Source organism: Ctenopharyngodon idella, chromosome 7 (assembly GCF_019924925.1).
Source record: "Ctenopharyngodon idella isolate HZGC_01 chromosome 7, HZGC01, whole genome shotgun sequence".
In the NCBI taxonomy this organism is placed as follows: domain Eukaryota; kingdom Metazoa; phylum Chordata; class Actinopteri; order Cypriniformes; family Xenocyprididae; genus Ctenopharyngodon; species Ctenopharyngodon idella.
In genome coordinates, this window is record NC_067226.1 from 10,713,914 (window position 1) to 10,858,092 (window position 144,179).

General features: G+C 37.0%; 2 protein-coding genes and 2 long non-coding RNA genes across 14 annotated transcripts; 3 read left to right on the forward strand and 1 right to left on the reverse strand.

Annotated features, from left to right (window-relative positions):
- The first annotated feature begins 2,079 nt into the window (after nucleotides 1–2,079).
- Nucleotides 2,080–16,656, forward strand: aktip (akt interacting protein). Of its 5 annotated transcripts, none has more exons than XM_051900185.1 (10): nucleotides 2,080–2,229; nucleotides 3,657–3,760; nucleotides 5,688–5,896; nucleotides 7,016–7,080; nucleotides 7,509–7,609; nucleotides 10,337–10,425; nucleotides 10,739–10,837; nucleotides 11,214–11,321; nucleotides 15,332–15,432; nucleotides 15,651–16,656. In XM_051900185.1, the coding sequence occupies exons 2-9, from the start codon at nucleotides 3,719–3,721 to the stop codon at nucleotides 15,402–15,404; spliced, it is 786 nt and encodes a 261-aa protein (XP_051756145.1). In that variant the 5' UTR covers nucleotides 2,080–2,229; nucleotides 3,657–3,718; the 3' UTR covers nucleotides 15,405–15,432; nucleotides 15,651–16,656. The 5 variants fall into 5 exon arrangements, with proteins under 5 accessions (XP_051756145.1, XP_051756141.1, XP_051756143.1 ...); XM_051900181.1 differs by having other exon boundaries at nucleotides 15,332–15,392; XM_051900183.1 differs by lacking the exon at nucleotides 2,080–2,229 and adding an exon at nucleotides 2,442–2,466 and having other exon boundaries at nucleotides 15,332–15,392.
- A 603-nt stretch (nucleotides 16,657–17,259) lies between these two features.
- chd9 (chromodomain helicase DNA binding protein 9) lies at nucleotides 17,260–92,880 on the forward strand. Of its 7 annotated transcripts, none has more exons than XM_051900171.1 (39): nucleotides 17,262–17,497; nucleotides 29,209–30,889; nucleotides 55,102–55,511; nucleotides 66,651–66,759; nucleotides 68,108–68,254; nucleotides 68,523–68,591; nucleotides 69,293–69,348; nucleotides 69,548–69,665; nucleotides 69,854–69,940; nucleotides 70,032–70,169; nucleotides 70,636–70,757; nucleotides 71,524–71,767; nucleotides 72,263–72,439; nucleotides 72,558–72,701; nucleotides 72,803–73,058; nucleotides 73,191–73,401; nucleotides 74,877–75,072; nucleotides 75,166–75,339; nucleotides 75,504–75,689; nucleotides 76,121–76,231; nucleotides 76,748–76,944; nucleotides 78,057–78,256; nucleotides 78,388–78,547; nucleotides 80,710–80,799; nucleotides 81,567–81,670; nucleotides 81,747–81,864; nucleotides 82,030–82,087; nucleotides 82,827–82,875; nucleotides 83,627–83,879; nucleotides 84,817–85,022; nucleotides 85,137–86,012; nucleotides 86,837–86,997; nucleotides 87,251–87,427; nucleotides 89,315–89,489; nucleotides 89,574–89,713; nucleotides 89,827–90,048; nucleotides 90,300–90,437; nucleotides 90,530–90,634; nucleotides 91,601–92,880. In XM_051900171.1, the coding sequence occupies exons 2-39, from the start codon at nucleotides 29,342–29,344 to the stop codon at nucleotides 92,492–92,494; spliced, it is 8,826 nt and encodes a 2,941-aa protein (XP_051756131.1). In that variant the 5' UTR covers nucleotides 17,262–17,497; nucleotides 29,209–29,341; the 3' UTR covers nucleotides 92,495–92,880. The 7 variants fall into 7 exon arrangements, with proteins under 7 accessions (XP_051756127.1, XP_051756131.1, XP_051756130.1 ...); XM_051900170.1 differs by having other exon boundaries at nucleotides 75,507–75,689; nucleotides 87,251–87,481; XM_051900169.1 differs by having other exon boundaries at nucleotides 17,263–17,497; nucleotides 87,251–87,481.
- An 11,709-nt stretch (nucleotides 92,881–104,589) lies between these two features.
- On the forward strand, nucleotides 104,590–106,550 carry LOC127515973 (uncharacterized). The gene is made up of 2 exons (XR_007930902.1): nucleotides 104,590–105,080; nucleotides 105,506–106,550. It is a non-coding gene; the product is annotated as an uncharacterized LOC127515973 (long non-coding RNA).
- A 26,723-nt stretch (nucleotides 106,551–133,273) lies between these two features.
- Nucleotides 133,274–135,779, reverse strand: LOC127515972 (uncharacterized). Its single transcript, XR_007930901.1, has 3 exons — nucleotides 135,379–135,779; nucleotides 134,435–134,506; nucleotides 133,274–134,231 (listed from the first exon to the last, which is right to left on the reverse strand). It is a non-coding gene; the product is annotated as an uncharacterized LOC127515972 (long non-coding RNA).
- Nucleotides 135,780–144,179: the final 8,400 nt, after the last annotated feature.

Sequence of the window (144,179 nt, forward strand, 5' to 3'; positions counted from 1 at the left end):
ACTCACATCTGAGCCTGCCCAACACTTGTCACTGTCAATCACAAGGTGATAATACACTGAAGATTTCCTCATTTGGTTTAATAAAATCTCCAGGCTTATTTGAACTGCAGTCATTATAGCAAATAATTGCTGCATTGAGGTGCTAGCCGGGCCATAGCCTAAGGGATAAGACAAGACTATTGCTGTGTGTGGGACTCGGTTGATGCTTTTTTCCCCTCCTCTTTCCTCTCCCCAGTTGTGCATATTCCAACAATGAATATTGCATCTGAATCCAGCTCTGGCTTTTCTTATTCAAACTAACATTGTTATTACTTATTATCTAGACGTGAAGTCATTCGTTCTGCCTGCTTTATGGCTTTTGCTGTCGTGGCATATTTCACTGGGGGGCTGCCAATTGCAATTTTTAACTGTCATTTAAACCAAATTGCAGATCAGAATAAGCAGGCCTTTGGTGTCTCAAAGGAGACACAGAGTGATGGAGAGGATGAGCACAGGATATTTTTCATCTGCAGCTTGAACACAATGGCCTACTGAGTATATGCTTTTTAGGAAGTTTGGTACATTAATCAATACTAACAAACAAGGGACAAAACAATAACTCAGCCGCTCATTAGTTTTGCCTTTTTGCTTCAAGCAACAGGAAGCAAAAAATTTGTGCAAGGCTCCGGCAAAGCCTGTTGGAAATCCATTATTTCAAAGTCTTCTCGAGTTAATGTCCAAAAAGCATTTTAAACAGGTCTTCCTGCTCATGTTAAGGTCTAAATAGAAGCACGAAAAGACTAAATAACATCTATGCTGTGAATTTTTGCTCTGTTGACCTCTCTCTGTCAGACCTCATTATAGTTGAGCTCAGACATTAAAACCCATGAGAGATAGTAGGAATGTACTACAAATATTAAACTATTTCCTAGCAGAACATATTAAAAAATTCAGTGTTTACTTGTATTTACTCAATGTTAAGATCTGGTTGAAACCAGATTGTGCCAAATTATTTTACCTGTTAGACAAAGCAAACTGTCATTTTTGTTAACATTATTAACACACCCAGGTCAGGTAGGCCAGAGGGTATTAGCATGTAAGTTTGAGAGAAATCACCTTTTTCATGTCCAACATTTACATTTTGGAAATGCCACTGCAATCCAGTCAAATTCATTCTGTCAGTGACCTTGTTTTGTTTACTGGCTGCATCAAGAAACCACAGGCCAATTACTCGTATTAACAGGCTGTGTTGAAAAACAAAATGGAATCAGATAATTGAACAATAATTAAGTCAATAATTAGCTTCCACTTTCAGTCCTGGACAATGTCATTTTCCTCAATTAGGTAAATCGGTGAAGCAGTAAATTACTTTTTTCTTTTTTTCCCCCTATGTGTTCCTCATAAATTATTATTAGGCATATCCCTCAAGAAATCAATCAATCAATCAAGCAGGTACCAAATTTTACAATGCAATTACTCTAGAAGCAAGCAGGAAAAGTCGTATGTTACTGTTGTAGGCCACCATGAAACTGACCATGTAATGACATCATCAATAACAGTCTTGATAATGACAGTACTGCTTTTCAAAGTAAAAGCCTATGTGCCTATTCAGAGAGGATTAAATTAGGCAGTCATTTGGGGAGATAGTTGATTTACTCTAATTCTGAGTATTTGACTCCCTCTGTTGTCCTAAAGGGGGCATTGCAAAACCAGTCAAATCTCTTGCCAATGCCATTGTATGCTGAAAATGTATTTCCTTCTTTTCTTTTTTCTAGAACCCTGGATGTGGAAAAGTTTTTATTTTTAGTAAGATAACTGATTAAATGTTAAAACATTTCACCTGCAAACGACGTGTAAAAGCGCAGTAATATTTGAAGTATTGTTTTATAAAACTAATATAAAGAAATGAAAAATATTAGATATCCCTATTATTATAACATGTCATTTTTATTAAATTAAAGTAATGGTTAACTTTAAAAGGTGCATTGAGGCTCGTAATAATGTGACCTCTTATTATGTATTATAAAACTAGCCATGTTTTATAAATCCACATAAAAGCATGATTAAAAGGACCAATCCAAACTTACTACCTTAGTCTGACATGATAAACAGGGAAAAGCACCAATAGAATCTACCGCGAGTCTCTATAAGCCAATGACAGAACACGAATCCATTCCGTACCGTCGGTCAACGGGGAGGGTGGATACGACGTGTTTTAAAAACGTGTGAAATGTCCTGAGTTTAAGCACGGTAAGTTTCTCAAAGTCCGTTCTAATGTAGAAATGTTTATGAACGTTTAACGGAGATACGCCCATGTATATCATACTGTAAGATCAGTTTTACAACTCGCGTCCAATAAAACGCTCAGCTCACAACTTGAGGTGACAACACAGGAAGCAAGTATTTTGTTAGCTTATTGAAAACCACTTTAGCAATACACTTTGCGGCTGATGTCATTGCCAGACGATTTTCCATCTAAAATGATCGGTATGTGCCAAATATTTTCTGGCTAAACGTTAACCTGGAGACATTTAACCTTGTGGATTGCTGTATTGAATGTTTGATAGGGTGAATGGCTTGTCACTCACAATGAAAGCCAATCACCGTTCTTCAGTTGTGTTTATGTCCCGCCTTTTCCTGTCAAGTTAGTTAGAGGTGTGTTCGGTATTTGTCTGAGATTATTCGGATAACAGTGTCGTCGGTGATTTGGTTAACTGTTGAATTAAAAAGCAGTCTCAATCAAACTATTTGACATCTGGACAAGTTACGGTGTAACATGTCTTCAACCAGGTGACATTATTTGTCGCAGGTAAGTGGGAACCCGTTAGTTACGGAGGTTTTGCTAAATAAAGGCTAGTCTAGTCCAGTTACAAAATACCGTGTCAATAACTTAAACTCTGCTTTAAAAATCTGTGTTCTCACCTAGAGAACACTTTATCAAACGCTAAAGTGTACTTGTCACGAAACGCAGCTGTCTGCAGTTGGTGTCAGGTAAAAAGGAAGGCATTATATTTGTCTTATGTTATGAGGAGTCAGAGCTCGTTTCTAGTTGAGGCGGTTCTTCCACTGTCCCAGGCGTTGTCATGTTACTACTAAAATGTCATTCACCTTCTTTATAATCTTATGTGAATTATATAAAGAATGCTTATGTGTTAGGTTAATGTTTGTCTTTTAAACCCCTGCTAGATCTGGCTATAGGTGGTAAGTGAAATAAGCAAAAAAATTGATTAAATAAATCAATGAATAAAACATTGAGTAAAGTAAATAAATACAAAAAATGAAATGAATAAAATGTCTTCAAGTACTATAGGGAGGAAAAAAAATGTAGTAATGTAACATTTTTTTTTAAAAACGTTTTACATGTATTTCTAATAATTGTTCACAGTATAAATTGGGTCTTTATATGTACAAATATATCACTGACAAAAATTTTAGGATGTGGGTCCCTTGTGTGAGGATGATCATATTTGGGGGTCCATGGCATCTAAAAGATTGAAAACCCCTGCATTACACTGTAGCGCAATGAGGTTCTCACTAACATGGACAACAACATGGTTATTGGGGATTGGATTGCCACCAGCTGCCATACAGCATCAGGTTGCCCATTGTGTTTTCCAAATGTCCAGGCTCTCATCAGCACTTTTTCTTTCTCTCTCTTTTTTTCCTTTCTCTCACAGCAAATTCTTCGGATGCCACCAAAAAGTGGAAAAGCATACACCTATCAAGAGCTCAATGAGTAATGAACCCATTCTGGAGCATGTCGACAAACGCTGGTCGTAAGGTAAAGTATGTCAATCCTAAAGGTCTGTACGGGCTTTAAATTGAAGCCCGAATCTGGCTCATAGCCAAGAAAGTTTGACCTGATCCTACCCGACCAGTGCTGTTGAATTTGAAGCCTGAACCTGATCCGAACCTGAAAAATGCTTTCTTACAAAAAGTTACTTTTTGTAATATGCTGTATTTCAGGATTGCATGCAACAGTCTCTATAGTAAAATGTAAACAAATACAGTTCCATCAAGGCACTACAGCCTCTGCTGTAGAGTAGCCTACCTGTCTTGCTATCATAAACCAAAACGTCTTTGCAAGTCCTGCAGGTAACCGCTGACCTCTTTATTGGTTGTACCAACAAGATAATAATTCTTCCGCAGTGCAGCTTTTACCGCATCAATTGCCACCGTAATAAGTTCTCCCTCATTGTGCGTCATGCCGTCTGCCGTGTTGTGACCGAGAGAGTACACGAGCAAGAGCACATGCGCGAAACAAGTTGCGTTAAAATGATGGTTGGGTAGCAGACCTCTAGGCAGTCCACCTATGTCTACTTGTAAACACCTTTGACCTCTTTGTCCTATCAGTTATTTCTGGCCTATTAATCAAGCTTGTGAATCGGCTTGTGAGTCTGCGGAGGTTGACAAAAAAAAAAAATTCTTCTGTCAGACATAGTGATGCAAATGTATAAAATTAGTGGGCCCAATATCCCAATGTCTTTTACCTGAAGTCTAAGTGCACAGACTAAGAGGAATGGACTGGTTTACAACAGGTGACTTCAATAAGGAACTCACGTGGGAGGCTCAGGGTTTAAAGGTGATTTCGCACAGATCAGCCTCTCTAAAGTCACAAGCTTTTGTGGTGGAGGAGGACAATTTTCCTAAAGAATGATAGGCTAGTGACTCATTCTTCTAGAAAAACACTGATTTGTTTTGAAGTTGTTTTAAACTTTTGCTGAAGTCTGATAATTGCAGTGAGTAAGCTAATGCTTTTGACTTAAAAAATAAGGAACAGTTTATTCGTTGCAGACTACAAAGGTGTTGTTTCGTCCTGACTTTGGTGTGGCATGCCATCGCAGCTGTCATAAAGACGTTAAATTCAGCTGTTTCTTAATAGATGCTGACTCATGACCCAACTGCTCTCTCTCATTGATTTATGGTAGACATTTAGACTAGCTGTTTGAATTTTTTTTTTTTTTTTTTTGACTGTATTCTGTGATTTATTCAGCTGTCTTTCGTTGTCGTTGGCTTTATTAGAGGCTATGTGCTGAATAGCTGAATCAGTTTGCTGTGTTAGTTATTCTTTTCATTAAGCCCCAGGCCTCTACTGCTTGTGAATTTCTGGTGTCTGAAATTTGCCTTCGTCTCTTAAATTATAGTGAGGCCCAGATGGAGTCTGCAGGGTTTTTTCTCTCTGTGCTAAGAGAAATTCTGCATAATGGATTTAAAAAAGGTAAAATGTATTAGGCGGGTCTAATAGTGCTAGACATTTATTGGTAGATAAATAAATGCATAATTATTAAGAAAAACATGTAGGCCTATAAAGTTCAGTGATGTGGATTTATAATGTGTTTAGCATGACTTGTCAAGATCACATTTTGCTCAAATTCAAAAGAAAAAAAAAGAAAAAAGAAATGTGATATTCAGATGTTTTTGTGTGTAAATTTCATTCTATGATTGTGTTTTACAAAAAAAAAAAAAAAAACTTTTTATCCTATGAGTATGACTGCTTGTTTCATTAACTAACTAGAACATTTACTGCAATGAAAATGTATTTTTTGAAGAAATGGTCCTGAACAGTATTAGGCAGGTTGAGTACTAGTCATTGATTTGGCCCTGGGAATTCCAAATGTTTAAAACATTATTAACTATTGCAAACAAAAGGAAAGATTAACAAAACTATTAAATAAGCGTCATTTGTTCATGCATGTGTGTGTGTGTAGAGATCTGAAGGTGAAGAGCAGAGTGGTCCAGGGGAGCAGAGAGCCAGTCCAGCTCGTCCTTCATTTAGTAAGAAGCAGCTTCCCTCCATCCCGAAGAATGCCATCCCCATCACTAAAGCTGCTTCTCCGGCCTCCTCTACACAGTCTGCCAATGGCACCCATGCCTCGTACGGCCCTTTCTACCTGGAGTACTCGCTTCTCGCTGAGTTGTGAGTGATGCTGTGTTCTTATTTGTTGGCTTTCGTGGGTAATTGTACAGTAGGAAGTTGGCACACCACAGCTTCATAAATAGAAAAATAATTTATTGCATGTTCTCCCCAAAAGTGACCTTCATTGCACAGACTTGCAATACCTGTCAAAAGTTTGGAAACATTACCATTTTTTTTTTTCTTTTTTTTTTTTTTTCTATTTTTATGATGACAAAGCTGAATTTTCAGCATCATTACTCCAGTCTCCAGAAATCATTCTAATTTGCTGCTCAAGAAACGTTTATTATTATTATCCATGTTAAAAGCCATTTTTTCTGCTTAACATTTTTTGTGGAAAGTTACCATTCAAACATTTAGTAGTAAAATAAAAAAAAAAAAAACTAATAATTAATTAATCAAAAGTGAATGTTACATAAGGTTTTTTTATTGTTTCTATTGTTACAAAATGTTTCTATTTAATAAATGCAAATAAATGCTGTTAATTGAACTTTCTATTCATCAAAAAAAATTACCATTCTACAAAAATGTTAAGAAGCACAACTGTTTTCATCATTGATTAAAAAAATAAGAAGAAATGTTTCTTGAGCACCAAATCAGCATATTAAAATGATTTCTGAAGGATCATGTGACACAGAAAACTGTAGTAATGATGTTGAAAATTCACCTTTGCCATCACAGGAATACATTTCATTTTAAAATATATTCAAATAGAAAACAGCTTTTTTTTTTTTTTTAATTCGTAATAATATTTTGCTATGTTACTGTTTTAACTGTATTTTTGATGAAACCCTTATTGAGGTTTTTGCCTGCTGGATGTATGCACTTTTTGTCTAATTCCAATTCCACAGGCTTCCTCTAGGTTTTGGGCGGTAATAGTTGTGATTTCTTAGTAGTGTTGATTAAATGAAGCTGTGACTATAAAATATACCAAAACATACCTGAGATAGAATAGGATTTTATGTTTATATAACCAATTTATTTAAGAATATGCATCACATCTGTTATTCACATGTTATTTGAATTTTTCCTGGAGTTGTGTAGCACCATCTTTAGGTTATGCAGTATTTTTTTTGAGGTGTATGTTCGAAATGGACAATTATGACCATGTCTCTGTTGCAGCACATTGGTGATCAAGCAGAAGCTCCCTGGTATCTATGTACAGCCTTCATACAGATCAGCACTGAGTAAGAATGTCTTCCTCCACTCTCACACAGAATGTTCTTATGCTGCATTCCATTCCAACTCCAAAAGAATTTCCAACTTCCTGCTTGGAAATGTGCAACAGAATGTGCGGTTGATTAACTTCTACTTGGAAACTTGTGTGGAATTTTACACTATGTCAGGATGAGAATTGATTGTCATTTGAATATGCTGGCATGATTAATGATAAATGCACAAATTCAAGGAAATAAAATGCAATATGTTCTCACACATGCAAAACAAACTTGTTTTTGAATGGAATGCAACGTTAGTCATTGTGTGTTTTTATTGCAGTTTTTGCATCAAATGGATAATTTGTGAAATTATCAATGTTCAGTAACTGAGCTGAAGAGTTAAATTGATTGCGGTTTGGCTCTGTCATGTATACATCAATGTCTTTTATTTGTTGCAGTGTGGTTTGGAGTGATTTTTATTCGACATGGCTTGTACCAAGACGGCGTGTTTAAGTTCACTGTCTACATTCCTGATAACTACCCAGATGGAGACTGTCCTGTAAGTATACTGTAGTATACACTTTACACTCATCTTTCCATTGAATTTTGTGCTGTAACATGACCAGGGTACTGCTACTTGTGTTCATTCTATCCATGACTTGCTGTGATGTAGAGATGAAATGGTATGAACATTTCATATCCCGGCTATAGTGAATTTATCACTGATGTCAATATTATCACGGTATTGTTAAATGAGCTGGAAATGTTTAAAATGTACTGATACACAGTGAAATAATTTCGCCAAGTTCTATATAAAACAAATAAAATTTTTTATTTGTTTAGATAAACATTAAAATAATAACTTTAACAATGACTGTCAGATTTTAAATTTAACATAACGTTATCAACCAACATGTACACTTTATTTAAAAGTTTTGACAAAAAAGATTTATAAAATGATAAACCTTACATTTCATCCTTTAAACCATATTTTAAGAAAAGAGAAGATAAATTAGTCAAAATAATGAATTATTATAGGCATTTCATCTGCTCTGTGAATAATTTTAGATATCTGTGCAGTAATTAGCCAACGTTTTGTAGAGAAATGAAAACCGGTCGCACCTCAACAATTATTTGCACTCGCACACATGCTTCTAAAAATATATATATATATGTGTATGTATATGTTGCACAGATTAAATTTCGGGTGCACATGTGATCAGAATGGTTGCAATTTCGAGCATTGCTGTATGATGTGATGACATCAGGGTGTGTCTAGGAACAGAACATTACTGGCAACCAGACCTTTGAACCGGTTCAAGGAATGAAACAAACTCAATTTTTACAGGAACATAAACAAAAACAAAATCAAGTTTAATCGTTCTGAACAGAAATGCCTATTTGAAATTACAATTAACCGCTACTTTTTTTTTTTTTTTTTTTTTTTTTTTTAAATATCATTATGTTTTATATTTTAATATGGCAGTCAACCAATCATGAATTCAAATAGTCTGGACTATTCAAATGTAATGTTGAGTGAAATGCCCGCGATCAGTTGTCAAGTATTCATAGGTAAGTCGCGGTGGCAGTGCGCTGCCGTTAACTTTTGGATCTCAGGAGTTTTTTCGAGGATATGTCACCAGCCATTAAAGCATTACATTTTAAGTGAAAATGAATGACAGGTAATATGCAGCGTGGGGTATGTGTGTTTTGAAGCCAGCAAAAATTGCAAGTTAGTGTAGAAAAAGTATTTTATACAAAAATCAGCCACCCTATTGTGGTAAAAATCCATCCACTCTGTTATTTTCCCCATAAATCTGTTTCTCAAAATGAGCCGTTCAGGAATATACTCCAGTGTGACTTCACATTGGAACAGGCCCCACCCATGACTGGCAACAAAATCTGCCCTATTAGCCTAGCTCCTCCCCTGATGTATTTGTACACAAGTCTGTCATGTTTATCTCCTTGCCAGAGCATTTAACAGCAGCATTCAAGTAAAAAAATTATTCTTATTGAATCTACTAGTTATTTAGTCAAGAGCAGTGAGTGATTTTCTGTTTTTCTTTGGTTGTTTGGTTCATATTAACAGCATATACAGCAGTAGGTACTGTATTACACTGCTGTCACTTTAATACACAGATCTAATGTACACGGGATTTCTTTCCCCACTGTTTACGTCCACCGACATTGACATAACTAATTGTGTTTATGTGAACTTTGTGTGTTTTTGACAGTATAAGTGCAATACCACATGAAAGAGAACTTGGTTTAATACTCATGCGACGCGCTGTCTGACAGCCAGCTTTCTGTGCGCTTATAAACATATATCAGAAATTTAAACTGCAATGGCTTTAAAATGCATGCAAATAAGTAACTCTCATGATGACGAAGAACTGCAATGTCACATGAGCGTGACAGCGATAGAGATTATAATCAAAACCAAACAGATGTTTTGTTCATTTTTGGCAGAGTATCCAAGGCACGAGCTGTAAAGGCACAGCACGATTCCGGATAGGGTGGCCAGGGGAAGCAGCTCATTTGCATTTAAAAATGCATGCATGAAAACAGCATGTTTTTGCTTCTACTCAAAAATGGGTGTTTACAACATGGTATAATGACATATTTTGAGCTGAAAATTCACAGACACATTCTGGGGACACCTGAGGCTTATTACATCTTGTAAAAAGGGGCATAATAGATACCCTTTAGTACATTTGGTCAAAATCTTGTGTTATAAAAGATGAAGTGCTATGCACAGGCTGTATCGCATATGACTAGGTGGCAAATACCAGACTAAGACTCTTTTCCGCTCCTCAAATACATAAAACATTAGCCTTTACAAACTTGTTTTTTGAGAAAAGAAAACGCTTTACTTGTTGAAAGAACAAAATGTGTGCAGCACTTTATTCACGATTGAGCCAGGTGGAGCTACAGTCTCTCTCCCCCCCCCCCCCCCCCCCCCCCCATAATCAAGTCAGCAGAGGTGTTCATTTTATTTACATTTTAATTACTTGCTCACTGAGTTTCTTACTTACTTATTTTTATTTTTCCAGGTCTGAAAATCTCACAGAAATGAATAAATACTTAAGTCATGGAAAGTCTGTTGAATATCACCAAATATAGTTAATCAGTAATCGTGAATGTCTAGAATAAAAGATCAAAATTAATTGTTCGAAAGGTTTTGTAACCCTTTGGAAGTTTTCACTGTGGCCATATCTATTTGTCCTCTCAGTTTGCAGTCATCAGAAGAACTGATAAGTTTTTCTTTTCTGTTGCATTCTTTCAGAGGGTGGTTTTTGACACCCCAGTTTTCCACCCCCTAGTGGACCCGGTCTCTGGCGAACTAGATGTGAGGAGAGCTTTCACCAAATGGAGGTCTGTTTAAAAAGAAATAAAGCCTTGCTGTCATTCAATTCAATTTTAAAAAGTACTTTATTGGCATGATCTAAGCATTATAGACAAAAGAAGTAATGACAAGAAAAAGAAAAATATATAGTATAGCAATAAAAACTGTATAAAAGTAAGGCAAGTAATGAATAAAAACAATTTGAAAAATAATATTTAGAGACATTTTATCCTTTTGCCTCCCTGGAGTTGTCATAATCTAAAGGGGCTCAAGGTTATTTTGGCAATATTTTGTGACTCTGGGAAGAGGTTTTTATTTATTTATATTTCTCTGATTTTGCAGACGAAACCACAACCATATCTGGCAGGTCCTTATGTACGCCCGCACAATCTTCTATAAGATCAACACCATGGATCCGCTCAACCCAGAGGCTGCTGTGCTGTGAGTAGTGGATTCCATATCATTTCATAGTCACCACAGTTTGAAGTCTTCCCAGCACTAACACTAGATAAGAGTGTCAGCCACTGAATTTGCTTCTGCTTTACAGTGAAGTAACCATAATCTCTCTCTATCTCATGTTTGGGCATTGCCTGTGTTAGTCTGAGTTTATTTTGACTTCCTGTGCATCTGAGGACATATGGTGCTTACAAGCTTAGTCCAACCCCAGGCTTGGCTTCACACATCAAGATGAAAGCTTGTTTAGCTCCCCCCCCACATTAATTTCCTCTTAGCCGTGGCTCCCAGTAGTTAAGAGCTTGTTTTGAAGTCCTGTATACTTGACTGCTTTTGCTTACTAATGTCAGTGCTGTCTGTGCAGGTATGACAAAGACATCCAGCTCTTCAAAAGCAAGGTGGTAGACAGTGTCAAGCTATGCAATAGTCACCTGTTCGATCAGCCCAAGATCGATGACCCTTATGCAATAAGGCAAGTACAACACAATAACAATGTTGTATTGTGGAGTTTTCCTCCACAATTATGGTCTCTTAGGCTATGTTTACACTGGCACAAAAAGGTGTTGTTTTTTTTTTTTTTTTTTTTTAAATATCTGACACAGATTGGATATTGTTGCGCACGTGTAAACAAAAATCTGCATGTGATATTTTGCATCCATTCAGAGCCACTATCAAATGTGGTTATAGATACATATCCAATATCTGGACATCTCAGGCCTGTTGCATGAAGCTAGTTGAACAAACTCTTGAGTTTCAGAGTATCCATATAAATCCATCCTGGTTTAGATCAGGATCGACGTGCTCAACGCTCAGTGTAAACGTTCTTTGTCAACTCAAGTTTAATCCAGAGTTTGTGATTAACTCTGAAGCGTGTGCACCTGAAAGTGTGACATGTGCGGCAAACAGTCAATAACACGGAACATGGAGAGCGTCAGTTTTATGCCCTTCTCATAGGAGAGCTGGCACAATTCACTTCTCTGCTTAAGATTAAGAGATGATTATGAAAAAATATCATGAAATTAAATGCATTTGCTAGGCAGGAATAGTTTAAGGAAAAGTTTGAGAAGGCAGCTGAAAGAAAATATCTATACCAATGCAAGTAAATCAAACAAATAGGCCTTATTTATATAGTTTTTAAAAACTTGCGCATATATATATATATATATTTTATAGGTCATCTGACATTTCATACAGTTGACTGATGATGAATATGATGCAGGGCAACAACTCGCTGCGCAGTTAGAATATCCCTAAAATTCAAGATATGGGGCAAAAACGCCCCTGTATGAGTTTCTGTCTCATGTTTACATCATATGATATAGTTAAGCAATATCATACAAGTAACAAGTGCAATATCACATGAGTGCTGCTTTTCTGTCCAGGATAGCACGAGTGCAAATGTGATAGGCTGCTGACTTTATACAACAGTTCAATAAAGCAGAAGTTAATATTGTTATTTTAGACACAATATTGTCTGTTTTGCTCAATTTTGCCAAAAAAATATAAAGACAAAGCAGAACTGTTTGTCTCCAAGCAACACACAGCGGCGTTTCATTTCTGAATCCATGTTTTGAATGAATCGGGTGAACGAATTGAATAAATGAATGATTCAATGACTTAATCATTAAGACATTTATTGCCATCTACTGGCAGCTTTAGTTTATTATTTAGAGTAGGGCTATAATTTCATATTTCCATATTATTAAAAAACAAACAAACAAAAAAAAAAACATTAAAGGTAGACTATAGTTCATCCAAAAGTGAAAATTCAGTCATTTACTCGTCCAAAAATGGTCCAAAAATGTTTGTGTAATAAATTCTATGTGGAATCAAATCAAATATTCCTGTCTAAAGCTACATTTTGTAATGTCTATTTGATGATTTGCACAATAATGACTTTAAATTATCTTTTGGGGGTAATTTCTCAGCTAAAATTTGATGTGCGATTAATTTGCGATTTATTTAGATTAATCACCACATCATGTAATTAATTGGATTACAAATTTTAATTGCTTGACAGCCCTAATAATTATATGAATGTATATGAATTATACATAATTACAATTCATATAATATAATAATTAGCAGAAAAAGATGGGCAATTTTGCCTCCCAAATTTTCACTCTAAATTGCTTTAATTTGGAGTGAGATATAAAGGAGTAGTGGCTTTATTGCATCAAATACATGTCACTTTACTCACAGCTGATTGGCCCAGTTTTGGTCTGCGATCTCTAACCCAGAATGAAACCTGCTTTGAAGCAACAAGGCACTAACCTGTATCTAAATTGGAACTCCAAACTGCCACAAGGCAAGGGACAAAGCAGGGCTTTTCTTTATCGTATTATGAAGCCAGCGGGTCTGTATGCGCTCGTAAAAACTCAGAGCTTCTTTTGCGGTGAAAATGTTAAATGTAGGCAAGATATTGCGTGCACGCACAGAAACTTGTTGTGAGCCACTGGCCCATGAATTTTTATTAATAAAAAAGCTTTGCTACTGAAAGCTAAATTCTATTTTTCAGCAACAAGATGATTAAACTCACAGCTTCACTATATAGACACACTGCAAAGGCAGGTAATTCACAATCACAGTCTCTTTCTTGAATTCATTGAAATATTAATGTAATCATACTGTGCTATACTTTATTTAACTTCTGAATTCTATGTCTAACGACCTGTAGAAAAACAACTAATAAAAATTGATAAAAATATCTGTAGTTTTACACTTCAAACACCACTGACAACTTTAACTTGTCCATGCTGGCAAGTGATCATGGTATAATCACATCTGGGATAATCACATCTGGTGTACATTTAACTCAAAGAACCAACGGATGTGAATTATACAGTTTTTATATACGGACATTCAAAACCTGAGGGAAAATAAAAGCGATCACCACCAAAGGAATTGTTCTAATTTGGGCAGGGATTCATGTAAAAGCAGATATCAAATAAGGGTCATGTCTGAGTGAGTGTAAAAAGGTGAGACGAAAAAATCAGATATGGTCAAAAGATCTGTGGATTAAGCCTCGCAGTGTAAACGCGGCCTTAAAGGGATATTTCACCCAAAAATGAAAATTACCCCATGATTTATTCACCCTAAAGCCATCCTAGTTGTATATGACTTTCTTCTTTCAGACGAATACGATCGGAGTTGTACTAAATAATGTCCTGGCTCTCCTAAGCTGTATAATGGCAGCAAATAAAGGATGAGATTTTGAAGCCCAAAAAAAGTGTAACCATCCATGTTTTGTTTTGCTCTATCCTCTGAGCTTCCACGTTCGTCGGTGTGTCATGTATCAGGTCAGAGTTCACTCTTTCGCCGTAAATTGATGCGTACGGCTGTCTTTTGGAAGCTTTTAAGTTTTAAATATGGATATTTTTCTTACACAAACGCATCACTTCACTTTAGAAGGCTTTAATTAACCTCCCGGAGCCGTCCTTTTATGATGGATGGTTGCACTTTTTTTGGGCTTCAAAATCTCATCCTCTATTCACTGCCATTATAAAGCTTAGGAGAGGCAGGACATTATTTTATACAACTCCGATTGGATTTGTCTGAAAGAAGAAAGTCGTATACACCTAGGATGGCTTGAGGGTGAGTAAATCATAAGGTAATTTTCATTTTTGGGTGAACTAACCCTAAGGTTTTTGCACACTGAGTCCGCATGTTAAAAAATAAAAATGACCTCACGTTGTGTCAATAATCACTTTTACACACTGCCTCCTAAACTTTTGTCTGTCATAAAAAAAAAAAATCAGATTGGGTTAAATTTTCTGCGTTTTTCGCATCCGTAGCAAGCATTTTGAGGTGTTTTGACAATTCAGAGCCACCGTACAAGCGAATGCCAAAATCCAGAATGGCGTCTGACAAGTTGGATCCACTTCATCTCGCAGCACAAATCACTGTATGACAAACAAAGTGAAGAATACAAAGAGACAATATATAAAGACAGATTGTGGATCAATTGGTTTGCTGAAATTGGTGGTCTTTTTAATTTGTGGCTTCAGTATCGCTAGCAAAGCATCAAACTGAGCCACTGACATCTTGAAGAAAACTTTGAATCCTGCAGCTCCTTGATAAGGAGGTGGAACTCTTCTTCCTCTCTACACAATCTCAGGATTGGATACATTTCCTCTTTCTTTTTATCTTTTTAAGAAGAGAGAGGATAACAAAATCATCCTCTCTGCTTGTTTTGTGAATTATTTTTATTTATTTATTTATTTTTTTTCCCCACAATGTATTTATTAATACACATCAGACTCAGTGTAAAAGGTTTCTGTGTGTGACTCATACGAAAAAATGCATACGAAAATTTCGGACACGGTGTGCAAAGACCTTTACTGTTCAAAACTTGAAGTCATTTGTGAAAATGAAACCAGGAGTTTGTGTTGTTCAGTGGGGTTAAAAGTTCAGCGTTGAGCCATCAGACTGGACTTTGGCTCATTTGTTTTTCTTTATCTAATGGTTGTTTTCTCTCTGCAGCTTCTCTCCATGGAATCCAGCGGTGCATGAAGAGGCAAAAGAGAGGATGTTTGCACATAAAGTGAGTGTGTGACGCTCCCCTGACTGCTCCCCACAACCAAGTAAAAGCTGGCTTCTTCCTGGTATCTGATGCATGCCTCATTTTAAAGTGTGTGTATCTGTGTGTCTGTGTGTGTGTGTGTGTGACACTGTTTCCGTTCCTATATCCTGTTGTCTTTTTCTGCTCTACGTACTTGTGGGTTGGTTAAAATGTGAATTATTGTGAATATGAATTACACCCTTGGTGTTTGTGACCAATGGCCTTCTCTTGTTGTTGTAGCGGCGGCCAGAGGATTATAACAAAGGACTGCCGGTGTCTGGGCTGTCTTGGGTGAAGCCTGGTTCCACTCAGCCTTTCAGCAAAGAGGACAACCCACTTCAGACGTGAACCTTCAGTGCTTCTGTCTGTCCACCAGGAGGGGCGCTATGCTACCGTGGCAGCGCCGAACCACATGTATAGAATTCTGATGCAGTTCTATGAACTTCATCTTCATTCGCAAAACCCTTGCTCAGCTTTAAAAGAAAATCATTTTAAACTGCTATAATAGCTTCAGAACTATAGACATGTTCCCGGTATAGATCTAAAGACCCCACTCGTTCATTTCATTGCTGAGACTTGAACGCACAGACGGCACCGAGATAGTTCTAGTCAATAATGTTACTTGCACATGTTTTCAGGCACAACAAACCACCTCACGTATTTGTGTAGGTCATGCTCTTCTAAATGACAAACTTGATTTTCTAACAAATAATTTGATAGATTTGATACATTTTCCTTTGGTTTTCCTTTCCCTACAAACTTGGTTAATAGTTTTAATGTCAAACATAATTTAGCAGACTGGGACATGCATTTTTGCGCCTTGATGTATTTTGGTTGAGGTTTTTTTTTTTGTGTGTATGTAATATCCTGTGTATGAAATGGTTTTAATGTAAAATACAGAGCAGGACAAATACTATACATTAAGACAGTTAATCCGTATTGTTCAGTGATGTAATTCACTTTTATTCTGTCCTAATGGTTTGATCTACATGGGTTTGATGTGTAAATAGTGGAGAAGTTCAATTAAATGAATGGCCTCTATAACAGAGTCCATAGCTCTCATTTATTTATCTAGAAAATTACAATGGTTGAAATTTTAGATTTTGTTTTTGTTTTACAATGCTTTTTTTATTGTCTATTTTGGGCAGTTTCAGTAAGAATACTGATGTTAGCTCAGCTGTGCGAGTATTTTTTTTTTTTTTTTTTTTTAATCCGTTAAAAGCAAATAAATACATAAAGAATGAAACTGGTCGGATACTTTATTTAGTGGCAATAAATTTCAGTGTTGATATTTGCAATAAAATGTTTTCTACATTTATGGAGATTACATTATAAATCAATAGAATAATATAATTTCGTTCTTCATGCGCAAACCGATCACAGATTTGCTGCTTGTGCGGCATTTTGTGTAGATATCAACACTTTTAAGAACGTCTGTGTGTATAGATGTGAAATGTGGTACCTGAAACTCTTCGCATTTTTAATATCGTGCTGTGATATTAAATTGGCGCTGGGTAAAACGCGTCATTTTGATTATACACCTTTTGCTTTTGACATGCTCCACTTTCTGCTTTATTTGTCATGTCAGTGTTTACAAGAAGCAGTTCCCAAAAGGTCCGCCAGAGGCGATCAAATATCAGAGGCTCCGACAGCAACTTTATTTCACTTCTCTCCTCCCACTGCTTCCACTACCATAGGCTGATTCACAATCAATGTAAAACCATCGCTGATTGGCTGACGTCCCGGCACGGCCATCTTGTTTGTTCAACTCTCCAACTTCATGTTTTGCGTACAGCACATTATGTTACAGATTACGAGTATCATTTTAAGGACGTTATATTAGTCTTTGCTAAAACTCAACCTGAGGACTCAAACGGGCGTCCCAGTTATTCCAAAGAAATGAGTTCAACCTTAACCAATCACAGAGGACTTAACACGTATGCAAATGAACGTTTTATCATCATCCTACGTCAGCAGCGCTGGAACCGCTGAGGTCGCCCAGCCGCGATATTAACTACGCCAAAACTTCGCTATTTTATTCCTCCGTAAATGATCGCGCTGTCACCGCAGGATTTGGCTTCTTTTGGGTAAGTTCGTTTATGTGTTTCCTCTCCTAGGCTAAAGATAATGTAGATGGTTATAGAGTGCGACAGTGCTGAAACTCAGGTGGCTGTCAGTCCTGATGAGAGAGAGAGAGAGAGAGAGAGAGAGAGAGACCGTGACGTTCAGCTGCCTGAAGGGAATCCCAGCCTGGATGAAACACTCGTAGCACCTGAACTTAGGTAGACTGTCACGATATGAGCTCCACGTGAAAAGCACGACACGGACAGGCAGCACCGTGTTTTCAGCAAACGGTGGTTCTGAACTAACAGCGACCGAGCACACTCCAGAAAGTAGACCAGATCGCTGTCTCCGGACGAACGTAACAGGAAAATACAGTTTGTATTTCAAGGATTATCATGTTCCTTCGCTGTCTTGACAAGCGTGAAGAGGACACACGTTCAAAGTTGGACATGCTCTGGTGGCAAGGCTGAAACGCGCGTTCCAGGTGATGTACTGGATCGTACACTGATTTCGTCTATGTGTAGTTTCATGCAGGTAACGTTAATCTTCGAAGACAGGGGTAGGATAACAGGCCGTTGGAAGATAATATTAAGTAATATTAAGAGTTTCTGACCTACACACAAAGTACTGTATTGTGGGATTCACTTTGGACAGCTTTAAAAAGTGAAACCTATTCAAAATATATTTTGATTCATTTGTACTGGAGTAAAGATTTAATCGTTGGCTGTGATCAACCTTCAAGTGAATTTTGCCATATGTGATAATGGTGTGCATTTTATATATTTATTTTTATGATGATGATGATGATGTCAACACTTGCTAACAGAAACGTGTGTTAGTGATGGATGGTTCATTTTGAACTTATAGAAAGAAATTGTTTATGAATTCAAATTCTCAAATACTGACTGGTTTGGTAATGGCATCTAACTGAAATTGCATCTAATTGTACAAAAAAGAGCTATTAATTGGTGTTATAATAACAGCGGTTTTTTTTTTTAAGAAAAAAAAAATACACACAAATAGCATTAATTTTAATTATTTAAAAAAAAAATTAATGGGAGGTAGAGGGTAGGAGTAAAGAAACATGTATTATTGAAAGCTTTATTCTTTAAATTAGAATGATTTCTTTTTTGTTAATGGGACTTTTAGAGCTCAGTTAGACAGCCTATATTTCTCTCCAACAGCGTGTTTGTTTCTGCCACATGCTTATAGTCTGTATAACTCACCTTATTTTTAGAGGCAGCGATCAAAGTCTGCACATATTCATTATTATTTTCAGCTCTGTCACAGACATATCTGATAAATATGATTGTGTGTGGTTTAGTACTGCCATACTTTTGAACCAGAGACTTCGCTAGTAAAAGTTAGTGAAATCTGAACAGAGATGATGCTGGGACTCTAGGCTGCTGTGCGTTAAAGGGTTAGTTCAACCAAAAATGAAAATAATGTCATTTATTACTCACCCTCATGCCATTCCACACCCGTAAGACCTTTGTTCATCTTCAGAACGCAAATTAAGATATTTTTGTTGAAATCCGATGGCTCAGTGAGGCCTGCATAGCCAGCAATGACATTTCCTCTCTCAAGATCCATTAATGTACTAAAAACATATTTAAATCAGTTCATGTGAGTACAGTGGCTCAATATTAATATTATAAAGCGACGAGAATATTTTTGGTGCGCCAAAAAAAAACAAAATAACGACTTGTATAGTGATGGCCGATTTCAAAACACTGCTTCATGAAGCTTCGGAGCGTTATGAATCAACGTGTTGAATCAGCGGTTCGGAGCGCCAAAGTCACGTGATTTCAGCAGTTTGGCGGTTTGACACATGATCCGAATCATGATTCGACACGCTGATTCATATAATATTAATATTGAACCACTGCACTCACATGAACTGATTTAAATATGTTTTTAGTACATTAATGGATCTTGAGAGAGGAAATGTCATTGCTGGCTATGGAGGCCTCACTGAGCCATCGGATTTCAACAAAAATATCTTAATTTGCATTTCGAAGATTCTTACGGAAGTAGAACGGCATGATGGTGAGTAATAAATGACATTATTTTCATTTTTGGGTGAACTAACCCTTTAAGTTACAACTTAGTCTTGGTGTAAAGGGGCACTAAGTAACAACTTCCACACTACTAAATATCTTTGAGTTGCACCATTAAACTTGAAGCACAACTCTACGTATAAACAAAATATTTACAGAAGGGTATAATAATTATATAATTATTATACCCCTAAGCAATTTTAGTTTAACAATTATTATTAAACATTTAGTTTAAATGAACATAAATATGTACAGATAATTTGCAAATATAATTAAGATTTAGATTTAGAATCGTATACTTATATACTGTATATAACTATATAAACTAACTTCACAGCTTTCACTTGCACTGATATAGCGAGATATTTTCTTCTTGTTGTGTGTGCATTTATGTACTTCATTTTCTTCAATCTCGTAATCTTCTGCAGAAGAGAGAAAATCTTGCTGATTCTCTCGTGAGAATTGAATCACAGTTTCTCTGTTTCAAGGCATGTGATTGGCTGTTAGCTACTGATGTCACACTTTCATGTGCATGCGCTCCATGAACTTTGAATCAAAGCCTGAGTTGACAGAGAAAGTTGGTGTTCAGCGTCATGATACCAAAAAAATCCTGATTAAATTGGTTTGGGTTTCTTTTTCGACTTGAAACAAATCCTGTAACTCTGAGTTTGTTCAACTACCATCATGGTACGGGCCCCTGGATTAACAGTTGGAATAAAATAGTATACTGACTGAACTGCATCAAAAAGCTCTTGTTTTACCTGACAGACACACACACACACACACACATATATATTATATATATTTTATTTATATATATATATATATATATGATAATGCTGACATTTACACTTACTAGCAAGAGAGAAAACATTATTGGCATAAATGACTGTTTTAGTGGATCTTCAACACGAACCCATCCTAAACAACACACCTCTGTGTGCACTGGTCCCTGTTGTGCATATCGAATGAAATCAGTCATAATAAATAAATATAATTTTTTTTTTTTTTTTTTTAATTCTTTTATCAGCATTTATTTATATATTGATCCTTGATTTTATTCGTGATTAGTATCATATTTAATTATTTTAACTGTTAGTTATGTGAGGTAAAACAAGTCAGAATGAAGGATAAACAGAAATTCATAGCATTTAAGCATAACTTGTGCTTAAGTATTAAAGGCTGCTATTGGATCATTGAGGGCAACCTATGCGTTACTTTACGGAGAGCTATTAGCTACATTCTGCCTTAAGAACAAATGGTGCAATCGAATAAAGTACAGAATTAGTTACAAACTAGCTAGTAGTTACTAAACCTCTAGTGTTGACTTTACGTTCCAATTGAAGTGAGAACTTACGAATGGCCGGATCAACCCTACCCTGGAGAGTGTTGCTTCCGTTTAGCCTCTAATATGTTCAGATAGACCACCTTGAATGTAAGGGACTGTTCACACAGAAAGGTGATGTTCCATTAAAAACAACAACAACAAAAAAAACTAGACGCTGTACAATGACATGTTTTTAAGTTACTGCTTTTGACAAATCATTTCAAATGCATTGCTTATGATGTCTGTTACGCCATGATGACTCTTTATGTAGAAAACAATTAAAAAATCAGATGGGCACAGGAAAGCACCCTGAATGACCCATGAGTCACTTTGGATTAAAGTGTCTGCCCATAAGTGCTCACAATAAAAGGAAATATTCAACACTGAATTTTATATAAAGTATTGTTGAACTTGCATCAGGAAGCAAAATGGCATTCAGTGATGAGTCAATGGAAGCTCCAGCAGCCAGGGACAGGATAATTTAAGCCCACATACATTTTCCACTGCTTGAAAAATCCTCTCTGAGCATCATGAGTCATGAGATAGAAGATAACTCAAGTACTTTTCCATTAGATGTAGATAAAGTCTTGTTCAGTCAGCTTTACATTAATTTATTAATTTTATACATCAACTACGAACTGCAAACGTTGCATTTTCAGTAGTTGGTACAATTTTTGTGGTGTATTGGTATGTTTTTCTGCATCAGAAAAAGTGAGTTTTATGATCGTATTATGCCCTGTGCCATGTAGTGCACTGGCAAGCAGTTAGTTCTGTCTGCTTCTCTTTTAAAGGAGTGGCTTTTGTCATTCCACAATTGAAGCAGGTTCATTATTTGTGCACTCTTATATAAGATTACACTGGTCCATATTTATGTTTAGAAATATGCTAAGAATAGAGAAAGGTATGCTGAACATAATATAGAGATAACACTCATCTTGAATTGCATCTGCAAGGCCTGAATGGCCATTTGTTCTACATGCAGATTAAGCTTAGACCTATTTTTATTGAAGTTAGTCTAGCCTCATGCCGGAAGATCTACCTGAAGTTTTTCACTTTCATTTTTCACTCGAGATGCACAATATATCGGTAATTATCAGGCAACATTTTTTATTTTTTTTTACATTTATGTATTAGTTGATTATAAGTATTTAATAGACCCTTTTCATGGTGATGTGTTTCCACCGTTAACATCATAAATCATTGTGTTTTTAAGTATATTTCTTTTTTTTTTTTTTATGTAATGAACATTTTTAACACTATACACGAGGGTGTTTCTAATATAATGACAATTGACATCTTTCTGTATTCTGACTGCCATAATCAATTTCTGTAAATTTTTTTTTTTCTTATTTGGAAAGTTGTGGAAATGCTTTCATGGATTTTTTTTTTTCTTTTGCAATTAGGGCAAATGGAAAGCAAAAATCATAATTGCTGTAGTCTCCCATTTACCACTCTAGAAGTTTACCCAGCGATGATTATGTGTTTAGAACCCCGGAAATATGAAAAGGGTTCGTTGTTCATGCATTTCTCAGATTTTTACATTCACCTTTGTCGTCATCAAACATGCACTTAAATTTATACTTAAACTTCAGAAACTCTATTTAATAACAACACTGTTAAATGTAATCTTTAGCAAATGTAATAAGTATCCATTTTTCATACTATGTTATAATGTTGTGATTCTTAAATTAACTTGTAGCATTTAAAACAATTTTAGTTTTCGGTGTATTATTTATCATTTAGACAAAAGAGTACAGAATTTTAATATTGCAGTTTTTCTAGACGATTAACAGCTTAATTATATCAAGTCAAAATTATAATGAACCGACATGAACTTTTCCTACAGGGTTCAATCCCTCATCATGGTGCAAAAAACAGCAGAAAAAGACCAAGTCGTATCTTGCTCCTGTTGTTTCACTTTTAATGTGGAAGTCGTTGAAACTTCACTTGCCACCTGTCATGTTGGTTAAAGCAGAGCTGTGCTGTGGGAAAATGAATCACTAAAAAAAGAGGTTACTTGATAGGGGTGGTCCAGGATCAGCTTCGCTCATCCAGAAAAAACCCTGACCATAGTCAAATACAGCTCTGAAACTGGTCTAGGGTCTCTGGCACCAGGCAACCTCTACAGTACTTGCTCTTTAAATGAGTCACAATCCAGCATATATGACTTGGCTTCTGTCACAGAGCAATTTCACAACGGAAATGCGTTGACGTGTGCAGTCCAAGACCAGCAGCGCTGACACTCAGCCGTGCCTCATCTTGTTGAAGTCATGCTTTCTCACTGACAGTGAAAAGCCAGTGGTTTAGATTTGTTAAATGCATTGACTCATGTTAGTGACTTTTTCATGAAGCTGCTCTGTTGGGCATATTGCAGAAACGTAAATTGAATCAAATATTGTAGGTTACTCCATGAAAGAGACTTGTGTAAGATCTAATCTTTGAAAGTGTGTGCTGGGGGGAGGGGGTCGCAGTGTTTTTCAGTAGTAGGAAGTTACACGTGTTTTTGCTTGTACAGATAGTGCACGGCTAATGGCCTGAGACGGCAAGGCTCTTATCAGCGTGTCTTTCAGCTGTAGACTGATGCAGTTTCTGGAAGACACTTCAGGCCTTTCTTCTCACAAGAAATTCTGGCCTGATGCTTATCCTAGGAAGCCAGTCGATATAAATCAGTCCTCACAGCCAAAGAAGCTAATCAAAACTGGTAAGCTATCTGGGCTTGGAAGGTTGGCAATGAGTGTTTTACAATAATCTGTTTGGGTCGGTTGTGTCTGTGCCACAATGTTTCATAAGTACCACCGGTAAGCCTTTGCTACTGCAGTAGGGCTGCATGAATAGCCTATTAAAAAAAGTCACAAACAATAATCTCAATAAATAGAATTTTTTTAAAATATCTTTCTGTATGGCACTGCATGCAATATTCAATGCAATATGCAATAATCTACACTGACTTTTCCTTAATAATTTGCTATGTTATACACTATATCATATGTGAAATATTATTACAATTTAAAGTATATTTTCTATTTGAATATACTTTAAAATGTAATTTATTCCTGTGATTGCAAAGCTGAATTTTCAGCAGCCATTACTCCAGTCTTCAGTATTAATTTCTTTTAGTGCTGGCCTGGACGCTATATCAGTTCATTCTCTCTCAGCACCGGATTTGATTTCGCATGCGATATGTATTTTTCAAATACCAAATATCGGTGCATAGCTGTCTGAAACAATTGCTACATCTATGCAATAGCCACTAAGAGTGCTGTGTAGTATGTATTGAGAGGGGACCTCTATTAAAGCTACAATATGTAGATTTTCGCCGCTAGCGGTCACCTGTTCAAAACAAAGGCGTAGCTTGATGACGCCGAATTTGAGAGTGGAATCATGGGAGATGTCGTCTTCACCTCATAGCTATTGGAAAAGAATAGGGACGGGACTCGAGCAGAAATCGTGTTCATGGATGAGATTATTATCGTTACTGTAGTATGAAACAGAGCAGGGCCGAGTGATGTTGGAGCTGAACGAGGCCGCAGGAGAGATTGCTAATGAGAGACGAGCACGACACGCCTCGCGGAACTTTTATTATGCCGCAGTCGCCGGCACCACTTCTTCCGGTCAAGGGTATGAGGTATCACAGTGCTGTTTATCATATTAGAGACATTTGAGTGTGTTGAAAATTATGTTATAACATTACTCTGTGCCGTCGCTTGGCGGCTGCTGTGAGACACTTGTTACACACTGCAGTAAGCTAGATCGATTTTAGAATATCAGATTAATAAATGCTGGGTAGCTTGTGTTGATAAATGGCATGCAATTAATTTTAAAACGTATTGTATGGTGGAGAAAATGCTGTATTACTTAGCTACTTGACAAAATAGTAGTTTTCTCTGAGGCATGGTAAAAGCATGGTACTCGGTACTCGGAAAATCAAGAAAACTAGATTTAAACAATAAGACTAAACATGTTGAGCTATATAACAATAATTTGTTTTCTGTCTATAAATGTAACCAAACGCAAAACTAAATCGTCTTTAGTGTTTCCAAGGTTTCTACAAAATAAAACCGGAAACCGAGGGTAACGCAGATATGACGCCTTTGACAGGCGACTCCCGGACATGTCCTGTAACCTTTGTTAAAATTGTGATTTTTCTCATGATTTACAAATAGTTGGAAACATTTGGGATATTGTAAGTACTCAAGTGAACAAAATATAACACTGGCCTAGTGGTTTTTGGATACTTTACTGCAAAAATCTTACATATTGTGCCTTTAAATGCATACCCTTCTACTAATGGTTATAACTTTACAACACAACAATAAACAGCCCACACAACTAACTCTCTTTAACATGGCAAATCCTATGTAGAGCCCTAACAGAATAACGGAATCCAGTCACAAATGGAACTTGCTGTATAAAGTGCCTGTGTGACACTCGTGGTGTTTACGGTTTCTGCCGTCTCAATGTATGATGACATGAAAACATTAACTTTATAGTTCACTTCATGAGGATTTCACCATTTTATTTGGTTAAACTTTAATATCATACACACAGAAACCCGTCAAAATAAAGTTAGGTTTAACTTGAAGAAATTATAACAAATATGTACTATTGCACAGTTCACAGTTCTTCAATTAATAATAATAATAATAATAATAATAATAATAGTAAATTAAAACATTTTTTTCTAACTTGAAGAAATTATGAAAGAATATACTACTATTGCACAGTACGATGTTCTACTTAAAGTAATAATAATAATAGAATTAAAGTAAAACATTAATTTTAAGGAATATTACATATGTTTTCATATATTTTAAAAAGTAAACTTGCCCAAAAAAGGACATTTTAAAAAATTAACCAAAATAGTTAAATAAATTGATTTGATTATCACCATTTATGAAAGTAAATTTGTATTTGACCGTACAATGTTTTTATATTCCTTGTACTCCTGACAGTAAAATGCTGTTAAAAATGGTACGATTCCTTTTTTTTTTTATACTGATACTTTAAGAATTAAGAGTTTAATAGTTTTAATAAAAGTCATATTTACTATGTTTTTTTTTTTTTTTAGTATGTAAATCCATGTACTTAAGTTACTGACATGTTAGAGCAAAAAAGAAACATGAATGAGAAAATGGGATGTAAGTTTTAGCGGAATAAGTGGCAAAATAGAACTCAAAGTGTTGCTCGCACTGTTACTAATGTTATGAAGCGACGAAAATACTTTTTTCGCAAAAACAAAACAAAAATAACTACTTTATTCAACAAATTCATCTCTCCCCTGTCATTCTCCTACACTGTTTGCATTCAGCGCTTCCGTGTTCTAAGTCAGAACACCGGCTCAGCATCTTGTTTGAATTAATAAATAAAACAAAGAATTTTAAGTTTCATGTTCTGTCATCTGTTATTCAATTACTTTTCTTTTTTCAGATTTTGACTGTGGTATCGGTTCCATATTGGTATTGAGATATTTTAGTCTGGTATCGTAGCGTCGTCATTTTGGTATTGTGAGAACACAAGCAATGTGGCAATACTAGAAATCCCTTTATAATAACAAGCTGACGCTCACTGAATGTTTACACGGTCTTATTGTTTGCACCTTGAAGTTAAGCGCAAGTCAACTGACTGTCCACACACAGTGTATATTGGGTGTATATTGGGCTTTACAATTAGGGTTGCACTGATACCATTTTTCATAACTGATCACATTCCGATATTCTATATTCGGCTGACACCAATCAGATACCATGCTGTTTTTTTTTCTCGATCATTGTAGAATATCTGTACCTTTGTGTGTGTGGAACTGATGATCAATCTTTTATCTGTTAAACACAATCCACTAAATACACACAACTTTATTATAGAGAAAAATAACAAATGAATAAAAATATATAATCAATCTATAAACAAAATATATTTATAAACTAGGTGAGTGGATGATTCATCACCAGCAAAAGTACTTCCAGAAAAAATCTTTGGTAGTACACAGTAATTTTTATAAAATCTAAAAAAAACAAAACAAGCAAATCTAAACATTTTAGCAGTTTTAAACATTGTTAACAGTAACAATCATGAATACGCACAGGATTAGTCCCGTCCCGTCTGACCAATACCCGATCAGGCAAAAATTTTAGTATTCAGAGCCGATACCGATACTGAATATCAGATCGATGCATCCCTAGTTGCAATGATAATTGTGAACTGCCTCTGATTCTTGGCACTTTGGTTCTAAACGTTGTAAATTTAAAACTGCAGTAGATTTAAATGGAATTGTGTAATCAACACTTTTCACAATTACTTAATCAAAGCAGCAGTAATCATACTGTAATTTTTCCAGTTAACTGTGCATCCTTATACTCCAGACTTCAAATTTTTTTAAGAAACAAAGTGAGTTATGTACATTCTGCAGAAGCTTGCCTCGCTTATAGTCTGATATCATATCAGTTTGACCCAGATGACTTGGCGTGACAGTAAGCCTTAATTACAATGTTCCTGCCCAAATGCTTCCTGGTTTGAGACAGGTGTACTACTTGCAAAACAGTTCACTAAAGCCAGCCCTAGATAATGGGAGGTGCCCTGTAATTTTGAACACTGGTGACAGGCGCAGATGGAGCTGCATTTATGATTGAAATCCCCACACAGAGCTGAGTTTGTGGTTGATATGAGATAAGACTCATGTTTGAGCTGCTTTTTTCTTCTTTGAATGCTACCACCCATAAGACTGGCCATCCATGTGTTTTCTTTCTTTATTTTTTTTTAATTAAAATCAATATAAAGTAGCTGTTACAGTCTATTTCAGATGGCAAAACCAAAAGATATATCATAGTCAAGATGTGGAGCGACACTTTAAAGTGTTTTGCTTCCCTATCTAGAGACTGAATATAGTCTATGTTGGTGTGGTTGTTGAATTAATGTAGGTATAGAGGGATAAAGGATGAAGCCACAGAATAGTATTGTAGTTCTAGCCCATGTCTAGGTTTCTGTGCACTGCCATTTTGTTTATCTGTGTGTGTGTTGTGAGTCATCAGGTCGTGACTGACCTCCTCCACAGCCGGTGCTGGTCAGGACAGCCTGTTTCTCTCTCACCCTCTCTGTCCGGTTGTGTGTGTGTGTGTGCATGCGTGCATGAAATGGAATGAGCTGTTTGTATGTCCCACACAGCTCCTGCTGCTCTCCTGACCAGGGCTTTGCAAAGAATTTTGCAGTTTCCACTCATTCTCTCTCATCCATAGCTGAGGGAAGTCTGAGGGTTGTGTGAAGCACCTGGTTTTTGTCTGGTGCTGAAAGCTCTTCAGCTGCTGTGCTTGCTGTAATGTCTGTTTCTGAGCTCCACTAATGGTGCCAAATGTTCCCCAGATATCCCTTCCCCTTTCACCTCTCTCAGGCCTCAGGGTGTTCTGGATGAGTTTATTGCCAGAGTCTTACTTAAGGACATGTTAGAAGAGTATTAATGCAGTACTGTATCTTGTTATGGAGTGATGTAACATAATATTTGTATTTAAAGTAGGCTATAACATGCTCAGTGCTACTCCTAGAGGTGCTACTCCTTCTGGTTTTATGCTGGTAGTTTGGAATTCTCAGTTTCTTACTTGGATAAGTTCAATAGAATGCCACTTGATGGTGAACTTCTATAATAATAATAATAATAATAATAATAAACCTTAACTTGTGAGCAAATAAAACTGACCAGTGAGTAAACATTCTTATATAAATGATGATAAACTTGCATAGCAAACATTTCCAGAGTATACAACAGAGTACATTATATTCTGTGTTGATAATTGTACATGTTCCAAAACAAATGCTAGCACTGCCATTCTATTTCTGCATACTTCACCTGAACATATAGCGATCTGATGTCTAACTGAAAGACGTCAGAGATGTCAATCTGACTTGTCTTAGAGTTACTGCGTTCCATTTAAACACATTTGAACTAGCTAAATCAAATAACTATCTAAATTTCAGTTTTTTTTGAAGAATGCCATTACCTGTTTGAATTTCAGTTCAGTACGTGTGGCAAATTCAATTTAAATTTACACTCGTGAATTGAAACTAATTATTAAATACTGAATTTCCCAACCTGTTTAGGACTGAACTCTGTGTTGTATGTTAAAAGCAGTATACATAAAGTTGTGCGTTCAGAATACAGTACGTCAAATTCGACTTGTATTAGCTAAGCTCAGAGAACTGTGATGAAATTATGTAGCATCAATGATGTTTTTGGATTCATACCCTCTTAAAATGTACTCAATGAATGATCTTGCAGAAGGTTATTGAAATAGTTCTGAATCCCATATTAAGTGTTTTGCATATCTAAAGTTATGTCTAATTTTGTTTATCTTTTTTCTAGACTGTTGCCTTTCTTGGTGATGGACACACAGTGGTTCAACAAACTCTGATGGTCTTTAGCTCCCTGTTGCATTCAGCAGTCCTGTCGTAGGGGCGGCTGAGGGGGCAGACCCTTCATGCACTGAACTCATACAATGACCGACCCCATCATGGACTTCTTTGATGACCCTAACATATTTGGGGGAGGGCTTGACAGCCTAGTCCAGGATGATCCCGGGTTTACCCCTGGGGCAGTGTCCTTGGATGATGAACTTCACTTGGGTCCTAGTTTGGAGAATCTTCAGGTGGATGCAGGGCCCAGATCTTCTACCATCCAACATGGGATACCCTACAGTCAACCTGTGGGGCATTTTGACACTGTGAAGGCACAGACCTCAATAGAACAGTCCTTTCCTAGTCCAGACGTAGGTAGCAATGATGGAAGATCTTTTTTGTCACAGCAGCAGCCATTTCAAAGGCATACTATGAACCAAGTGCCCCAGACCAATGGACTGTTTCTTCACAACAGCCCCATGTGGGGAAACCATGATCAAAAAGGGAATAACTACCATCAGCACCATCAACACCACCAACAACTTCATCAACAACTTCAACATAAACACTTTCAACAGCAACAACAGTTTCAGCAGCATCAAGCTCAACATCAGCAGTACAGTCATCAGCATCTTCAGCAGAGACAGCACAGTCTCAATCAACACCCGATCTCGAACCAGCTGCAGCTTCCACACCAACAAATAGCCCATCAGGGCTTGCACCACATTGCACCACAACATCTCAATTTTTACTATGAGGGCAATGTCCCCCAAAATCATTCCCAGCAGCACCACCATAACTCGCTCAGTGTAGAGGGTAGTCCTTTTCACCCTACAGTTGCCCAAAGTGGTCATTCACAGTCCAAACAGTATCTCGAGGCCTCAATGAGGCCTGTGTCTTCTCAACAAAGTGGCTTTCAGGTGGCACAAGGGGTCCAAGGGTTTACTACAGGTCCAAGGTTGGAAGACAATGACCTGGCCTTCCCTGTCCAGCCTTCCCCTGCAACCCATTCTTTTCAAACTGACTCGGTTAGCCATGCTTCGTCCTATCCCACTGCTCGTTACGCTCCCAGTGTGGTAAATGAAACACAGTCTTACTCCTCTGCCCCAGTATCTATTACAACCTCTTCTATGGCCATCTCACCATCTGCTTCAAACCTGTTGGATACTGGTTGTCCTTTCCTGTCTAATTCCGGAATGGAACATCAGCAGCAACAAGTCAGAATACCGGGAAGTCCAGCACAACAGTGCCCTTTACGTAGCTCCAAATCGGACCAGAATCCCTTCAACTCCTCTGAGGTGTTCTCAGATGGTCTGAACTCATTCTCTGCAGACCGTCCGTTCTCTACGGCAGAGCGAAGGACATGTGATGTGCCTGGACCTTTGGTTGCGAACCAGAGCGTAAGCAGCATTAATGGGTTTCAGGCTCTGGAGGAGGTCTTGCTTGGAGAGCAACATGATCAAAGACTTGACGACCTAAGTGAAGCTCCTGACCTAATAGGAGATGAGCTGTTGCCTCAGCTGGAGGCACTAGACCAGGAAGAGAACTCTAATCACTCTTGGATAAATGTAGGACTGGGGAATGGCCGAGAAGAGGAAGTGAAGGGGCAGGAAAGCATGGAGGATCTGCCAATGGTATATGATGCACAGGTGAGAGAAGCAGTTCTCAGATCTTTCGCAAATGTATCTTGTTTTGTTTGATGTTTGTAAAGGTTCAGTGCTGGGATGTTGGAGTGAGTCAAAGATTACAGCTATGAGCTCTCAGTTTTAGTTATCAGCTCTGCTTGGCTTGTTTTGTGCGGATGTGAATGATTCGTAACAGGGTTTTTGTAGTTGTTGTTGGTGTTTATCTACACCCAGAAATATACGTTAATGAAAATAAGAAATATGAAAATAAAAATAAGTTAATGACATGGATGAGAGATAAATGAAATGATTGCTGGAATGTTGCCAAGCAGACAATGGACTACTTTGACAACAGGCTACATTGTAGTGTTTAACTGTACTGGAAGAGAAAGGTCAAGACAGACAGGCTCCATTAAATAATAATTCACCACTCCTCCTGTCAAGGGCCTGTAGACAGGTACTGTAGCAGCCGATTAAGAGTTGCAGTGGTGTTTAGGACTTACTGGGGCTAAGCGTACTTAAGGCTATAACAAGATGTGGGTCAGGCCAACCATAGGATAGTGGGAGGTGCACTCCTACTGACTAGAGTGGGTCTGGCTTGTGGTTTTTCTGTCTGTGTGTGTTGATGTGAGATTAGTGTTTGTGTGTGAGTGCAGGCAGAAGGGAGATGTTGATAATGAGGTTTCCTGAGGGAAATGGAGAATGAGAGAGGGAGAAAAGAGCAGGAGTGCTGTCTAGACTGTGATCGCAAGCTGCAGGCAGTGCTTTCAGCAATGCTGCCTGGCAGTGTCAACTCTTTCTCTCTCTACTTTCTGTTGTCTCCCTTTCTGTCTCTCTCTCTCTGTTGTGATGCATGAGCATCAGTCTTTCCCCTCAGCACTTTGCTGCTGACACAGGGAGTTGAGGCTCAGTGATTCAGCTGCCACACTCTCTCTCACACACACACACACACTGTGAACTCTTTCAACTAGTTCTACCGGGCACATGGAGTGCTCTCGCAGTCAGACGTGCACTCACAAATACACCTACCCAAATACGGATTCTGATTCGCCAGTGCTTTTTTTTTTTTTTTTTTCTCCATGAGAAGAAATGCAAACAGGAGTCTCCTCTTTGTTTGTCAATAGAGAGATGGAGGGTAGTTCAATGTACCATATTGATTATCAGCTTGGGATTTGACGGTGAGAAAATTTTCCTACCGGTTAATCGACATGTGACAACACCGGTAATACCGGTGTCACCGGGGGGCAGGGCCTCCACCACTTTTTTATTTTTATTTTTTTAAATCGCTTTTATGAATCCCGGTGTGCGGCCGTGTGAATTTTACTTTCACTTTCAAATTAGCACCAATTTTGAATGGTGGGTTAGTATTCTTACTGAAAAACACAACAACAAAACAGTACAACGACAAACTCGCTTCTATTAAACATAGAACGTTTATTAACAAAACGAGTAAGAATACACCATGCTAGGCCTAATAATAACAAATAGGCTAACTTAACGTTTATATAAAAAAACTGAAAATCAAACCATGGAAACTCTGGAACCAAATAAATAAGGAACAGAACGTTTAAGTTCTTTAGTAAAAAGCAGTGAATAATTCTCTCTCTTACCTCTGTTCTTTGATTAACATTAATGACACTTTAAGATCTGCTGCTGCTGCACACGACACGGATCTGATGTTTTCTCACAAATCTTTACGTTCATTAAAGACTTAATTTAATTCATTGAAGACTGCTCTTATGAGGACACTCGACAAAACATACATTTTGGCATAATTTGTGTGTGTAATGGTTCGTTCAAGCACGGAAGAGAACGCAATACTGCCGCGCATTGTGTGTGTCACATAGGCAGGACATTCACAGACAGCGCTTGAATGTTTTAAAAGCATTTGCATGAATAAGAGCTTGATAATTTAAACGGATACTGCTTTAATTGTGTTAAATATTTTTAATGCATTAAACTGAAAAAATTTTTTAAAAAAATGCGTCAGTGGGCAAGTGATGAAACCGGTGTTGCGACTGAACACCGGTAACACCGACTACCGTAGCAAGCCTATTATCAGCCGATATGACAGTTTTTATCAGTATTGTCTAGTGTTGTCACGAATTTCCAACTTCGATACGATACACACGCTTTACCAAAAATTTTTATATTCTACCATTTTCAATACCACGGGGGAAAACTGACATACAGATAATGTATTATCATAGAATTGTTTTGATAATTTGGGTAATTCCATTGTAGTAGCTTACACATAGCATAGGAGAGAGGCTTTATGGGAATCGTTGAACTACATTTACAAAAAAAAAAAAAAAAAGATAAGTAAACGGTCAGTAAAAAAATAAGAACAAATAAACAAATTGCAAACGATAGCACAAATAAACAGAATAAAGAGACAAATGAAATAAACATGCCTTTAATTTTTCAGGTGGGTCTAACAGTAATCATGTAAGAAATAATACAGAAATTAAAGTAATCAAATGTAAAACAACTGGATAGATTTCATTGTAAAAATTTAATATAGATTAATGCTTACAATTAAAGTCACAAGTTATTCAGTCAAGAGCAGCAAGTGATTTTCTTTGTCTTTTGTTTTTTGATTAACATGACAGACAGCAGGTTTATTAGGCTGCTGTCACTTTAAGAGCTTATGCACGGATCCAATATACTGTTACACAACATTCGTTTTCTCTCAACTATTTACGTTCCAAAACTGCCTGCAATAAGCCACGAAAAAGAAGTCAATTTGGTAGTCTCGAGCTGTTTGAGAAGCGGCTTTATGAGAGCGCAACTTATATAGATCAGTGGTGCACGCACTTTTGGTGTGAGCACGAAACCTGCAGGAATTAGTAAAATTATGTGAGATAAGAGACACACGAAAACACGCAGCTGGTATCGGGGTATCTGGTAAAGAAATAATGGAGCCGTTTCAGATATTTCAGTATCGATACATATTGAAATATCGATATTTTTGACAACACTAGTATTGTCAATGTTGCATATAGGGCTGGGCAATTAAGGCCAAAAAATTATCATGATGATATTTTTTTTTTTTTTTTTTTCATATCAGTCGATATCGATAATTATCATGATAAATGTCAAATTTTTTTTTTTTTTTTATTATTATTATTTTTCTTCAAACTTCCAGGGCTTTTTGGGGGCCTTAACGTGCTCAAAAACTCTTGAAAATTGGCACACACATTGGAATCTGCGGCCATTAGGACACCGCAGAGGCTGGGACCCGGGCGTGGCATGGGGGCTCGACAGCGCCCCCTTGAATGGGATCCAAAAACTTGGCCATATATCAAACACGCTTGCATGTATTAGTATGAAACTCGCTCCACATAAAGACCTCATCGGGCCAAACAACTTAAGTTATATGCCAGCTCAACAGGAAGTCAGCTATTATGGGTTGTTTGAAAAACGCATGCTCTGGAATTTGTTATACTCCTCCTAGGCGATTAATCCGATCACCACCAAACTCGGTCACCATAAAGTCAAGACATTGATGATGAAAAATTGCCAGCGGATTTTTGATATCTCGAACGGTTTGGCTGTGGCGAGGCAACGGATTTATGGTGAGAAAAGGGAAACACGACATGTGTTATAACGTCTGCATACATTGATTGATTATTATGAAACTTCAGCTGTGTGTTCGTTGTAGGAGGCTGATCACATGGATGTGACTATTGTCAGTCAAAGTTATAGCGCCACCAACTGGCAGCAGGAAGTGTGTCACTTTCAAAATGCTTTGAGATCACCCTCTTACTTTCACCCGATTTGCTTCAAACTTCATCAGAATAATGTCAAAACATGGCAGATGTAGACCTGTGATTGTATTTGTGATATCCTAAATATTGTTGCCATGGCAACATGTCAAACTTCAATAATATTCTTGAGTGTTTTTGAGGTGCTTAACATGCTTCAAATTGCATGAAACTCGACACACACAACTCGACACACACATCAGTATTGTCGACCAGTAGACATGGGCAAAACTGTATAAATGGGCAGGGAGAAAGGCCTCTGTAGCGCCACCTTTTGACAAAAGTGGGGGGGGTTAGTTTTTCCTACAGTCACCAAACTTGGTACACATATTGTACTCATCTCGCCAGACAGTTTTCTAATTTACATTCATTAGCTCTGACCAACAGAAAGTCAGCTATTTTGGTTTGAATGTGGATTTTTTTGAAAAAAGAGGCTATGAATTTTATACTACTTCTCCTACAGGGTTTATACAATCTACACCAAACTTTTTTAACTTGGTGCTAAGACATTGCAGTTGTTTAATTGCAAATGGATGTTGGATATCTCAAACGGTTTGGCCGTGGCGAGGGAACTAATTTATGGTGAGAAAAGGGAAACAGAAAGAGTTATAACTTCTGCATACATTAATTGATTTTGATGAAACTTCGGCTGTGTGTTCGTTGTACAAGGCTGATCACATGGATGTGACTATTGTGAGTCAAAGTTATAGCGACACCAACTGGTAGTAGGAAGTGTGTCACTTTCAACAAACTTTGAGATCACCCTCTTATTTTTACCCAATTTGCTTCAAACTTCGTCAGAATAATGTCAAAACATGGCAGATGTAGACCTTTGAAAAGAATCGTGATATCTCAAACATTGTTGCCTTGGATCAACATCATTTTCCTCTTGCATCAAACTTTAATATTCGTTTTGGATGCTTTTGAGACTCTTAGCCTGCTTCAAATTGCATGAAACGCGACACACACGTCAGGATTGTTACCCAGTAGACATGGGCAAAGCCTTAGAAGCGGGCGGGGAGGAAGGGCTCTATAGCGACACCTTATAGTGCAGTAAATGTGGAGTGAATTTGACATAGTCCTTTGATGTTTAACCATTTTAAATTCCTATTGCCCGCTGTGCACATTTGTCCTGAAGCCACCGGGGTGGCGGTGCCACCGGGCTTGGGCCCGCCATCGCTGCTTGCAGCTATATTTCAATTCAAGTTTAAAAGCAGATTTTTGCTCCTGAGTGAAAGTTGTAGAAACAAGACAGTTAATTGTGGTTTTATCATCAGAACATTTACAAACACTTGCCAAACAGGTGAACATTTCGCAAAAATATCACATTTTGTCTCTTAAAAATGCACATTTGGCAGTAGCTTGAGTGGAGTGACAGTAGCAGTAGCTTGAGTTTGGATGCAGATGTATATTTATGTTCATTAACAACACAACAGTAGCATCTGTAAAAATGGTAACAACCTAATTTTTAAAGGGTCAAATTTTATTTTTATAATACACATTAAGAAACGCTATAGCTTAATAAAAACAAAATAAAATAAAAAAAAAAAAAAATTCCATTACTCTTTTAATACATTTAATGTGTAATAATAGAATAAAATTCTATATGAATAGCCCACATTTCTGCCACAATCCCATGGTTTCAGTTAGTGATACTACAGTAAATCATGGTAAATGTTGGCAACTTGTGGATTGAAAAGCCTTCTAACTGTATTGTGGCTCAATATTTCTTCTGTTTTCCACATCAGTGTTGTGGAGAATGTCATCGCTGTTTTATCTGACTTTAACCTAGTTGAAATCACGAGGCATTTGATTTGAGGTTTGTATGGGAGAACTCTGCACCAAACTCAGGCACTTCTCACTGGATCTCACTGCACTGGTTAGTAGTTGTGTGATTGAGATGGTCAGCAAGTAAATGCATTCATTCTAAGTTCACGCTGCAGTGTCTTTTGAGCCAAGCTGATAAGTGTTCCATAAAGTGCGTGGTTTAGACGAGCAGCTCTGTTTAGCTTTTGGCGCGTTTGCCATTTCTCGTACTCAACAGAAATAGCAGCACATATCAGTGCGATGGTCTGCAACACTCGTGTGCAGCATTATTTGCATATATCGAACACTTATTGAACTTCTTTTATAATTTTATTGAGGAAAATTATATCGCAATAATTATTGTAATCGTTTTATCGCCCAGCCCTAGTTGGATAAATGCAGACTAATATTATATATTTAATTGTGCATGCTTATTTACCATTTTTACAGTTAGATTACCTTTGCTGTCAGTCACTTAAAATAAATCTTTAAAAACGCTAATTAATAACACTGCTGGAATGTGATCTTAATATTATTTATATTGTGTTTTCATTTTTATTTATTTAGACAACATTTTAATATTGGCTATTTATTGGTTATCAGCCATAACTAACAATATAATTTTCAGAATTGTAGAATATGTTACAATTTAACTAGACTTTGTAAAGGTACTGAAAGCCAAGTCAGTCAAGATGGATTGTTATGTTCTCCTTTAGTCAATCTGTCTGTCCTCGCAGATCCTTAATTAAAGCAGAGGCAGGATGTGGATCAGAGTTCATATCGTGTGACTTCCTGTAGTGAGTGTGTTTGTGTTGCTGTGTCTGTCTGCATTTGTGTGTGTGTCTGAGCGAGAGGGAGAGAGAGACGAGCCATTCATGTGCACTGGGCTGTGGAAAGCCAACAGATGTATAATGTGAGGCAGTCCCAGGGTAAAAGAGAGAGATGCACTCAACCTTCTCTCTCCCTGAGGGTCTCGAGGGCGAGTTTGTGCTTTAATGTTCTGAGTTTTTAAGCCTGTGGACCACGAGGGGTTGGTGTTTCAGTATTGAAACTTGACTCACCTAGGAGGTCAGTTTAGTTGCAGTAGAAGGGAATGGCTTTCTCTTTCTGTGTCTGTGTGCGTGTATGCGTGTGTGTGTGTGTGCGTGCTTTACTTGGGTTAAATGTTTGTAGAAAATACAAGATCATGGTTGAACATGTTCAGACAGAAATTTCACTAGTACGTAACTTGATTTATTCACGCTACTGCAAAGATAACCCTACTTCAATGCATTTAATGGCCGAATCAGTGAGGGTTTATGGGGGGGTGGAGGCCACAAATATAGAATAAAACTCCCATTAGACTAATACATTACAACAAAAACTGTCTATACTTTTACACAGGTGTTTTCCTCAAGTTTGATTAGATCTGTAACTTTAAAAAGGGGGTATTTTTCACACTAGTCTATGGAAAATTCCCATTCTGATCAACCCCTCTTGTGATATGAAAGATACATTTTTTGCATAGCAGCTGTGTTGATCAGGATTGAAAATGTTTGAAATAATTAAATAAATAAACTGCCATTTGATCTGACTGACGGTTTAGGAATTGACCAAGTTAAAATGTGAAAAATGGTTTGGAATGAATGACAGGGTAGATCAGAGGCGGTCACAGTGTTACAGGGTGGTGTGATAGTGTGAGGGCCCGAGAGAGCGAGCGAGACCGGCTGACGGCATGAACAGAGCCCCTTTGTGCTACTGCTTTGTCCAGAATGAACATTCAGCAACATAGATGCAAATACCAATCCACATCACTCACATGCACACACAAACACCCTACGGTACTGTCTGGATGGGATCCAGATGATGGATCCGCTTTTTAAAGAGGTCATATGTTTGTTTTTTGTTTTTTTAAATCTGTGTTCCACTTGAGTTTAGTTCACTGTACTTTTATGTTGGTTATATCTCAATGCCTTTTTTGCATTTGAAATGAGTATTAACTCTTGACTTGTGGGTTTGTTGGTGTGTTCAATCAAGTTTCGCCAGGTTAACATAGCCCATTTAGCCCCTGCTGGTAGATGCTGTAACTACACAGTCTGGCTACGTATAGGATCTTTCTCCACTGATGGCAGAAATGTCTGTTTATTTGTCAAAATAGATTTTTAAAGAGATAGTTCACCCAAAAATGAAAATTCTGTCATCATTTACTCACCCTCAAGTTGTTCCAAACCTGTATGAATTTCTTTCTTCTGCTGAACAGAAAAGAAGATATTTTGAGGAATGTTGTTAACCAAACAGTTGATGGGATTTTTTTCCATACTATGGAAGTCAATGCGGTCCATCAACAGAATTTTCATTTTTGGGTGAACTATCCCTTTAATAGGGATGTCCTGTCAAGTTTTTGCGCATCTGATTCGAGTGATTAAATAAAGAGTCCCGATCTAATACTTGTATTTTCTTACTCTCTCCAATGACATCTCAGATAGTCTGACAGAAGATAAAAATAAACAGTAAATAAATGAATTTTGAATGATTAGTTACAAAAGTGTGCATCAAATATGTTAAACACAGAACCTTGAGCGTGTGTGAGATGCACTAGAACAGACCTCATTGGTTCTTGATGCGTCACGCACGCACATTTGCATACCTTCACCTACTGCTCGACACTTGCGTGACAGCTGACATAAAATAAAGGATCGGACTTATTACACTGTGTTCCAAATTATTATGCAAGTTACATATCAGTAAGATTTCAGTACAATAAACATTCAGATTTCAGGGTTTCCATTTACCTGGCAAACTACTCAACAAACCTGTCTGAGATTGATACCAGTTATCTAAAAAGATATGGAAAATAAAACAAACAAACACTTTCTTTGAAAAAGTAAAATCTGAATGTTTATTGTACTGAAATCTTACTGATATGTAACTTGCATAATAATTTGGAACACAGTGTATAGCCGATACCGATCAGTTAAAAAAATGCTTAATCTGCTCCGATACCAATCCTTGAGAACCGATTGGGATAATTTTTTAAAACAATATTTAAATTATAAACAAATATTGTTCAAAATGATAAGGAATAGTAAAGGATTAGTTCACTTTTTAAAATGAAAATTACCCAACGCCTTCAATATGAAGAAAGTGTAATGCCTCTCGCAGCTCAAAACACACTACGACGCCTTCCATATTCAACTTACGGAAAAAGCGTAACTGAGGTGACGTCAGTTTATGCTTTTTTCGTAAGTTGAATACGGAAGGCGGTCTGTCAGAAGCTTGATATTTTACTTTATAACTTGTTAAATATGGATATTTTTCTTACACAAACGCATCGCTTCGCTTCAGAAGGCCTTTATTAACCCCCCGGAGCTGTGTGGAGTATGTTTATGATGGATGGATGTACTTTCTTGAGCTTCATACTCGTTGGTCCCGTTCACTGCCGTTATAAAGTTCGGATGCGTCAGGATATTTATTAATATATCTCAGATTGTGTTCATTAGAAAGAAGAAAGTCATATGCACCTAGGATGGCTTGAGGTGAGTAAATATTGGAGTAATTTTCATTTTAAAATGAACTAATCCTTAAAGGTCAGTAACATTTCTTTTCAGAAGAAATGAATACTGACAACCTGGGTGAAGACCGGGGTTAATATTCAGCAATGATTCATTAAATTGATCAAAAATGTTATTTTTTTATATTACTTTGAAAAGAGCCGTTTTTTGAAGCCGTTTCATATACCTCTACATGATGACAACTGCTCTTCCTGGGTCAGCGGCAGCACGACAGCACATTTAAATGTTCGCTGTGATCGTACTTCTCAAAGGTTTAATAGACATAGACGAATCATTGTCATTTAGGAATAAGACACTCTGTGTCTGTATATGTTTAAGAGAAAAACAAGGGGAAAAGATTTGTCTTAATGCCTGAATGAAAATGGCTAAAGTTTGAGCACCCCCTGCCCAATAACTGATGTGGCATGAAGGTGTGTATGTGTGTGTTTGCTTGCTTCTAGGCTTTCTACCATGTGCCGCATGAATGCGCTGTGTGAGTAAAACCGGTCTCTGTGTGTGCGTGCATCCGCCTCTTTGTGTGAGTGCATGCCTGTGTGTGGCCAACTTGCTTTGTTGCTTCCTGACCCTGCGTCTGTGAGGTTTATATAACTGGGCCGGTCTGTCAGGCAGAGTCTCCAACCAGCACTGTAACCTGATATCTGATTACCTCCCACTGTATGTCTGCGTGTGTCTGTGTGTTTGTGCTCCCCATCTGTGTGTGTCTGTGGCTCATCCCCTTTTTCCTTCACCTAATTCAGCTCAGCATGCATGTGCATTCGTTTTGTAAGTCTGCCACCAGCCGACTCGGACAGACAGGCGGTTGCTCATTCAACCAGTCTGACAGCTCTGTTTCTCCCTCGAGCACTGATCTAGGGTCAGAATCAAATGACGGATGACGTCAGGAGAAAAGCCGTGAGGTTCACAGATCTAGGGGAGGGACATGAGGGGTTAAAGGTAAACAGGAAGGGTTTATGGTAGAATTTCTATAGATAGGCAGTCTTTGCTGCACAGCGGAAGGGGAGGGAGGACAGGCAAGGAAGGACGTTGAGAAGAGGGAGGGGTTAGTCGAGTCATAAGGGGGAAAAAAGCATGTGGGAAGTTTGCCAGGCCAAACTACACAGTAGGTCTCAATCTCAAGCCCTCTTTTACTTTACTTTACTTTCTCATTTTGTGTGTGTTTGAGGCATGTATGCAGAGTTCACTTCAATTTACTGAAAATTAGCATGCTTAGACTTTGGGATCAGTAACTGTGTGTGTGTGTTTGTGCGTGAGTGTGTGTCAGTGAGCTAGCCGGCCATTTTCTCAGCTCTCGTGAGGCGGGGTTAGAGGAATGTCAGGAGTTCAGGGCGATGACACTGTCTGATCTCCTGCCTGAGCAGTTTAACCCTTCACACAGACACACACAGACACAGGTGTGGGAGTTCGTCTTTGAGTTGTAAAATGTTCGTTTCAGCTTTCTACAGCTGTAGTGTTTGCAGTTTGGAGGTGTTAAAGTGTTTGATTTTGTTACTGTTGGTTTATTAGTTTTTGGTCTGGAGATGGCCATTGGTTTGCGGGTTTCTGATTGCCTGGGAATTTAGGGCTGTCTGATTGGTCAGTAGATGAACAGGAGCCTCAGTTTTTTGGAGTTTGATTTTCGTTTTTTTGTTTAGACATGCTTTCTGATTATTAAGATTTAATTAAACCATTAAATAGGAAACAGAAAATTTAAAATATTCTTTGTGCAATATAGACAGATTTTATGATTATAACAAGACTAAAGTGATATCAGCTTCATTGATTATGAAGGAAGTGTTCTTTGCTTTGCTTTTTTTATTAATTTGATTTTTGTTTTAGACATGCTTTTTGATTATTAAAATTTAATTATTAAATAGCAATGAACAGAATTTGGGGAAGATAAAACGGATTTCATAGGGCCCTATTTCAGTGACTGTAAATCTTTCGGTACAAAAATGAATTATAAATTGCTCTTTTTCTTCCTCCTGTATTTGTGTGTGTGTACTTTGATTTGATAATTTGCATTTTTGTGAATGGTCTTCAGTGTGTTTGAGTGATGTTTGCATGTGTGTCTGACGGTGTGTTTTGTTTTCTCAGTCTTTCCCTTTTGCTCTAAATAATGAAAGAAATGTAAAGGTCTAGTGGTGGCTACCCGCTGTGTGCTCTCTTTCTCTTCCCCCCTGGCATATATCTCTTTTCCTGGGTTCCTCGTGACCTGAATAACTTAAGATTTATCTGTCTGTCTGTCTGTCTGTCTAATTTGTGTCTAACACTAGTAGTTATTAATTTATGTTGCAGCCTAATTTATTTGTCTAATGTATATTTGTGTTTCTTCTCTCTCTCTCTCTCTCTCTCTCTCTCTCTCTCTCTCTCTCTCTTCAATTCAATTCAATTCAATTCAATTCAGTTCAGTTCATATTGCTTTATTGGCATGACATATTTAGGTACATATTGCCAAAGCATTGCATAAAGCAAAACAAACTCTCTCTCTCTCTCTCTTGTTTATTTATTTGTTTATTTATTTATTTATTTATTTATTGTTCTGTATAACCCTATAGTGAGCAGGGACTGAGGCTGGGGCAGATTAGGTCACCCAACCAAACTCTGAATTATTGCTGTCGTGATACCAAAATTTTAGTAGTCGGTACCAATACCAGTAAAATGTCATGGTATTGTCATAAAATAACTATTTTATTTTAAGTTTTTATTATTATTGTTATTATTATTATTATTATTGTTATTGTTATTATTATTATTATTATTATCATTTATAATGATAATAATCATAAATAGTTAATAATGAAAATAGTAAATAAAATTTGTCAATTATTAATGCTAATAATGATAATTATAAGTAAATAAAACATTAAAACATTAGCATGTAGCCTTCAAATATTGTTTAATTAAATAAACATTGCATTAAAAAGATCAAATGAAAAGTTAGAAATACATTGAAAAACAAAGAAACATTACAGGTAGCAGAAGTGTCAGGTCTATTGCCACTTGTTGCAAGAATCTTTTTTTGACCTCAGTTTTTTTTTTTTTTTTTGTCATATCTGTTGCTATGGTTATCACAATGGCAAACATTGCAATTTTAGATTCAATCCCACATTTTAATACAGTTGTCACTAGTGAAACTTTTCAGTGTTTTACTTAGCAGCATGAAAAATAAATTTTAGGACTATTCAAAACTCCCTTTATAATCAAGAAATCTTTCTATATTGCATAATGAATCTCTTATTTGCATTGTGTTTATAATTTGTTCATTATAACAAAATTCTCAAGCGTGCAGACCTCATGCAGAACAAACTTTGGCGTATTGAGTGTCTTCTGACTAACTTAAACTTCTGATTGCGTTCATGCATTCAACAAACATGTCTATGATCGGCTACCATGATCAACGCTGTTGTATTGGCCAAAGTGCTTTGTACTCAGTTATAATTTTTTGGTATCATAGATTTTACTTCTTTAGCTCAAAAAACAACAACAAAAGAAAACCTGGATCAAATTTGCAGCAAACAATAGTTACATTTCTGTAGGTGCATGACCTGCTTGATAGAAGTTATGATATTAGTTACAGATCATATTAAAATATATTTTGCAAAAAAAAAAAAAACTGTATTCATTGATTACAGATTTACATGGGTAAAGGATTGTTAGATGTGTTTGCATGTGGTCATTATGTCTTTGAGTCTGTTTATGCACTGAAGAATGTGTGAATGCAGATATGCGTATAAATAGTTTGTGTGTGTGTCTGTGTGCGTGCGTGCGTGCGTGTGTGTGTGTGTGTGTGTGTTTTTTTTTTTTTACATTTTTTTTTTAAAAAAATTTGTTTTTTTTGAGGAGGTTTGTGGTGTGTTCTGTATGGGTCATTAATAGCCGTCGCGTTTAATGGGTTCAGGAAACCAATGCTACACATCAGGCCTTCCCTCATTAATCCTCTCCCTCTCCCTCTCCCTCCAGCTCCAGCTCCAGCTCTATCCGCTGTACTCCACATTAGTCTGCAGGTCTAGTCCTAATTATGGGCTCTAAACTCTCTCTCTGGTCCTGACAGTGTAATTCATTTTCACCTAAGCAGGACACGGATTTTAGGTTGTGGGCAGGGATATCATTACGGTGTTAGACTGTTATAAGTGCTCCAGATGAAAGTGAGAGAACTTTAATATGGCAAGTGTGTGAAAATGTGATATTTAAGTAAAGTTTTTATAAAAGTGCTTTTCTTGAGGAATTATTAAACGTAAGCGGGAGTTCATTAACAGCAGGAAAAAGAAATGACTGTTAAGTAGATTTTTACTTTTTTTTTTTTTTTTTTTTTTTTTTTTTTTTCTTGACTGCAAAAGTTACCTCCATGATGCTTGGGTTTTGTGGGTGGTTGTCAGGGTGTTGCTATGTAGATGCCAAGGTGTTCTGAGTATTTGTAGGATGTTTCCATCTGGGTTTGAATGTGTTCTGGGTCGTTACTTATTGGCCTAATTTAAAAAGACCCACTCCACTCTAGTCTATGATATTATATATATCTATATATATATATATATATATATACATACATACATACAGTGGGTACGGAAAGTATTCAGACCCCCTTAAATTTTTCACTCTTTGTTATATTGCAGCCATTTGCTAAAATCATTTAAGTTAATTTTTTTTCCTCATTAATGTACACACAGCACCCCATATTGACAGGAAAACACAGAATTGTTGACATTTTTGCAGATTTATTAAAAAAGAAAAACTGAAATATCACATGGTCCTAAGTATTCAGACCCTTTGCTCAGTATTTAGTAGAAGCACCCTTTTGATCTAATACAGCCATGAGTCTTTTTGGGAAAGATGCAACAAGTTTTTCACACCTGGATTTGGGGATCCTCTGCCATTCCTCCTTGCAGATCCTCTCCAGTTCTGTCAGGTTGGATGGTAAACGTTGGTGGACAGCCATTTTTAGGTCTCTCCAGAGATGCTCAATTGGGTTTAAGTCAGGGCTCTGGCCGGGCCATTCAAGAACAGTCACGGAGTTGCTGTGAAGCCACTCCTTCGTTATTTTAGCTGTGTGCTTAGGGTCATTGTCTTGTTGGAAGGTAAACCTCTGGCCCAGTCTGAGGTCCTGAGCACTCTGGAGAAGGTTTTCGTCCAGGATATCCCTGTACTTGGCCGCATACATCTTTCCCTCGATTGCAAGCAGTCGTCCTGTCCCTGCAGCTGAAAAACACCCCCACAGCATAATGCTGCCACCACCATGCTTCACTGTTGGGACTGTATTGGACAGGTGATGAGCAGTGCCTGGTTTTCTCCACACATACCACTTAGAATTAAGGCCAAAAAGTTCTATCTTGGTCTCATCAGACCAGAGAATCTTATTTCTCATCATCTTGGAGTCCTTCCATGTGGGTTTTCATGTGTCTTGCACTGAGGAGGCACTGAGGAGGCTTCCGTCGGGCCACTCTGCCATAAAGCCCCGACTGGTGGAGAGCTGCAGTGATGGTTGACTTTCTACAACTTTCTCCCATCTCCCGACTGCATCTCTGGAGCTCAGCCACAGTGATCTTTGGGTTCTTCTTTACCTCTCTCACCAAGGCTCTTCTCCCCCGATAGCTCAGTTTGGCCGGACGGCCAGCTCTAGGAAGGGTTCTGGTCATCCCAAACGTCTTCCATTTAAGGATTATGGAGGCCACTGTGCTCTTAGGAACCTTAAGTGCAGCAGAAATGTTTTTGTAACCTTGGCCAGATCTGTGCTTTGCCACAATTCTGTCTCTGAGCTCTTCAGGCAGTTCCTTTGACCTCATGATTCTCATTTGCTCTGACATGCACTGTGAGCTGTAAGGTCTTATATAGACAGGTGTGTGGCTTTCCTAATCAAGTCCAATCAGTATAATCAAACACAGCTGGACTCAAATGAAGGTGTAGAACCATCTCAAGGTTGATCAGAAGAAATGGACAGCACCTGAGTTAAATATGAGTGTCACAGCAAAGGGTCTGAATACTTAGGACCATGTGATATTTCAGTTTTTCTTTTTTAATAAATCTGCAAAAATGTCAACAATTCTGTGTTTTTTCTGTCAATATGGGGTGCTGTGTGTACATTAATGAGGGAAAAAAATGAACTTACATGATTTTAGCAAATGGCTGCAATATAACAAAGAGTGAAAAATTTAAGGGGGTCTGAATACTTTCCGTACCCACTGTATATATATATATAATTACATTTTCTGTACTATTTGGCATGATTTCCAACGTGTTTTGTAATCCTGTACAAAATTGCAAAGCATTTGTGTGTGTGTGAGTATGTGTGTATATATATATATATATATATATATATATATATATAATATACTCACTTCTGTGAGATACTGTGTGTGTGTATGTATGTATATGTATATATATGTGTGTATATATATGTATGTATACACTGAAGAAATGGCACTTTGCTACAATGTAAAGTAGTGAGTGTTCAGCTTGTATAACAGTGTAAATTTGCTGTCCCCTCAAAATAACTCAACACACAGCCATTAATGTCTAAACTGCTGGCCACAAAAGTGAGTACACCCTTAAGTGAAAATGTCCAAATTGGGCCCAAAGTGTCAATATTTTGTGTGGCCACCATTATTTTCCAGCACTGCCTTAACCCTCTTGGGCATGGAGTTCACCAGAGCTTCACAGGTTGCCACTGGAGTCCTCTTCCACTCCTTCATCACGACATCACAGAGCTGGTGGATGTTAGAGACCTTGCGCTCCTCCACCTTCCATTTGAGGATGCCCCACAGATGCTCAATAGGGTTTAGGTCTGGAGACATGCTTAGCCAGTCCATCACCTTTACCCTCAGCTTCTTTAGCAAGGCAGTGGTCGTCTTGGAGGTGTGTTTGGGGTCGTTATCATGTTGGAATACTGCCCTGCGGCCCAGTCTCCGAAGGGAGGGGATCATGTTCTGTTGGCATTAATGGTTCCCTCAATGAACTGTAACTCCCCAGTGCCGGCAGCACTCATGCAGCCCCAGACCATGACGGTCCCACCACCATGCTTGACTGTAGGCAAGACACACTTGTCTTTGTACTCCTCACCTGGTTGTCGCCACACGCTTCACACCATCTGAACCAAATAAGTTTATCTTGGTCTCATCAGACCACAGGACATGGTTCCTTAGTCTGCTTGTCAGCAAACTTTTTGCGGGCTTTCTTGTGCATCATCTTTAGAAGAGGCTTCCTTCTGGGACGACAGCCATGCAGACCAGTTTGATGCAGTGTGCGGTGTATGGTCTGAGCACTGACAGGCTGACCCCTCACCCCTTCAACCTCTGCAGCAATGCTGGCAGCACTCATACGTCTATTTCCCAAACACAACCTCTGGATATGACGCTGAACATGTGCACTCAACTTCTTTGGTTGACCATGGCGAGGCCTGTTCTGAGTGGAACCTCTCCTGTTGAACCACTGTATGGTCTTGGCCACCGTGCTGCAGCTCAGTTTCAGGGTCTTGGCAATCTTCTTATAGCCTACGCCATCTTTATGTAGAGTAACAATTCTTTTTTTCAGAGAGAGTGAGAGCGATAACACCAAATTTAACACACCTGCTCTCCATTCACACTTGAGACCTTGTAACACTAACGAGTCACATGACACCGGGGAGAGAAAATGGCTAATTGGGCCCAATTTGGACATTTTCACTTAGGGGTGTACTCACTTTTGTGGCCAGCGATTTAGACATTAATGGCTGTGTATTGAGTTATTTTGAGGGGACAGCAAATTTACACTGTTATACAAGCTGTACACTCACTACTTTACATTGTAGCAAAGTGTCATTTCTTCAGTGTTGTCACATGAAAAGATATAATAAAATATTTACAAAAATGTGAGGGGTGTATATGTATGTGTGTGTGTGTGTGTGTGTATGTATGTGTGTATATATATATATATATATATATATATATATATATATATATATAATATATATATATAAATAAATATATAATATGATGAAATTTTAGTCTTTACGTGACTGCTTTGATATCTGGGACTGTATGTATAAAACTTCTCAAAAATGCTCTTATGAGTAGGCTTAAGCTTCAGAAAATTCTTAGTAAAAAGTAGGACTTGTTTAAGAGTAGGAGCTGTTCATAAAGAAGCTAAAACTTTCAGCAAAGTCTAAGACTGACTTTTGGTGCTAACTGAGGTGGCACCTAAAGTGTTGTGAACTAAGGACTACAATGATGTCAACCCAAAAATGGCTGCCCTCAACCTCTGAATCAGCCAGTAGTGAGCCTGGAAGGGTAGTCATGGCAGCATGACATTTAATTATTTAATGGTTTAATTAAATTATAATAAAAACATTTAATTAAGACAATGTAACATTTATTTTAATATTTACATTTATTTAAAAAAACAACAACTTTGCATTGTCCAAAATTATCAATTCTTTACATCGTGCAAAAAAAAAAAAAAAAAAAAAAAATCATGAAGGATTTATGCTGTGGAATCCTTTTCTACTGATATATGTCTCCCCATTTACAGTTGGAGCAATGATGTGAAAATGAGTTCCATCAATAGCTCCAACAAATCCAGGGAAGCTTGCACTCCTCATAAAAGCTGCTTGCTTTTGCCGCATGGTTTAAGGATCAGTTGGGAAGTCGATGAACTGCCATGCAGTAGTGTCCAACAGTGATGTCCGGCCTAGGAAAACTGACATCTTCACCCTTTATCTATTATATTTAACAAATATCTCCTCCGGACATCACCTTTGGCCACTACTGTATGTTTGGTGTGGCTAGTGCCACAATGGTGCTATTTAAGAGCCTGCTTACTGTGGGCTGATGGCCCAAGTCATCACTGGTGCACTGCTGCATTTTTCCAGTTGCCCAACAATGTCATTATTACTTTCATTACAGCAGTTAGAGCATTGATTTTTAGGGTTGGAAAAGTTATTACGTTTTTTTTTTTTTTTTTAACTAGGTCAGTTACAAAAAGAATACCTTGACAGTCAAGCTTGTATCATTTTATCATTTTATCGTTATCATATAACTCCCAATGCATTATATCTTTGTTGGAAAGTGTAGATGGAGAACTGAAGGAATAGAGCTCTTTCTCTTTCTCTCTCTCTCCCTCTCTTTCTTTCTCTGCGGAGCTGAACTCCTCCCAATATCTTGGAGCTGCTATTTCATCTTATTTACATATTAACCATTTGGTTGCCATGGTGTAGAGGTGGTTTGTGCCATGTGACCTTCAGAGCATGTGCATATTTCTCCTTTTCCTCCCTACAATATACAAACAAGCACACTCTTTTCTTTGCTTTCTTTATCTTCTAAGTGATTATTTCTTGGCTGCCTGTACATATACAAGTACAGGTTGCACATAAAAATTAAGTAGCAAACACATCCTTAGTATAAACCTGTAAATCTTTTAGGAATGTAGAAATAACATTTTCACATTACTACATCCTCTTCACAACTTGCAAGCATATTTAGTTGTGTGTGTATGGTCCCCACAAGCATGGTAAAACCTGAGATCAAGTACATTGTGGGAACCAGCCAGCAGTCCCAGTGGAGGAAATGGATTAATAATTCTTTGAAAATGTAAAAATGCAGAAAGTTTTGTGTGATGGGTAGGTTTAGGGGTAGGGTTAGTGTAGGGGATAGAATGTACAGTTTGTACAGTATAAAAACCATTACGTCTATGGAGAGTCCCTACAAGCATAGTGAACCAGACGTGTGTGTGTGTGAGACAGGTCTGCTGCGGTAGGCTGAATCATTCCAAAAATGTCACTAGTTTAAATGTGAAGTTATTTATTTATTTTTATATTATTTATTGTATTATTTCTATTAATTTAATCTATTTTTTTGCATGTAAGTAGATGATCGCTTGAAGTGTTTATAGAAGTTTTCGTTTGAATTGTTTCCACAAGTCCAAACTTCAAGGCCTTATCTCTCTCTCTTTCTCAGTTTTGTTATCTCTCTCTGTCACACAAAGCCTGTTATAGAACATTGTATTGTACCTAGTATACTGCCAGAAGAGAAATCTGCACATTCACACAGCTAACTATGTGCCACCTAGTGAGGAGTATTTTTAAATGATTTTCAGGTCTCTTGTATTACCTTGACTTAATTTAACCTTGTAGAAGTTGATCTTACTCCAGTCTCAAGGCTAGGCCTAGCCAAAGCGAATCTCTCTGCTACGCCGTAACTTTCTTATGCTAAGTTGACCCACTTTTGTGCATGATTTCAGGTGGCTGGTATAGTCATAACACATATGTGGTTATATATATTGACATATTGTTGGGGAGTGGGGTCATAAACACTCATTTTCCTCCTCTCTATTTTTTTTTTATAGTGCAAACCTTGCTTTCATTTTTGCTGCGTGTATATGTGTGGTCACAAGTGGGTTTTTTTTGCAGTGCACGTGCACAGTTGCACATGGCCAATCTGTCACACTTTGGGAAAGTGAGGGCACAACCTCATTTCCCCTTGAGTCTCTGTTGTCTCTTCCTGTTAGTTGATCCAGCAGCACATGTTCTCATGCCACCTGCCTTTGTGTGTGTGTAAATCTGATGATTGTATTTCTGACATAATTATGACATATTTAAAATTATAATTGTGAATTATTTTACTTGTTTAGATCAAAACAAAGCTGTTTTGACACAAATTATCTGTTAAATGTGTGTGTAGGTGTATTAATTTTCTTGAACACTTGCTGTTGTTCATTTTGTGCCTGGTTGGATTCAGCAAGTAAAGAAATTCAGTATTTTTAGGGTTAAGTTGTGAAAGTTAATGTAATAACAGCTAGCACCCTCTGCTGGACCTCCTGTTTCACAATGAGCTAAAGAGAGAGGGAGAGAGAGTGAGCGAGCAAGGGAGAGAGAGAGAAAAACGAGTCCGGATTTTAACGACATCTCTAATATTCATGCTGATGCGTTTTGCTGCTTTGTGCTTTCATTTCTCGCCGCTTCGTCTGCGTCTCCTGCTCGCCGCACACACCCTAGCCTGAGAGAGGGGAGGGGAACAAGGGAAAAGGAAGGAAAAAAAACAAGTGGAAATAAGGAAAACAAGCTACAGAGCGTCCAACTGAGCCAGTACAAAAAACCTTTTGTGTTAGCAATCCTACCTTCGTCTGGTATGTGAAAGGAGAAAGAGGAACGAGAAGTCTTGTCGGTCTGTGCGTGTGTGTGAACGCAAGAGAGTGGACGAGAAAACGACGGCCGGGAGAGATCGAGCGCAGTTGTTCTCGGACGGACAGTTGGAGGGAATCGATGAGAAAGAGAGCGCAAGAGAGGGAGGGAAAAGAATAGACAGAGCCCAGCTGAGCGCAGCAGAATGAGAGAATCCCGGACAAGCGTGGCTGCTTCATCGGTCTCTTCCTCATTCCCTTGTTTTCCGTGAAGCGCGGCTCCATGCAGCCCGGCCAGGGGAGGAGGAGGAGGTGAACAGGGCTTCTTCAGCCACGGACCTGCTGGGGGAGGGAGGGAGAGAGGGAAAGTGAGAGAGCGAGAGAGAGAGAGAGAGAGAGAAAGAGAGAGAAGGGAGGAGGGAGCGTGCAAGAGAGAGAGAGCAAAAAAAAAAAACGGCGAAAGGGCAAGGCTTTTGTTGGCGGTTGGAGAGAGGGAAGAGGGGGAAAGAAGAAAAGAAAAAACATGTCTACGGTGAAGAGGCCGAGAGGACGGGTGAGTGAGTGAGTGAGTGAGTGAGTGAGTGAGCGAGCATGTGTTTGTGTATGGGGTGGGGGGAGGGTGGAGAGAGGAGGTGGTGGAGGAGGAGGGAAGGGTGGGTATGGGGGAGGGGGCCGGCAGGAACTGAGCAGCTACAGGCTCATGCGGCAGGCTACACAATCGCCGCCATCTTGTGCTAACTGTTTCTCTCCATTTCTTATTCTCTAGCTTGCTAGCTAACAGAGAATGCTACATTAGATAGCTTTTGGTGCTCTCTCTGCTCTTCTTCCTGTTTCGTTTTCATCTGCTTTCTTTCACTACGGCGCCGTGGGATGTGCCACATGTGTGCATCAGGCTTTGTGTGGCAGCGCCGCATGCACGTTTCTGTTTTAATATAGATTCGTTATAAGCGGAGACGTTGATGACCTGAGCAAGGAGAGAGATTGAAATTGCTGCGGCGCTGGCAGCCTGTAATTTCAGTTATTTATAGATGTGTTACATAGCTGCAGTGCTCACGGCTTGCTGCATTTTCCCCTCTCTCTCTCTCTCGCTCGCTCGCTCACGTCATATTCTCTCTATTACTCATTTTCTCACATACGCTCTCCCGCCTTTCCCCTATAGCTTTCCTCCTTGTCTCCATTCCTGCTGATTTACCCCTTCATGCCTCGAGTGGATTAGTGTGAATATTTCAGGAGAGCTCAGTCTCTCTCACTCTGCTCTCCGGCTCATGTTTAGCTACCAAATGAGTTGGTGTTTATAACCCTCCCCCAGTCTCTTTTCTTTTGTTTCACTCTTTCCAGATAATTCCTTTTATTTAGCTGTCAGGAAAGCGCAGGCCGGGTGATTCGATTTTATGTCTGTGTCTTTTTTTGAGAGTCAACAAAGCTTTATTGGCATGACTGGAACATTGCTTTGGACAGCTGTTTGTGTCATGTTTATAAAGAGCAAGTGTGCAAAGTATAACCTAATGAAGTGAAAGATAAGATTTTGTTCTCCTCCTATGGGGATCATACTCATTTTAGCTGCTTTCCTGTTGAGACAAAGTGTGAGAAATTGAGGAAAAAGAGAGATTCCATGTCAGCGAAATGGGCATGAATAATAAAAGTTGGCATGTCTTAGCCTGCTATATGATCGTGTGGTGAATTATACATGGCTGTCTTTTTATTTCATGGGTGAGGGGTGGATAATGTGAATAAACGGGCTCTCAGGTTGAGGATTTCAGTTTTTGACCTTTGATCAATGTATGATGCCGTTCAGATGAACTGTGACTTATTAATGGCCCTATACCATATGTTTACAAATGATGTCTATCATGCCTGTGCTGTGCTTTATCTTCAACTATAGCTGGTTGGCCATGTGAATAGAGAGCAGTTAATATTATGAAACCCAGGCATTAGGAACACTGATGATGCAGCAGTTCAAAGATGGAGGATTTCCCATGTTGTCATCCAGTATGTGTGGGTGGACTCAGGCATCCCTTGCTGCACTGCTTCAGCTACAATCAGATTGACATAAGAAGAGGTCCAAGATAAAAATCCTTAGAGATACTATGTTTAGCCTGCTGGCGAGGTCATGAAATAACTAGCATGCTTATTAAATTCTCAACCTGTATTGAGCTGGGTAAAGAAGGACCCCAAACTCTTGAATGGTTTTTGAGCTGTATGCACATAAAGTGTCCCTACTCCCTGACAGGCCTCACTGAAATAGGTGTCGTGAGAAATCTCAGTAACAGCCCTAGACATTGTAACTGCAAAAAAGAATCAGTGGAGTGAGGCACATTTTAGCCAGTCAGCAGACTAGCCAATCAGAAATGTTCTTTGCTTATCAACAAGGTATGAAATTAATTTTTTGCCCACCAGGCACAAAGGCTGGTGAAATTCCCTGTTCAAATAAATGATGTATATGAAATGTGCAAAGACCACTTTTTTCCTTTGTTTTTTGCACTAACACAATCCCTGGTCTCTTTTTTTTTTTTTTTTTTTTTTTTTATTAAAATCAGCATGAAATGGAAATTCAACCTATCTATTTTATAAATTTATGTTTTTTTTTTTTTTTTTTGAGCCCATAATTTTTTTATATCAAAATGTCATAAGTGGTTCTTCCAGTGAAATTACAGACTTCTTTCTGGTGACGTATGCTGGACTCCTCCAATCATTTAATCTGCTTAAACCCCACCCCTTCCTTACAGTCGACTGCAAGCTCGCATTCACATCTGCCTCCATTTAATCAACAACCGATCAATAGAATCAAGTTTCTTCCCTACATTTTCTTTTCTTTTTGGATAATCCGCTTCACACGAATATACGTCACAATACAAAAGAAAAGATCTGTCTCTACTTCCATTACATTGTGACTTTAAGATCTCAGTTAACTTTCCATTTACACTGTTATATTTTTTGTTTTGATCCCTGTTTCGGTTGGCTCTATTGTTAACAACAAATATTAGCCACAATTTTTGAAATCAGACAATATCAAAAGGACCTGTAGAGCTTTGCTTTCACAGTGCACATTATAAGCAAATCACCATAGATAAGCAAAATAACCAAAGTCCCTTTAAGACAAGTCATTTCACTCGGCGGCCATCTTTAAAACGCCTCTCGGGCATTCAAGTGCAGCTCCTATGTCTTTGAATAGGGAAACATCAAATTCTCCAAAGCTGTTTGCCAAGCTTTCAATTAAATTTCCTATTTGAAATCACCAATGAAATCTGACAACAACTGTCTCATAAATCTTGTTTCTAAACGCTCGAATCATGACAAAAAACTGCATTTTTCAGGCTGGATCCAGCTAATGCGCATACGCAGTCCTAAGTGTGCATCTCTATAGGAAGCATGCGTCTGACTGTTTCTATAGGAACCGGAGCTTCTATAACTGCAGCTGCAGTGACGTGATGTCTTTACCAATCGGCGATTGGCCATTTTGCGCGTTGCACTTTCTCCCATTCATCATAATACGAGTGCACCATCTTTCTATATATAAAGTCTTTGAAATTACCCACCACTGTCTGTAAAACTGCCATCATTTGTCTGGTAGAAGCTGTTAATTTCATACTTTGCCTGTGAATGATTTTTCACATTCTGGGTTGCTGGCATTTTTTTGGGAATGAACCTTTAATATTATGTGCAGAGTTGTTGTTTCACTGTACTGACTTTGTCCTGCTTAATAAGAAACCTATTAAAGTATTTACATCCGCTGGAGTCCAAGTTTTCTAGGTCATGACTGGAGGAGTAATGTTATGGCTGTTCATGGAATTCAGCTCATCATACCGTTTCATGTCGAATAGAGCTCTCATATTGACTGGCAGACTAGTCTACATGGCGTCATGGTATCTTAAATAGTGTATTGTTCATCATGGGTTTTGCATATGGAATTACAGAATCCTGAAATAGAAACCTCTCTATTGGTTTCATGTACAGTCCTGCCTACACAACAGTTTTAGACGAAGCTAATCCTATGGAGAACATTAATATCATGTTTGAATGGTAACATCTTTCTTTTTCTATTTTCTCACAGCCTCCTAAGAACACTAATGGTCCTAGCAGCCAGCCGCGGGTACTCAGCCCACCAGTGAAAAGCAGCTCCTCTTCTTCCTCTTCGTCATCCTCGTACGTATCCGTGTCAGAGAAGAGGGTGCAGAAGCGACATCATCAGCATCAGCATCAGCAGCAGCAGCAGATGGAGTCACCCCTTTCGGACGATAAACAACAGAAGGCCAATCGAATCATCTCGGAGGCCATCGCCAAAGCACGAGAGAGGGGAGAGAAAAATATTCCGCGCGTCATGAGTCCTGAAAGCTTCCCGTCTTCGTCGTCACAGCACCGCAGTCACAGGGCAGGTTCCTCCAAGTCCAGAGGCAAGGATAAGAGTTCCAAGAAGGCCCGGATTGTGTCGTCATCCAAGCCCAAGCAAAAGGCTAAAATTGGGTAAGACCTTTGTGACATTCTCCCCAAGCTGAAGGATGAGTGACATTACATTAATCTGTTTCTTTGTCAGAGAGCGGGAGGGGAAGTGTTGTGCAGATGTGTCTGTCATGATTCGTGATGACTTCAGTTCATCCAAGACCATCTCTGTAACTTCACCTGCATGTTGTTAGTCATGCAACTAATTACTGCAAGTTAAAGAGGTTTTACTGCTTACAGATGTGGTCTTAACATGTTTTTGTGTATCAAGTCTAAAACAGATGAGATTCAAGCTTTCTTAAAGATGCAGCTCTGTATCATCAGAGCGTGAGGAGCATTGAATGTTGTGTTAAATGCTGTTAGCTTGAAGTAGAGGTTTAATTAAGCACTAAGGTATGAGAGGCTGTGCAATATTGTGAATATAGTTAAGAGTAAAGGGCATTGATGTTTCTCATTTTTAAGAGCATTTGTTAACATTCGACTAAAGCGGAGACCGGTTAACTTTTTTACTATGAAATGCCAAAAAGCAAATATTTCATTATATCCAACTATATTGTATTCAAATTAAGATTTTAATCAAATTTTAATCAAATTTACTTATATTCTCTGAATTTCAATGAAAAAATGAAACAAAAAATGTTAAAACAAAAAGGAAAATTAGAAATGAAGATATGCTTCAGTGATATAGCGGCCCAAGTCAAAGGTCATCAGTGGCCAACTCTGGCCCACAGGCCCTGGTTTAGGCATCTCTTGACTAAAGGTGACTCAAAACATTCACTCCTCCATTGCCCTGTTGTGGGAAAGTGTGAAAACATACCTAAATCGTCAAAACCCAACATTGGCATGTCAGCCATTTCTTTCACCTTAATGCACCCTTTGACTTGTGACTAAAACTAGAAAAATCCACCTACCACATAAATTTGTATGCAAATGTTGAGAGTTTATGCACATATCAAGTGTTTCCTGTAAAGTTTTCTTGAGTACAACTTTTGCTGGAAACCCAGAAATAGAAAAATTGTAACTGTTAATTCAAGAAACTTTTAGTCTAACAAAAGTGTCAATGTTTCATTAGATGTTTATAGATATATTTTCTTTTAATGTCATGCTGATGATTCTGCCTTTAGCTGTTAGCAAGTCTTTGGACCTAGAAGCTCAGAGCATGCATGGAGTGTAACCATATCTTTAACCAGTTACAGAACCTATTAGCAAACTTTTTTGCACCCCTTTTAATATCCCTAAACTGTGTGATTTGAGAAACGCTGCCCTAGCAGTTCTCCCGAGATATGTTGGAAATTTGACGACTAAAGATTAATATAAGGGACATTTTTAAATATTTTAAGACTTTTGTTCACTAGCATGAAGAAACTGAGATCAGTAGAGATGGAGTCTGATCCAGAACCAGTTTTTATTATATCACTAATCAGCCATCACAAGTTATCTGAGGCAGGAATTTTAAAATGGTTAATGCCAAAGACCCCCAATATGTTGCAAAGCACCCCCTTTATAAAATATAAAGGAATACATATATTTTAAAACTTATTCATACTGTCTGCAAAAAAAAGCAGTTTTCATGTTGTAATTGTACTAAAGCACAAATATTCATCAAAAACTTTTTTTATTTAAAATCATTGGACCCTGTTATACTCCTTTGATGTCCCCTAAGGGGGTACCTGGGTCCCAGTTTGAAAACCCCTAATTTGAGGGTTGAATAAAAAATTTGCCACTTGTTTTGTAATCCACAAACCAGCGCTAAACATACAGTAATCTGCCGTTCTCCCATTTTTGTCGTGATTAATGATTCCTTTACAAAATGTACCTCACGTGTAACAGCAGTGCTCACACAGACAGCCTCTTCTGGAGACTGAGAGTATGAATAGATCATTAGGCTGAACAGAATATGCAGTGGTTTATGACATCATGATGTCATCTGATCTGCATTAATGGAGGACTGAATAGAAGAACGTGACATGAGATTTCTAGGTCATGTGCATTATGTGATTATGTGATATATGCCTCTGCAAACTTTGTCCAAAATATTGTTCGTTTTTTCCAGCTTTAAGGTTCAGTCTAGATGCTGCTTTGCTCTTAGGACGGCTACATGCTTTATTATGGTCCATTGCTGAGATTACGAAGCTAGCATGAAAATGTTTCACATTCCCGCTGTGCTTGTAAAATTGGTATTTTGAATTTCTTCTGTGACTTGTTCATCGTGCTTAATGGATTAGCCGTCTGACTGACCCAAATACTTCAGCAGTAAAGGCAAGACAAACAGGACATGTGTATGTTCAGACTCAACCCCTCACTGGGTAATTTCTTTGCTTGTTTAACAGAGTTTCTCGACTCAGTCACTTCTGTTGTATAAATTACATTATTTACCACGCCTGACAGAAGTAAGCAGATGTTGATGGCCGGTTTGCAGATACTCTAAAATGAGACGGCAGGTTTACCTTTAGAATTGCTAATAGACTAAGTGGTCCTCTTCTACCAGTTAAGTACTCAAAGTTACCAGTCTGGTTTGGCAAGCTTTTATTGAGCTTGTTTTGCAGTGTAAGTGTGAACAGTAATGTTGTCACATAGCATTATTCTGTATCCAAGTGAGTGGCATTAATTAAGAGTTGAGTGTTATGTTGTAGGTAGTGCCTAGACCATACGAAAATTAGGAATTTTGCAAGTTACAACATTGTGCAGGTATTTTTACATTTTCTAGAAAATTATTCTAAATCTCTTTAACATTAAAGGTTCAGTGTGACGACCTGCACTTTTTATGACAGCAGAACCTCACCAAGAATAATTAAGTAAATATTAGTAAAAAAAGTAAAAAATATTAAGTAAAAATATTTGAACCAACATATCATGGTTAAAACTTTTACAGAAAAAAATAATTTCTCATAAAAAAAAAAAAAATTCCTACTGCCTAAATAATTCTGTTAAAATCTGTGCTACGCAAGCTTCTGGTATAGTATTCTACTTCCATAGCAAATTGTTAACATTTATTATCAATATATTCATATATTATATTAAAATATAATGCGTTAATTAGGGTTGGGTATTTTAGCATTTGAATTTTAGTGATTCTGATTCTGATTATCAATTACAATTCTTATAGATTCCCAGTTTCAATTCCAGTAAGGTAAAAACATTACCTATTATATTTCAAAAGAGATCCGTGCGTGAATGCAACTTATTAGATCTCCCGCTGTCTATGATGTAACAATCAAACGACAGTAAAAATGAGAAAGAAAACATTCAGATAATCTTAAATACTGAAAGCCCTCTTTGTTTATTGCTTGTAATATATTTCGTTGCTCCTCTTTATTATTTGCTACTTGCTTGTATGTTTTGAAGTTATATTAGTTTAAAATTCTTAACATTCAATTGTTTTAATTAATTTTTTATTTTTTTTTTTCAATTTTAATTATTTTAAAAAGTAGGCCTTATTATAATTACTTATGTAAGGATATGTAAATGTAAGTATTTTAAGGTTTTTAAGTCAGTAAACTAATTAATTAATAATAATAAAAAAAAAAGTAGATCAAGAATCATTTTGGAATCGGATCATGACTCTCGGAATCGGATCGGATCGGATCAGATCATGAGGTGACTAAAGATTCCCACCCCAGTTAAGCTAGCAAAAATATACAAACATATATACAGAGTACGAATATGTGATGCACTCACAAACAAGTTTTTTTTTTTTTTTTTTTTTAATACCGACAGTTGCAATAAACCACTTAAGTCAGGAAAACCCTTAGCGAGAATAAAGTTAACTGTTACTACTATGGGTTTTCTTAACTGAAGAAATTTGTAGCAACTGGATGCTGGATATTTATTCTCAAATCACTTTGGAGACATGGAGGCAGAGGTGGGTCTTAGATCTTGCTTTCATAAACAGCAGAATTAGTGTCTTGAGCCTGAGGTGGAGAGCAAAGCCAGAAACCTACTGACCCGCTTTGCACCAAACTGCACACTACAGCCATTACAGCAGACCATGTGATCTCAGATTCTTAAGGAGAGACTGCAGTCACACACACACACACACACACACACACACATATATATATATATATATATATATATATATATATATATATATATATATATATATATATATATATACATTTTTAATTTTTAAAAAAAAAAATTGGCCATATCGCCCAGCCCTATATCCATGACCATGTGTTCATTCATTCATTCAATGAAGAAAGAAGCGAACCATGCAAGACAGATTGTAAACTGATACCTCAAATTCACTCTTTCCCTGACACACTGAGTTTCTCTCTCGCAGGTTCAGTGCAGTTTTAATCCAATTATGATATTGTGATTCACTGCAAATTAATTGTGATGTAAGGAGACTAGTTGTTTCGTGACACATGCTAATGTGATGGAGATGAACAGATACTGGACGTTTACATTATACATATATTGAAAGAAAGAAGTAAGAGATGAAAAAGGATCTTTTTCAGGCACAATTATTTTAAACTCCTTTTATGTATATGTTTGTGCAACCATGTGTTGGTAGGAGCTTTTAGGGAAAAGAATAAGCGTGTGCGTATATGTAGCCTAGGTTACAACCCTGAAATATTAATGCAGCCTTCTGCGTTTGCTGCCAAAGACCTTCTGCTCTCATCCGTCGAGAAGGTATGCATGCATGTATATGTGTTTGCTTCTGATTTTAAATACTGATACACATCATAAGAAATAAGAGAAAAACAAAAATCTCCATGTTCTTTGTGACTTACCAAACCACCCAGTTGTCAAACATGCAGTGGCTCCTACAGTCAATAAAAATTAATTATATTTACCTTTTATCATCATTGTGTGTGTGTGTGTGTATGTGAATGTGTGTGTGTGTGTGTGTGTGCGCGTTTTTGTGACATATCAGGACACAAATTTGTATAATGACATGGGTATGACATAGGTATTACAAGGAAAGCGTGACTTATGAGGACATTACCCCATGTCCCCATTTTTCAAAGGCTTATAAATCATACAGTTTTTCTGAGAAAGTGAAAATGTGCACAGTTTCCTGTGATGGGTAGGTTGAGGGGTAGTGTAGGGCGATAGAAAATACGGTTTGTACAGTATAAAAACCATTACGCCTACGGAATGTCCCCACAGTTCACAAAAACAAACGTGTGTGCGTGAGTGTACAGGTTTATATTACATTGTGGGGACAAAATGGTACCCACAAGGATAGTAAAACCTGAAATCACCTACATTCTGGGGACCAGCCAGCAGTCCCCATGGGGAAATGGATTAATAAACATACTAAATTATGTTTTTTTTTTTTTTTTTTTTTTTTTGAAAATGTAAAAATGCAGAATGTTTTCTGTGATGGGTAGGTTTAGGGGTAGGGTTAGGGATAGGGGATAGAATATACAGTTTGTACAGTATAAATCCATTACGTCTATGGAGAGTCCCTGCAAGGATAGTGAACCTACCTAGTGTGCAATATTGTTTTTGTTTGTTGGTAAGTTGACTTTGAGCTGTAATAAAGATATTTTCAGAGTGCTTAGGTTTGTAATGTGACAAAGTACAGGCATTAAAATAACAGGTGATTTAAATTAAGTTCCTTTAAGAGAAAGATGGCTATTACTGTAAACCAGTGTTGATCAACTAGGATTTGTGTTGTTGGTTTTGGTAAAGCATTTTGATACATTGGAGATTTATTAATGTGAAATGATCAATCAAATGATGGAGTAAATAGTTTACTCCAATTAGCAGGAAGTGCAAATTAAACCCTTAAACTATTTTTATGAATTTCTTTTCTTTTCTTTTCTTTTCTTTTCTTTTCTTTTCTTTTCTTTTCTTTTCTTTCTTTTCTTTTCTTTTCTTTTCTTTTCTTTTCTTTTCTTTTCTTTTCTTTTCAACAGTGTAAATGAAATGTTGACCATAGTGGCCTATTAACTGGTGTCTTTTTTTCAGGAATTGCAATGCAATATGTGGTGTACATGTAAGAATGATAAGAATGACAGTCTGACTTTGGCTGAGGTTTGTGAATCAAATGACAGAGGACAAACACTCTACTGGAGAATTAGTGACTGTGGATATCTTTTACCTTTGCATTCAGAGCTTTATCTTTTGCCTTTCTTATTTTCTTATTTTGTTACTCCAGAGCTCCATGTAATGATAACTTTTTCTTTTCACCAACATAAAAATGTGAGGGAAAAAAAAAAAAAAAAAAAAAATATGGCTAGTACATACGGCTAAATAATTGCTTTGTTTTATAGTAAATAAATAAAAAATTATTATAGATATATATTGTATGCACATTAGGGTTGTCACGATACCATAAAAATGTCTTACGATACTATACCAGCTGAAGTATCGTGATATCATGCAGTATTGTGTTAATTTATAATTCAAATATACAAAATGAACCAGACTTTCATAAATACATAGATGTAAATGGAAACAGATCAGATTTTCCTCTGAGTACTTTATTAATGAGAACGAATAAATGGACGAATACGAAATGAATAAACAAAATTAATCTTAGCACTGCTCAATAGCACAGAAGCTGCATAAGGTGACATTTAGATGTGTATTGCACTGCAATTACAATTGCATAAATAATGTTATGAGATTACGGTTTTAAATATAAAACTGAATATAAAAATATGAATTGTTGGAAAAAATGAAATAGTAGGCCTACTTTTTAGATGGGAAACTAAAGCCACCAGTAGAAATCAGTGAATCATTGATTCACGCGATTTGTTTAAAAACATGGATTCATTAAGAAACTAAACAAAAACAGCACTTTAGCTCGTGTCACATTGTCAAACTACTGTATCAGGAGCATTTTTGCCCGCATATCTTGAAATTTCCAAACCTGACTGGAGAGCAGTATGTATTTGAACATATTCATTTATAATGTTAAAAGAAGAAGAACCGAGTGCAAAGCCGCTATGTTAATAAATTGCATTCGTCTGAATCGTCTTTGCAAAGCAAACAAACTATTACACCTGTTCCAGAACCAGAAGTGGTCAAATGAGCAATAGAAAAACTTTGAGAAATACATTCTTATATAAAGATGTTATGATGTTGATTAAGTGATGCTTGAGCTGCTATTTTATTTTTTTTTAAACTGCAGCGTGAACAATGACATGCAAGTGCAACTTTATCTCATTGCAAAATGAACTGAAGCATCGGGAAACACTCAATAAGGCACACCGCATTTACTACACAGGGCACAGCAGAAAGACAACGGTGCTCAAAACAACTCTCTTGTAATGTTTTTGCAGGCATATGTGTTCAAATGAACATTTTAATTAGTGCACCTCCAGCACATACAACATTCCTTACGGTACTACCATAGTACTGGTATACCGTCCAACCCTAATGCACATGTATTTTTGGGTCCCTCGACAGCGGAGAGCAAAAGAAAGATGTTTAGGTTGTTACCTCAGGCTTTCACATGCTCTGTCCATATATATACATTCATAGAAGAGCGCAGTAAAGACCAGCTCTCAGTCTCATTTCACGGCTGCTGAGTGGAGCTCGTGTGTCACTCACAGGACACAACATTACTGCTTCCACCCACGCCGCCAGCTTCACTCTGATCAGGTCGCTAGGCAACCAGGAAGTCACGTTGTCCCAGAGACTAGTGAAGTGTAACATCATCCAAAGAGGAGGACCCAGAATGAGAACGAGAGTGAAAGAGCAAATGATGTCCTCAGAATCATTCCCTTTTTGATCAAGGCTGTGTGCCCATCACTGAGGAGAGACTGCAAATGTGTGACCGTTTTTAGTGTCCAGCATAAGAGATTGAATTCTATACAATAGTGCTGGACGGTATACCGCTTTCAATTTCATTTACAATATTTCGTTTTTGTTTTGTTTTTAATTCTGGCATACCAGTGCGTAGCTGAAAGCGTCTTTTCAATGGGCATGAAGAGTGCTAAGTCGAGTATTGAGAGGTGACCTCTATTAACTGCATACCCTTCTTACTAATGGTTATAATTTTATAACACAACAATAAATAACCCACACAACCAGTCCCTCCAGGATTTCGCCATTCTGCGATCACTGAATTTAACACATTATCAAACAAACTCCGCAATATTCGGAGGAGCTTGCAATTTTTCTAAATTGCCGCAGATTTTGGGCCTAGATGGCATCGCAACAAGCATTCAGCCAAAGCCCACTTTGAATCGATCGCTAAACCTAACCACCACAATCCTGCTTGCACTGTAAGCGTGCATGCTCTCTCTCTCACACACACAGACCCAAGCTCGCACGCTCTGAGTGACATCTTCTCCATCAGCCGGTTCAGTTTATCAACAATTCGCATATTACACTATAAATAGTATTCAAAATTAGAATTAGTATGTCACAAATCATAGTATGTTGAGATGAGTATTCCAAAGATACTCGGATGGTCTACTTTTTCCGGATAGAATTCGAAGTGCAGATCCGTGCACACTCTAATGGCTAAGATTGCCCACAGCCCATTACCCGTTGGACGAGGATTTGATTAGAACTACAAACACAAATAAAAAGTGTTTAAAAAACTACAAACATGGCAGATGTGTGAGACCAACGGTTAAGTAGAGAAGTTCAGATAAAGGGTTTGAGTGATTAATTATCAGTATCTAACCTGATGAAAAAATATATTTATTCAATGTTATCCACATTATATTTAATCTGCATCAGCATTGTGAACTTTTGTAGTGATACGTTTGGCCATAAACTTTTAAATGCATCATTATGCAAACTGAAAACACATGAGGAGAGTTGTCCGCATGAAAAACCCACGACTGGCAGATCAACGTGCTACTGTTTCTCTCCAATACGGCAGGAAATTAAATTGATTGTGGAGGATTTTAACTGTGACAAGATGATTGACAACGCAGTTTAAATGGTGTCTATCAAACAACACCAAAGACTTTTGTTTTCACTTAAATTTTTAATCTTGACTAATACATGCCAAAAAAGATATCTGGAAATGTTCTGATTCTTTATTATTGAACTTTATAGTTGTTCTTTTGCACTTTAAATCTGTTTTAAACATTTGTTTACTTTAAACATAACAGTACTTTTGAAGAATACACATTGTGTAAAGTTTTTTTTTTTAATTAAAAAAAAAAAAAAAAAAAAAAAAATTGCCATATATTGATAGACCAGGCTTTTATGGCTCATATAGTATGATATACATAGATTTTAACATGATTTTTCTAAAGCTAATGATTTTGCTTATGTAGTAGAGATTTTTCAGCAAAGTTTTCTTCATGTTGATAATTTAGAGCCCTTAGAAATTCATGTATTAAATATGATACAATAGGCTTTACAGCTGGGGTCCTCAACTCAAGAATAATGCAAATTTTGAGAAAAGCTGCCACAAATTCAGTCATTTTAGGCCACAAAAATCAGGAAAAAAAAAAAAAAAGTCCCCCGAAAACCTGGTGGGACTGCAGTGCACAACTAATTCTCTTTAACATGGCAAATACCATGTAGAGCCCTATTTCCACAATGCAGGAAACGCGGACGGAATCACGGAATCCAGTCACAAACTGAACTTACTGTATAAAGCGGAAAGTCACAGAATTTTTGGATTAATAAATCAAAAGTAGCGCTGTACATTGAATCAAATCACAATATGGACTAGTGTCTGTAAATATTAAAGCCCAAAAAGACTGCTATTGAAATCTGAAGTCTGCATGTTCCTCATCTCTGTGTGAATGAGCGGCACGGTTTTACTACACACATGCTGGGTGTTTTCAGCATCTGCCGTCTCACTATGTGAAGACATGAAAACATTAACTTCATATGCAGAGCTGCTCCAAGTTCACTTAATGAGGGTCTGATTAAACTACAGTCATACACACACAGAAACTCAAAGGTCTTCACAGCAACCCATCAAAATAAAGTTTAACTTGAAGAAATTATAACAGAACTATTGCACTATTGTGCATTTCAAGTAATTATTTTAATAATAATAATACAGTTTATTAAAACACACAGAAACTCAAAGGTCTTCATTACAACCTGCCGAAAGGTTTGGTGTAACTTATAGAAATTATGAAAGAAATATATTACTATTGCACAGTAGAATGTGCTTCCTAAGTAATAATAATAATAATAATAATAATAATAATACAATTTATTAAAAATGTTATTTTTAAGGATAATTTAAATTTTCATTTGATTACATTTTAAAAGGTCAGCTAAATTGTAAGTTTTATAAATTGAATTTGAGTTTTTTTTTTTTGTTGTTGTTGTTTTTGTATTTGACCATCCAATGTTTTTTATATTCTATGTACTCCTGACAGTAAAATAAGCCACAATAATCCTATATAAAGGTTCAGTCATGAAAAGAAAGAAATACCATTATATTCTGTGAAACCACCAGAAAAATACAGTGATACAGATTTTTGGTCATACTGCCCAGCACTACTGTACAATCATTTGACTGTTTGATGTATGCACTGAAAAAATTGCATGTATGCTGAAGTTTTGGTTTTGTTACATGACATTTACAATGGAGTTAAGAGAGACCAGTGTTCAGTAATATTTATATTCTATTATAGTTTTTATTAATATTTGGAATTACCTTTTATTTGTATATTTTCAGTTTTCATTTTAGTTTAAGTAATTTTATGTTCTTTTGGCATTTTTATTAGTTTTCTGTAATATTTCTGTATAGCATAAATTTATTTTTATTTCAGTTTGTCATTTTAGTGCGTAAACTTAATGCATTTAGTTGCCAAGGCAACATCTAATATTTAGATTTTATTTTATTTAAGCTCTATACTGAAAATGTTTTAGTTAATAACAACACTGAGAGAGACTAAAGTGTGTGTTTATGGTACCAGTCTTTACGTGTGTGTTTACAGTTTTACAGCTTCTTGGAAACATACTGTAGATTACTTCAGGTTTCAAAATAAATGCAGAGGCATTGCCATCCAGAGTCATATGATTACAAATGACAAAATAGCTTCCTCAAAGTGAACTTTGCTAACCACTTTGTGGAGGGGAACCTTTGTGAAGGAATATCATATAATATACACTAGTATTTAAGTGCCTCAAATCTTTTTCATGGATTGATGCGGTCAACAAAGCGGCCATTTTGTGGGTTTCCATAAAATATTGATTTCTTCTGATTGAATTCCAGTGGGTAAACAGTGTTAAAACAAGTCTCTTCATGTGTTCTCCCCTTTACAGGAAAATCGTTATAAAGTTCGGAAAGAAGAAGAGAAAGAAGACAGATTCCTCAGATGAGCTGTCTGATGATGACAGACCAACTCGACGATCCTCTAAAGATGACGATTCGGTGAGCTTTGGGTTTGATCTATTCTTGATACAAATGATGACACTTTTATGCTGTCTTATGTAAACATCTAACAAGAAAAGGATTTGTAAATGATCATTTCTGGGGCAGATAGCACAAAACATGCACATTGTTGCTGAACTTCCTTTAAATTGCAAAATGCAGTGGTGCTTCCTGCAGCATATGTATGTTCAGTACAAGAGTGAGAGAGCCTAAGATGATTGCCATACTTATAACTTACCATACATACTTATCTTTCTTCTGAAATGACTAACCTCTCATTCTCCTCACCCATGATATACCCCTCCCCCTCCCCCTCCCCCCACCATTCCAGATATAATTATCCTCTTTCAATACCCCCTGTGTTAATTAAAGCAGTGTGCTTTTGATGACTCCGTTAGCCTGTTGGAGTTAAAGCCACAGCCATGTGCATTTTGGGAAACACTGGGGTTTTGTGGCAGAGCGGGTGGCTCTTTATTTGGTCATCCTGAGATATTCTCATCCTCTCCATTTACTTTAACTCGTACACATTTAGGTCGTGTTATATTTGGGAGGACATATACACGCTCTCTCTCTCTCTCTCTCTCTCTCTCTCTCTCTCTCTCTTTCTCTCTCTCTCGCTCTCGCTCTTGCTCTGCTCTGCTCTGCTCTGCTCTGCACTAATTTATTAAAGGGCCCCTGATGGCCATCTCTGATTCGCTGAGTGAAAAATAAAATTGTGCATGCACAGGGGTTCTTCTCTTCTTTTGTTTACCAAAAAAATAAAATAAAAAAATGACAAGATCGCAAGAAGTCTCTTGGGGTAAATTTATCACTAATGTCATCTTTTGTGTGTGTGTGTGAGTTTATAGGGTTAGGGTTAGGGTTTTAAACGTTTTATTCATCAAGAATAAATAAAAAAATTTATCACAGTTTCAACAAAAATATTAAGCATCACAACTAATTACATTGAAAATAATGGGAAATGTTTCTTGAGCAACAAATCAGCATATTTGAATGATTTCTGAAGGATCATGTGACACTGAAGTCTGGAGTAATGATGAAAATTCAGAAAATTCAGCTTTGCCATCACAAGAATAAATTGCATTTTAAAATATATTTAGATAGAAAAGAGTTTTTATAAATTGTAATAATATTTCACCCTATTTCACAGTACTGTTTTACTGTATTTTTGGTTAAATAAATGCAGCCTTGGTGAGCTTGGTGAGTATTTCAAAACATGAATATCACCAAACCCAAAATTTTGAACGGAAATGTGTATATCACTGATCACTGAGAAAAATAGCCAAACATACACTTAAAACCCCACTCACTTGTGTGTGTGTGTGTGTGTGTGTGTGTGTGTTTATAGAAGCGGCGTTCAAACCGGAAGGTCAAGAGGAAGAAGTATGAGGATGATGGTGAGGCTCGACTGTCTGATGAAGAAATGAAGGTCATCGTCAAAGCCAAGAAGAGCAATCCCAACGCTCACAAACAACCTGCAGTGCAGCTGTTTGTGGTGAGAACACCGCAACACACACAGACTTGTTTCTCATGCATTCTCAGCATTCTCAAGCAATTCTCTGATCTTGAATATAATAATTTGATATGTTTAGCAGGAGTAAAGACAGTGCATTCTTTCGTGTGTGTGTGTGTGTGTGTGTGTGTGTGTGTGTGTGTGTGTGTGTATGTATGTGTGTGTCAGAGAGAGAGAGAGCGAGAGAGAAGTTGTGTGTGTTTGAGTATATGTATAAAGAAACTGATCTTCATGTTATGTTGGTTTATAGGAGAACCCAACTGAGGAAGATGCTGCTGTGGTTGATAAAATCATGGCATCTCGTGTAGTGAAAAATGAGGTAAGAGTTTCACAATCTCTCTGTTTTATTTAGTGTGTTTTTCTTTTTCATCTTTGAAACTCATGCAGTTTTATTTTGGGGAATAATGACCCTTTTTGCACCTGGTATGACACATGATGGTAATATGCCTTAAATGCACCTCCTATGAGCAGTTGTGATCAGATTTTGTCAAGGGAGGGTCTCTGTTTTTATGACTGCGTACATCACACAGAATGTTGATAAAGATAAAAGGTAAAAATGACAGAAATTTCAGTGCACTGTTGTTCTGAAATATGCTAGAATTTTAACCTTGCCTTAGATGTGACATTTCAAGCAGAATGCTCATAGTTATTTTAGTTATGTATCTGTTTTAACTTTAATGTTTGTGCTTCACATGATCTATATATTCATTTAGAAAAGGCTTTTATCCCATGTCACTGAAACATGTTCTGTGAAGTCTGCATATACGCTTAGATGTGGGTGCAATGTAATCACATTCATTTTCAACTACCTCTAAATGAGCACTGACCACTTGTCATAGGATCATTTGAGATAGATATTAATACTTGGTGTAAATGGTATCTATAGGATTTACACATACATTTAGATGCATTTTGAATGTGATTTCAGACATATATAGAGATATGCATGTTTGTGTGTGTGTGTGTGTGTGTGTGTGTGTGTGTGTGTGTGTAATATTATTTTTATTCTTCATTCAACAGGTTTCTCCTGGAGTGATGGTAGAAATTGAAGAGTATTATGTCAAATACAAAAACTAGTAAGTTAATTATGCATTGCTTTTGTCAGCATTTCCAGTTCTCTCTGTTAGCTTTCATGCTGTAAAAAATTATGTTTTTCATTTTGCTAATAGCCAGAAGAGAGCTCAGAGAGCAATTTTGTCATGTGTTGATGAACACACATAATTTAGCATGGTGTAAGGAGCATTCAGTAATTATGTGAACGTGCGTGTGTTCTAGTTCATATCTTCACTGTGAGTGGGCGACGGAGCAGCAGTTAGAGAAAGACAAGAGGATCCAGCAGAAAATCAAGCGCTTCAAGATCAAACAAGCGCAGAAAGCACACTTCTTTGCTGATGTAAGAATGCCTGTGTTTGTTTGTAACTTAAGCAAACACTGTGTTCTCACTAAAAAATATTTTGTATGATGATTTGCAGGTTAAATACCATGTCATTTAGTCATCTGACTGTCATAATCACTGGGGAGACATGTTTACACCTGGGGATTTATGTGTAATTATTAATGGTGTGTTTGTGTGTGTTTAAGATTGAGGAGGACCCATTTAATCCTGACTATGTAGAAGTGGACCGAGTTCTTGAAGTCTCATACTGTGAGGACAAGGACACCGGAGAGGTAGCGATTGCTTTGTGAATTGTATGTGTGTTTGTTCATGAGGGCAGGCATTTCGTGCAAATCTCAAAGCCTTCTTTTTGTGTGTGTGTAGCCGGTGGTGTATTATCTGGTGAAATGGTGCTCATTGCCATATGAGGACAGCACATGGGAGCTGAAGGAAGATGTAGACCAGACTAAGATTGAAGAGTTCAAAAAGCTGCAGGCAGCAAAACCACACACCACCAGAGTGGTGAGACCAACTCTCTCTTGCTCTTTCTTACACCTATATTATATTGTATTATATTATATATTATATTATATTATACAATTTTATTTATTTATTTACCACATAATCCTCTTCCTAAATGTAATTGCCCCTAAACCCCAGAGACTTGAAGCAACTCTTTAACATGCTTGAAGTGCGCTCAACTGGATACGTGCCTGATTATAACTCTCTTCTCTATCATTTGATGAATTACTGTAATAATTGTATACAAACTTCCCTTTTGGGAAGCATATAATAAGCATATTTAATTTATATAGAAATGAAACATGTTTGGGCTAAAAAGGACAACAGTGTCTGTATTTAAATATGTATGGCGAATTAGTCTACCAAAGCAGATAGCGCCTTGTTAAAGTCTATTGTCGGTGGATAGTGCATAATTTTTGGTGCTAAAATACTGTTTACTGAATTTTTCATGCTGTCTCTATCTCAGGAGCGTCCTCCAGCAAGTCACTGGAAGAAGCGGGAGCAATCACGAGAGTATTGTAATGGAAACTGTCTCAGGGATTACCAGCTGGAGGGGGTCAACTGGCTTCTTTTCAACTGGTACAACAGGTAAGTGAAGCTCAGTACTGACACACAGATCCTTCTTCTTTAACTTTCCTCATATGTCCAAAAAAAAAAAAAAAAAAAAAAGTGGAACTTCAGAATATGGTGTACTTTTCTTCTATAGACTACTGTTTTCATGGCTGTTCTGATGTTTATATATACTTGGTTTCTATGTTCTGTTGCTCGTGTGTAGATTTGATAACAGAATGGCAGATAGACAAGATAGCAGTGTTGTGGAAGTCTAGCCTCTCATTCAGACTTCAGACAGCATTTAGACCATCAGTGGGGTAATGAATGAATTAAATGACTTAAAATTCCAACGACTCATCTGGCTGATGCTTTTGTACAACAGCTACTTACAAACCTAATTTGAAAGTCATTTAAGAGTTACTCCAGTATATTAGCTGAATTACCAGTCTTTTCTGTGTTACGTCCTTATTTTGGACATGCTGAAACTTGTTGTTATGATTGTATGCATTGTGTTTGTGTGTGTGTGTTGTTGTTCAGGTAAATCCTACATTATGGGGACAAAATGTCCCCACAAAGATGGCAATATCTGAAATCCTCTCCTTGTGGGGACATTTTTTGGTCCTGAATATGTAAAAATGCAGAAAGTTTTCTCTGATGGTTGAGGGATAGAATATACAGTTTGTACAGTATAAAAAACATTATGTCTATGGAATGTCCCTATAAAACATGAAAACACAATGTGTTCTTTTTCTTTAATTTTAGATGTTAAAAATAAATAAATAAACTCTTTCTCAATTTTCAGGCGTAACTGTATTTTGGCGGATGAGATGGGTCTGGGAAAGACCATCCAGTCTATTACGTTTTTGGATGAGATCTATCGCACAGGGATAAAAGGGCCGTTCCTCATCATCGCCCCTCTCTCTACCATCGCCAACTGGGAGAGAGAGTTCAGAACCTGGACGCACCTCAATGTCATTGTGTACCATGGCAGTGTGGTCAGCAGACAGATGCTTCAGCAGTATGAGATGTACTTCAGAGACGCGCAGGTGAGATTTCACACACAAACACATCAAGGCTAGCTCCACATTGATCTAGACCTCTTAACTGTAATTCAAGGCTTTTGAATTGGTTACCTTCTAGTATCATGTTTTGTAAAAGAGAAGGATAGAGGGGGGGGGGGAAGCAAGCCACAACTCAATTATGGTTATTTTATTCCTTTTCGATCTAAATTTAATTATGAATTTGGCAGATTGTATCTCTGAGAATGTCCATATTGTAATGCTTGATTAAAAAAACAGGCATAACCACATGGTTCATATATATTATGCAGTTTTGTTGAATTTCCTGCAAAAATAACTGTATCATGATATATACCGTTTCCATGAAATAAAAATACCCATGCCCTGATATATGATTTTGGTCATATCACTTACCCCTAATGACTGTATAATGGCGTACCATGCAAAACCTCAGGGAGCACAAAAACAACTGTGGAAAATGTTTGCAGGCACTTATTCTCTCTCTCTCTTTCTCTCCTACAGGGTCGTGTGATAAGAGGTGCTTACCGGTTTCAGGCAGTCATTACAACATTTGAGATGATTTTGGGAGGCTGTCCAGAACTTAATGCAATAGACTGGCGCTGTGTCATCATTGATGAAGCCCATCGACTCAAAAATAAGAACTGCAAGCTACTGGAGGGCTTCAAACTTATGAGTCTGGTACAAATGAGACGTTATTACACCTATATTTACACCTTATGACAGATGACATCCTTCTTTTCTTTTCCACTTTTTTTTTTTTTTTTAACTTAATATCTGTTGACCTCTTTTCCCTTAGGAACATAAGGTGTTGTTGACGGGCACTCCCCTACAAAACACGGTAGAGGAACTCTTTAGTCTGCTGCACTTCCTGGAGCCAACCCGCTTCCCTTCTGAAAACACCTTCATGCAGGAATTTGGAGACCTCAAGACTGAGGAGCAGGTGCTGCATTTGTGTATACTTTATATATTACTGTGTTTAAATTAATATGTACGTTCTGTATATATTAACTCTGCTCCATTGGTATATGTGTGCACATGTAGGTCCAGAAACTCCAGGCCATCCTGAAGCCGATGATGCTGCGTCGTCTTAAGGAAGACGTGGAGAAGAAGTTGGCCCCTAAAGAGGAGACCATCATTGAAGTGGAGCTTACCAACATTCAGAAGAAATACTACCGCGCCATACTAGAGAAGAACTTCTCATTCCTTGCTAAAGGAGCTGGCCAAGCCAATGTTCCAAACCTGCTCAACACCATGATGGAACTGCGGAAATGCTGCAACCATCCCTACCTCATCAAAGGTACAACCACACAAAACCTCACTTAGCTTGTCTTTGACAGTTAGCATAAAACCTCTTAAGATCTTGTCAAAACCAACACACCTGCATTAGGCATGGTCCTAAGAAGCCTCTCGCTCTCTCTTTTTCTTTCAGGGGCTGAGGAGAAGATCTTGGAGGATTTCAAGGAGGTGTACAGCCCCACAGCAGTAGATTTCCACCTGCAGGCTATGATTCAGTCGGCAGGTAAACTCGTTCTCATTGACAAGCTGCTCCCCAAGATGAAGGCTGGTGGACACAAAGTGCTCATCTTCTCTCAGATGGTGCGCTGCCTGGACATCCTGGAAGACTACCTCATCCAGAGAAGGTGGGAATCAAAAACCGAAAGTTTACATAATCCTAAAAGCACAAAAAATTGTTATGCTCTCTCGTTGTTCACACAGAGTTCATGGGGTTTAATATATTTTGTGATGTTCTGCTCTACTGTATTTGTTTTAGATACTTACAGAGTATATATGCAGTTTTAACAAGTAGCTTAATCTGCTTTTTTGGCAGGAGTTCAATGCCACAGTTTGCTTACCCCAGTTTGAGTTGTGTTCACGTGTTCCTTATCACGCTAGGCCTGTATACAGAGCTCTCTGCTGTTGAACCTCTTTGCGCCACTGATATCACGTGACAGTTCTATGCAGTGGCTAGGATTAGTTTCTTTCCTAAGGATTCTTTCCATTTTTTTCTCTTGCCTCAGCTTGTCTTTGACAGTCTAGCATTGTGTACAGTGTGCCATTTGTGAATAAAGTGTTGTGTGTGTTGGCTGATGCAGCTAGGGTGCAGCAGGACACAGACACTCCAGGGATCTCACATCAGGCATACAGTCCCAGAGGCACAGCTCTGCCCAAAGTGGGTCAGAGAAAGCAGGAAGTAGCAGGGAAAAATAGGAGATGGTTACTGTGAATAAAAAGAGAGGAAGAGATAAAAGGACATGAGTGGAAAGAATGAAAGAAAGAGTGAGTGAAAAGGCGATGAGGGATAGGAAAGAGTTTTAGGAGTGAGCTAGGGATGTACTGATGAAACGTTGTTATTGGATAAACATTATGCCAGAGATGCTGTTGATTTAGCTTAACTTGTATTAAACTTGGAATATTCCATTAACACATTCAGTTCCTTAAGTAAAGACAAAACAATGACACTCAAATATATAGGGTCATGTGAATGTGTTGATACAAATATGTATAGTAGTGTATATGTGCTGTATATACAACCTTTCAAAAGTTTTGGGTCAGTAAATTTTTTTAATTAATATTTTTAATTAAATTGATTTAAAACATTAAATTGATAAAAGAGAAAATTTCTATATCAAATAAATGCTGTTCTTTTAAACTTTCTATTCAACAAGGATTCCTGAAAAAATATATCACGGTTTCCACAGAAATATTAAGCAGCACAATTGTTTTCAATATTTGATAATAATAAAAAAATTATTCTTGAGCAGCAAATCGGCATATTATACTGATTTCTGAAGGATCATGTGACACTGAAGACTGGAGTAATGATGCTGAAAATTCAGCTTTGCTATCACAGGAATAAATTACATTTTAAAACACAAAACAGTTATTTTAAATTATAATAATGTTTCATAATATTACTGTTTCTACTATATTTTTGACCAAATAAATGCAGCCTTGGTTAAGGATAAGAGACTTATTTCAAAAACATTAAAAAATCCTTACAAACCTCAAACTTTTGAACGCTAGTGTATGATTGTGTGATGTTTGTACACCTACTGTGTGGAAGTGCTCATAGTACATTGATCTGTAATTTCTAAGTTAAACCGGCCTTTTTCAGATACCTCTATGAGCGGATAGACGGTCGTGTACGTGGGAACCTCCGTCAAGCAGCAATAGACCGTTTCAGTAAACCGGACTCCGATCGATTCGTCTTCCTGCTGTGTACACGAGCAGGTGGTCTCGGTATTAACCTCACAGCTGCCGACACCTGTATCATCTTTGACTCTGACTGGAACCCACAGAACGACCTGCAGGTACACACACACACACACACACTTAATAATAAAAACGCTTTGTAGATGTTTCTGTTGGCTCACCTTTCTTTTTTTTCCTTGCTTGTTCCACAGGCTCAGGCTCGCTGCCACAGGATTGGTCAGAATAAAGCTGTTAAAGTATATCGACTAATCACACGTAACTCGTATGAGCGAGAGATGTTCGATAGAGCCAGTCTGAAGCTGGGATTGGATAAAGCAGTGCTTCAGAGCATGAGTGGACGGGACAACAGTATAGGAGGAGGAGGGGTAAGTCGTCAAACCTCACCCGTGTACCAAGTTTTTCTCTAGCCTTGTTTCTCTACATAGAGATTTGCATGATGGATGGTTTAGACAGATCTAGACAGTTTTTTTTGTGCTGGTCTAATATATACTGTATTGATCTCATTCTCTTTCCTTCTCCGTCCTTATAGCAGATGCAACAGCAGCTCTCTAAGAAGGAAATTGAGGACCTTCTGCGGCGTGGAGCTTATGGTGCCATAATGGATGAGGAAGATGAGGGGGCTAAATTTTGTGAAGAGGACATTGACCAAATCTTGCAACGCAGAACCAAGACCATCACTATTGAATCGGAGGGTCGGGGCTCCACCTTTGCCAAGGTCAGCTTCCTCCTTTCGTCTTTTATTTCTTATATGTTTAAAAGTATTGATCATAATGTTTTCTTACACTTTCTCTTATAAAAGCAATTTTCAGACAACATTCATGTTAAGGCTGCACACATTAAAATAAAAATGACATTTGAAAATGAAGAAATTAAGACATATAGGTAGTGTAATTTTACATTTGTACTATAAAATTAAAATTTTAATAATTCTAGAATGATAATTTTTCAAAAAAAGTCATTCAAAAAAAATCCTGTTTTTTCATATCACAGTATTTATCAATTAAAAATTATATATTATTTCAATATTGTGCAGCTATAATTCTTGTGTTTATATGTGTTTATGCCTTCCATATCTGCTTTTTTTCAACTGCAAGGGTAATTTTAGAGACATTGTTTAACATAATGTTCTCATTTATTTTTGCACAGGCCAGTTTTGTAGCTTCAGGGAACAGAACAGACATCTCTCTGGATGACCCCAACTTCTGGGACAAGTGGGCCAAGAAAGCAGAGATTGACATGGATACAATCAATGGCAGAGTAAGTTATACACAAACTCTTCTGTATGAATTTAAAGTTTCACGGTAGAGCAGAGGAGCCCACATCCTCCAGGCTGATCAGGTCAATGTGTGTATATATGCAAAAACTCTCTAGTGCCAGGATTACTTTGAGAACTTCAGTTTGCCTAGACATCTGTGTAATAAAAAATAAAGAATCAAGTTATGGAAAGCTGCTTTGAGTATCAGTGGCTAATGAGAAAACCCCCAGAAATGAGGTTTTGAGGAGAAAGGCTATGCTGTAAGAGATGACAGGAGGCTGGCTAACATGATTGGGGTTTAATGTAATGTACTTTCTGAAATAACTCAATCGTTGTTTTCTGTGGGCTCTTTTGTATTTAAGTTGTAAGTGCTGTACTTGAGAAAGCAGAGTGATTGAAAGCAAACATCAGTTTTAGTGAATGCGGTTGGTGTTACTTAAATGCATAGCACTGCTCTCTGTAAAGGTGGGTCAGTGGTTCTGTTTTCACTTGTGTCTTTTGATATGGTTTTGCTACAGAACAGTCTGGTGATCGACACCCCTCGGGTCAGGAAACAGACCCGGCCGTTCAGCGCCACTAAGGACGAGCTGGCTGAGCTCTCTGAAGGGGAGAGCAGTGGAGACGACAAACCCAAACTCCGGCGACCACATGACCGTCTCAACAGCTATGGCCGCACAGAGTGCTTCAGGGTGGAGAAAAATCTGTTGGTGTATGGGTGAGTGATGACTGGTGGTCTATTGATATGGGTTTTGGTGATTGTGTATGGCTGTACAATAATTGTATACACTACTGTTGGGGTCTCTTCACTCTTGGGGTTAGTAAGATTTTTTTAAATGTTTTTGAAAGAAGTCCCATATGCTCACCAAGGCTGCATTTATTTGATCAAAAATACAGTAAAAACAGCATTATTGTGAAATATTATTACAATTTAAAACAACTGTTTTCTATTTTAATATATTTTTTAAAATGTCATTTGTTCCTGGCAAAGCTGAATTTTCAACATCATTACTCAAGTCTTCAATGTCACATGATCCTTCAGAAATCATTCCCGTATGCTGATTTGGTGCTCAAGAAACTATCAGTAATGTTGGAAACAGTTGTGCTGCTTAATATTTTTGTGGAAACCATGAGAAAAAATATATAATTTTTTTTCAGTATTCTTTGATGAATCAAAAGTTCAAAATAACATAATTTATTTAAAAATAGAAGTATTTTGTAACATTTTAAATGACTTTACTGTCACTTTTGATCAATTTAATATGTTCTTTATAAATAAAGGTTAAATTGTTAAAAGAAAAATCTTACTCACCCCAAGCTTTTTAATGCTAGTGTACTGTATACACTGTTCCAAATTTTTATGCAAGTGACCTATCAGTAGGATTTCAGTACAATACACATTCAGATTTTAGTTTTTCAAAGAAAGTGTTTGTTTGTTTTATTTCTCCATATCTTTTTGATAGTTTGATTTATCTGACTCGGTCAGATAAAGGCTTATTAAGGAAAGTTTCTGTCAAAAAAAAAAATATAGTTGTATTAAAAGGACAGCTATAAAAAAGCCACTGTTGAGCAGCAAACAGGTATTTGAAGCTCCTGGTGTCTCTGGAGTCTCAAGAACCTCTTCATTCAGGCTGACAGTTGTGCATAAAGTTGCATTTCAGCCACCTCTAACCAAAGCTCACAAAGAGAAACATTTACAGTGGGTGTAATACACTACATAATACATTGTATACCAAATATGCAAATATAGGAAGTGAAACTCTTCTCAGGCAGAGTTCATCACAGTGATGATGGAATGATGGACCATTGAATTTGTTTTTGTGGTCATAGGTGGGGCCGCTGGAAGGACATCCTGGCTCATGGCCGCTTTAAGCGACAGCTGAGTGAGCGTGACGTAGAGTGTATATGCAGGGCGCTCCTGGCATACTGCCTTGTGCATTACCGTGGAGACGACAAAATCAAGAGCTTCATGTGGGATCTAATCGCTCCCACGGAGGACGGCAGGACCAAGGAACTTCAGAACCATTTGGGTATGAGGACTGAAGCGTTGTTATAAATTCAATTAGCTTTTGCATTTTGATCAAGTCAGGAGAATAATTAATGTCTGTTTGTAACACGTGTGACGTTATTTACAGTTTTGAATGTGACTGAATGTGCGCAGGTTTATCGACTCCAGTACCGCGAGGCAGAAAGGGAAAGAAGATGAAGACTCAGTCAAGCTCATTTGACATCCAGAAGGCAGAGTGGATCCGAAAACACAACCCAGAACACATGTTGTCTGATGATGGGTACAAGAAACACTTGAAACACCACTGCAACAAGTGAGTATTGCGTAGTCTTCAGTGTCACATGATCCTTCAGAAATTATACTAATAAGCTGATTTGGTGCTCAAGAAATTAACTTTGCTATTATTACCAGTGTTGAAAACACTGCCTAATATTTTTGTGAAAACATGATAAATATTTTTCAGGATTCTCTGATGAAAGTTCAAAAGAACAGCATTTGTTTAATTTGTTTCAATTTAATGCATCCTTGCTAAATAAAGTATTAATTTAAAAAAAAATAAAAATAAAAATTGAACAGTACTGTAAAATGCGCTTCTGTGCACGATCTGATGTAATATTCACTGTCATATGGCTCATGTTAATGGGTGTTAACATGTACAGCATTGTGCAATGACAAAGCGACCAGAAGTCATTTGTTCTTAATGAAAGTTGCTGTTTTTGTTGACCGCTGTTGTCAATGTAATGTAGGCATGTCTGATTGATCCTTTTTTAATCAGATTTTCAAAAGTCATGGCTTGTTGTGCAGCTCACCAATAACGTTAAGCTATCCAGCAACAGTAATGCCCACTTTCAACCACACAGCTACTTGTCTAGATGTGAACGCCTTAATAGATGTATATCTGCTGCTCTGGAGGAAATGTGTGATGCAATGATAAAGGGGGATCTCCCATTTTAGCTCACACACTGGTTTAGGGGTTTTTCACCTAGGGAGTGGGAAAAGAGAGGTTGTTTCAGGTCATGCTCTTCAGTTCTTAATGCTTAAGCTGTCAAAGTCATGACCGAAACTGCTGGTGAATCTGGCTGGCTGTGCTAAGTTCCCACTCTTTCTCCATTTGTTTGTTACAAATGCTTATAAATACATTCATTAGAAAGCAGAGGATGTACATCATGTGCACTGTACATAATTCCATGCTGTAAATCAGGCTGTGCAATTGTGCTCTGATAATTGGACTGTTCTGGACCAGGATGTGTGTGTGGAGAATGTTTATCACTGTAAGGCTGGTTTTGCATTCAGGGCTTTCTGCCATTGGAGAAAGTTCCCCATTGTTTAGTAAGCTGTTCTGTTTAACTCACACACACACACATACATACACACACACACACACACACACATACACAAGTGATGACCTGGGACACAGCTGTCAGCTTTGCATGCATCTGCAGTTTCCCTCGGGCCTGGAATACCACTAATGTTAGGGTGAAAGTGTGAGTTTTAGAATGAGAGAGGATGAATTATCTCTCATTTCACAATGATCATGTGGACACATATGAATACGCTTGAATGTAAAGTTCTCAAAAGTCAAGCTGAAAAACTAAGTGATGGTGAGTTGTCCACCTGAAATAAAGGCTTTTAAACATTTACATTGCCAAAATTCACTCAAACCAAAATTCAGTCATTGTCATTCATGTTGTCAGAAAAACAGCAACTGGCATTAAAAAGGAATGCCTTCTGGTCAACACTTTAACACTCATTAACACCAGCCATATGGCAGTTGATGTTACATCAGATTGTACACATAAGCACATTTACACTAGTGTTAAAAAGTTTGGGGTCTGTAAGATTTTTTTTTTAAGTCTCTTACGCTCACCAAGGCTTGCATTTAATGAAAAATATAAAAGTAACATTGTTAAATATTATTACAATTTATAATACCTGTTTTCTATTTTAATATATTTTAAAATGCAGTTTATTTCGATGATAGCAAAGCTGAATTTTCAGCAGCCATTTCTATCACTATTAATGTTATTATCTTTGATGAATAGAAAGTTCAAAAGTTTCCTGTCTCCAATATAATTAACCTTTTATTGTATAAAGGCAAAAGTCTGTCTTAGAATTGATTGGAAAACATAGAATTTAACCTTAATGTTCAGATAACATTAATGTGTTTCATATTCACTCAGTGCTACACTAACAGTTGCCGCCATGAATCCCGAGGTGTTATAGACTCCCTGTGGAAGTCTCCTGTTATAGTGCATTTTAGCGAAGGAAGCTCTTTATAGACGGTGCTAACATGCAGTAATACTTTGTATGAGACTGTACAGTAATGCTCAGCTGCCCCATGACGGGATGTGGACAGTTTTGCATTATTTTAACTGCATAATAGAACACGCTTTGTATTTACTGGTGAACTCGTTGTGGGTTTTTGTGTGCGCACTTGCACTTTGATCTCAATCTCTCTGTGTCTCTGTCCGGTAGGGTGCTGTTGAGGGTCAGAATGCTGTACTATCTGAAACAAGAGGTGATTGGAGCACAGTGCCAAAAAGTGTTGGATGGGATAGATGCCAGGTAAGCATTGCCATGGACCCTTATTACTTCACTAGTCTGGGAAATTAAAACTGGGGAGTGTGTTCTGCATTTGTAGTACCAATATTGGTAGAAGTAGCAGTACCAGTAGTTTCTTTTTATGGGAGTAGAAAAATGAATTTATTAGTATTTTAATTTTTTTTTTTTACATGCTGGTAATTTGTATGTCATTTTAACCATATAAAATTGATCAAAAATCTAAAAATGTACAAGGTTTCAGAAGACTTTCACTTCTGTATCATAGATCCCTTTAGATTTTAGGATTATAAATAGTGTAGGTCCTCTTTGAACTACTCCAGTATTAGTCAGTTTAAGCCAGTTTAGTCAGTAAGATAAACATTAAAGCGCCCTCTGCTGTTCTGTTAAGGAAACTTCAAGAATGTACGTGTTTAATATCAATACCAGCATTTAAAGGAACAGTTCACCAAAAATTCAAACTGTGTCATCATTTACTCTCCTCATGTCAATTTTAAACCCTTGTGGAACACAAAAGAAGAAAGTTCAGAATGCTCTTTTAACTAGTCAGGACTGGAGCTGTCGAACTGCAATAAAAGCAACATACAGTACCATAAAGATTTTTTTCTATATATGTACAGTATATAAGCAATGTATCTCAAATGTCATCACAGAGGAACATTTTCTGTGAATGACAATATCAGACTTTTATAATATCAGACAGGTCTGTTAAAAAAAAATATTAAAATAAATAAACAACATCAGACTAAAATGTTTTTTTTGCTATCTGTCAGTGAGATAGATATCTGGGTTCCTGAGCCAGATCATTCAGAGATGCCTGCTCTGTGGTGGGACATGCTCTCGGACAAATGTCTGCTGTTAGGAGTGTATAAGCATGGTAAGTCTGATCAGCTCTGATGCGCTCAAGGCTTTATGTGTGGGTACACACTAATGGCTGTCTGTATGTGTTGTAGGTTATGAGAAGTACAACACTATTCGTGCAGATCCAGCACTGTGTTTCTTAGAAAGGGTTGGGAGGCCAGACGAGAAGGCCATCGCTGCTGAACAGAGAGGAAATGACTTTATGGATGGGTAAGAGACACAAACATGTGCTCCATTCATACAGATAGAGGAAGTCTTTTATCAGTTTCTGTCAGCGGTAGCTCTCAGAGGTGTTTGTAACTGTGTATGTTTGTTTGTTTTTGTGTGTGTGTGTGTGTGTGTGTGTGCGTGTGTGTGTGTTATCTGTGTGTGCAGGGATGTGGACGACCCTGAGTATAAGCCTGCTCCAGCTTTGCTGAAGGACGATATGGAGGTACACAAGTGAAGAGAGAACTGGGCCTGATAAGACTGTTTCACACACGAGCGCACACACAAGCTCATAAAGAATATGAACTATTGTGACATCAGGGATGGGCAAATTTCATGAGTTGGAATTTGAATTGAATAGGCCAGCACCCCCCCCACAGGATGTTCAATTCGAAAGACACGAATAGGAATGTATTCTCAATTCAATAATCACAAAGGCGTCTCATTTGTCCAACACGTTTTGTGACTAAATAACTGCCTATTCATTCCCTGATATGTAGAATACTTTTTTCCCTAACTGATAAGACATACTTTTTTTTTTTTTTTTAACTTTTTTTCCCCTTTATTTTATTTCATTTTATTTTAGCCATGCAGCATACAAAATGTTTTCAGATAATGTTATAAACAATTGACATCAATATTTGAATATGATTTACAAAATATATTGAAAAGAACATTCAGGATATTAAATATAATACAATATAATGCTTAATTCTATCTGTATTATTAATGTCATCTAATGTTTCTGGAAATACCTCACATATTGTGTGTATAGTAACATACAGAGTAATTCATACTGAAACATACTGTTAAATGTAGTATTTACAGCACTTATGAATTTCTTTTAATTGAATTTCTTTAAATTTTAATTTAAGTTAAATTTAGGAATTTTAAAGCGCATTCAGTGTGTTTTATATGTGTGTTACAGTGTTAAACTATGATTTAACATGTGCTTTTACCTCCAGGACGATGCTTCCTCCCCGGGAGACCTGGTCATCAGTGATGCAGGTGGAGGTACAGACAAACTATAGTATTTCTCATTCCCTTTTCTAAATACACCCCTAGTTTGTTTTGAGTTAATATTAAGGTATTGTTAGGGTGTACTCACACTAGGCGCTCTGAACCGTGCCCGAGCGCGTTTGACCCCCAAAGCATGGTTCGTTTGACAAGTGTGATCGCTCCGTTCTGGCACGGCGCGGTTCGTTTAGCTGTCCCTGGCCCACTTGGAAGAGGTGGGCCAGAGCACGGTTCGGTTGGGCTCGAGCGCGGTTCGCATGCAGTGTGAGCGCTAATCGCGCTAGAGCACGGAACAGCTACTACTTTTGTGTGCACTACTGTCATCATTACGATGGCAAACATCTTTATTACTACTTTGATAGTACACTTATCAATTCATGTAATTAATTCGAGTGTATTTGGGTTCATAACGGGTCTGCTTCTCACCTTATTGATGAACAGGAATTGTAGTTTGCGAGTAAAGCTGCAAATTTCTCCATTTTCAGCTGCCTTTGTAATAATCCTCTGATACGTGCAAGTGAAAATCGTTGCGTGGCATAAATGATAAATATATTAGTGCGAAAGTGCATTTCTTCCTGTTTTCTTCCATTCAAAAAGTTGCATCGTATATGACGTTAAGTGCAATATGAGTGCAGGCTAGCGGGGGAGTGGGGAGGGGGGACAATCGCGTTCGGGCTCGGTTCAAGGCAACCGTGCCTAGTGTGAGTACACCCTTAGTCATCAGTGGTGTGTTTGTGTGTTCATGCAGAAGGAGGGTCTGTATTAGATGGTGGAGGTGGGTCTCTGGGTGCTGGCTCAGGGGTGTACTGGCCCTCGCCCTCCACGCTGACGGCCCGGCTGCGGCGTCTGATCACTGCATCTCAGCGATTCACCAAGAGCAGACAGATACTTCAGATCCACCAGACACAGCAGTCCATGACCCCTGCCCTCTACACCCTGCCTCCCACGATCAGCGACACGCTCAATCCCAAAATTGCTGCTAAGATTGAAAGACAACAACGGTGAGAGGCTTTAGTAAACATTAAAAAACATCCTTATATCATAACATTTTCTGATTCAACTAACTAAACTTCATAACGGTGTTTCAACCAATTAAATTAATGCAAAATAGAGATTGTGATAGTGAGTTATCTTAAGGCTGGAATACACTACACAACTTTTGCCCAGATTTTTACCCCCCGATTTGCAGTCTGGTGGAGTAGTTGCCTTAAGTCAGAGCCAGTCTGCAGAAAAGTATGTAGTGTATGATGGGCACAGATTCTGATGTGTCTGGGGGTTTTTTGCTTTTGTTTTGTTTGTTTTTTTGCTTCAGACTTTGATTCCATCCAGTCAGAAGATATCAAACATGTTTAATATTTTGAGCAGGCTTTAGAACACATATTGTTTTAATATGTTGTGCGGCTCCAGCAACAAGGAGCATGTTTCTTTGTGAGTTTATGTTTGGAAAGTCTGGTAGTGTGTGATCCTCAGTCATTTACTGTATGATGTACAGTTTTTTTTTTTTTTTTCTGTAACCATTAATAAATTAGGCAAGTGTATGATGCTTAATGTTTTAAAATCTGTTCAGATTTTAAAAGTCGTGTATTGTATTCCAACCTTAATTCAACTTAAGGATATAGAAATTATTTTTTCTGCTTTAAAAAAGAAATGAATAACACTTGACAAATCAGTTTAAAATTATGTAAACCTGCTTGAGGTTATGTGGCCTAGAATTATATTTTACATAAAGTTGGTGGCTCCTCGCATGATCTGAGTTAATATAAAAAAAACTTCTTGAATCTATGATTTGCATTTAAGATGAAAAAGAGATAAATATAAAGAACAAAAATACTTTAAGAAACTTTATTTGTAACATACATCTTTGTAAAATTCACCATCTTTTCTAAAAATTCTTTTTTGTAGGCCAATAACTTTACCATTTTTTCCATTTCTTAATAGGTGGACGCGGAGGGAGGAGGCAGATTTCTACCGTGTGGTTTCGACATTTGGGGTAGTGTTTGATCCGGATTTGGGCCGTTTTGACTGGACCAAGTTCAGAGCCATGGCTCGACTGCACAAGAAGACTGACGAGAGTCTACACAAGTACCTGTGTGCCTTTATTGCCATGTGCAGGAGGGTCTGCCGCCTACCCGCCATAGAGGGAGGTGAGTGCTACAAACATCTAAACATTTTCACACACTCACATTGATTTTCCGCCAGTCTGCCAATGTATTATCTTGTACTCTTTCATCATCAGTTTGTGTCCTCTCTCCCCTCAGATATGGTGGACTCCTCTCTTGCTATTCAACCGATCACAGAGGAGCGTGCGTCCCGTACCTTATACCGCGTGGAGTTGCTGCGGAAGATAAGAGAACAGGTGTTGCGTCACCCTCAGCTTTATGAGCGTCTAGCACTGTGCCAGCCAGGACCGGATCTTCCAGTGTGGTGGGAAACAGGATCCCACGATAGAGATCTTCTTCTTGGGGCAGCCAAGCACGGAGTCAGCCGAACAGACTACCACATCCTCCGTGACCCGGAGCTCTGCTTCATTGCGGCCCAGAGGAACTACAGCCAGAACAAGGGAACTGTATCACAATCCCAAGCCCAGAATCAGACGCCTTCGCTGGGACAGTGTCACATCCCGACCCCCCTCCAGCACATTCAGGCTAAAGAGGCTTCTGCTTCACCACTCCTAAACCAAACTGAAATGAAGGAGGAGCTGATGTCAGAGGGAGAAGAAGAGAATGTAGAGCGAGGGCCCAAGATGGAGACGCTCTCTATCAGACCACCCACACCTTCAGGAGTGGACGAGAAAGATGATGTCAACAAAGCAGGAGAGAGTGAGAGTCGGATGGTGGCGGCCAGAACAAAACCACTCACGCCGAACTCAGTAACTCGAAAACAAAAGAAGCTGAGTAAGCGGAGCCGCAGGGAGGCCAGGAGGGGGTCGGGATCAGAATCGGACTCGGACGCCTCCTCGTCCAGCTCTTCGTCAAGTTCTTCATCAAGATCTTCTTCCTCATCCTCGTCTTCATCACGGTCGGGATCTAGTTCCTCATCCTCGTCTTCCTCCTGTTCTTCGGGCTCCTCATCTTCATCATCATCATCATCCTCATCTTCAGAAGACAGTGACAGCGAAGAGGTACCAAAGATCGGTAAGTTATCTAATAAACTTAAGTTGAATCCCGGCCTCTGTAGTAACTATAGGACTACTTCAACACTCCTAATAACTAAAGCATGTTTAAAGGGTTAGTTCACCCAAAAATGGCGCACAAAAAGTATTCTTGATGCTTTATAATATTAAGGTAGAACCACTGTACTCACATGAACTGTTTTAAATGTTTTGAGTACCTTTCTGGATCTTGAGAGGTTCAGTGACATAGCTGGCAATAGAGGCCTCACTGTGCCATCGGATTTCATCAAAAAATATTTTAAGTTGTGTTCCGAAGATGAACGAAGGTCTTACGGGTGTAGAACAACATGAGGATGAGTGATAAATGACATTATTTTCATTTTTGGGTGAACTAACCCTTTAATTGCTTCTTGGAGTTGTGCTACTCTAGTCCAGTCCATGTACAACACATTTTGTGTCTTAGGTTCAGCTATGCTTAATCGGTGATTAGCTTTCAGGCTCTAGAGATGAGATCTAGGATCTAGATCTAGGTGTCCAATCAGCTCACTTATGCATAATGTCCAGTTCTGAGGCTCATGAGGTTTGAAAGCATTCATCAGGTCTTTTGGAGAGCGCAGCATGCCCAGGGACTACTTTAAGAGAGAGAAATGCTTATATCTTCATTTAATATGTATATATTCATTGTGGGTTAAAATGGGCAACTGGAGTACCAGTGTACTGCATAGTATACAACACATGAAATGGAATTTGAGCACATTGTATTGTGGGATACAGTACGTAGTGCAGTTTATGTTTAAAGTGTGTTTGACCTGTATATCATTGATGGGTCTGTTTGTATTCCGGTAGCGTCAGCAGTACCTGGTGTTAAAGGCTTTGACGAAGACAGCGTTGCCTCACTCAACACTACACAAGATGACATGCAGGACAGTCATGTGACCAATGGTATCTCTAACCCTCCCCACCCTTTCCAGGGAGGCTATATGCTTGCTGCCTCCTACTGGCCAAAGGTGAGCAGCCCAGGCCAACATCAGTTCCTCTTCTCTGGTCTCACTCTGTCAGTGTCGTATCTTAGTTTTGGCTCTGCCACTGTAAGAACAGTTTCATTTCATTTCATTCATTAAAAAGTCATAAACCTATATAAACATTAGTCTGCTTTAGAACATGATGTTTTTCTCTACCTCACTGTAATCTTATAGTTCAACCTTATGGTACAGTCCTTACTTGTGATGTCCTTGCAATAATACTGTCCTTTCATTGCAGGACCGTGTCATGATAAACCGGTTGGACAGTATATGTCAGGCAGTGTTGAAGGGCAAATGGCCAGGGGTTCGTCGTGCATATGAAGGCAATGCAGTGACTTCTTTCTACACCACTAAACTCCTGGACAACGCAACTACGCTAACAGAAGACCCCTCAGCTTCCCCTCAGGGTTCAAAGGTGAAGAAGCATGTTGCAGACAGAGAAAAGGAGTTCTCAGTCAAAATCAATAACGTATGTTATTTTACGTTTTCCCCCACAAATGCCGATCTGCAGTGTCATTGCAGTGCTTGGCATGTTTTGTTTGTTTTTATTGTTTGGTCTTCCCCCTTTTCCTCCAGTATTTGTTTGTTTCTTTCTTCCTTTCATTTGACTTTGCTTTAAAAATTTTGCAGCTTTGGTTTCATTTTCAGTTTATGTTCTCAGAATTTTGCTTTCTATATCTGTCCGGAGACCAATAGTATATTCCTTTGACTTTCACTGGGATCGACCCAAATCTGCTACACTGAAGCTGCAACATTTGCTCATTTAAACTAAACCCAGTGCACAAAGTTAGTCTTAGCCTCTGTCCTTTGCTTTGAAGGTGAAGTGTGTAATTTCTGCAACAACTTGCAAAAGGGAAATTTATATCAGTACTACAAGAAGTTTGGCTAAAATGATGAATTTAGGCATTTTCAGCATAATTCATCTATGGTGTGGGTTCTGCTGTAATGCTGTCTATTCATCAGAGAATCCTAAAAAAGTGTATCACAGTTTCCACAAAATTATTAAGCAGCACAACTGTTTTCAACATTAATAATAATCATAATAATTATTGAGCACTAAATCAGCATATTAGAATGATTTCTGAAGGATCATGTGACACTGAAAACTGGAGTAATGATACTAAAAATAACACAGGAAATAAAATATATTAAAATAGAAAACACTTATTAGAAATTCTAAAAAGATTTTATAATATTACTGTTTTTTTTTTTTTTTTTGTATTTTTGATCTAATATATTCATACGTATCCATGACCAAAGTTCAATTTTCACTGCAGAGGCAAACGCTCTATTATTGGAATTGAAATTCATTGAGACTTCTTCACAACAGAATTTTTTAATAATATCTGATTCAAAATCATGCCTTGAAGCATTGGAATCTATAGATGAAGATTTTGTGAATCTATTGTGAAGATTTTAATTAAATTGTCACCTCTTAAATTGCAGCATTTTAATATTATTTTCTGCTGGGTACCTGGCCACTCAGGAATCTCTAGTAATGAGCAAGCAGCCAATGCTGTCAAAGAAGCATTATCTACAGAACCTGTAAAATGTTTTATACCTTTCACAGATCTGAAACCAACTTTAAATATGTACACCAAAAATAAATGGAATGGGACCAGTACTTAAACAGCAAATTACGTGAATTAAGTCTGGATGTTGGGACAAAACATGTATTCCCTTTTAATAATTGCTGGGATCAAGTCATTTTTACACGATGCTGGATAGGACACTCAAGATTTAAACATACATTTTTACTATCAGGAGAAAACTACCCAAAGTGTTCATCTAGTCTGAATCCATTGTCCATTAAACATATTTTACTGGACTGTATTACTTCTGCCCCTTTAAGGAACTTGTTTTATTCTGTTGATACTTTTTAAAAGGTTTTTAATCAAGTAAATCCAAATTTAGTTTCAAGGTTTTTAGAAAAACTTAATCTTAAACATCTTTAGTTTTATTTTTGAATAACTAAACCTGTTTCTCGCCATTAACATAGCCATAGAAGCTGGCAAAGAAAGAAAAGTGTTGGTGAGCTTAAATTACACACATCACCTCTAGGTCCTTTGACTTTACTGTGTTCCTGTGTTGCCTTAACCCACTAGAGACAATTATGTATTGATTAAAACTACCTCTCTCTATAAAACCTGTCATTTGAGTGTTTTTATCTGGAAAAAAACAACAAAAAAACTGTTTATTCAGTAGACCTTCACTGGTCTCATATCAGTATCATAGGCTTCATAAGACCCTGCCCTATTAGCAATGTGTCCTTAACCTCTGACCCTTGGCCTTTGTCCTGCAGGAGGGCAGCCTTAAACTGACCTTCCAGAAGCAAGGCCTGCCTCTGAAGCGCCCCCTGGAGGGTGAGGAAGGACCTCTCGCCCAACAGCAGTACTTAGCCCGGCTACAAGAGTTACAGAATGCATCTGATACCAGCCTAGCGGACTACACCAAAACACTGAACAGCTATCCACAAGGTAACAAATACTGTACTGTAAACACTGTACACAATGTACAACACTGGATGACACTACAAATGCATGCTGTTTGTGGTATTGTAGTACTGCCAGAGCAAATGCGAGTGAATGGTGTGATGGATGGACAGCCCGTAGTGAAGAAGAGGAGAGGACGGCGGAAGAATGTGGAGGGGATGGACTTGCTGTTCATGAACAGAAACAGGCCTCCTGTGATGCCAGAGCAGGTTCGACTCGCTTATGACCTCTTTTTTTTTTTTTTTTTTTTTCATTTTATATTTAGAAAGCAAGAAAAAGGTCTCATAATTCAGTATCAATAAGGCACCACCTACGTTTGCAGGCTCCTGCTGGCTGGAGTGGTGGCGTCGCAAGTACATCCGCTCCCCCTGGTCTGAGCACACCTCAAGGGCCCAATACCATCGATACGGAGAGCCGCGTTCCCGTCATCAGCCTCAAAGATGGGACGCGACTAGCTGGAGAGGACGCTCCAAAACGGAAAGATCTTGACCAGTGGCTGAAGGAGCACCCGGGCTTCGTGGCAGATGTGGGAGCCTTTATCCCTGTAAATATCAGATTCTGGATTATTCTCTGGATTTTTTAAATCATTTAATAAATGTGTCATAAAATAGCCAAATATATAATATTTTTTAACAGTAATCCCAATTTCTCAAACAATACTAATGCCATCATCTCTCTTGATGTTAAAATCAAGTTATCCTTTCAGATGTAAAAAAAAAAAAAAAAAAAAAAATGTCTGTGAGAATATGCATGTTTTTTTTGCATGTAAGTTTTTGATCATAACTTCTTTTGCAGAGTGCAACCAAGCTGCAGTTTCAAGACGGCAGACCAAAACAGAAAAGACATCGCTGCAGAAACCCCAACAAAATTGACATCAACAGCCTGACTGGAGAAGAGCGAGTACAGATTATCAACAGGCGAAATGCTCGCAAAGTGAGTGAATGATGGTTATAGACTTTGTGGGCACATTTCTTTGCTGTACTGGGTGTTGATTGTAATACTTGTTTCCTCTTTCTTTGTTCCAGATTGGTGGTGCGTTTGCACCTCCTCTGAAAGATTTAAGCCGGTTTCTGCAAGAGAATCCAGAGTATGGCGTCCCACCAGAGTGGGCTGACGTTGTTAAACAGTCTGTGAGTCAAAAAAGAAACATTTTCCATTACAAATACACAGTGCATTTACAGAAATTAGGGTTGTCGCAATATACTGGTTTCGGCATTAACAATAATATTTAAAAAAATTAAATATTTATATCGGGTTAGTACTACATAAGTGATAATATTGTGAAAAATCCAGGACCAGGAACTTATCTGGTTGACACTCCAACATAGTAGGTGGTGGTGTTGCACATTGAAGGTCCATTGTCAATTGTGTAGTATATGAAGCACAATTCCTCAAAACCAAGCAGCTTTCTGTGGGTCAACGTGGTGAATTTGCTTGACCAACTTCAACCTGATGCATAACCTACAACCTGATGCAAATATTTCACCCTCATTCAAAATTCATGATTGCATGGATTCCTATTGAAATGACTGGATTTCGCCCCTGAAAATTTGCAGAACAACAGTAAAACAGTAAACATCTTAAAACTGTCATCAAAATGGAAACAAAATAACAACATAGTGTGTAGCTACTACTGCTGCACAAAATCATGTTGGAGTAGACATTAGCAACATTGGCCTGCACCTAAAAAAAAAAAAGTTGGGGAAAAGTGTAGGATTTTTTTGATTTTGTTAAAAAAAAGAAAAAGAAAAAAAAAAAGTTGTTAGACACCACAGTCTCCAGGAATTGCTGATCAACAGTTCTTCAACAAACAACTTTCTTTCTGCCTGTCTACTCTTATTTTGAGTGTGATTCATTGGCCAAAAGAGAGAAAAAAAAAAAAAAAAAAATAAAGTTCAAGATTCATTTGACTGATGCCCCCCACACTCCCCTAGATATCATAATAATAGCGTTAAAATTCTGAAAAGGTGACCGCCCCAAAAGAAATGTGATTTATGATTTTACATAAGCCTAAAGGAAACCAACTCAATATATTACCTACAACTTTATGGATGTTTTTTTACTTGATTATATAACAGATGCATTTGTGATTTCAGGGTTACCTTCCTGAAAGTATGTTCGACCGCATCCTTACTGGCCCCATCGTTCCCGAAGAGGTGAGCCGACGAGGTCGACGCCCCAAAAACGCTCTGGCTAAAGCAGCCACCGTGGCCAGTGCCAGTGCCAGTGCCAACGCTGCCCTGGGGCTCAACCCACTCCTATCCAACGGCCTCCTCGCTGGGCTGGACCTGCCTAGTCTTCAAGCTCTTCAGCACAACCTCCAGAGTCTCCAGTCTCTCCAACTCACCACTGGCCTAATGGGACTGCCTCATGACCCCACCAACATGGCCGCCATGTTTCCAATGATGCTGTCCGGAATGACTGGCCTGCCGAACCTCCTTGGGATGAGCGGTCTCCTCGGAAAGCCCTCGCAGGATGCGGCGGGTGGAGCTTTGACAGGCGACGAGGACGGAAAAAAGAAGAACGGCGGAGAGTCCGCCACGCACAAAGCGTCGGCTCAGACTTTGATTACAGATGGCAAATCAGAAAGGACAGAGGGTCAAAGCTCCAAAGCCACCACCTCGACGGCCACCAACTCAAATCAAACAAGTGCTTCTGCTTCAGGCCACTCACTGGCCCTCAACCCCCTTCTCCTCTCTAGTATGCTCTACCCAGGGATGCTTCTTACTCCAGGCCTTAACCTGCCTGTGGCCAACCAGCCGCAAGCTGCAAACACTCAGCCAACCCCACCGCTGCAACCTGCTGCCTCTGAAGCCACGGCCCAGCAGCCCGGCCGCTCAGAGGACAAAGACAGCGATGAGGGGGAGGAGCCCGACGAAAAGAAGGATACCAGTGGTCCAGAAGGCTCGGCGAAGGCGGAGTCGTCCTCCTCCGAGTCCGACAGCTCCTCCTCGTCATCCGAGGATTCCGATTCCAGCGACGAAGACTGAGTCTTTATACATGTATAAATAAATATTATATATTTATATACATCTCTTAGAAATCTATACATATACACGCATATAGGAATTATCCTGCATTTACTACATCATGTTTTTTGTTTCCATGTAAATATAATAACTAAAGTGTTGTGTAATGAAGAGGAAAAAATGGAAAATGGAGATCCTAGAGAAACTGAAATGAGATTTCAGTGTTTGTTTAGGTACAATGTCGTTTCGAAGAGACGTTTTGCATGTCGAGAAAAAAAAAAAAAAACTTTGTGAAATTGTATTACACCATGATGTACAATTGCAACAGACAAGAAGCAAAAACTAAAAGGCATTATTGTTATAGTTATGTCGGGATTTAATTTTATTAAAGAAATGAGGACGCTGTTGCTCATTGCAGAGCTGTATAATTAATATATTTTCTTTTGGGAGAAAAAACACATTGACTGTTTGGGTTTCATTTGTAAATACTTGAGCAGGATCCTGAACACATAGACTTCACAGAGCATACCTACAGATCCACAGCAATAACACACAGGCAGCTTATGAATGTCACTGAAGCTGTAGAGACCCTGCATATGTTTGTTTTTTCATTCATTCATTAATTCATCACACACGTTCTTGTTCATTCACTCCTCTTGTGATTTGTTCATCTGTTTACTGTCCTGGACTCTCTGCCTCCAGCTCATGGTCTGTCGTTCCTTCCTGTTTTGCTTCCTTCCTTCTTTCCTTCAACTTTTAAATTCTCTTCATACAGCTATTTTTACCCAAAGATTTAAGTTTTGTACGTAACACATGGCTGCAGGAAATCCATCTTGCCAACACGCTGTATGGTGATGTCTACAGTGTATCAGACATTCTTTTAGGGACACATTCCTCACTGCTTGAAATCAGTGTGCGTGCGTGCACATGCTTCCAACAAATATCATTTTATTTCAGACCACTTTCTTTACATCCATATATTCATCCATTTGTTTTAGCGTTCAGACAGCACTGTGTGTGTGTATGTGTGGTGTTCTGTGCTTATGAACACTGTTGCCTCAATTTGCATGAAAATCTATGTGTCCAAGGTCCTGTCGGCCTCACATGCAAACCTTCTCCCGACAGACAGCAGTGCGTATATGCTCTCTTTTCCACAGACTGCTACAGTATTGTCACATTAATTCATCACATGCTAAATCACCCATGTTTGTAATCCGTGTAAAAGTATTGAGAGAAATTAAAGTATTTGCAGTAGTATTTCAGTTAACTTATCAGGCACATGAAGTCCTAGATTTGATAGGAGGGGTAAATATGTAATACAGGTCAAATTCACATGTTCCTTTAGTCTGATAAAATCTGTTCGCCGTTTTGCAGATCCACATAGTCGCCTTGCTGCTGTTAGATGTAAATGACTGATCTAGAAGTGTCCTTATGCCATACTTCAGTGTCTGTCCCTCATAGAACGATTCATTGCAGTCGAGCACCTCGGCCAACACGATGAACCTCATTGGCGTTTCGAATCAGGACATGTATGTGATTTGTTTTCTGTTACATGTGCTGATGTGCGCTTGTTCTAGACTGTTAGGCTCATTTGATTCATGCGAGTCTCTGCTGCGTCACCTTTGTTCATATTCAGGTTTGGCTACTGAAGTTTTCCATTTGTGATGCAAATTTCTTCGGGATGCACTGCACAATGCAACTCTTTGCCTGTCTCACTAGTGAACACAGTAATATTAATGGGTCTTTCCAAGCATGTATGACTACATTCATCATGGTTTCACACAGATGCCCTCACTTTTATCTCTCTCAGTGTGATTTTGCCTCATTAGATGTTCTGAATGCCGTCTCCTCTCCACTGTGGCATCAGATCTTCCTCTTTCCAGTTAGTTTGTGCTGAGCCACGCACTTTGAAACTGTGTACAGGTATTGCTGCTTTCCACTTCTTCCCAAAACCGCACATGAAACCTATATAGTTCCTCTTATGACATCTGCAGCGTTAGCATCTCATTTAACTGAATAATGTTCTGAGAAGAATTGCGGGTTTACTGAGAATTGGACATTTACGTTGGGTTTTCTTTTCTTTTTTTTTTTTTTTTCATGTGTACATTAATTCAATATTTTGGTTGTATTTCATGTGTTGCATTATGAACCGCTGGACTACTGACCAGAATCAGGGCAAGACTTGCCGTTGTGGCACAAAGACAATGACATCCACCATGCAACAGCAAATGAAATAGAAATACACTACTGCAAATAAACGTTTGTTTTCAATTATGTGAATGATTGAATTGACAAACTGACTCATTTGTTTTCATGGCTTATTTTGTTTCATATTTTTAATATTTTGAAAGTTAAAGCCCCTCTTTTTTTCTTTTTTCTTTTGGACAGTTGCAATACTTGCAAGTTGTGGCCTGTGTAGTCAATTAATGCTTCTTGTAGTGCAGGATACATGTCTTAAAAAGTTTGTAATTTATTGAATTACTTTCTATGAAGTTCTATAGAAGAAATTGAGGTTTAATTATTTTTATTAAACATATTCTGACTCTACAGAAAAATCTTGTCTCATGTGAAATTTGTCAAATGTATTTGTTTGTTTTAAGCTGAAGCACCAGTTATTAAAATCGAAAACTGTCTCAAATCAAAACATCTAAAAATGTTTTTATTAATCTGTGATGAAAGTGGGCTGTTTGATTGCGGAAGAAATTTAAAGGACATCAACTACCATAACATGTTACTGAATTTTTGACAGCACAGTGCACAAATGCCTAGTAAATTAATTGTATTAAAAAACACTTGTTAGGAACAACAACACAGAATGGTACTGATATAATGGTGTGTTTGAATTATGTGAATAGAAATCGATTCGATTTCTATTCACATGCTTGCGATTCGCTCCGATTTCGATTCGATATTGATTATTTTGGATGTAGTATATCAGTTACAGTACATGGCAAATTTTCTAGAGGAAAAAAAATCTCTCAACTAATGTTGTAAACTACACATGGGAGTCAGTTGGTACTACTTTACTATAATATTGAAGTTTAAAATTAACTTATTCATATACAAACACTTAAATTACACTCAATTATGTTTTTTTTTATAATAAATAAAGTTTAGAATTACTTAATCATATTTCTACTCCAATTATTTATTTCTTTATTTTTTTTTTTTTTTTTTAAATGTAAACATTTAAATCGTGGCTGTCATAACTTATTCAAACATGCATTAAATATTGAAGAACATTATAATGAATATGTAAAGGTGCATAGCTATATTTATCTGAATGCTGCTTTCTAGAGTTCACTTTTCTAGCTGATTAATGAGTTTATGGTCACTGAATGTTTTTCTGAGGTAGGCTACATGTGACGTTACGTGACACTGTTTACAAGCTGGTTTATTGACGTCTTTCCGAGGTTGAAACACTAATTGAGCTATTCCATGAGACATGATACGGATTTTGGTAAGTTGTACTGTATATTTTAACATACCTTCAGATGTTTAGTCATGTTTATTTCGCGCTGTAACTGGTGTTAAAGCGGAGGAGAGGATGTTCACATGCGCTCCGTGCTGCCGCTTCTCTTTAACTGAGGCGCTATAGCGATCTGTCACGTCACATTAAACAGCGCCAAAACGGTATTTATTTTTTATTTCATAATAAGATGGACGTCATTTGAAATCTGAGACTTTGCTTCATATCAAAAGTAACAAAGCGCAAAGATTATTGCGATTTATCCATGGGTTTCATGTGACGTCACTGTGTTTTATCGCCGCCATTTTTGTGTCCGGTCACAGCTGCGCGACCTGTTTCAGTCTATGGTCACAGCAGCCACAATTACCAGAGGAAGATCAACGAAACTCCCAGAAAGTTCACAACAAGGTTACTATGGGAAGCCAAACGCACCAAATGTAGGACGAGACAGCGCGGTTTTACAGAGCTCGCGCCGCGCCGAAATGTCATCTGCGCGGTTCAATGGACTGAGCCGCGCGACCGACTCGTAAGCGCAGCGCGGACGTGCTTGCTTGCGCCACCGAACGGACAGCGCGGCGCGAACTAATCTCACCAGCGGGGCTGGTGAGCTACTGTAGGCCTAGTATACTATAGTTTTTACTACAGTAAACTGTAGTGTATATTATAGTATAATATACCCTATTGTAGAAAACTGTACAGTATTGGGTAAAGTAATTTGTTTATATTATAGTTGTTCTGTTAGGTTTCAGCAACTATAGAATTACCACAACAAATGAATTCAAGTACTTTACTATAGTATGGTTCAAAAACACTTGTAGTTACAATAAATTTCTATAGTATTTTTTTTCACCTGGGTATACACCATGCATATACACACACTTCCGTTCTAGTTTAAATTTTTTAAAATGTTTTTAAAAGAAGTCTCTTCTGCTCACCAAGGCTGCATTTATTTGATCAAAAATACAGAAAAAAACAGTAATAATGTGAAATATTTTTTCATTTTAAAATAGGCCTGTTTTCTATTTGAGTAGCCTATATTTTAAAATATTAATTGTGATCAAAGCTGAATTTTCAGCATCATTACTCCAGTCACATGATCCTTCAGAAATCATTATAATATGATGATTTGCTGCTCAAGAAATATTAATTTTGAAAACAGATGTGTGCAATTTTTTTCAGGATACTTTTTTGATTCTTTGATTCTTTTGATAGAAAGTTCAAAAGAACAGCATTTATCTGAAATATAAAGCTTTTGTAACATTATAAATATCTGCTGTAACTTGATCAATTTAATGCATCCTTGCCGAATAAAAGTATTCTTTAAATTCTTTAACTTTAATAACCGCGCTGGTGAGATATTAGTTCGCGCCGCGCTGTCCGCAAACAAGCACGTCCGCGCTGCGCTGACGAGTCGGTCGCGCGGCTCGGTCCATTGAACCGCGCAGATGACATGTCAGCGCGGCGCGAACTCTGTAAAAACCGCGCTATCTCGTCCTGCTTTTGGTTTGTTTGGCTTCCGATAGTTACAATATGCCTGGGATAGGTGGTGCTGTTAGCTGTTTAAACGGTCGTCGGAGAAACCCAAGAGCTACAATTTTATTCGATCCCAAAGGAGTTAGTTTGGCGGAATTGTTGGCTTTCAGTCAGAAGGGACCACACCACTCGCAGCCAAACAGCAATGCACAACATTAATAACTACTGGGACTGTCATTTACATAACATTATGATGAGAGAACACTATTGTAATAAAACGTTGTGAATTCTCTGTGTTGTTTCAGCGCGTTGTTGTGGGAAGAGCGCGTCTACTGGAGTTTGATTAGCAGATAACTTAGTTCAAGCTTCACTTGTGCATTCGCGTGATTTTGTGCAGATAAAAGTCGTAATACTAAATGTATGTAGCCTATAAATATCTGATTAATCTCATATAGGATGCGTTTCGTTGAGGTTAATAACCTGCAGAGCTTTATTGTACTGATTCAGTACAATACTGATGATCATCTTCCTCTCAAACAGCAACGCAAAACATTAATAACTATGATTGGGGCTGTCTTATTCATAACATTATAATTGTATACACTATTAAAACGTTGTGAATTCTTTGGGCTTAGTTTCGGCGTGTTGTTACAGGAAGAACGTATCCACAACAGCTACATTATTCTGACTACGTTACTTAGTTCAAGTTTATCTATGCGTGATTTTGTGCAAATAGTACATAGGATGTGTTCCGTTGAGTTAATTAACCTTCTAGCTTCAGTTTTGGGTATTCATTCTCTTCAGCTTCAGCGTATGCAGCTCAAACAGCAATTATGATATTTCAAACACTCATTAAGATGTTTACTATTACTGTAATATTAAAAATGTTTCATATTTTTTCAAAAACATTAATGCATTATTTTTAATAACTAGCACTTGTATTGTTCTCGTATTATTTTCATCAACACATGATTTGATTAAAATCATTTCCTTATTTCCAATTATTTATTCCACCATGGCACATGCATTTTGTTTCTTTATTGTCTAAATAATGTCAAATGACTTGTTTGCATTTAGGTATTTTATTTTATGTTATGTTATTTTATTTATATTTTTGTTAGGTAATAGATTTTTTGGTAACACTTTCTCCGGTTTATGGCGATGAATATGTACAAGATATCCACCTTATTCTCGTGGGCACTACTGTAATAATGTTTTTAAGGGACAAAACACAGTTGGGTGTAATAAAATAAGGATCACAAACAATAACTGATGTTTATTTCCAAATATCGATATTTTTCTCAAATCGTCTCAAGATAACATCATTGCTGTTTGAGCTGCTCGTGCTGAAGCTGAAGAGATGAACACCCATAAACTGAAGTGCTTTGCTAGAAGGTTAATTAACTCAACAGAACACATTCTATATATGATAATTCAGATATATTTATACAAGATAAACATAATATTACAACTTAAATTTGCACAAAATCATGCATGCATGAACTTAAACTAAGAAACGTAAATGCAGCTCTGTTGTCGATACGTTCTTCCTGTAACAACACGCCGAAACACAGCAACCATATAAGCCCAATTCACAACATTTTATTACAATAGTGTATACAATTATAATGTTATTAATATGACAGCCACAATCATAGTTATTAATGTTTTGTGTTGCTGTTTGAGCGCTCGCTAGAAGCTAAAGATGATCATCAGTACAATGAAGCGCTGCTGTGTTAGTTGCTGTGTCGGACACAAAAATGGCGGCGGGCATAGCGGAAGTAACGTCTTTGAAACCCATGGATTGGATGGGAGGCGCGCTACATATTCTGTTCATTCATCAACTGAAAACAGACTAATCGATTCTTGGGGTTTAAGAATCAATATTGGTTCATAAAAATGAGAATCGATTAAAATCGAGAAATCAATATTGTTTACCCAGCCCTAATAATTACATGCAACTAACCCTAAACCAAACCCTATCTAACGCTAACCCTATAGTACATGTCGTTAATTAATTACTCAATACTTAAGTGTATAATTACTCTGAAACAAGGACACCTTTAAATAAAGTGTAACTCTAATAAATTTATATAATGATAGTTGAGGGGCTTCTATATAACATCCAACTCATCCTATTCAGAAATGTAATAAGATTGAAAGTAAAATGTCAACTGACTAGAATTTACTGTAATACTTCCACCAACATTTTACTAATAATTGAGAACAGATGAAAAACAATTAATGGGTAAAGTTTTATACATTTTTTAGTGTCACTTTTGAGTTGAATGCATTCTTGCCGTATAAAGAAATAATTTCTTTAAAAAAATAAATAGAAAAATACTGACCCCAAACTTTTGAAAGGTAGTGTACATGTATATAGAGCTGCGTTTATATTTTAGGAAGGGTATCATCATATTTGCAGGTCCTTGGCATAAAACATTTAAAAACAGTAGATAACAGAGGAGTTTAGACCAGGGCTGCGTTTAAGTCCAATTTTGTATGCACTTTTCTCACTACCTTTCCTCTGTCTCATTCGTCACTCGGGTGTATGTCATTGATTACATTGCCCACTACTGGCAGAACCCTGACAATGTGTTTAAATGGAATGCCCTAAGCCAGGAGTTTCCAAACTCAGTCCTGGAGGGCCACTGTCCTACAGAGTTTAGCTCCAACTTGCCTCAACACACCTGCCTGGAAGTTTCTAGTATCCCTATCAAGACCTTGATTAGCTGTTTCATTGGGTTGGAGCACACTGCAGTCAAATTCACTCGGTCCAAATAGGCCTAAACTTTCCTTGTACACTTGACGAAGTTGAATTAATGCGCTTCAAAATGGCAGTGGGGATTCTCCCGAGGGGAAGTGCTTAGGAAAGTTTCGGAGTTGAAGGAAACGTACACACTGCAGCTAAATTCGGTTGTCAGTTCACCTTTTAGTGCTTAATCGCGTTCTGTACACACACAGTTCAGTAAAATACGGGAGTGACAACCGCATTCTACAACCGAATTAACTCCCAAAAAATACAGGTAGTGACAACCGCATTTACAGAAATTATATGCAGTGTGTACGGAAACGACCTGAACAACTAGTTGTTATGACGTTTTTTAACGTTAATCGGAGATGTGTCTCTCTTCTGTATGTGCGGTGAATCAGGAAAAACATAAATCCAAATGCTTTATGCTGAAAATAAGAATAAAATATCGCGATTCATGTCTGCTCACTTTACTAACTCCATAAACCCGTTCGCTTTATGAGACGAGCTTAAACAACAAGCCCAAAATGCTTATAATGAGTGACCATGGCAACACAGAAAGAGCACGCTCTGTGTGAAACAGGCTGTTCAACAAAATACGACGCCTCCGTAGAGTGTGTTTAGCTAAATTGCTGAAAATAACGAGTGTTTTGTCACTGTAATATTACTTTGGTCACAATAACGGATACCAAACACTAGAGACGCCAGAACGTTGCTATGGTTTCCAAGCTTTCAATCATCGTATTTTCAAGAGTGAGTCGTGTTCCGTACACACATCTAACGATAAAACGGATATTTCCGGCCCTTAATTCTGATTGGTTGAGCCACGTTCTAAGCCATTGTAAAATTCCCGAAAACATACAGCTGACTCCGCTCCACGTCGTGTCTAACAACGCCCCTTAGCTATTATAAATTCACTGTAAACCACGGCTTCTTGGGGCTTATTGCTTTATTAGGGGATTCACTCCTGCATTTAAATGCGGTTGTCACTCCTGAAACTTACAGTGTGTAAGTGCCTTTAAAGTGAAGTTAAACGCAGCCTATATCTATCCTCCTGAGACCCCGCCCATTGACTTGTGTCCTCTGTAGTGGACCTTTTGTTTTCATGAATGTTCTTTGAATTTTTTGAGCTACTCTGTCAATTCCTACTGTACTGTACAGAGGACATCCTGGGCTTTCTAGAGATATGTCATTTGATTGGCTGGTATGCTAGGAACTACTTCTTACACTGCATCCAAAATACGAATACCGGCATACGAACAAGCACATTTTATGGAAAGGAGAGAGGTATGTAAAATATTGCTATTTAAATGTTTTTATTACTATTATTATCACATATAGATTTGTTTATTAAAGTGTCAGGAATAATAAATTTAGTTTTCAAAGCAGTTAAATTGTTTGTGTTTCAAAATATTATCCTTTTTATGAATGTCAATTACAGTGGACACCAGGACCATCTTAATGTACTTAATGACTGCATGTTGTAGGAGACAGAACTGAAGCAGAGAGGATTCTTTATAAGATAGTTGAGGGAGTTTCAGACTTAGAGCTGTCAGATGAGGATAGAGATGAGGATGAATTTGAACCTAACGTACAAGAAGATGGTGAAGAAGCGGAAGAAGATGCAGGAGACTCAGATGAGCAGACTGATACATACACAGAGACAGAAAGGGATGAGTAGGAAAGACGTCATCCTCTGGACCAGGAGTAACACGTATGAATTAATTCTGATTTATTTAGTACCAGGATAAGTTATTCAGTTCTAGCAGTTAGCCACTGTTATAAGTTGCACTGTTATTGTAGTGTCCATGCACACGCACGCACACACACTATTCACTACAACCAGTGATAAATCATTGGTGATAAAATTTATCAGGTGAGATTATCCACATGGGATCATGAAATATGCAAAATGGCTAAAAAAAAAAAAAAATGCAAAGTTTGTACTTACAAGTGTTCAGTAGGAGACCTTATCACATCCATAACACAGAGATTTAAATAGATTTGTTTGAGGTTTAATTATTATTCCTATTAACTTCCATTTATTGGTGTTTTTCCCCATCATAATAGATTCACACCTGTGCTACCTGAGCTTCCTGACTGTAAAGATGACCCTACTACCCGTGCAAACTGGAGTCCAACTCAGTACTTTTCCCAGTACATTGACAACAAAATTTTAGAGAATTTGGCTGAATTTACAAATCAAAGAGAGCTACAAACTAGAGGAGAACCTCTAAATACTACTCCACAAGAAATGAGGATTTTCTTTGGCATTTCGATCCATATGGCCTGCCTAGAATATCCCAGAATTAAAATGTTTTGGGCCAAAAAACAAAAGCGCCAGTTATAAGCAGCAAAATTACAAGGGATAGGTTTTTCAAGCTGAGAAACTCACTCAAGATTGTGGATGACCTGCCTATAACAGAGGAAACAAAGAAGGCAGACATTCTTTGGAAAGTCAGGCCATTACTTGACCGTGTGAGGCAAGGCTGCCTCAACCTTGCAAAGACACAGAAGGTCTGCATTGATGAGCAAATCATCCCTTTCACAGGCCGCTGTCCAGTCAGGCAATATGTTCCAGGCAAGCCAAACCCTACTGGCCTAAAGGTCTTTGTCCTTACTTCTCCAAATGGTCTAATGCTGGATTTTGAAGTGTACCAAGGGAAGAATACATTCACTGACCAAAGACTGGGAGTCGGACCAGCAGCAGTCCTACGCATGGTTGAGCCTGTGCCCACTGGAAGTCATCTATTCTTCGACCGATACTTCACAACAATCAATCTCATGGATGCATTGTTGGCAAAAGGCCTTCCAGCAACAGGAACCATAACGAAGAACCGAGTCCCAAAGCAGAGCAAACTGCCAAGCGATAAGGTGATACAAAAAGAGGGGAGAGGAGCATCAGTGTCTCTGGTCAGAAAGAGTCCTGAGTTGGCAATCACAAAATGGAATGAAAACAAATCAGTGCTAATGGCTTCCACAGTTCATGAGAAAGATCCTGAAGATGTCTGCAACAGATGGTCCAAAAAGAAAAAGTCCACGTCCCGGTGAGAAGACCTGCAGTGATCAAGGAATATAATGACAACATGGGTGGTGTGGACTTGTGTGACCGCATGCTGAGCTTTTATCACATGTCAAATAGATCCAAGAAATGGACATTGCGTGTAATTACACACTTCTTTGATGTTGCCATCACAAACTCATGGATCCAATACAAGTCTGACAGCAAAGCACTCAACAAACCAGCAAAGAACACCAAACAGTACCTGGACTTCAAATTGCACCTCGCTGATTGTCCAGAACTTGATGATAGCAGCGAAAAAAGTGAAGAAGTGTATGAGCCACCAACTAAAATGAGGATCCCGCAACCCAAACCATCTGTGCGCAGACTAGGAGCCACCCACATGCCAGAGATGGTAGATATCAACCATGCAGAAAGGTGCAGAAATAAGGGCTGCAAAAGCAAGAGGTACATGAGGTGTACCAAATGCAAGATGTTTCTCTGCATTACCAAAAAGAGAAAATGCTTCCAGGAGTATCACCACTAAGCAAGTGAAACAATCCAGAATGACAATTAGTTTTAATTTGTTTTTATGTTGAATTTGTTCATCTTTTTTGTTTTCCGTGTTCGGCTGTCTTTTCAAACTAAACTGTTCCAGGACTTTCACTGCTAAGCAAGCAATACAGGATGAAAAATGTTCTTTTTTTTATTTTATTTTTTTTTATGTTAATGTTGGATTAATATCATTCTCCATCCATATTCCGTTCATTTTTGTTTTCTGAGTTTGGCTGTCTTTTAGAACTAAAATGGTCCCATGGTCCACTACAGTGGACATGCTGTAAAATTAAAAATAAAAATAATATTTAAAAACTCTAAATTGTGGAATGTTTTTTTAACCCAAAAGAAGTAGGAAATCACACAAAACAAAAAAATTTGATGACACTTTTTTTCCTCGGGTCTCAGGAGGCTATTTCTTTATAGGGCAGGGGTGTCCTGTTTAGCTACAACTCTTTTTAATCACACCTGAACCAGCTCATCAAGGACTTACTTAGGCATACTAGAAACTTTCAGGCAAGTGTTTGAGGCAAGTTGGAGCCAAACACTGCAGGACAGTGCCCCTCCAAAAGCAGGTTTGGACATCCCTGTTCTAAGGTATCTCAACATGAAATAGTGATCAATGAATCACAAGGAATTTGACTACAACACCTGTAAAATGAATCAGTGGGTCAGTGTTGTCATATTCCGTGTAGATACTTCTCTTACCTAGTGGACAGAGATTTTTTCCTGCTTATTCAACATGTTATTTGTTACCATGACATACACTGACTGACAACCAGCCTTGCTCTGTTTATCAGTAACTATGTCTTCACACGCCATCAGATTAAATGTCAACTCGCGTTGCCTGGCAGGTGAAACACAAAGTCTGTGGGAATCTAAATCAACAAACCCATGCTAATTATGACCGTGCTGAAGTATGTTCGCAGTACCTGAGTTAGCGCCAACAGGAAGTTCAATGTGTTGTCATAGAAATCAGAGCCCTGACTTCTACAACAGTGTTACAGGAGACGTACTTAGGCAGAGATTATATATGATGCACTTCTAAAGAGCACATAACTGCCTTTGGACAACATCTGCTTATAGTGAGATACTTCGCTACGTTTTATTGTTGTCTTTTAGCATCAAAAAATTTGATACAGGATTATCTGGATTGTACTATGGGGTGCAACTCAAGTAAAGATACTGAGGTTGTGGATTCATCCAAAAAACCTAAAGACAGACCCAAATCAGCCGACTCATCGGACAAAGAAGAAGAGGACAGTGTCAATGAAATCTCACACACAGAGAATAATGAAGTTGAGACAGAAGACTGATAATGTCTTAATTTGTTGGCTACCTTCCTCAAGCTCCTATGGTAAGATTCACAAATGTAGGTTTTGACATGTCAGTAAACTATTTCCTATCATCTCATATTATGTTGCTGCATAATAGTTTATTTATCTGCTCCAGTGAGAGACTTGTATCAGGAACTGTTGATACACTATTTTAAAAATAAAAGTTCCAAAAGGGGGTTTCAAAACAATTCCATAAAAGAACCATTTTTGGTGACCCAAAGAACATTTTAGTGAACAGTTCTTAAAAGAACCATTTTTTCTTTAATAATCTAAAGAACCTTTTTCCACTATAACCTTTTATGCTCAAATAAAAGTTTCCATGGATGTCAAATGTTCTTCATGGAACCATCAATATCAATAAAGAACCTTTATTTTTAAGAGTGTATCATACACTTGACATAACTACTTATGACACATACACTTATATGACTTTTATCTGTTGCAGTTGCAGTTTATTACCAGTCCAGCTGTGATCGGCTAAGTTTCCAGGAGAGTGTGATGAGATCTACACCAGCCTGTTACTTTATATGATGTCTCCGATCTCTACATATATCTTCTCATCTCATCATGTCACCTCTGTCTATTATACATACTTCAATCCCTTCATTCTGTATATATTTGGTTCCTTGCATGATTAAACTGTTTGGCAAAGTGGCAAAGGTAAAAAACTAGAGCACTGGAATTGACCTGTAATATCCTCAAAGACCACCAGATGCCTCTCTCTCTCTATTTAAATTTTAAATCTATGTAATTCTGACAAATTTGACAAAACCTGAACGATTGTTTGCAGCACAAGACCACAAAATTACATAAAATAACAAGTACAAATTTACTAATCAAATAAAAAAACAATGAAAAGTCAAAAGTGCAAAATGAAGTAAAACTGCAAAATAAGCAAAAAAGTCAACAAATTTAAACAAAAAGAAATAAAGACGAATTTGAACAAGTAACAAAGAATGATAAAGACAACTAATTTTGTTATAATGAGACTAAAAAAATAATACATGTTAAAACAGGCTACTTTACAAAGTGGTTTGAAAGAGTTTTCTGGGAATTTTCTTTTGATAGTTACTGTTTGTATACTGAGCTAATGATATTTTTATGCCAAGTGCTGTAGATTAATTACAAATTGTAGTCGGTTACTGATTCCAAATTACATGACAAAATCTGTAGTTAGTAACATAATCTAATATACAGATTTAAGGTATAATTTGACTTTTTAGATTACTTTTGACCTAACTCGTTTATCACATTGATTTGAATTGGATAATCTTGTATAACCGTATTGACATAATATATATATATATATATATATTCCATTCTTTGTTATCAAGTGCATTAAATATTACATTATGTCAGAGTTTCCCAGACTGGGATTCATGATGGAACTGCTGTGGGTTCGTGAGTTTTATGAAAAGCTGTTAATTAAATCATAAAAGTGTAAAATTAAAATAAATAATTGAAAAAATAAAAACAAAAATTAAAATAAAACACCCAATTTTATTATTGACCTTATTGAACTTATTAACTTAAAATCTCAGGGGTAAATATATAAAAGAGGTTCAACTGACAAAAAAGTTGGGGAATGATGTGAATATGTCCATTTTAATGTGTTTGAAAGACAAAAGCCTTCCAAAGACAGTAATACATGGTTAAATGACTCACTGAGTGATAATTGAAATGATAATTAATGTGTTCCTCAGGAGATGATTAGATATGTAGTGCTGCAATGTTGAGAAAACACTTTCTGTAAGCCCAGTGATCAAATGCTGTGTGGTTCTCAGTTTTCAGTGATAGGCACGACTATCACGTGCAATTTCACAAACCTGGAAGACCTTCTGAACGTATATAAGCAGTAGGCTTTTTTAGAAATGAAAATTTTAAAGATAAAGAAGTAGAGAAAATCAATAATTTACTGCCATTGTGAGAATACATGTAATAATGTAATCTGTGTAAAAAAAAACTGTAGTCTGATTATGAGTATTTTGAAATGTAATATCATCTAATTACAAGTACTTAGTATTTGGAATCTGATTGCGTAATCCAGATTACATGTAATCAGTTACTACCACTAAACCAAACCCTCACATTTTAGATGTTCATTATTACATTATTTAGTAGCCTACTGTATATGTTTTCCTCTTGAGGACTGTTGGCCTCTTCTCACGGTGCAGGCTATGTGATTTCAGGTTTTACTATCACATTCTGATCCAACTTTGTCGGCAAAACTTGACCTGACACACATACAGATTACCACCACTAGGGGGCAAAAGTACTCTTTAATGGAATCAGCCTTTTCTGCAGAGTGCACCCCTTGCTGAGAGCATTCAATGTGAAATGTATGTTTTAGGATTATTAACACAGAGTGGGTTGAGCTCACAGAAAAGCTATTCTATAAAGCCCAGTTTCACACTCTCATCAGAAAGACAGCAGGAAATTGCTGCAAAATATTATTATTACACAAATGGAAACTGTGAATGAATAAAATGTTTGAAAAAATTAATGATAAGCTTTTTGTAAAGAAAATGTAGCACTTAATAGCTTTTTAATTTCAGATGATGCATGAAAAGAAGGACTTACAGTATTTCTCCTGCCGCTTTCTCTCAGTATTGATGAGTGCAAACACACCTGCAGAGAGCCGGTGTCTTATCTTCTCTTTATCAGTTAATTAATATGAATGCTTAAAATACCCATTATCTCTGTGGTTACGTGAAACCAAATGATCCATTTATGTTAACGCAATGTCCCTCTTTGGGAGTGTAGCCTACTGTAGTGCAGCCATTGATTGACAACAATTTAATTTAATTGTTGTCACAGACAACTGGTTGGAGAAATATCGCTTCACTGGGTAATTTTGTATGCAGTGTGACCAACATCTGGATCTGAGACGATTCAATTTACACGTCTGAAAAATGAAATCCATTTTCCTCACATATCACGTTTTATCACAGTTTAATAAGGCAAGATGGTGTTGGGTATGAGGAGGAAAAAGGACACTGGGATATTTTGGAAGGTTAGAGATGCTATTCTCTCTTTCTCTGGCAGGATTCTTCTTCTTTTTCAGATGTACACACTCAGTAGCCACTTGGTTAGATAGGCTAGTTCAGTACATCTGCTTGTTGATACAAATATCTAACAGCTCTAAATAGTAGGCTAATAATAGCATGCAGAGCTTGAATACAGATGGGCAGGAGATTCACTTGCTGTTTAAACTAAACATGAGAATGAGGAAGAAATGTGACACTCCAGCCAGGATTTTCACAAACAAAAGTCATTAGAATTAATAAAATAGTTTCCAAAACCAAAACCATCACTGTTCTTTAAGCAAAGATCCCTTGTTAATGAGAAAGGCATGAGGAAATTGACCAGACTCACCAATAAAGATACGAAAATGCCGCCTGGTCTGTCAGACAAATCTCAATTTCGAATGTCAAAACTTGATGCAGAGATGAATTCATGAATTTACCCTTCCTTGTGGCAACAGTGGACTGCAGAGATGATGTATTTATGTAGGCCAAACCGGAAGTTAGCACACTCTAAAGAAAAATGGTTCACCAAATTAGGATTCTTTGGCTTGTAACAATAGCAGAACCCTTTTGGTGCTAAATAGAATCTTTTTTATAAGGTTCCATAAAGAACCATGCTTTGAAAGTGCTATATAGGACCTTAATGGTGTCATAAATAACCATTTTAAAAATAGTTTATTTTTATTAATATTAGTATATTTATATTATTAATATTAGTATTATTCATATTATTTATTAATGTTGTTTTTTTTTACCCCTGTCTGATTTTAAAATATCTTGTAGCCTCTATGGTTTTACATAAAAAATAAAATAATAAACAAACAAACAAACAAAAAAACAGCATGTTGTGTCAGTTAGGTACTTTTATTTTTTATTGACATGAAATTGTAGCAAAAATGACAGTGCTCTAACAACCATTATAATACATTAATAACTGACAATTAACAATAAACACGTATAAATACATAAAGAAGTAAAACAAAAGGCCAAAAGTAGCAAAAACAGACAGTATGTGAGCCCTTCACAGTGTTAAAAGGAAAAAGTTATATAAAATCATGGGCTAGCTTTAATGTTTTTTTTTTTTGTTTGTTTTGTTTTGTTTTTTGGACTGGGTATGCATAAACCTAAGTAATAACTAAAGAAATATCTAACAATATGAATCATAAGTTCAGAGGAAAGAAGTATCCTTAACTGAACAGAGCTGGTTACAGTTACAATGTTAAAGTTAAAATGTGTAGACATTTTAAGAATGAAATCATTTACCCGTTGAGAGTGTGTTGACAATCTGTGGATAGCTGAGCTCCAGAAAATCAATAATTATGTGTCTTTGACAGTTACAGATTTTAAAAACATAAAGGCGGGAACAAAGAACCCTAAGCTCTAAAACAAAGAACCATTTTAGCATAAAAGGGTTCTTCAGGACTACATGGTTCTAAATAGAACTGTTGCTACATAAAGAACCTTTAAAGAACCATCTTTTTTTTAAATACCCTGGTTCTCTTGAGAAAAACTCAAATACTTTCCATTCACTTTTAGATTATTGCAGAAAATAAGCTCTGTGACCAACAAAAGTTTATGATTCTTACAAGTTTTGTTCATCATGATAATCTTCACAAATTAACACAACTTTTATGAATTTTGAAGCCTAAATACAATCTCCAGAAGTAAAAAGCTAAACGTAGGCTATACAAACCACATTTGCATGACTTCAATGTCACCACCAACAACTCTTTCAGTCTGTATTTAAAAAAAAAAAAAAAAAATCCCCTGAAAATTTGAGTTTGAATAGTTTGCAAGAGTGTGATTATAAACACAATAGCCTCATTGTGTTTATAATCACACTCTTGCAAACTATTCAAACTCAAATTTTCAGGGGATTTTTTTTTTTTTTTTAAATACAGACTAGTGAGCAGATGAGTTTTCCTGTTCGGTGTGATGACATTTAATGTCCCCGAAAACCTCTGTAGTCCCATTTATCCACTTGTTTGCACCTGCCTTATTCAAGACAAGTAAAAGCTTTTAAAAAAATCACAAGGGAGTATTATTGATGTTTTTTTATATCATGGAATACAATGAAAACATTGAGTTTGTGTTAACCATTATTTCAGGCATTTAATCAAAAATTGGCTTTAGGACAACTGGAACCCAAAGTGCTGAAAAATGCTAACTTGTTTTCAGGTTTTGGCCAAAAAAAAAAAAAAAAAAAAAAGTCATTCGTGCAGCACTCTATTCAGATTGGTGGGGGTGTTATAATATTTTCTTGATTTTTTATTTAATAACTTGTTTAAAAGTCACAGCCATGCCAGTACTGCTGCTTCCATGTGCATCCATTTTCCACACAGCTATCCTCAAATGGCCACTTCCATCAGGACAACTCATCCTATCACAATGCACACGTCATTCCAAGCTTGTTACACAACAACAACACAATGAGTTTGGTGTACTCAAACGGCCTGAACAGTCACCAGATTTGAATTCAACAGAAAACAGCACCTTTGAGATGCATTTAAACGGCAGAATCTCTTAATTTCCAATGCCATGTTGAATCGGTGACATTAATAATTAAAGCTGTAATGTGCAATAATAAAGTGTCAACTGAGTGTATATACGTACATTTACTTTGCTCATTAAGACTGTAAAGTTAAGTTCAATGTACATTAATAATAATAATTCTGCACATACAGTAGTATATTTACAATAGAGCTAGTTGTGTTTGATTGATCTGTGTCTTGCCTCAAGGTGAGTGAAACTAAGCAGCTGGTTCCATGTATGTTCATCATGTGTGAGTTGACTGTACATGTGGAGCGTGTGCTGTGTGATCTGCTCTGTCTCAAGGTGAATGAGAGTGAGAGCAGCTCTCTGGCAGCTGCAGTGTAATTATGTGAAAGCTGCTGGTGTGTGTATATAAAATGCCTGCCTGGCAGGTGTAGCCATTCATCTCCCAGATGAGGTTTTTTTTCTTCTTCTTTTTTTTTTTTGAGCTGAGGCAGGGAGAAGTCTTTTCAGTGAAAATGGAGAAAAATGGGAAAACATATTCTAAATGTCATTCATTCAGCCACCATGTCACTCTGACCTTAAAATATCATCTATCCCTTGTTGTAAATGTGGACAAGAGAATCCTGTAAAATACCACATTTTGATAAGAGATGAAGCCCACATAAAGGGTGTGTGTGTGTGTGTATATGTGTGTGTGTGTGTGTGTGTGCGCGTGTGCTGTGCAATCAGTAATGGGGTGAAAAGGTGGCCCTGATTCTTCGGGCTCACAGCTCCAGGGGGGCCGCATCAATTTCAACATTACTGATGTAGAGATTGCTGTTATTAACCCTTTAAGCCTGAAGTGTACCGCCAGTGGTACACCCCCCCCCCCACCCCCCAGGGCGAAAAAATTAATAATCAAATTACTAAGCAACCACTGACAGAAATAACACAAAATAGGCATCATTTAAATCTTATAAACTCAGCTTTTTAATGCATCTAACCATTTTGATAAACACTTAACGAGTGCTGAGTAGTCCTTCTAAACGAGTGTACCGCCCGCAGGCGCACCAAAAAATAATAATCATATTTTTCAAAACTACTGCCTTGATCAACACAAAATAGGTGTTATTTTATTTTTTGATAAATAAAAAAAAATTGTTTACATAACTTTTTTGTACTGTGTATTGCAATGTGACAAAAACATCATACAGTTCAGATAATCATGTGTCATAAGTCATTTGAAAGGTCTCACGGAGTAGAATACAACAAGCATAATTGTTTTGGGCTTTGACTGAACATTAGCGAGTATGTGAAGCTCCACAAGACCCATATGTAAATAACATACGGATGTGGCATTTATGTCACGTTTTCGCTTGTAACTTCATGAAACATGCTTCGATTGTGGAAAATGCACATCATTATTTACAGCAGATTATCAGATAACATAATCCAATGCAATGATAACAAGATATTCCTCACAGAGTTACAACACATAACACCCCACAGGCGCTCTGGCGCTTACTAAAATCAAATGTTGCTTTCACATGATGTTTTTCGCTTATAACTTCATGAAATATGCACAGACAGTAGACAATGGCACATCATTACTTACAGTGGATGCTCCCAATTAAAATGAATCCAAAATCAACATAATCCAAAGTGTCGATCACAAGATATTCCTCATGGAGGAATGAATTTAAAAATGCCCATCATTAGGGGGCAACAACGGCTAAATAAAAAGGCTACCTTGGTTGCAAATGCTGTAACTTTTGATTACTTTATGCTATCACCACAAAATTTGATGCAGATGTAGGAGAACTTCAAAAAAAAAAAAAAAAAAAAAGAATTTTCCTTTTACCTTATTTCCTTCATGAGTTACTGCATGTCAAATAAAACTTACTTGAAATAAAATGTAATGTAAAAAAAATCTAAATTTATTTCATCTGTAGTTGCCAAAGTGACATTTCTCATATTTGGTTTACCTTGATGTACTAAAATTACTAAAACTAAAACTGACGTAAAAACTGTGTAGACATATTTAAAAAAAAATACTAACAAAAATGACAAAACACAACTAAATTACTAAAACTATATGAAATTAAAATGGATAATATTAAAATAAAAACTATTTCATAATATTAACAAAAAATTAAAATTCTTTGATGAGTGCCCTGTCCAATACTTGACTCCAGTATATTCCATTTTTTTCATGGCTTTTCACACTGCGCTTAACCCCGGGTTATCTTCGTTCTAAACACCACTTTTAACCACCACTTTTAATCGATGCATCATAAATTGAGAAATGATTCTGGATTGATTCTGAGATTTTCCAAATGCATCGCGGTTCTCTCTAGAATCGATTCTGAGCATAGTTTTTAACAGCAGATGACACTGCATGCTTTAGAAACAGCTGTACTCTGCTTGCTTTGAATTTCTTTACACACACTACTTAAAGCTTCTATATAATAATCATTCATAAAGTTCGAAAAGGTTGAAGCGAATTACAAGGGTGTTTGCAGTGGGCTGTTTACATGAATCTCGCATCATAAAAACATTCTGAGGTGCAAGTGCATTCTCAGACTCAGCCAGACGCATGAGCACTCTTCAATGCTCTTCTTCATGAGCATTTGAGCGTGCGGTTAAAAAAATAGCCTGGAGTGCAATCTGCTGTTAAAAACTATGCTCAGAATCGATTAGAGAGAGAATCACGATGCATTCGGAAAATCTCGGAAGCGAGTGATGCACCGAATTATTGTCCCAGCCCTATTTTAACCCCGCGTAAAGGAACGTTTCACATTTGTAATTTATAAGCGGTGTTAGCACCACATTTTACCCGGGGTTATGAAACCCTGCTCCGAAGCAGGCTTAGCACCGGTTTTGCGGCGTTAACCCCGCATTGCGGTGCCAAACTTGTACAGTATGAAACGATGCAGTGTTAGAATGTTACAGCTAGACGCTTAGCAACAGACAACCAATTGCGTGCCTCATATTCAAGTGCTTTGGACAAACACCTCGCATTGTATACAAACAGTAGATTCAGCGTTTGAGAGGAAAAATGTCAAATGCTGAGAGAAAATGCGACAATTTGAGTGAAGAAGAGACGTTTCATTCTTACCTTTATAGACCATTATAGTCCGAAATGTCCATTCAGTATAAACTCGATAGTACAGCTGGCAATACGAGGATGCACAATTCTAGAGCTTTTATGCAGGTTGCATGCTGCGTTCATCCAATTAAGCATTTTCACACTTCCAGGTTTTTGGCTTCCGGAATGGCCCACGCCAGGTAAAAGTTTTTCCGGTAACAGTGATAGGTAGCCGAGTTCAGGAATCAAAGTCTTTTTACGAATTAAATGTCATGGAAATGTTTGAACGGTCTTGGTGATTTATTGGTGAGATTACAGAAATCTAATTAAGAGCTAAATTTAAGAACCAATTCAAAGTGATGGCAATTAAATTGGTTATATTCTCCTATTTAGTGCGGCTGTGCATTATCGTACTCCATGTGCCGTAAAGACAGTGTTTTTGATGATGTTCTTGGGTAATGATCGGCTGGCAGTTCCCTTATCACACAGATCCTATCTTCTGATTCATAATGAGAGGCAGGACCACTCGCACCCTGGAAGTTTCTGGATTTATCTATCATAAACACTTCTGTCATCTCTCAATGATATTTCATCTCATTCACTCACATTTTCCATCTTAAAGTCTGTAATATGCACAGTATTACAAACATTATTGTTGGTGTTGCTAATTTTATAGTTCCTCATGCTTACTATAGAATAATGCAAAGACTGATAGTTATGTTATATACAGTGTGGTCTTGGAAATTAATTATGTCTTAGTTTAATAATTTTAATCGGTCAGGATTAGTTATAACATATGCTTGAATGCGGGATGTAATGTCATGAGATTAATACATGCTATATATTTTTTAAAACGTATTAAACTCGTGACAATATTATGTATCTCATGACTTTATATCTCGCATTGAAGCATATATTGGGAGTTTAGTTTTTTATATAAATAAATTTATATAAATAAATGTTCGTCTAATGGTGATACGAGCAGGGGAATTACTGAATGAGTAGCCACATAGCCTATACTGTGTTACAGCTGGTGAAATAAAACCAACTGCCAGTAAATTTGAGCAACGGTCTGAGTGGCTGTATGAGCTACAAACAAGTAGAAATTAATTTCTTTGTAGATTACACAACAGCAACTTGGAAAACAGAAAAAAAAAAAAAAAAAACCCAGAAAGGTAAGAAGCGATATTTGAGAAAAAGGCATATTAATCTAATAGCCGCAGACCCATAGCCTATGCAAATAAGAATGTTAACCCAGGGTTTAAGAATGTACGGTGTGAAACGTAAGCTTATGAATACCCAGGATTAATTGTTAACCCCAGATAAATTATAAGCAGTTTACCCGTTCCGTTTACCCGGGGTTTAGAATAACCCAGGGTTAACTATTTAAAATGGCTTTTCACACTTGAAATAGTTCCCTGGGTCATTCTATACCCTGGGTAAATGCGTGAAACGTGAAGCAAGATAACCCAGGATTCCATTTACCCGGGGTTTAGAATTACCCAGGGTTAACTACTTCAAGTGTGAAAAACCCTTAGGGGTACGTGATTGGTTGCCTGTTGCTAATCGTCTGGTTGTAACATTCTAACACCGCATCGTTTCACACTGTACAAGTTTGGCCCTGCTCTGCTAACCCCATTTCTAAATTACAAGTGTGAAACATTCCTTTACCTAGGGTTAAAAGTGGTGTTTAGAATGATGATAACCAGGGGTTAAAAGCTCTCAAGTGTGAAAAGCCCTTTGTGTTTTTTTAATTTTTTTTTTTACTATATTCTATTTTATGTGCTTGATTTTTTTTAATTGCTTTAATTTTTTTCTGTAAAACATATTGTAAGAAAGATGTCAATCTCTTGTCGCTAATGAAAACACTGAATATGACATCAGAAGTGACCACTAACACACAAACTGACCACTAACTTTTTTGAAAAGTAGTGATTCATTTCAGAAAAGTAACGATTCTTTTTTGAAAAGTAGCGATTCAATTTGGGGAAAGTAGCGATTCATTTCAGAAAAGTAACAAATCTTTTTTGAAAAGTAGCGAATCATTTCAGAAAAGTTGCGATTCTTTTTTTGAAAAGTAGAGATTCATTTCAGAAAAGTAGCGATTCAGTTTTAATAAGTAGTGATTCATTTTTGAAAAGTAGCGATTCTTCTTTTTTTTTTGAAAAGTAGCGATTTTTAAAAAAAAGTAGAGATTCATTTCAGAAAAGTAATGATTCTTTTTTTTAAAAGTAGCGATTCAATTTGAGGAAAGTAGTGATTCATTTAAAAAAAAAGTAGCAATTCATTTAAGAAAAGTAATGATTCTTTTTTTGAAAAGTAGCGATTCATTTCAGAAAAGTAGCAATTCTTTTTTTTTTTTTTAAGTAGTGATTCATTTCAGCAAAGTAACGATTCTTTTTTGAAAAGTAACGTTTTTTTTTTTGAAAAGTAGTGATTCATTTTTGAAAAGTAGCTATTCAATTTGGGAACGTAGCGATTCATTTTAGAAAAGTAGCCATTCAATTTTAATAAGAGGCGAGTCTTTTTTGAAAAGTTGCAATTCAGTTTTGAAAAGTAGCGATTCTTTTTTTAAAAGTAGCGATTCATTTCAGAAAAGTAGCGATTCATTTGAGAAAAGTAGCGATTCATTTTTGGGAAGTAGTGATTCAATTTTAATTAGTAGCAAGTCTTTTTTGAAAAGTTGCAATTCATTTTTGAAAAGTAGTGATTCATTTCAGAAAAGTAACAATTCTTTTTTTTTGAAAAGTAGCGATTCATTTCAGAAAAGTAGCGATTCTTTTTGAAAAGTAGCGATTCATTTTTGAAAAGTAGCGATTCGTTTTTGAAAAGTAGCGAATCATTTAAAAAATATCGATTCATTTCAGAAAAGTAACGATTCTTTTTTGAAAAGTAGCGATTCATTTCAGAAAAGTAACGATTCATTTTTGAAAGGTAGCGATTCGTTTTGGGAAAGTAGCGATTCATTTCTGAAAAGTAGCGATTCATTTTTTTATTTTTATTTATTTATTTATTTTTTTTTGAAAGTAGCGATTCATTTCAGAAAAGTAACGATTCATTTTTGAAAGGTAGCGATTCGTTTTGGTAAAGTAGCGATTCATTTTTGAAAAGTAGCGATTCATTTTTGAAAAGTAGCAATTCATTTTTTAAGAGTAGCGATTTATTTTTGAAAAGTAGCGATTCATTTCTGAAAAGTAGCGATTCTTTCTTTTTTTTGAAAAGTAGCAATTAATTTCAGAAAAGTAGGGATTCTTTCTTTTTTTTGAAAACTAGCGATTCATTTCAGAAAAGTAGCTATTCTTTTTTTAAAAGAATCGATTCATTTTTGAAAAGTAGCGATTCATTTTAGAAAAGTAGCGATTCATTTTTGAAAAGTAACGATTAATTTTTTTTAAAGTAGCGATCGATTTTAATGAGTAGTGATTTGAAAAGTATTGATTCAATTTGGGAAAGTAGCGATTCATTTTTGAAAAGTAATGATTAAGTTTAGAAAAGTAGCAATACATTTTTCTTTGAAAAGTAGTGATTCAATTTGGGAACGTAGCGATTCATTTCAGAAAAGTAGCGATTCATTTCAGAAAAGTAGCGATTCATTTCAGAAAAGTAACGATTCATTTTTGAAAGGTAGCGATTCATTTTGGGAAAGTAGCGATTCATTTTTGAAGAGTAGCGATTCATTTCTGAAAAGTAGCGATTCATTTCTGAAAAGTAGCGATTCATTTCAGAAAAGTAGCGATTCTTTTTTTTTTTTTTTTTAAAGTAGCGATTCAATTTTAATAAGTGGCTAGTCTTTTTTGGAAAGTAGCGATTCATTTTAGAAAAGTAGCGATTCATTTTTTAAAGTAGCGATTAATTTTTTTTAAAGTAGCGATCAATTTTAATGAGTAGTGATTTGTAAAGTAGCGATTCATTTCAGAAAGGTAGCTATTCAGTTTTAATAAGTAGTGATTCATTCTCGAAAAGTAGTGATTCTTTTTTTTTTTTTTTGAAAAGTAGCGATTCATTTCAGAAAAGAAACGGTTCTTTTTTTTAAAGTGGCGATTCATTTTTGAAAAGTAGCGATTCAGTTTGCGAATGTAGCGATTCATTTCAGAAAATTAGCAATTCAATTTTAATAAGTAGCTAGTCTTTTTTGAAAAGTAGCGATTTATTTTTTGGAAAGTAGCGATTTGTTTTGGAAAAGTAGCGATTCATTTCAGAAAAGTAGCGATTCATTTTTGAAAAGTAGGGATTCTTTTTATTTATTTTTTGAAAACTAGCGAATTATTTCAGAAAAGTAGCGATTCTTTCTTTTTTTTTAAAGTAGCGATTCATTTCAGAAAAGTAGCGATTCTTTTTTGAAAAGAATCAATTCATTTTTGAAAAGTAGCGATTCATTTTTTAAAAGTAGCGATTCGTTTCAGAAAAGTAGCGATTCATTTTTTAACAGTAGCGATTCATTTCAGAAAAGTAGCGATTCTTTTTTTTTTTTTTTTTTTTTGAAAACTAGCGATTCATTTCAGAAAAGTAGCTAATCTATTTAGAAAAGAATCGATTCATTTTTGAAAAGTAGCGATTCAATTTAAAAAAAAGTGTCATTTTTGCCAATTTGCAATTCCTTTTTGAAAAGTAGCAATTAATTTTTTAAAAGCAGTGATTTATTTTTTAAAAAGTAGCTATTCATTTTTTAAAAGTAGCGATTCAATTTTTATAAGTAGCAAGCATTTTTTTAAAGGAGCGATTCATTTTTGAAAAGTAGTGATTCATTTCTGAAAAGTAGCGATTCATGTAGCGAGTCTTTTTTGAAAAGTATCGGTTCTTTCTTTTTTTTGTTTTTAGAAAAGTACACAGTAAATTCCCCAGAGTCTGTTCAGAGTACATATGGTCCCTCTCTGAATAGTGTTAAAGTAACACTGAAGCAGAGTTAAAGTTAATGAGATAATTAAGCAATTGATTAAGTGACGATTGAACATTAATGATGAACACCTGCTGTTAACAAGCAGAATCACTGAAGAAAAGAGAAACACAAGAGAAACACAAACTACAACTGACTTCAGTCACAACCTTAGATGAAATCAACTGAAGATAAAAGACATTAAATCTCTCAAGATCTGACAGAAAGATATGATTCACCTATTACTAACCAGATTGACTTCATTTCTGTCACATGTCTACAGAAGTTCTAATTGAAAATTAACAGAGGTTTAGATGTTGGTGTTTTATTGATCAAAAAATTATCTTTTTTTAAAGTAGCGAGTCTTTTTTTTGAAAAGTAGCGATTCATTTTTGAAAAGTAGCGATTAAATTTTTATAAGTAGCGAGTCTTTTTTAAAATAGCTAGTCTTTTTGAGAAGTAGCGATTCATTTTTGAAAAGTAACGATTCATTTTTGAAAAGGAGCGATTAAATTTTTATAAGTAGCGAGTCTTTTTTTAAAGTAGCAAGTCTTTTTGGAAAAGTAGCGATTCAATTTTAGAAAATTAACAATTCATTTTTGAAAAGTAACGATTCATTTTTTAAAAGTAGCGATTCAATTTTTATAAGTAGCGAGTCTTTTTTTAAAGCAGCGGTTCATTTCACACTGAAAACCAACCGTCATTGAGATCTCGTAACCCAGCAAAACCGACTGTCATGGAAATCTCATGATGAAACAAAACTGACCATCATTGAAATCTTCTAACGAAACAAAACCGACTGTCTTTGAAATCTCATAACAGAACAAAACCGACTGACACTGAACACCAACCATCATTGAGATCTCTGAACCCAGCAAAACCGACTATCATTGAAATCTCGTAGAGGAACCAAACTGACCATCATTAAAATCTCAAAACCTAGCAAAACTGACCGTGATTGAGATCTCGTAACCGAACAAAACCGGCCGTCACTGAAATCTTAATGTTCATTTTTTCCTTTCTGCCATTTATTATGATATGAAATATGTTGACAGTAAGCAAAATTGGAGAAAGAAGGCAGACGGGATCCGGAAAAGTCCATGAGGCAGGACTCAATCTCAGGATTCCGGATGCACCATAGAACCAGATGTCAGCAAACTGTCAACAAGGCTACAATTGCGCCTTTGAACGATTACATAATTGTGGCACCCGATAATAATTGTAATCACAATCAGAAATTTGATTCATTGTGTAAGTGCAACACAAATATGCACTGGCGCATTTGCAAAATCTGTTTGGCCAATAATTGTTTTTGTTATTAGTTACACCCCAGTATAAACGGGCCTGATCGGGTCAGTCACACTGGTGCTCCCAAATATTTTTCACAGTTACACGCAGTTATTTTAAGTCGCAAATGTGACTGAAATGGTCACACTGTAGAGCCCTGTAGAGGCATTACAGTGAAAATTTTCAATGTGAAAAATTTCAATGAAAAATACCTTTTTATAGTTAAGAAATTGTGACGTGACGTGTAGCCAAGTATGGTGTCCCATTCTCGGAATTTGTGCTCTGCATTTTACCCATCCAAATGCACACACACTGCAGTGATTAGGGGTTAGGTGCCTTCCTCAAATTGTAATGAGATTGGAAGAGAGCGCTGTTTATTGTACAGAGCTTGAGGTGTGAAATGTATAAAAAATGTGATGACCAAGTGAGTGAAAATTATTTAGTATGTATTAGGGTATCGATTCATAATATATAATTAGATTTTTTTTTTTTTTTTTTTAAATGAGGGATCCAGAGAACATTACATTGGAGGTCTTGAATTATTAGGGTGTGTGGGTGTAGCAGATGTACCAGTTTTGTTACATTGAAGACCTCAGTATGTCACTGTGTCTTCCTTGCGTAAGCTTTTCAAAGCTCATATTAACAGTATCAAATCACTCTCTTTCACCTCTCCATCTTGATCTCAGTTGTAATTTCAGTACAATAGTCTCATGAGTCATGGAAACAGCATGCATTTCCTAGAACAAGTAATGTTGTAATTATAGGGTGAATATGCAGTTGTCAGGGATACATTGTTGCAACTCACCAACACAAAAACAGATGGATCTCTATTTGATTGTTTTATTGAGCCATAAACCATGTTGGTGTTTTTATTTACATTATTATACTATTAGAGAGAAGTTTCTATATTCACCACATACACTGATCCTCTTCATGCTGGATCTACCCTCTCATAGTGGATATCTATGCATTTTATTTAAAGATGTACTATTAAAAAATTGCAGCTGTGGTTGCCAGAAAACAAAAATATGGTTGCAACATTTAAAATTTTTTGCTAACCATAATAAAATGTATATTTCATGAACTGAAATGAAGTTAATATACAAAATTACTAAAATTACTTAAAAACGCAGGTGGGTCATTCCGTGTCAAATTTTAGCTCAAATTTTTGACATTTTTAAAAAAAAAAATTTCTGTAGAAAGACAAACATAAATAGTGATGAAAGCCAAAATATTAAATGTCACAGATGTATATTTACTGAGTAATCCACTATTTTGTAAAGGGGGGGTCAAAATTACAAATTTTCACCTGAGATTTGGAGCCAATTTACAGGGGTGTAAAAATGACTTTAGAAAAATGGCAGCATCATTATTTTATTTTTACACAGAGATTGGTAGGTCTATTATTAAAATCTATTGACTTTAGCAATCTTTGTTTCATTATATTCCAACAGTGACAGTTCTTTTTTTTTGCCTCAAGTTTGCATGCCTGTAACTCAAGGAGCCAGATTTGCTAACAGCTTGCGCCAGTGCAAACCCTCTTTTAGCATTAAAAAACTACTGTCGGGATTTACTAAAGGCACGCAGTGAAAAATTAGCACTGAAAAGGCATGGACTGAGTTTTTTTTCTTATTGCATATGCATTTCCCTTTCAGACTCAAAATTCATGGGAGGAGAGTATTTAAATGAATCACACAACGCGATTTACTAATGTTTGCGCCAGTCAATTTACTGGTATTTGTGCCATTATTTAACAAAAAAAAAAAAAAAAAAAGCATGTCTTAACCCATTTTGCGATATGGCTGAAATTGTTGCTGCTAAGAGGAGACACAGCAGAAAACAGAGAGCATGTGGTAGAAAAGAAAAAATATTTTCCACTTGTATTAATTTCTTTGGAATGCCAGAGGAAGACGTTATCCAAACATACCATTTGCCAAGCCATGTTGGCATATACAGTCAAACCAAAAATTATTCAGACATTTTTGATATTTTTGATATATTTTTACTGGTGGGTGCAGGACACTATAGTTCATTTATGTAAGCGAGGATAGCAAAATAAAGTAAACTGTGATATATTATACCCAAAAATTATTCATACAGTGGACTACCAGTAAAACTGATAAAAATTTGGAACCAAAAATTATTAGACACTTTGACCTGACCATGTTTTGCTTAAGTGTTATTTGACATAATTAATTAAGGTGTCTGAATAAATTTAGGTTTGACTCTATATATATATATATATATATATATATATATATATATATACACATGTATGTATATTGATCAAAATTAGTCGAAACATTCTTCGGAACATCTTCACTAGTGATCAGTAGAAGAAAGAAATTTACACAGGTTTGGGTAAATGATGACAGAATGTTCATTTTTGAAAGAACTATCCCTTTAACTGTACCATGTTTCTATATCAATGTGCATGATTTTGTGTGCACTTGAATATGAAAGCTAAGTTAATTTTACAATTGTCAGAGCCTCATCTGAGAGGAATGTCATTAATGTTGGTGAGTGGGCGGGTGAGCATCAGCATTTAGAAGTAACACAGACCTCTCTGCTCTACTGGAGAGGACAGAGACCTAGTGAATGAGAGGCAGAGAGAGCACTCTACATTGTGATTAGTGGCCTTTCATATTTACATTTTTAATGTAGAGGAACAACATCCATGTTCTTGTCTCAGAGAAATCAAGTACTTGTCCTGCAGGCCAGGTAGTCATAAGCAATTATGCTAAATGATGCAAAAGCCAGAATATTTTGAGGTTAAATTGCTTGTAGAGAGGCTTTTGACATATGACTGTCTCTCTCTTTTCTCATTGAGAATAGACGCATTTCAGGGAGAGAGAGAACCATTAGAGTCCAATCATAAATAACTCTCTCTGTCCTCTGTTTGAGAGAAGAGAGGAAGAGAGCAGAGGCCAAACTACCTGTGATTGAATTTGAGGGCATTATAGTTTGGACTCGAGTCAGATTTCCATTATGTTGAACAGCCCTAGTGTATCATATAGCCATGCAATAACACACCCACCTGTTAAATATCAGATTACGCTGAAACAAATGGCATCAGTTAGCATGAGGCATTTAAGATCCTTTAAGTGCTGCAGCTGAAACACTGCCCAAAATTACTCATACTGTACCACTGTAACCTTAGGATTACATCTTTTAAAACCCTCTACCTCTCTGGTGGCTCCACTGAGGTGGAGGTGGGCAAAAACGGAAGATCCGGAAGACTAGTTTACTGGAGAATGATGTTAGAAAGACCAAACTGTGTGTAACCAGAGCAATTCAAGAGCCAAGATATTATAACTATCAGTGCTCTATTGGTAACTCTTAACAATAAGGTTGATTAGTTAACATTAGTTAATTACATTAGGTAACATGAACTAATAATGAACTGCACTTTTACAGCATTTATTAATCTTTGATAATGTTAATTTCAACATCTACTAATAAATTATTAAAATCAAGAGTTGTTAACATTAGTTAATGCACTGTGAACTAACATGAACAAACAATGAACTGCTGTATTTTTATTAACAAATACATTAACAAATCTATTGCTCATGGTTAGTTCATGTTAGTTAATACATTAGCTAATGTTAATAAATGAACCTTGTAAAGCGTTACCACTCTATTTAACCAGATTTCATAATGACCCCTTCTTATTTTCTGTATTGTGATGATCGCTTCTTCATTATGTAAAAGAATTTCTCATTTCTAATGTTTAATTGTTCAGTGTTTAGATTTGTTCTGTTTAAGATCTGATCAAGTTTCTTTGAGGCTTAAGTATTTTAAAACATTGGATCATAATAGGAAATCACATAGGAGATCTTTCTCTCTCTGTTGTCTGTCTCATTCTGCTTCATATTTTCTGCAGGTAAAAACATGCTTTACATCTTTATCTCTCCATTGATTAACTCTCCAATTTCTGCTATGTGCGAGAGCTGGGAGTGTTGTAGCATGGAGTGAGTTGTAACACCATCACTTTAATGATCAATTAGAAATGAGGGTGAATTCACCATCATACATGACCACTATTCTCCTGAGGCTACAATCGAAGTTGTACATGAGATCCTAATGAGAGAGGCTGTGTTAAAAAAGATTTGGAAATATCTCTGAGCAGATGGTGAGGGTTATAACAAACTTTGTGAATTGTGAGAGTGACTAACATGTTTCCTATGTGTTTCCCTTTTTTTTTTTTAATTAAATATTTAAAATAAGAGAGATTGGCATAACACTTATTTTGAACAATTATTAATTTAGATTGTCACAATAAGGAAATGTACAAAAATGATATCCATGTTTTGCTGTTTTAACTCAACCTGGTAGTAAGGTACAGTAGCGTTGTTTGTCCTTGACATTAATTTATAGAGTTTAAATTTCTAAACTATGTACATTTGAAGCAGATAAACGTGAATATTTTTTAAAATGACAGGCACGTAGTGAAAAATGAACACAGAGTTACAGATGTTGAAACTTAAATATGTTCCAACCCTCCCAATGTCTCTCCTACTCGCAGATGTCAAATTAAAAAAAAAGGCAAGGGGAATTTTTAGAGACAGATACATGAGAACAATGTGTTTTATTACTTTCTTTTATATTTCAGAACCCAATTAAATGCCAGAGTTTCACACAAGCAGTTTGGAGAGTTTGTACAGAAAATACAGTTTTATACGCAGTTTTATGTGTGCCTAGTTAATTTTACATTTTTCTCTCTTCTTTTCTGCATATTCCAAAAAGATTCTCAGTTATCACAAGCACAATGAAATGAATCAAATCTTAGTTCAAAATCTTGTCCTGAGATTTCAGATAAAATTTGTTTGCTTTAATATGCATTATCAGTGTGCAGTCTTCATCAGATCTCATATGAAACTTTTTTTTTACCAGTATCTCTGACAGGAGCAGAAGTTGATTCTGAGCTTTTTAGCATTTTTAACAGTAGAACATTGAAATGATCAATCAAAATGATAGAGATAGCACTGATCTGTTGCAGGATGAGTAAGAGTCAAATGTAGTCAATACAGTAACTCAAAAGGTCATCCAATTACACAGAATAAACACAATGAGGAAAACACTGAACATGTAAATGTCAAGTCAAGTGATCTTTATTTATAGTGGTATATACAATACAGATTGTTTAAAAGCAGCTTCACAGTGATAAACAGGAAAATAATGATCAATGATGCAAACTTCATCAAATATTAGACAAATTCAAAAACAGTATGAAACTGTACATAAAATAGTATAAATATATGTTTTTTTATATATGAGCCTATGGGTATAGGTGAGTGTAAATGTTTTATTGAAGAATGGAGATAGGCCTGTCACGATCATGAATTTTGTGCAGTGTTTTTTTATATTCTTTAGCAAAATGTGATTGAAATTTAAACATCCCAATTATTGCAGTTATCTCAAATAATTGCACTTAGATCGAATAACCACAATCAGATAATTAATCAATAATCATGACAGGCCTAATTGGAGACGTACTGTAACTGTATGTTTAAGCAGAACAGGTACTGGTGTAGAAAAATCACAGTTAATGAGAACATGTTGCTCTGACAGTGCTTTAATTTTATAGTGTGTAGTTCATCAGATTTCCCTCTGGATCTGAGCTGACAACTGAGAACATCTGCGTCGTTACACACACACACACACACACACACACACACACACACACACACTGGTATATATGGTTTATGGGGACTCTCAATAGACGTAATGGTTTTTATACTGTACAAACTGTATATTCTATCCCCCTACACTACCCCTAAACCTACCCATCACAGGAAACTGTCTGCATTTTTTGAATTTCAAAAAAACACTGTTTAGTATGTTTTTTAAGCATACAGGAAGTGTCCTCGTAAACCATGTTTACGTTGTAATACCCATGTTATTATACACATTTGTGTCCACATAAACCATGTATACAAGAACACACACACACGCACAGAGAGAGAGAAAGAGAGAGAGAGAGAGAGAGAGAGAGAGAGAGAATTAAATGTAAGACTGCAGCACAGATGAAGTGTGTGTGAGAGAGTGAACAAGCTCCATTCAGATATCTTGCTCATTCTGTTGAGTGTTGACCCTGAGGTCTTGACAGTTCAAAAACCCATTAAATGTGTAGCAGTTGCCAGAGCTAAAATGAGAAGCCAGAGGCTATTCTGGATAAGGTGAAGTGAGAAAGAAAACACAGTTAGGAATATGTCATAATACAACACTAGAGGTGATGCTGCATCAGCTGCTGTTTACTACATCATATGCACATGAATGCAATGAAGGCAATTCTGTGTATTAATCAGCCACACCGACAACATTCATCGAGCATGTTGTGTCTTTAAAAGCCATGAAAAACATGCTTTTCTTTGAGCTTGTTTTGATGAAATGTGATTGCGTTGTTTGCCCGTTGGCCATGAGCACAGTCGAAACATTAAAGAGAGAAATCTATTCACCACTCATTATTCACAGTAATACATATTTCCCCCATCTGTGGCACAATTGCATTTGCAGTGTTTATTATCTTTTTGATTGTGTTCATTGATAGCTCTATCTCCACGGCTTCATTTGTTATCTGTGTTTTGTTTGGAGCTGTGAGCGTTCTGTGCGTTCTGCTCGGGAGCGGAGCACAAGTCATTTGGAGCATCCTGTCAGTTCTGCTGTGCTTTAAATGAGATGGAGAGACTGCATGAGTTAGTAGTAATGGAAGTGGGAGGCAATAGACTGTGAAATAAAAACCAATGCATTTCAATACCAGGCTCATTGTGACCTTTTCCACAAAATCACCAAACAAACTCTCTCTGGTGAACTATTCAGGTGGAATCGCCTGCTTACAGACTTATTCTTCTCAGCTCTGCTTGTTGTTCGGTTTTGTTCTGTTCTGTTGTTTTGTTCTGTTTGGTCGAGGGTCTGTTTCCCAAAATCACAGTTAACTGAAGTACTATCAATGGTTTCTAGAGTGTACTTGGGCTTCATGGTAAAATTTCAGTAGTCGGAACCAATGCCAGCAAAATTTTGTGGTTCTCTGTACCAATTTCAGTACCAGAGCAAAAACTGTTGAATTTTGTCTCGAGTCACTGTCAATCATCGCATTTTCCGATGCTATCACGCATTTATAAATACGGTTGTCAATCCAGAAACTTTGTAGTGTACTTAGCAGCCTGAAAAACAAAATTTGTAATCAGATTGTTAAAGGGTATTAAACAGAAAGCAAGAGAAGAGGCCTCCCTTTATAATCACTTGAGCTGTCAATCTCTAAAGCGCAAGCTCGCTGAATTCTGCACTCTTGCGAAAACTCGTGTTATAATAAAAAAGTCTTAATTGTGCAATGAATCTATTATTTACATTGTGTTTACATTTAGTTTCCTATAATGAAAGGATTCACAAGCATGTGGCTCGCGTTAAAAAAAAAAACAAACAAAAAAAACCTTGTGCATTTCCATCAGTGTTTAGCGGATTCTGACTAACTTACTAACTAGCATCTCTGATATGCCATTGCATTCACATGGACACCAGATATGATTATGATTGGCTACAATGCTCAATGATTCTCAAAATGCGCTGTAAATAGAACACTCAGAGACTGCTTAAACAAACATAAACAAGAGTGTTTTTGAAAGCAGTGTCTATCAGCGGGTACCGAATATACCCAGTAGGCTACTAGCAGTAGGCCTACTGCAGAAAGGCTGATACCATTAATATTTTTTTAATACCTGTGGTATCTGTCAGGAGTTATAAAACAATGAAACACACGAGACAGGAGTAGTGAACTTCATCGATCTTGTTTACTCATTTTACTTCTGTTCTCACACACATTACATAAGAACACAACATTTCAACAGTTCAACACTTCCTGTTTCAAGATAGTAGTCCCAACACAATTCTACCAACGACCACATTTTCTCCCTTTTTTTAAGAACAAAATAGAACATCAGAATTAAGTAACATAGTCCTTCAACCAACTAGGCTTCCGAACATCATGTTTAGGTCTAGTGGTATGAGTGTGTGTAGTGAGCAGTGTTGTCAGCCGGAGTTGTTGGTGTGCATGGAAATGCAGTGAGATGGTAAGCATTCCTTGTCTTTCCCTCACTAAGAATGTATGTACCCACCTCAAGTCTTTTGGCAACCATGAGAGGATTGGTAAACTTTCTGTCTCTTAGGAACATGCAAGGGGTTCTGTACCCTCACTTTATCCCCCTCCTCGAAACAAGGAGTGCGAGCACCCCACTTAGCATCAGTGTACTTTTTCATTTTGTGTTGCAGCTGCGTGACCCTTCAGCGAAAAGTCATGTCAGTTGGCGGGTGTACAGGAGCAGATAGCAAAATAGACAGCTTTGTGTACATTTGCCTGCCATAGTGGAGCTGAAAGAGACAAAAGGGCTCGTAGGAAGACCACAAGTGTTTGGGGTGCCATTTGGATACTGTATTTTTTTCAGAATTCTTTGAATAAAAAGAACAGCATTTATTTGAAATAGAAATCTTTTATAAAATAATAAAATGTACTGTCTGTTTTGATCCATTTAATGTGCCCTTGATGAAAAAAAAAATAAAATAAAATAAAAATCTTACTGAACCCAGACTTTTAAATGGTAATGTAGTTTTTTCATGAATACAGGGTATTCAGACATACAACCAATTTGATGTACTAATTTTTGCATACTATACAGGAAAATATTTGGACAAATTTCAGGCAGGGGTTAGTTGTACTTGGGTGTGGGCCAGGTGGAAACGGTCATTATTTTTTACAGGAAATATCTGTTTAAAAAAATGAACCAGGTCAGTACTCTGATCAGATTCATGGTCCCATAGGCTGGCTTAGTCTGTCTGTGAGCTGAAAAGACAAACCAGCAGCTCTTTTTAATCAGCCCCATCATGTGAGACTAAACGGGCCAGTAATTAATAGATTAGCCTGTGTAGTTGGACACAACGTAGCTGGTTTGCTCTATGAGCGCTCTAGGGAAAGTGTAGGAGCCTTTCCTGAGGTCTAAAATAAAAATGTACTCATATCATGACCATCTCAGTCCCCTCATTCCTCAATGCAGTGCTGAAAGATGTTATAAATCAGATGCTAATGATTTATAACTACTAGAAAATTTGCATTTTTACTATAATTTTAAAAAGTCAAAACTCAAGACTAAACATTCAAACTAGATTTAAATGTTATTTTTTATTATATTAAAATCAAATAATGTTATTGTTGTTTTATGACTGCACTACATCATGAGCTGTCATTTTTTATCATTTGGATGTTGTGTCTCAGGGGCACCGGGGATCTTTCGATGAGCCTTAATGTCAGATGTAGTTTTGAGGCTTGGACAAACACTAGGCAGACATCCACTCTCTGCTTGCGATCTTCCGATATGGTGGTCCTGTCCGGAGTGTTTTGATCACAGTGACCTGATTAGTGCCCTTGACCAGAAGGACACTTGTCATCAAGACTCTCGTCGATCGAGTGGGTCTGTACGTGTACAGAAGTCAGTCTGTGGCCCCCCGGGCTCAGAGACAACATTACCCCCGTCTACTCAGATAAACTCACAGAGCATGAACCATGTGTTGCCGCTCAGGAGAAACGAGGACAACAGCACATGAGCATAATGCAAGCAGATATAACAGAATACATACAGCAGTGCAACACAAACAAATAACACACCTGTTATGTCTGTTACAGTCTGTGCTCTCTCTCCACCATTCAGTCTCCGTCCCTGATGACTCCATGGCAACAAGCTGCACTAAATCCTGTGTGCGTGTGTGTGTGTGTTTGTGTGTGTGTTTGTGTGTGTGTGTGTGTGTGTGTGTGTGTCTGTGTGTGATGAAGTCAGAATGTCTGAGGTCTGTAATGAGAGATAATGTGTTTATATTTGTGTAATGTTGTACTGATTGCAGTCTCACTGGACCCCAGCTAAATGAGAGCATCTCTTCTGCTCTGTTCACTGGCCCAAAATAATTACACAGTGAATTATTACATTACGACTCACTTTGTTATGACTGAAATTATTCCCATCTAGATATGCAGAGCAATTTGATGGACTTGTAATGACCCTTGATGGCTTTTTGTGATGTTTAATTCTGTAATTCAGATCATTATTAGCTTAACGTTTGACTTCTGCCTGTTTTTTGTTTGAGTTATGTATGTTATGTTTATTTATTTGTTTTTTAATGTCTGTATTTATTTTTAAATATGTGATTCAATGATTGTTCATTTAGCCTGTGCTTTTCTATTAGAGTTGTGGTGGATTTGTATATGATTGTTCTAAAGTGTTGCGGTCTTGTTGCTATATACAGTAGGCCTATTTTTGAAAATATGTTTGTTGTAATACAAAGTTTGGCGTTGCTGAAGATGAGCTATGTTAGATGAGAGAGGAACGAGACGTTTGTGAAAGTCTGGAACATTGGCTTGTATTTTAAACATCTTATTTGTGCACACTATTCATTTTTTACGTTTTTGAAAGAAATCTCTTATGCTCACCAAGGCTGCATTTGGTAATATGGTGAAATATTATTATGATTTAAATAAAAAAAAAAACATTATTTATAATTTATTTAAAATTTACTTAAAATAACTTTTCTATTTAATATATTTTAAATATAATTTAACATCAGTGTCTAAAAAAGTTGTGCTGCTTAATATTTTTGTGTAAACTGTCTGTGATACATTTTTTCAGGGTTCTTTGAATAAAAACGTTCAGAAGAACAGCATTTATTTGCAATAGACAAATTTGTAACATTTTACATGTTTTTACAGTCAATTTTTAATCAGTTTAATGTGTTCTTGAATAAAAGTATTAATTAACTTTTGGACTGTAGTATACATTTCTGATAAACATTTTAAAATAGAAGATTTGCGTGCTTTGTAAAGCTTAAACGTGATTATAGAGATGTTTCATGTCGTTCTGACATGGAAAAGATGTATTGCAGATGAATAACATCCATCATCCAGACTAAAAATGAGCATGTAACATATATTGCTGAAGTTAGTGTGCTTTCTGAACATATTTTACATTCTATATATGGCAATAAAATTGTGAACTGTAGGGAACACAAATCATGCTGTCAAAGCCATATAGTAAACAAAATACAGCAGATAATCGGTTGTCAGTGTGCTAATTTATTTGGCATGCGTTCCTCTAACATCCATCTACTGTAATATTCACCACTATTTATCTCTCTGTCTTGCTTTTTGTCTTCAGCCTTATAATTGACCTGCAATGTTCCTTTTTAGGTTCCTGATATGGCCATAGGTTAACATGCTTATTCATCAGCTATTTAAAGGGGGAAAATCAACCATTATATCCATTATTAGAGATGTCAGAGAGCTTTGTGATTGAAGCATGGCTACATGCTGTGGTAACTAGGGTAGAATGCTAATGCTAGCTGTCAGCTAGAGTAGAATTGGTTGGGATAGATGGAAGCAATCTGGCCATGAAGAATGACTGTGTGCTCTGAAAAGGTATGCCAGAGAGACCACAATCAACTCTTTTTCTGTAACAATGTCTGCTGAAATAAACTTCAGAGGCTGAGGAATTTAGTAGGGATGTTCTGATGTATGAATTTGAAGCTTAAAGCCTTTCTCATAATGCAGGCTGTTTACTTAAATATGTTGAGCATGAAAAATTGCCTTACTGCAGATTGCCTCTTCACACTTACTAAGTCTTATTTACTATCATAAAAAATAAGCTTGATATTATAAAGACAACATGTTGTTTCTTATATTAGATAATTGGCTTCCCTGTTGAGTGAAACTCCACACTGCGTCATGACATTGTGACGCTATGGCCATCTGGAGTACCGGGAGTTTTGCCGGTGGGCCTCTGGGCAATGTGCTCCGGCACGTTGCAACGTAAATATATGAAGAATGGATTACAGTAAATTTACATAGTCTATATCCTTCTATCAACCCAGACGAATTGCTCGTGTGCCCCACTTGAGGCAAAAACTCTAATCTGTTTAGCATGCTCAGTCTATCTAAAAGCGCTCATCAATGTCAAAATGCTTGAAATATCCCAGCCTGGTCTCATTGTTAATACGTAGGTATTAACACGTAACTTTCAAAGACACAAAACGTACATTTTTGTACGTTTAGAAAGGTGCTAAAACGTACAATATTGACGTAATTATGCCACTAAAACGTAAAAATATGTAAAATATTTACAAATCTTTCATGTCATAAAGATATATGTATAATTTCCATTTTATCGTTTTGTAGATAAATGTAAGATCCCTAATCCCCATCCCGAACCTAAACCTAACCATTTTATACAGAATGTTAAAAGAATAAAACATAAAGAACAGAAATGTGTAGGAAAATGACAATTTTAGTAAAAATATAACATTAAAACGATATTTTGAACCACTAATCCTACACCTACCCCTAAACCTACCCATAACCATTTCTTTAAACTACCTACTGTTATAAATAAAAGAATGACAGACAAACAAGCGTAATCACAATAATTTTTTTTTTGCAAAAATGTCAAAAGTGGTACCAAAAGTAGTTCAAATGATGATGAGTTCCAGTCACAGTCCTCTCTGGTGGTAATAGTTTTTTATAGGGTACAGAGCAGAATTTAACTTATTAATCCATGAAAATATGATAAATCCGGCTACTCTCCGTGAAGGCGCACACTCATTTCAAATGTCAATCCACTGAAACACGGCATGTCGCAATCTGCGACGAAGCAGGTGAGAACCAATGAGCGTTCGATATCAGTGCCGTAAACCATGTCGTAACGCTTCTCGAGGGTGGCGCTACTTTCAAATTTGAATCATAACGAGCGCGAGCTTTGACTGTCACGGTCGCTGTTGCTGAGAATGAAGATGAAGATCGATGGATAAAGGGCTGAATTTGGATCTGTTCCTTACAAACATATGGATTCTAAAGATTTGGAGTACAGCGAACAAATAAAATGGATGTGATTTGTGAATTTATGTTGTGCTTTGGTGTATGGTTGTATTGTCAGTCGCTGCATAGGCGAAAACGCCTTCTGTGTCTCACAGCAGACAAACTAAATATTACAAAATGGTTAAACAATTACAGACATTTTATTCATAAAGTTTCAAATTGTAGTCTTGTTTAACATTATGTAATCCTCCTAAATGAGCAGCACAAGTCACGAACAGAAATGTTATTTCATATTAAGTAGATGAGTAAACTGCTTTCAATAAATTCGACTAAACACATCGTTAAATCATTAAAGCCACGATTTTAATATTAATACATGAGAATTCATATACATTCACACTTTACGTTACATTATTTACGTTTTTTTGCTGTTAATACGCAAGTATTTTTACGTTTTAGTGCTATAAATACGTCAATGTTGTACATTTTTGTGTGTATGAAAACGTAAGTAAATGTACGTGTGGTAGAACCACGATTTACGTAAAAATACATACGTTTTCTCATGAGATCACATTGAATATCCAATCAAATCGAAGGAGACAGGGTTTACTGTCCACAGAAACCGAGCAGCGCGGCACTTTTTAATGCTTGAAGAGTGTGAGCCGAGGTAAGATAAGCAGCTGAACATGACGAGACAATAATATACAGCAATATTTGCAGACTGTTTACGATAAAAAAAACTGTTAAATGATGGACAATCATTTCCAGGGATGCAAATAACTTCTGACCTTTTAGAATTTTTCATATTTTAATACCATTTACATTATTCGTCACACAATGCACAAAGAAACATTAACGTAGCAGTTTTCAGCATATCAGACAAGAGTGAATGTTTTTTTTTTTTTTTTTATTGTAAAATGTAATTTATTCCTGTGATCAAAGCTGAATTTTCAACATCATTGCTCCAGTCCTCAGTCAGGTGACCCTTCAGAAATCATTATAATATGCTGTATTTTTCATAAACAAGAATTTTTACACTCTTTTCCACAATTGGACCTCTATTCCATAAAATGAAAGTTGTCAATCTCCTGAAAGGACTAATACTATAACCACTAGAAAGGCACCATAAAACAGTCCACATTCTGCTCTACATTCTAAGTCTTATAGACCATACCAGAACATTGTTATATATGGACTGATTTATTGGTAGGTATTAATTATAGTGATATTAAACTTTCCTGTATGGAAAAGAGATTTGAATTTTTTTCAAAATTATTTACTATTTGCCATGTGCACCAGGAAAGACAAATTCTAACATAAAAGAAGCATGCCAGTCATTCATTAATGTTAATAATAAGCATTTCAATAATTAAAAAAATATTTCTGTATAAATAGCATTTATATTTTTATGTTAGTAAGTGGTGTAAAAAATGTCTCATATGCATAATGAGCTGCTGGGTTTTATGGTGAGGTGTGTTGCGGACGGGTGTGACGGGCTGCTTTGTGCCAGAAAGTCCAGGGCCACTTTTTTGCCCCAGTCCGCCCCTGCACTATGGGAACACATCTGCGTGAGCCTGTCTGAAACACATGTGGGAAATGTCAATCATCACCAAGACCATAAATAGATGCCAGAAATACGTGCCACCAGCTTCTTTGTCTTCAGGAAGCCATTTGTTTGCTTGTGTATGGGAAGTTTGTGTCTCTCTGTGTCAGGAGTTTATTTAACCCTAGAAGACTGTAAAGAAGAAAAAAAAAAAAAAAAAACGTAAAAAAGAGTTCACCTTTTACATATTGTTGTAGGAGGCCTCTAATGCAGAAATAAATGGGTTTTTGCGCCTGCAGCAATGTTGCACCTGTTGGGTAGCAGAAATTCAGTTATTTCATTCACAGTCTGAACAAATCACCATCTTGTAATTATTTGCATTCTGAGCGGTTTTTAAATATATTTAAAATATATTGAGATATTGAACTTCAAAGTTAATGTATTCCATATAGCAAAAATGATATGGGGAACAAGTCTCTTTCATACATGAAAATGACAGAGACCCTAAATGTATTCTAAATGTACAACATAAAAATCCTCTCAAATTTGTAAATGGGGATTTTTGGAACAGATCAAATGCAGATAGAACCTTCTAATTCTAAAAAAATATATATTTTTTCGCTTGTATTTATAAGGTTATGTCTTGCAAAACATTAATTGAAGCAATATTTCTCAATAAACAAACATAATTTGTTTTAAAACAAAATTAGTTTTGTAACAATGTGACAACGAGAAACAACGAGAAAGTTAAATTTAATGCTTTCTATGAAATTTATTTCATATTCTAATAATCATTTTCTTGTTCAAGTTAAGCATATTTTGGTCATTTCTGGTTTAAATTGAGATCTCTTCCCTTTATTACTCCCTTATCCTCCGCCATTCCCAAGTCAAGGGTCATATATACTGACCAATTACCATATCTTGAAAACTAGAGCCAATTTATTTCAGAAGCATTTTGACTATAGACCAGTGTTATTAGCATTAACATCGCTAAAAAGGGTATAATATTTGCATGCCTTATCAGTTGCCCCATCCTGCTTAGACTTAGCCCCTGGGCTGATTAAGGTAATTTTGCACCCAAGGCCAGAATATGTTCCAAAGGTTCCATTTTTGACCGTCCATCTGGTTGTTCTCTTAGCTTTCTCTCCACCATTCAAATCCCTGGAACAAGAAAATCTTTACCTTTTGTGTCCAGTCAGGTCACTGAGGATTTATGTTGACCACTCGGGCTTGTGGCGTAAATCCGATCAAACTGGTCTGCTTGGGGGTCATGGTAGAGGTTCTCCAGTCTCCAAGCAGAGGTTATCTCATTGGATTGTTGATGCCATTCCACTTGAAAGGGAACGCCTCAAGTTACTTATGTAACCTGGTTCCCTGAGAGGGAACGCAATGATGTGTTGCCTTGCCATACTTTATGCAATGCCTGAAAACATCTTCCTTTGGACAATTAGAATCTGGTGGCCTGTGTTTCTGGCTTCTGTTTATGATCTTGTTGACGTGCTGACACATGCTGGCATTTCCCACTTGTGCTTCAGACCCTGGCTCATGCAGGGGCGTTCCCATAGCGTCACAACATCATGACACAGCGTCTCATTCCCTCTCAGGGAACCAAAGCAAATTATTAAAATATTATCTGGAAAATATTTACTTTAAGTTGATTTACTTTAAGTTGAAATGAATGAATTCATTCATTCATTCAATATAATAAAATATTTATGATCATTCTGTGACTTTGATCTTTAAAAAGCAATTTAAGCAGTAACCATGACAAATGTTATAAATGTTTTAAAACTGATGTGCTATAGTTGATAACTTGTTAACTTGTTCTAAAAATACATTTTGCAAAGTATTTTTTCCTCCATTTTTTTCCCATGTACCCCCTTACTGCTCCCTGTAGGTCCCAGAACCCCAGTTTAAAAACCCCTGCTTTGGTGAATCATGTAAACGGGTTTGGGTGAGGATTCCATTCACTGATCTTTGGACATCCCAGTTTGTGGAAAAAATTGGGAGATCCAAGGAATCCATTGCATTTTCTACTGAAAATCATCTAAGTTTAGATAAACTGGGTGTAAAGGGGGGGACGGGGGGAGGGGGCAGTGGTCTGGGGAAAGAGAAAAGGTACATTCTGCTGCGCGCGATAATGAATGCTTTGTCAGGAAGAATCCATCAATGGTCACCAGGGGGAGCGAGACGTCAGGAAAAGTTATGGTTTGTTGGTTTTTTAACTCACGTGGTCTGCTATAGCAAAGTATTTCAGGAACAAAGACTGTCATGTTATTGTACTTCATCTATTTGTAAAGCTGTCTGTTGGAATAGAGAGAAATATGCCGCTTGTGACACAATGGACAATAAATTTAGGCTGTTGTAAAGACAAGTACTGCAACATTGCAGAGCTCAAAACACATAAATACAGTCACACACCTACGCTCATACTGCGATCTGTTTGATTCATCACGCAGATCTGTTTTCGCTTTCTTATGTTTACCCTGAAAAAGAGCATTTAGACATGGATATTACAGGCCTGCACTGATCTTTTGCTCTCTATTTCTCTTCGTCTTCTTCTGCATCTTTTCCTGTTTCTCATATTAACCTCTTTAGCTGTTGAGGCATGGCAACTCCTGACACTCCACATCTTTACTACTGTCTGTAGACAAAGCTGTAACTGTCAGTCCTCTTTCTCACTCAGTCTCTTCCTCTCTCGTAGCTCTAGGCTATCGTTCTTTATGTGTGTAGTAGTGTTAGCATTTGGAGAGCTCTCATCCCTTTAGCTGTTCTCTTGTTTAGCTAGCCTACTTTCTCTCACTGTGTAAACCAAAGAAATTCTTCATGAAGTTCACAGGGGTCATTGGTGCTGTTTTGCCTGGGGAAGAAAAAGACGAAAGTAATAACACAGTGAAAATTTTCACTGCAGCTTTTCAGATTAGAGGACAAATACATGGAGAGGAAAAGAAATCAAACCCTGGCAGGCTGAGTCTGACCTGTCATGCCATAAGAATGTTCTGTTGACTTGTCTGTGTAGGTCTGTGCAGCGGCGCGGCGCTAACAAGAGAAAGAACTGATCTCACTGCAAGAGGAGAGAGGAAAGAGAGAAATGTGTAGTAATTGTGCCCAGGAATGAAACTGATTCTCACTCAGTGATGTGTGAAATGACACTGGCAGATGACATGGGCTGTAGTGTTGTTTCACAACATAAGAACACTGCACTATTTTAAAAGCGCTCATCAACACCATAACTGAGAGAAACAGCTCTTGTACGTTACCTGTAAAAAGCAAATTAGACTGCCGACTGTATCTGTTATTATAGTATGAATTGATTTATAGCTGGAGATAAAGCGTAGAAGAAACTGTGGGTCTGTGTGAACATGACTATGTGAAAGTGTCTGACCCTCATGTTTGGGGTCTGAGAGACCCTGAGGCCATTTGACGATATTCCCTTAAAGGTGTTCTTAGGAATATCAAGCTCTTGAGCTCGCCTTTAAAGGGTCTTGTAGCTTGGGCTCTGGCCGCAGGGAATTAATCGTGATGCTGGTGTGCACCTTAGGATGGGGACTCCTTTAAGCCTTTGACTTACTTCAGCCATTAATGCACTCATTCCTTCAACATGGCGGTGTGGATATTTCATTCCCCATAGCACCCTCTATTGGATGCAGCGCAAGTTCCCTTTCGAAAGGGAACATCTCAGGTTATCCATGTAACCATGGTTCCCTAAGAAGGGGAACGAGACGCTGCACCATGCTTCAGGTATTCCTGCTCCATCTCCTTCAGACAAGAAGTGTATGACATATTTCACAGGTGCCCTTTCATACTCACGGTCGCGTTCCTCATAGCACCCTCTAAGGGACGCAGCATCTTGTTTCCCTTCTCAGGGAACCGTGGTTATATGCGTAACATGCAATATATAAACACAGTTAAATCGATACAATATGGTAAACAGAACGTTGGCCATCCTGCTGCTCACCCCCTCCCTCAATTCTGAACAATCAGTCCACAGGAGATAGTGAAGAAAACTGAAGCGTTCACCTGTGCCCACATGATAGTAGATAACCAATAAGAAATAACAATGAATAAATTCCACTACAGTATTTATGGTCTATTTTTGTGAATGATGTATATAATTAAGTGTTAGTAACTGAAAGCCCTGTAAGGAGCAAGCCATGAACTATCAACATTGTGCCCTTGAGCAAGTCACTTAGATATGTCTGCTAAAATGACATTAATGCACAAGAGGGAGACCCAGGTGAAAAGGAAATATATTTAAATTGTGCTTTTTTAGACACATTTAATATAGTAAAATTATACTATACTAAAGTACATATTAAATGTATTATTTTGAAACAACTTCAAGTATAAAAAGAGAATTTCAAGATGTACTTAAGTTCAATTTTAAGCTATTTGCAATATATTAAATATATTGAAATTGTGTTAAAATCGAACCACTTTAAGCACATTTAGTACAATTTAAGTGTATTTCTTTAAATACATTTAAAATGTACTTTTAATACTTCTTGAATTACAGTCAGAGTATATTTGAAGCATCGTTTTAATGTCCTTCATGTACATTTCCAATACAATTTCCAAGATTGACCGAATCACCCTTTATTAGACCCGATTCAAAAATCTCTATAACAGAGGTGATTCAACATTAAAACATACTCTTCTTCACTTGTCTCTGCACTCGGATTTCAGTTTGTCTTTTATAGCAGCTGATCTGAAAAACAAAAAAGGCAGGCAAATGATGATTAATGATTTATTTTCCTTTTAAGAATGACAGTATGCTGAGAACAATGTACCTGGTGGGTAATATGATCGAAACCCTTCACAGCCTCAGCAGTTTCAGATATATGCTCTCTTATAAGAATCCTTTTTACAATTTAATCTTTGTACTTATCTGTAATTAGAAATGTATATTAGAAAATAAACAAAGGCAAAATTGTCAAGCTTGAACAAATATTAACTCATATCAATAAACTACCATAGTTGGCTGGATGCTCAAACAAAGTAATTGTATGTTCATTACATGGCTTTTCAAAGACCATATACCTGATTGATGAATGAAGACAAGATTTGTTAAGGAAATCAGAAATACACAACTTAAATGTACAAATAAAAAGAATGTTGATTTATACATAAGCTTTATTTCACTGGAGTGAAAACAGTTGGAAAAGAGGAAGAAACGGAGAGAGCAAGTGAATGTGTGGGGAATATGCGTTGACAACACTTCTGCTGTGTCAAATTATCTTGTTTATTGATCATGATTATTGAATGGGTCAGATCATACAGAATCTATTATTCTTTGATCTTTTGAGAGAAAATAGCTTAATCTTTTTTTTTTTTTTTCCTCAAAAATTAAAGCTTTCCCTGGTCAAAAAGAACTTTTATTGTAACTGAGCACCAAAAACTCATTCTGAACTTTCACAACCACAACAACTTTGCTTAGCAGCAGACTGTTTATTTCTAAAGGATAAAGAGAAGATGAAAAATGACCATTTTTGGCACAGAAAAAAAAAAAAAAAAAAAAAAAAAAAAAATTCTCCCAGGGGAAAAGTAATAAAAATATATGATGACTCCTTTAAATAATATATTTATTTAAAGGAGTCATATTTTTTATATATATTCCTTTAAATAACACTGTTTTGTGTAAGGGGTGAAAACTATATAAATACTGTATATTAGACATTAATCAGAGTGAATATACACTCACCAGCCACTTTATTAGGTACACCTGTTCAACTGCTCATTAAGACAATTATCTATTCAGCCAATCACATGGCAGCAACTTAATGCATTTAGGCATGTAGACATGGGCTGTGTCCAAAATTGCCCCTATACTTTCATTCACTATTCCCTACATTAGTCCAGTAATATAGTTCACTTGAGGGAGTGAATGAAAATGAGTGAGCAAATTCAGACACTAAGTGCACCGGAAGGGCTGCCACTTTTGCATAGTTTTTCCTTGCTGTTGAATAATTATTTTTAAACTTAGCAAACTGGCAGCTCCTGTAGTAAAATGAAAAGATTTATATTGAAGTATGTCATGGAAAGTACCTTAATTAAATAATATAATAATCAGTGAAAAAGGTATTTATACCTGAATGATATTACACTGGAGCCATATGCAGTTTGGAAGATGGATGATTCAGCTGCAAACTGCATCTTATTGTCACAGGTGCTACCAGGAAGCAGATGAAGATTTAAACAAAATAAGCTTTAATCAAAATATATCACAGAGGGAACAGACAAAACACACCTTAACATTGTACACCAAACAATAAATTGTAGGAAGACAGGACTTAAATACACAGAGCTAATTAATTAATGGGCAACAGGTGAATAGTACATACAATCAGGGGAACAAACTGGCACACATTATTGTGGGATTGAACGAGTGCACTCAATAACTTCCACTATGGTTTCGGACACCACTACAAATGGCTGTCCCCTTAAATAGTACCCTATTTAAGGGTATAGGGGGCGATTTTGGACACAGCCATGGTCAAGATGATCTGCTGAAGTTCAAACTAAGAATCAGAATGGGAAAGAAAAGTGATTTAAGTGACTTTGAATGTGGCATGGTTGTTGGTGCGAGACGGGCTGTGAGATTGCAGTGAGATCTGAATATTTCAGAAACTGCTGATCTACTGGGATTTTCACGCACAAAATGACAGAGAATGATCCGAAAAAGAGAAAATATCTAGTTCTCTGGGTGAAATTGCCTTGTTGAAGCCAGAGGTCAGAGGAGAATGGCCAGACTGGTTCAAGCTGATAGAAAGGCAAGATTAACTCAAATAACCACTCGTTACAACCGATGAGGTCTGTGGAAGAGCTTCTCTGAACACACAACACGTCAAACCATGAAGCAGATGGGCTACAGCAGCAGAAGACCATGAGCAAGAAGTACCTCTCCTGTCAGCTAAAAACTGAGGCTACAATTCACAATCCAATAGAGCACCTTTGGGATGTGGTAGAACGGGAGATTTGCATCATGGATGCGCAGCCAACAAATCTGCAGCAACTGTGTGATGCCATCATGTCAATATGGACCAAAATCTCTGAGGAATGTTTCCAGTACCTTGTTAAATCTATGCCACAAAGAATTAAGGCAGTTCTGAAGGCAAAAGGGGGTCCAACCTGGTACAAGTAAGGTGTACCTAATAAAGTGGCAGATGAGTGTATAAAATTTATGTTGTGTGTTTGTGCATCTGTGCTGTGTATGAAAAGTCTGTCTTCTAGAACAATATTAGCCAAGAGTCTGTCCATAGAAAGAGAGGCAGAGAAAGACAAATAGACTGTAAACAGAGTGGTCTGATTGTCTTCTGCTGATCCTTCAGGCTTCAGCTCTCTGACTGATGAAGAAAACATTTCATTTTGAGGAAGAGTTCTGCTAGTGGGTAGAGTATAAATAACAGTGACTGGTAACTCCTACTAGTAAACTGTAATCTAAAATTGGTTTTCAATGTTGATCAGACTTATCAGTTCATATTTAATTCTGGAGTGAAAAAATGCAGTGGAGAGAATGGTGTTGTACACGAGGCAGTAATGTATCATGTTTTAGAGAGCACAGCTGTGGTTTGATCTCATCAGTGAAGCACGAGGTAAGATTCACTGATCAGTCTCCACTGGAAATCCTGCTGATTTCTGACTCATCTGACCTAAAAAACCTAGACTAACTATGACTTTAAGGGAATAGTTCACACAAAAATGAAAATAGTCATAATTTTCTCACCCCTCACATTGTTCCAAACCTCTATGTCTTCCTTTCTTCTGTGGAACACAAAATATGATATTTTAATAATCACAAAACATTCATTTTTGGAAGAACTATCCCTTAAACACGTCTGAATGCTAAGTCTGAACTCAAGTTTGCAAGTTACAAACTGTTTGGCAAACAAACTGCCAATTTAGATAAAAAGCTAACCCAGATTCCACAAATTACAAACTCTTTTACTCTTCTCTAACACACTTATATACCTATAAACTAAACAAAGGCAGCTGTTCAGCTACAGGTATCCCATGAGGCTTTGCTACAATTTTATTTCTGTTGAAAATGAGTTGTAAAAGGAATTAAAAATGGAGGTTAATTAAGAGAAACCTTCTAATCACATACACTAATCTGAGTGACTTGAATGCACCACTATCTTGAGAGCAAGAGAGGATGCAGAAGGGAAGGAGTGGGACGCAACTAAAGTTTGCAGTGCTTATCAAATTGCTGACAGAGCTTTAATTTATTCAGTCCTGCCTACATTGTAAAATGAAAGTCACAGGAACAATACTATTTGAAAGTGACTTTATTAGTGCAAACTAAAGCTGAACAGTCATTGTGTGATAAAGTCTAAATTAAATAACTCATTACTGAAGACGTTGCTATTTTGACCCTCAGTGCATGCCTAAAGTCTGTGAGTAATGTTATTAAATGATAAAATGCACATATTGCATGACCAGTTGGTTTGAATCTCATCTCAATTGTGTCGTGTAAGGAAAATCACTTTAATCACTTTTGTCTGTTAAACTTTTTATCTATAAACTGATTTATTTTTAGTTGTTTTGCACAAGGCACCTGTGTGTTTATATATATGTTGGAACAGCTTTGACTTTACTTGTGAGGGCCACATGTTTGAAAATATCCACACAAATGGAAAATGTTGAAAACTTACCCGTGAGAAGATTTGAAGTGGTCAAAATGTTGCCAAGTCATGGTTTACTTTTAATCTCCTAATATCATCAGGTTTGTGTGGGTTACTTTTAAAGGGTTTTAGAGTTTAGCAGAGTTTAGCGAATCACACTTTTTTTTAGATTACCTCACTAATATAATAAAACCAGGGTGTGTGCAATATGTGTTTGTACATACATCGCTATACTCTGCTAAATTTGACAAAACCTCCAATTGTGTCATCATTTGTAAAAAAATATACATATAAATTGTAGGTAAATGTTTAAGTAAACGTGTGTGAGGAAAACAGCTTATAAATCATACTAAGTGATGTTTTTTGAAAATTTTAAAATGCAGAAAGTTTTCTGTGATAGGTAGATTTAGGGTTTGGGGATAGAATATACAGTTTACTTTTTACAGTATAACAATCATTATGTCTATGGAATGTCCCAATAAAACATGAAAAACGTGTGTGTGTGTGTGTGTGTGTGTGTGTAAAAATGGATTTGTGTTGTGGTGTGTTTATATTTAAGCATGCATTTGGCCTTGGGATATATGTCTCACTGACTGTCACTATTCATCTCTCTTAGATCAGGACTAAAAAACACTGATATTAGCAGATTCAGTGTGTGTGTGTGTGTGTGTTTAGGCTGCTGTGATTTTAATCAGTATGTTTGCTTTGGCCCTCCTATTCTGTAAAAAGAGCTCAAAAACTCTCATCAGATCAGATTCATCCTGTGCAGTGATGCGTGAGAACACAACAGGAACAATCACGATTCAAATGCTCAATGATGTGAGTTTTGTGTGCATATTTGTATTATACAGTAGTTTGAGTTTGTGAGGAAGTTTTGTGCCAAGGCTGACTTGACTTGCCTCACTCTTGCTTCAGTGCATGTGCTTGAATTTAAATTTCACTTCATCTTACACTCTTGTTCTGATTTTCTATTTTCAATTTTTCTGCCTGTCCTGCTTTCCCAATGTCCTTGATTTATTTATTTTTTTGTTAGCTGTAAAATATTGTTTTATCTTGTATTATATCTCTGTTTCTTTTAGTCCCCTAATTGACCCATAATCCTAGTTTAATTAAGATCTGGGATTTAGCGGCAGCCTCGGTGCACTTTTGTATCCAAACTCCTAGCTGATATGAAACCAGACTCTGGGGACAGTTCTAGTGTGAGAAGAATAGAATAGAATAGAATTTTAAAATGTAAAAATAGTCAGTTTTTACAGTGGCTATATTATAATGCAAATTACTTGAGACAAAAAGCTTAGATCACAGTTGAAACTCACATGCAACTATGGTGTTGTGTTCAAGGTGACATAATTGATTCCTGAA

Excerpts from the sequence above, each read along its gene's own strand:
- aktip (XM_051900181.1), top strand. The coding sequence starts at position 3,719 with ATGAACCCATTCTGGAGCATGTCGACAAACGCTGGTCGTAAG. Across the intron at positions 10,426-10,738 it reads AGAGCTTTCACCAAATGGAG|ACGAAACCACAACCATATCT; the intron begins GTCTGTTTAAAA and ends CTGATTTTGCAG. Across the intron at positions 15,393-15,650 it reads AGAGGATGTTTGCACATAAA|CGGCGGCCAGAGGATTATAA; the intron begins GTGAGTGTGTGA and ends TTGTTGTTGTAG.
- chd9 (XM_051900167.1), top strand. The coding sequence starts at position 29,342 with ATGACCGACCCCATCATGGACTTCTTTGATGACCCTAACATATTTGGG. Across the intron at positions 75,340-75,503 it reads ACAGTATAGGAGGAGGAGGG|CAGATGCAACAGCAGCTCTC; the intron begins GTAAGTCGTCAA and ends CCGTCCTTATAG. Across the intron at positions 87,482-89,314 it reads TCTCAGTCAAAATCAATAAC|GAGGGCAGCCTTAAACTGAC; the intron begins GTATGTTATTTT and ends TTTGTCCTGCAG.